General features: G+C 40.2%; 1 protein-coding gene and 1 long non-coding RNA gene across 4 annotated transcripts; both read right to left on the bottom strand.

Annotated features, from left to right (window-relative positions):
* Positions 1-15,978: 15,978 nt before the first annotated feature.
* On the bottom strand, positions 15,979-20,246 carry mgst1.2 (microsomal glutathione S-transferase 1.2). 3 transcript variants are annotated; one of them, XM_004082150.5, is made up of 4 exons: positions 20,107-20,246; positions 19,751-19,888; positions 18,277-18,368; positions 15,979-16,347 (listed from the first exon to the last, which is right to left on the bottom strand). In XM_004082150.5, the coding sequence occupies exons 2-4, from the start codon at positions 19,865-19,867 to the stop codon at positions 16,101-16,103; spliced, it is 456 nt and encodes a 151-aa protein (XP_004082198.1). In that variant the 5' UTR covers positions 19,868-19,888; positions 20,107-20,246; the 3' UTR covers positions 15,979-16,100. The 3 variants fall into 3 exon arrangements, with proteins under 3 accessions (XP_004082198.1, XP_011488450.1, XP_020569246.1); XM_011490148.4 differs by having other exon boundaries at positions 19,751-19,891; XM_020713587.1 differs by lacking the exon at positions 20,107-20,246 and adding an exon at positions 20,050-20,106.
* An 18,113-nt stretch (positions 20,247-38,359) lies between these two features.
* On the bottom strand, positions 38,360-62,273 carry LOC144989198 (uncharacterized). The gene is made up of 3 exons (XR_013653343.1): positions 61,537-62,273; positions 42,344-42,425; positions 38,360-38,940 (listed from the first exon to the last, which is right to left on the bottom strand). It is a non-coding gene; the product is annotated as an uncharacterized LOC144989198 (long non-coding RNA).
* Between the last annotated feature and the right edge of the window lie 68,498 nt (positions 62,274-130,771).

Here is a 130,771-nt window from a genome sequence, read left to right on the forward strand (position 1 = left end):
TAGGATGGACTTTTGCTAAAATATCCAGTAGTATTACAACCAATTACTAGTAAAACTTCTCTTTCGCCAATTTATTCTGTTTTTTTACCTGATAGAAATACTGACCTCTGGTCCTGGTAGCTTTTTCACTCATGCTGACAAAAATCATCATTTATAAACAGCATTGTCACTCAATAATAACTCATACGTCAAAGTGATTAAGGTAAACATGCGGATGGAAAAAAAACAAAAAAGGTTAGAGGAGATCTGTGAGCTCCCTGGGAGTTTCTGAGAAATCTTTGGATCTGGAACTTTGCTTCCCTTCAGTCCTGTGTCATCACTGCTGTCTCAGTCTGCTCCGCTCTATTCACTAAAGTGATCACTTTACCAAGTTGCTGTGAAAAACCTGCTTGCAAACAGTCCAGCCACGCTCACAAATCACCCCGCTCGTCTCTGCGCAGGCCTTCAGCCGCTAAACTCTGAGCTAATTTGTCAGTTTTCAGTGAAAACAGCTGCTGCTGGAAACCAGTTGATCAAAACAACCAGAGCAATTCATCACCTTAATTTGCCACAAAGTCTCTCAGAAGTTCAAAGTTTCCTGTCCACACGGCTTTGTTTCCAGCTCAGTCATCGCAGCGTCTGAGCCGCGGCTGCTGAAGGCCGCGCCGTTCCAAACAGTTCTGTGATGTCTCTTGAACTATGAAATCCAGGCGTAAATATTTGAGCGTACTCGGCAGGTGAGCGGAGCGAAAAGGGCAGCGGCCTGTGTTTACAGACAGGAGGAGAGGCCTGCGAGTGAGTTGGCATGCGCTCGCCTGTCTGAGCTCCGGCTGCTCGCTGACTAATTGGAAGTGAGAGCTTATGTATTTTTGTAAAGACCCGACAGCATATTTCCACTCTTTGGCCCAAAGGTCGGCCTAATCAACATGGTCACACTGTTTCTCTGCCAGTGACAGCTCTTGCCACAATGGTGGCAGAAGTGAGTGGATGGATGAGCGTGCACGAGTGTGTGCATGCTTTGGGTGGGCTTCAGCTTCTCAGCTCAAAAGCCTGATTGTCTCGCTGACACGATGGATCGTTTAGACTGAGGTGACATGTGTGTGAAAGTAACCTTTGTGCGCCACCAAAAATCACGCACATGCGCGTGCACACAAACAAAGATGGCTGCAGTCAATGCTCGACCATCGCTGTGTGCTATCTCAGATGACCCCACCCTTACATTGATGTGTTCTCCCTACCATGACCAAGGTGGATAAAGGTGGAAAGATTTCATGTAATCCATGGACACCAGTGAAGATCACAAATAATTGAAGAAAAAGGTTCAGCGCACTGTCTAGTGGGTCTAGATCAGTGTTTTTCAACCAGTGTGCCGCGGCACACTAGTGTGCCGTGGGAGATGGTCAAGTGTGCCGTGAGAAATTGCCCTCATTAACTGATCTAAAACATTTTCCATCTCCAGGAAATCAGCTCTTTGTTCATCCAAACAGACCCTGATAAAACACTGAGAAGTTAAGAATGTGAAATATCATAAAATTATTTTTTCTTTGTGTTTATATGATTCTATTAAAGACATTTTGATTAGAATAACGGGATACCGCGATTTAGCTGCAGCTATAAGTGCGTAAGGAACAGTCCCGCCCCTTTAACTGTCTCCACCAATCATTCTTGAAGGCTAAATCACATGTCATCAGTCTGACCAATCAGAAGTGGTTAAAGTATTCACTTCCTTGTTTCGATTTAGCGCAAAAAAGTCTCTCTGTTCTAACAAAAATACCAAGTAAAGTTCGTCTTTAGCGGTGTAGCTTTCCACAGAATCTGGTATCAGACTGGAACAAGTGAACAAAACCATGAAGCTCAAAGACGCTGGTCTTTCTACGGTCGGCGGATTACGGGCACTACATCTCCCATGATGCAGTAAAGTGACTGTTTTAGCGCACAATGAGTCTCTCCTCTTAACGTCTTAAAACAACGAACACACATCAAACAGTTTTTGAATCTTTTGACTTAATTTTTAATACATCTTTTAGAAAAAACAGCTGCAGCTTCCAGCGTTTTCTGCAACAATTACCACAAAAATGCATGTGAGATTGCAGAGCGGCTGTAGATCAATACAGACTGAGCTTTTTTTTTTTTTCATTTATCTATTTTTTTGGATGCTGGTGTGCCGCGGGATTTTTGTCAAGGTTAAAGTGTGCCGTGGCTCAAAAAAGGTTGAAAAACACTGGTCTAGATGACCCAACTCTCAATGTTAAAGTGCCTAGGATAGCACAAGGGTTAATATAACTCAATTCAAAGGACAATAATTCCAACCTAAATGTTTCCAAAAGAGTTCTGGACTTTGGTGGATTGAAGCAACACTGCAGTTTCTTAATTCTGTCTTTGGGACAAATGACTCTTGACGAAGACAGAATCATGGTTTCATTGTTATCCATCTAACACTCAGCCTAAAGCTGCGTTCACACTGCTCTCTCCAACGCACATTCAAGCAGCCACTTCTATGTAAGTCTATGTAAAACTCTCCAAAACTCTTCCGTTAAGCTATGAACATTTTTACTAGCATGTACAAAGAAAGTTGAACTAAGTTAAACTTCGACCAATCAGGATTTCGAAAAGCCTGGAGCAAGATTCACGAGATTTGCAGCGATTCAATATTTTGCACCATGCCTCTTCCAACTGGTGGCGGACACGCGCTAGTAAACAATAGAAAAAAAAAGAATGAGAAGCTCCTCCCTACTTATCTAGTGTGAACATTATGGGCTAAACGCGTTTTCATCACATGCCCGATGTGAATGTAGCCTCAGAGTGGATCCGGTTCTCAGCATTCGCAGTGAACATCCCCATCTTGGTCTCATGCGTCCTGTGGAGATTGTTCCATATGTTTTTTTGGATGCCGTTTTAGGAACCTCAATCGTGATTTCATTTTCTATTCAGGAAAAAATGACCGAATTGAACCCTTGTGCACTTTAACACTTTAACATTGGGAGTTGGGTCATCTAGACCCACTAGACAGTGCGCTCCTTTTTTCTTCAATGATTTGTGATCTTCACTGGTGTCCATGGATAACATGAAATCTTTCCACCTTTATCCACCTTTGTCATGGTAGGGAGAACACGTCAATGTAAGGGTGGGGTCATCTAAGATAGCACAAGGGGTTAAACACCAACTGGGGCCTGCAAAGCGTTTCAAACTTTCACTCTGACAAAATGTCTGTTAACAAGTGTGTGTCTTTTCACCTCACAGCTCTGTCATTACAATGTTTGAAATAAATCAATACTGAGAGATGGAATTTTGAGCTTAATTTTCTTTAGATGTTTCTTCCATCATCAGAAAAATGCCACAAGAACATGTAAAAAAAACAAGCCATTTTCATCGGAGCTGGTCTTTAACAGGTTTCACAGTTTCTACTTCTGGTAAAATGGTATTAAAAACATAAAGGAGATGAATTCTGGACTGATTTGGTGAGTTTTAGATGTATATTTGACTGAATTACAACAAAATTTTCACTAGAGACTCTAGAACTGAGTTCAGTACGTGAATGTCTGATCAGTGTGTGTGTGACAGAGCTGTCAGAGGAGATGTGTGGGACTTCTTGTTGGTTTAAAAACGCCTAACTCAGGAAATGACAGAGCTGTGAGGTGAAAAGACAAGTGATTCACTGACAGAGCTGCTGTCTTTCAGGTGTGTTACTCAAACTGACAGGGCTGTGTGGGAAATGCGCTTTGGCTGGGGGCTACATGGATTAAACCCTATCTCCTGCCCTCCCTCTGGACCATTGCTCAGACCACGAGTCCCAAACCTTCAAACCCTCACAGAGGGACAGCCCCCCCCCCCCCCCCCCCCCCCCCCCCGCCAAAAAAAGAAAAACAGGTTAGAGTGGATTGCCTATGGAGGTGTTCCATTTAAAAACGTCAGCATAATTTCCCTGCGAGGCTGTTGTGGAGGTCCTGTGAGTCATGTGACACCTCTGAACCCGCAGTAACCTGCTTGCGGGTTAGGCCTGCACCGGACCTCCTCCGGGCCTCACAGGCTGCAAACCCAGCAGCAAGAACTAACACTGCAGCGACAACTGCAGAGAGGCTGACAGTCACTGCTTGAAGCGATCTACATATCTGCAGAGACGCTCAGAGGTTCTGCTATCTGCAATATGGGGGCTGCAGCCCATGCGTGACCGAATGTAATATAATCAGAAAGTCAGAGCTGTGTTTTATACAACCAATCAAAGCCAATCAGTGTGAGCTCCGAGAGCGAGGGGGGGAGCGGCTCAGTGTGTTACTCATCAGTCTCCCAGGCCCGGCGCTCTGTTTGGATTGCTGTGTTTGGATAAAGCAGATTGGTTTGCACTTAACCCTGTAATATATGCAAAACTATCCTCCTGATGATTCTCTTTAGGTCTGGCCAGTCACCGCTGTGGCAGCTGCCATAAACGTGACGTGGCGAAAAGAAAAATGGCACATAATAAATTGTGACATGCTCATCAAGGAGGTGGGCGGGCCTCAGTAGCCACATCACCCCCCCCCCTCACCCCAAAGACACACAGGCAGAGTGTTTCCATCGCTTCAGAGGAAGTTAGATTTCTTCCAACTTTTACTCTCTGCTCAGGAAAACTTAAACCTCACAGAAAAAAATCTTGCCGACCATCAATCCGAGGGGAGTTTTTAGAACGTTTCCAAACAATTTGAGGTTCAACGATTTAAAGAGAGAAAAATTATCGACAAAAAAGTTGCCAAACTTTAAGTAGCTGATGTTTAAACAAGCCTAGATTCCAAGAACTGCATTCGCAGACCCTGAAGACCTCAACTATGATGCTAAGTATTTATATTCATGGCAAAAGGATTTCAAAGGCGCATTTAAAAAAAAAAAAAAGAAAAAGCACGATTGAGCTTCTAGAAAACAAAATAATAAACAAAACCCCAAAATTTTGGAGCAAGAATTGTCAGACAGAAGAGACCAATGTGAAGATTCACGTGTTTAATCTCATCTTTAGCCCTTGTGCTATCCTAGGCACTATACTGTGGGAGTTGGGTCATCTAGACCCACTAGACAGTGCGCTGAACCTTTTTTCTTCAATGATTTGTGATCTTCACTGGTGTCCATGGATTACATGAAATCTTTCCACCTTTATCCACCTTTGTCATGGTAGGGAGAAGGGTCATCTAAGGACTGATGAAAATGTGTTTGTAACATAGTCCAGTTGGCTCACCCGTGCTCCTGTAACTGACCGTGTACCTCGTCTCTGGCTCGTCTCTACTACTGCTCCTACACCTGGCTGTGGATCCTGTCTCCGGCTCGACTCGCGCCCCCGGCCGTCCACCCAACTCCGTCTGGATGAAGCTCGTCTGCTGGACTTTGTATATGTAGTTGTAGAGTTAGATAAGTTAATTCTTCTCTATGAGTTCTGGTGAATCGCCTGTCCGTCCTGGGGGAGGATCCCTCCTTCATGTGGACACCCCTGAGGTTTCCCTTTTTTTTAGGAGTTTTTCCTTACCGCGAAGGTGGGTCTAAGGGCAGGGATGTCCAGTTTAGTCAGTTTGTTAATTCAATTTAGTATTTTCCAATTGAATTCTATGCATTAATGATCCTTTTGATATTATGTTTTACTTTTTCAATTACCGATACGAAGCCCATCGAGACGACTGTTGGTGTGAATTTGGGCTATACAAATAAAATTGAATTGAATTGAAACATGTTTTTGTGGTATTTTTCTGATGATCGAGGACATATATAAAGGGCAGTAAAGCTTTTCTGAATATTTATTTATTGATATAGTTGTAAATCTGGAGCAGACGCAAAAATGCAGTTGGAAAAACTCAAAACTGTACGGCTGGATATCTGCAATATTGCTTGCCATTGTTGTTGCACCACTGATGTTAGCTTAGGGGGCTGTAAGCTTGCGGGAGAGTGTGTAAACAGAAGGGCGATGGAAAGGGAGCGGGTTTACTCCATGCCAACAGTCCCGCCCAACACTCAGAGGTGACTTACTAATGAACTTCTGCTGCTTTGCAGAAACTATTTTCCAGGAAACGATGCGGGTTGTTTGAATTTGGCTGTAAAACAACTCAAAAGATGATCAGAGTGGGGCTTTTTTCCAAAGATCTTCAGTTTAAATAATACATTTAACATAAATCAATCAATAACGGAACAGGCTAGAGGGATAAAGTAGAACTCAAGGTTTCAAGGTTTACCATGACTGTGGGTTTCTGGGATTTTCCAGCAGGGGGCGCTATTGTCATAACAACTCTGGGCAAAAAGCTGTTCCTGAGTGTGCTTTTAGATGTAATGAACCTGAACCTCCTTCCCAAGGATAGTGGAATAAAAATGGCATTACCTGGGTGGGAGCAGTGTTTTGCAATTCTCTTTCTGTATTCTGGCAGAGTAAACAGAGTCTGGATCCGTTAATTGACATCCTACAATCCTCTGTGCCGTCCTCACAACTCGAGCTGAGTCTCTCCTGTTGTTGTGAACTGTGCAGCTTTTGTACCACACTGTCATCCTGAGGCACAAGACACTCAGTTGTGCCTCTATAAAAAAAATTCTAGCAATAATTTTCTCCAATACAGAGCACAAACGGTCAGGCATGGAGGTGGAAATCTCATAATGTGGGCTGCTTTAGCAATTACTGTTCCTATGTCACCCTTGCTTACATTTTAATACATTATTATGGGTTAGAAGTTTGGAAAATGATTTTTTAATAAAAGTTTTTGCATAACTCACTTTTCTTTAATCCTCCACGCTTCACCTGAACTCTGTTGTTCCTCTGAGATGTTTCTGGTTCCTGCTTTGTCGGTTTGTTCTAAGTTAAAACCGGTTCAGCCATCATCGGTCAGACACCACAAACGGGCTTTAAGGGTCACTCTGAAGAGCTAGAAGTTGCATCTTCTCTTCACCGAATATTAACAGAAGGTCCCTCAAGACCAAAGTACTGTCCTTTACAGAAAGTGATGTGGGTCACAACATGCACAACTTCCCTTTTCTTATCCTTTTTGGTTTTGACCAAGACTCTGGAGCAGTGGACTCTGTTATGCTTTGTTCTTGATACAAAACGTCTCATCCTTCAAATTCTTGGTTCACAAAGCAAACCGACAAAAAAGAACCTGCTGCTGGAGACCATAAACTTAAGATCAAGTTATGACAGGTAATTTGTGTGACTTTCCAGCTTCTGTTGTTTAGAGGTTTCTCTGCATAATGATGTGAAAATCATCTACCTTTTCCTTTCTGTTCTTATGAGGTAAGATTTCACAGCACAAACTTCTGCTCGCACAGGAAAAATGTAAAATTTATTTTCCACATTTTCTATTTGTTATTAATTTCAACATACTTTTGGTTCTTTTAGTTTCTAAGTTTCACATTATTACACGTAGCTGACGAATGTTTGTGTGATGAGTTTTTCACACAGAACACATGGCAAAGTTACCAGCTCAGATGAACCATCAGATGGCAGCAGATAGCTGAGAAAAACCATCTATTGTACAGCATTTCAATAGGACAGATTCTAGAATTTGTGTTTCTTTTGCTAAAGAAAACTGAAAAACAACAGAGACGTTGCTGTCAAAACAGCGGGGTCTGAACAACAGTGACTAACTACTGTGGTGTCCAAATCTTTTCTGATGAGTCATGATTGGATTGTCCTCTCCAGCCATCACACCTGCTGGTGTACTTGGTGTATTTTAGGTGATGTCTCATTTTATATTTTAGTAGATTTTGGGTTATAACAACGGATTCCCAGTTTTTATTGTCATATTTAAAGTGAATGACAAAACAGTAATTTGTGACAAATCAACATTTTCCATTATTTTGTTCATATTAGTTCATGAATTTTAGGTGCATTTACAAATGAAGGAGTTAAAGGCAACAAATGCAGGTCTTTAGAAAAGTTGTTCCATCACTTCCTTTTTCAACCTTTCAATGTTTCCAGACTAATGACGTAAAAAAACAACCTTCAAATGAGGAAAAGCTTTTGTTTTTTTTGTGCATATGTCTGGTCACTTATTTTGATTTCATTCATGCAGATATACAAGGAGGTTACCATTCTAGTGCGTACAAACTCCACCAGTGTGTTTATTTTCCATTTGACAGCCTGAGAACAGCTCTGATCACCCTTCACCACTACTGAATGAAAGAACAAAGCGCAGGTGGGGGATATTTAACTCACTTCCCATCCAGGCTGACATTTGCTGACCTGAGCGCCGTTGCATCACACCTCTCCTGAGGCTGGGCAGAGCAGGAAGAGAGCACTGCGTCACACAAATTACCTTTTATGTGGAAAAGAAGGATTTTCAGATGCCACAGAGATGTGTTTGATGTCAGCTGAAGAGCAGTGGTGATGGGTAAAAGACCGTAAAAACCTGCATCCAAATCAATTTAAGGGATTTTTTCTCACATATATTAAAAACTACCTGGCCGTTCACACGCATGTGAAGGACAAGTGAGTGGGATGGAAACATCCCCCCAACAGTGAGCCAAATATGATAGGCTTGCAGTTAAAAAGTAATCCCATATAAGCCGACATACATCATTCAATTAACACAAAACCGTAAACCTTAGTCACAACTGCCTGATGGGTGGATCCGGGCTGACTAGGGGGAATGTTTTTGTGTATTTATCGGTCCAAAGCCTGTTGAGACAACTGTGTTGTGATAGGGGGCTCTGTAATACTCTTCAATTTGTCAAAGTATTACAAAACTAACAAAACAACAACAACAACAATATTTCTAATGAAACCCTTGTGCTATCCTAGGCACTTTAACATTGGGAGTTGGGTCATCTAGACCCACTAGACAGTGCTCTGAACCTTTTTTCTTCAATGATTTTCACTGGTGTCCATGAAATCTTTCCACTTTTGTCATGGTAGGGAGAACACGTTATTGTAAGGGTGGGGTCATAGGATAGCACAAGGGATAGATATGCCAATATGCCAAACATATAGACGGGACCATATCGACCAGGGTTAACACTTGGAAAGTCATTACTGAGTTTTCTTTTTCTTTTGTTTTCAGTAAAAGGACAATCCTGTTTAAGAATATATAATTACATGTGTGGCAATGCTACAGCGATATAAATAACATTGAATTAAAATCCCTTGACACATGAGCCTCAAGTTAACTGAAAGACACACCTACACTCCTCTTACGATCCGGCTGCTCCTCTCTAAGACCCTCTACAGGCCCAGACAACCCAAAAACTCGCAGCACGCTCACGGGTCGACCCCTATGCAGGTGCATGGGACTAAATCTTTACAACCTGAACACATCTACGTGTTACGAGTTACTTTAACCCTTGTGCTATCCCAGGCACTTTAACAATGGGAGTTGGGTCATCTAGACCCACTAGACAGTGCGCTGAACCCTTTTTCTTCAATGATTTGTGATCTTCACTGGTGTCCATGGATTACATGAAATCTTTCCACCTTTATCCACCTTTGTCATGGTAGGGAGAACACGTCAATGTAAGGGTGGGGTCATCTAAGATAGCACAAGGGTTAAATTAGAGACACAAAAGTCGCTCCTCGCGTTTACCAGCCAAAGACACAAGAAAAGTTGCTTGGTTGCTATAGGGATATCACCTTTGTGAAGACTGTAGTTTTGAACTAAAGAGGGAGGCCCTAACTTGTACGACACATGTATAGACACATTCCAATATTTGATGTAGAAAGGGTTAGAGTCTGGGTTTTAATTGATGTCGCCATGGTGACAGCAAACGCGTCTTGGCAATGGAGTTAATATATTGACTACAGGCATTAAAAAAAGCATCGTTGCTGTTTCAAGTCATAAAAAAGTATTTACTGCAGGATCTTCGTCTTTTATGGAGGCGTTGAATCACGTTGTGAAAGCCCAGTAACTCTTCTTAATGTGATGTTATTTCTCATGTCTGACTGCATTCACTTGTTAAGCCAAGTAGAGGATGTGACAGGCATAACAAAGATGACATCTAAACAGAAAAAAACAAAAAAAAAAGTCCAAAGATCTAAAGCAGAATGTGAACAAATTTCCGGGATTCGCTGAGATGAGCAGTACAGGAGGCAGATGTGCTGATAGGAAGCAGGTTAGGAGAAACAAACTAAGGTGCAGATGTGGCAAAACGCCGGATTGCTTGATTAGACCAGTCAATCAGTTGCAACTGAATGAACCTCTGCAGCAACAGCTTAGACACTGACCCATCATCTGATGACACTGGCCATTGATGAGTGACGCTTCACCTCAGCGGGTATTGATTCCAGAGGACCGGGAATGAGAATGTGTCGATGGAACAAAGCTGATCTGTGACTTAACCAATGACAGCAATCGATAAGACGCCACAGACATGGATTACTTACCAGAGAACACAGACTCACAGTGTCACCTCAAAATGGCAATAGAGATGCACAGGATAGGTAAAAGGGAACCTATAATAAGAAGCCAAAAGGATTTAGCAACAAAAACACAGGAAGCCATTAAAAATAGGTAACATTGTTTAGCCTCCAGGTGGCACTGAGGTGCCACACTTCCTTTTTCCACATGCACGTCCACACGGCACATGCTCTCATAGTCCATTTCCTTCTCTCTCACCACATTACTATTCCTCTCCAGCAGGGACCCAGAGGCAGAGAGTGGAACTTTAATGTGGATCCTTTCCAGTGGTGGGGCCTCGTTTAAGTGCTTTACAGACAGGGATATTTGTTTGTGGATGGCAGATTAGGAGAGCTGCTTTCAGCTGGTGGCTTTCTCGATCTTTCACTCATGAACTATTTTCATTTCAGCGAGGTTTAATTGGCGAGATCTCCAGATTCGGCCTGTGACGGCTCCTGTGGGTGGACATGTTCACCCCATCCACTTCAGAGATGGATTCCTTCTCTAGAAACCAATCGCTGCTCTGTTCTGTTACTTCACCAGAAATATTTATCGCTCTGTGATTTTGAAAATATAAACAGTTTTCAGATACCTTTTAGCCAAACATACTTAAAAAAATCATCAATCATCAACACATCTTTTATTTCATCCATATTTTCCTTCATTTTTGAATATCTTGTCGATTTATTCACTGTAATGGATTATAAAGGGATTTTGTCAGAGAATTAGAAATTAGAACACACAATTATTGATGGCCCTAAAATATCTACAAATTATTTTCAGTCAGAAAAGGCTAAAACAGGCAAATAAATAAATAAAGCAGCGGAACATGTAATGAATTTTAACAGGATCCAGATAGAAGTGGAGGATAAACCTGTTGGACTTACAACAGCAGCAGAAAGTTTAATAAAAAAGTGTTGATTTGGAGACAGCGGTGTTGTTAGACACTGATGCTACGATGCTATGCCAACGGGCTGTTCCGTGTGTCGCCAACATGCAATCACAGACCGCTATAACCCTTGTGCAATCACGTGTTATTCCTACCATGATAAAGGTGGATAAAGGTGGAAAGATTTCATGTAATCCATGGACACCAGTGAAGATCACAAATCATTGAAGAGAAAAGGTTCAGCGCACTGTCTAGTGGGTCTAGATGACCCAACTCCCAATGTTAAAGTGCCTAGGATAGCACAAGGGTTAAAGTCAGACTATATATTAACGGGGCAAACTTTTAGATGTGGTGGATAAATGCAACAACAATAATTTTTATGACATTTTTAACTGTATTTTATGAATCCACTTTGTCTGGAACTTTATTAGTAAAGTCATTGTAACATTACAGAGCCAGCTCTGTAATGTTACAATGATAAGAATAAAAAAATTATCATGTTTCTAGGCAGTTTTAAATATAATTAAATGTAAATGAATTAACTGGAGGCAACATTTGATGGAAAAAGTGCTTTGTCTGTCAATCTGCTCCCCTTTAGTAAATCTCTCCTTGTTTTTATCAAAAGGTTTGAATTTGACTTAACGTTTGGTTCAGACTACAGGTGACTGACTGAAACCCCTCTACTCATGGGGGCTTTTTGCAGCAAGAAAACAAAATCATGTAATTTGTGATTGAAAATCAAACAAATCATGGACAGCGTACAAACGGCAAAAGCAGAGAGCAAAGATTGATTAGAAATCAATACAGCAGTTTCTTTAAAAAGTTTGTTGTTTTTGTCTGATGTCTTCATTATGTTAAGACTTCTCTGTTTGCATTTGACATGACATCATTTTTTAAAATGACACCTGTAGTTTTTCTTTGTAAAATACTGGAATAATTTGGTTGGTAGATTTTTTTAAGCTACCAGCCAACAATTGGCTGGTGAGTCAAAAATGAGACTTTGGTTTCTAAGGTTGTAACTTCAAACTTTAATAAACCAAAATTCGTTTCAAGGCTGTTGCTGCCAAAAATGCTCTGCTGAGTGCCGTCTAGTATTTCCAATATAGTGGTTGCTCACAAAACATCTGCTGCATTGATCTACAAACATCTTTACAGCTGGTATTTAGGTCAACTTTGTGTTGCAGCCAATTTCCAAATGAGATGTTAAATTAAAATAGTTGTTGTTAAATATATCCTGTCATCTTGAAAAAAATCTAAGATTTTATTTCTTTGCCATATAGCCCAGCTCTAATTCTACAGGGGTTAAACATGGCCTAATTTAACAAACTTTGGGATAAAAATACAAAGTGATGAGGTAAAAGCTTTAAGCTTTGTGCCATCTTAGATGACCCCACCCTTACACTGACATGTTCTCCCTACCATGACAAAGGTGGATAAAGATGAAGAGGATTTCATGTAATCCATGGACACCAGTGAAGATCACAAATCATTGAAGAAAAAAGGTTCAGAGCACTGTCTAGTGGGTCTAGATGACCCAACTCCCAATGTTAAAGTCCCTAGGATAGCACAAGGGTTACAAAGCTCTAAAAAAAAGATTAAAAACAGATGAAAAATGCTAAATAACTTTGGAAGTCATTCATTTTACGCTACAAATGGCAAATTAGAGTCCACATTGCTAATAAAAATATGAATAGCAGTCTATTGAAAGAAACTTTGCTCAAATTGATTTAGAAACTGATCACTAAATAAGCCAATGAAATGATGTGAATAACCAAATAAGTCTTTTATATTTCCTCAGGACTGTGAAAAGGATTTTGAAAAAAGTAAAGTGGAAACGTTTAGAAAAACGTCTTGAGTAGAAACCATTTTTTTCTTTAGCTTGAAGTATCAGTTATTATTTTTTCTGAAAGCGTTGGAACATTTGCGTTGACTTTCTAAGGTCGCGCCTTGACCTAAACTCTTTTTGCCCGTCTTTGAAATAACAGATCGGACTGACTTGTGTCCGACCCCCCACCCCCCCTACTTTAGGTAATTGTTTGTGCAAGATGTGACCCTGCAATTAGCAAATCCTCTGTGTGTTTTCACTGGTTCAGAGGAAGCACTGAGGCATACTAATCCTCTCTGAAGTGATGCATTTAGAGCCATCAAGGAGCTGAGCTTTTCAAAAGCCGTCTTATTCAGATTTGGAAATAAATGATCTATTTTTGGTTTATTTACTTTCTTTTCTCTGGTTTTGGAATTTTTCATTGTAGCCATTAAAACAACAAAAGATGCGCTCTTTGATGAATTATCCTTGAGGACCTTGAAGCCCTGCAAAGAGTAATAATGACATGCTAAGCAATCACTTTTATTTATTCTTAAATACCAGCATGTTCAAGTCAAAGTTCACTTTAGGAATCACTTTTGCGCTCTAGCAGTGGCTTTCCCTGTGTAATCCTCCATGAAGTTAATGCTAAAGAGCATCAAAAGAAGCAAAGGCATGAAAGAGAAACACAAACGATCCCATTTTGACTTTAAAAATGGTGTTGCAAAAATTCTAGGTCGCAATGCAAACATAAATTGGTTTAATAAAATTAGATTAGACATGTTTACTTCAATAACGTTTTAGTTATGGTGGGAACTGCGCTAAAGTTACCCCAACAAGGAGAAATTAAAATGCATCAAAATATAAAGTTTTAATGCACTAACACATCAAAATTAAAACGTGTAAAAACAGACAGAGAATGAAAACTGTTTGTGCTCACAAAAGCACTTTTTTTTTTTCATTATCGAAGGAAGCCATAGCTGGAAGTCTGACGACTTACACAGGAGTTTGTCTTATGCATTCTCTGGCTGTGACTTTGACAAATAGCTCGTACTTACCTATTCCTTGGAGGACCAAATGGACCATAATCAAGATAAATGCAGCTTGCTGACTTCAATTACATCTGTATGGCCGGAGGCGTCTTGAGGCTCTCATGTTTCAGCTCAATCAAATCAATAAGTGACTTATCATGGCCTATACCCCCATGGTGTTGAGAATGATGTTAGGGAGCAGGCTATTCATGTATTTCTTGATAATTAAAAAGTTTTCAAGAAGCAAATGAGAACGGCAAAAAAAAAAAAACAGCAGTCAATTAGACCATTAGCTGTAATTTAGTTCTTCTGCATTCTTATCTTATGTAAGTGTAAGAAAGCTACATAACAGATGCAGAAAGGTACTGAATCATGACATAAATCCTCAGTTACATGCTCCGTTAGCTAAGCTAATAAAAAATGCTTAAAAGTTAGTTTATACATTTGTTTAAAAAACAAAATGTGCTAAAGAAACTATTTGATATCAAAAGTCAAATTTTTGGCAAAAATTTATGAAATTAAGTACTGAATGCTGAATAGGGTGGTGGATAAAAGAAGATATCAGAATAATGGAGAACGCAGTAAATATAGCTGAAAGTACTAGCTTAAATACTACTGAGAGTGAACATTTTGCAAAATAGCAGTAAAAAAGGTTACTATTAGTAACAGGTGAGAGCATCCTGCTGAGGCCAGCACATGTCCAGGCCTGTCGAATGTTCTCCAGAGACCGTTTGGACGATACACAGAAGGACTGGGAGATTATCATGTGGTCAGATAAGACCAAAATGGATCTTTTTGGTATAAATTATTACTAATTCCTAATTGCCGTGTTTAAAAGTGGAAAATGATCAGCTGTATCCCAAAACCACCATAGGGGGAAGCATGGGGGTGGAAAAATCATGGTTTGGGGCAACTTTCTGCAAAGGGGACAGGACGACTGATCTGTATGAATTAAACTGATGACTGGGGCCATGTATGGTGAGATTTTGGACGAAAATCTCCTTTCAATTAATGACAGCATCAAAGACTCATTACAATGAAAATCATGTTTTTGATGTGTTCTTGTGGCATTTTTCTGATGCTGCAGGACACGTATCAACAAAAACTAAGCTCAAATATGCATTTCTGAGTATTTCTTTATTCAAACCATTGTGAATCAGGAGCAGATTAAAAAGAGTCCTGCTGCTCTGCAGAAACTACATCCTAGAAAACAACAAGGGTTTTGGATTTTGGCTAATAATAACATCATCATATTAAAAGACCACTAGAAACACTTTGAAAATAGATCTCAAGATGATCGGAGTGAGATCTAAATGGTCAGAAATCCTCTGCAGGTGAACTAAATTCTCTGTTGCTTCACACAGGAACTGCTAACATGAAGACTTTGAACTTCTCCCTTTCACCCAACTGCAATTCCACTAGTTGGAAACAACTAGCTGTTGCACAACTCTTTAGTTAACACCAAAGCGACTCAGCGTTTTTATGGACGGGCCCAGAAAAAGGTTTTCTTTTCTAGAGAACTGCAAGAGCTCAAGTCCACAGTGTTCAAATGTCTTTATGCAGTGATGGAAACAAACAGGAAAAGTGTGGATCATTATAGCAGCCACATCGAAGAAGACGTGCTTTATCAAAGGCAGAATAACTCAACTCTCCACACCCACACAAACACAGCAGAAAATGGTAAAACAATGAGTAATCCCCTCCACAGCATTTTCATCTTTTAGCATTTTAAACTAATTAAATATAATCAGAAAGGTATATAAACATCCAGACGACTCTGTAAAGCAGAAAATAATGTGGATGTTTCGCTGCTTTGCCACCTGCAGAGTGATTTTACACAGCCGGCAAGCTAAACCGCTTCAAAGTTCAGCTACATGACTGGAGTTTGGACTTTTTAGCACATTAGTCCTGCTGCATGTGGTTCCATCCCAAATAAACACAAACACAGCTGAGCACTGTTGAGAAAAAACTTTACTTCCCCGAACAATTCCAGCAGTACAGAGGATGTGCAACGATGAGACCGGAATGAGACAACATCTCATGTATGGAATCCTCTGTGGGAGCAGGACTCGTCTCTACAGGACCAGAACCTTGAGGAGCACCTGGACACCCATGGAGATGGTGACCCCCAGGCCTGCACCATAGGACAGACCCCTGGAGGGCTGAGGCAGAGCCAGGATGTAGGAAATCGTGTGGCAGAAACGAGAGCCGGTGAAGATGCGGAAGTGGATGAGGGCGGTGGAGAGCGAAGGTCCCGTCAGGGCGTAAAGCAGGCCGATGAAAACAAACGGGAGGATGTTCTCCAGGTCGTTCTGATGGCACCTTCAGGACATAAACAGGACACTTTCAATCATCAATGGTTTACTTGGTGATCTTTACCCACTGATTTTATTGTTTTAGTGTCTGCTCAGACATGAAAAGGTTTGGAGGTGCACTTCCAAAATGGGCCCTGCGACAGACTGGCAACCAGGATGTCCCCTGCCTTTGCCCACAAGTGGCCGGGATAGGCCCTGGCAGCCAGTGACCCCGAAAGGGATAAAACGGTTTCGAAGATGAATGAACTTCCAAAATGGGCCTGGATCCCTGCTTGGGTTGGAGGAGTGAATCAGACGGTCTGTAACTATAGCTTTAAGGATAGGAAAAACTCCACTAGTGCTTCTAGATCAGCGAGGAAACACCCCCCTCAATGAACTACCTCTTCTTTTGGGGGGGTCAGATTGCGTGTTTTAGATGTGGAGATCTTTGCACTGGATGAACGCGCTGCTATGAAGCTCCATAAAGTTTCCGAGGCGTTCGTGGATGTGACCTCTTCTGTGGTTACAAACAGCAGAGGGCAAAGCTTCTATGGTGTGACTGCAGCTGATTTACCATGCAAAATGCAAAGTTTGGCGCTCCCAAAGACGGTTGAGAATCTTCTAGTGCAGTTTTGACCTCGAATGTCTGCCAGCAGTTTTCTCAAATCTCTAAAAACCTGTTTCTTTTGGTGGTGTTGAGTGAACCCCACCCGCCAGTGCTTGATGAGTATCTCTGAACAACTGGTTTCCGTTAAAAACGCGCTGTCATATCTGGAAGAACCAGTCTGTTCTTTCAACATGCATTCTTCCTGAGGCCAAAACACAAGCTGAGGTGCTTTACCTGCAGATCAGTGCAGCACGGGTCATTTCAAACATTTACAAGCTGCATATTTTCCTTTAAAAATAAAAAAAAGCAAGTCACTGTAAGGGTTAGGACGCCTTTTCCCAATCACTTTTTTGAGTTTTACATTTCATGAAACAGTCGGTGAACAAAAAACTGCACTCACAAGAAAATGTCAAAAATTGTTACGATTCCTTTTTGATCAGTGGCCAGATTTCTCTCTGGTATCTCAGAGTCAAAGTCCACGGAAACTAACGAAACTGAGTTGTGAAGAGAATCGTTGAGATTCTCTGGATTTTCTTTACTGTCCTGATGGGAGATAACTCACAGGATGAGTTTAAACATGCAAACAGGATATTAAAATGCCCATGACTTTGCTAATATGGATTTTGAACAGGAAGCTTCTGATTGGCAGAAGTATGATCCGTTAACAAACAGCCCAACAGTGAACCTTCATTATTCTGACCCGCATCGGTTCTGGACTAAAGAACCAGATTGATTTAGCAATTTAGTGAAAACATTGCCCCCGCCACTAACTGAAACACTTACCAAAATTTGCACACACCTAGTATCTGGTGAAGATGAATTTCTGGCATAGAGAATAACCCTCCACCCTAAATGGGCAGCTGTGGCTCTGGTGGTTAAGCAATGGGGGGTTTGATCCCCGCTCCCCCTAGCTAGCTGTCGTTGTGTCCTTGGGAAAGACACTTCACCGTCCCTGCCTCCAGTGTGGTTCCACTGGTGTGTGAATGTACTGGTGATGGTCAGAGGGGTCGTAGGCGCTTACTGGCAGCCACGCCTCTGTCCGTCTGCCCCATGGCAGCTGTGGCGTCAGCGTGGCGAGCTTGCAAATGTGGCATTCTCGTGTTGTTTGCATGTTTTTCACTGAAATATTATAAATATTTCATATATGAATTGCTGGCTCGAGCTGAACAAAATTATATGGTGTATGATATGAACATATCCGGAATGTGGGCGGCGTTAACAAAAAACCTCTGTTGCCAGGGAAACCCAAGGGCGACAGCGAGGGCTGGGGCAGGTAGCCGCTCGCAACTAGAATTTTATTTCTATACATTTTTTAAACGATTGCATAACAGAGGCGAGGAGCCATCTCACCTTCGAACTCTCTCGACGTCTTCGTTGGGTTTCAACGTCTTCTTTTTTTCCTCCACCGTTTTCCCAGGTGCATCTTCAGGGTTGACAAAAGACTAAAAAGGTGGAGAGAAAACAGTCAGACATGAAGGTCATGTGCCCAAAAGCAGCAGGTGAACGCAGACATCTCTGCATTTGAACCCTTTTCTGCAATTTTAAAAGGATTTCTCCTAACGCTGGATGTTGAATCACTTCCTGTTGCTCCAACTCTTTTCCGAGAAAAAGAACATTTTAAAGTCATTCCTATTATCTAAAGGCCACTCTCATCAATGCAGTACCTTAAAAAAAATACTAAAACATCAACTTTTATGTTTTAATAGTTGAAAGCTTAATCTACAGCTGGATTCGTTTTTTATGACAGCAGCTTCTCAAGGATGTTTGTCACAGTTCATCCAGATGGACTAACAATAAATACATAAGATAACCGACAAACAAAGTCATCTTGATAATATCAAACTCCATTTACAGCCAGGATTACGAACAACCACAGTCCCCCAGTTTTTAAAAATGATCAGTCACCGTGTCCTGACGTGGATAAAATCATCAATTTGTGCGAACGAAATAATTATTCACGAGATTAGTCATTCATAAACACGGATATTAGCGATACTTGGGTTTACAGCAGATACCTTCACATTGTGTGTGTCTGAGACACTGAGGAAGTTTAGAGATGAGATTTATTTATTTTAAAAAGGCTCTACAAAATCATCGGTAATCATGTCTCATTATCTGCGTTCATTCACATCCCGGTACGGTCTCCGTCCTGCCGCAAAAGCCGATTTCTGCCGTTACAAATTCATTGTTTCGAGGGAACTGAAAATTAATTTGTGGGAACGAGATTTTTTTATCCATGCCTGTGTCCATGTCAGGACACAGGCTCAGTGATTTACAGAAAACTAAACAAAACAAACGTTAAAAAAGTAAATATCTTGGGACATCGCTCATTTTGTCAAATAACTTTGGGTTAAAGTGGTGGACAAAAGTCGTCATCCAGTCGGCGATGTCCTACAGTACCCACATTTTCCCTGTCTCATTGTGTATCATTTTCTAACATTTCATTTTGATTTCTGTAAATAACTTTTGTTTTTCATTTTCAAATTTTGGTTTCTGGAATTTTGTTTGGTTTTCTAAAATGTAATGCAGTTTTTCCTGAATATTTATTCTGCATTTTTTAATTGTTGTGATCTTCAAAATGGTTTTGCATCAAGTGATTTGTTGCTGTGATTTGCACTCCAGGGCCACTGTAGAAAACTGAAGAAAGTTGAAAATATTTGGAATAATTGAGAACAAAACAATTCAGACTTGATCTCGGACTGGCAGGTATGTGGCTGAGCTTAGGCATTCCTAGTGAGAGGCAAGTTTCTGTCTGGGTCAAAACAGTAACCTGCTTATACACAGATGAAAACAGTCAACAGTTATGAGTGTGGGGGTGTCTCACCCCTCTGGTGATGCGAAAGTATCCAGTCAGAGGCCCCATCAACAGCAACTTGAGAGTGACGATGGCCGCATGGGTGGTGAAGGCCATGAACACCTGATCTTTCAGCAGCTCGGTCATCTTTGCTGATCGGAGGTTTAACTGCTGAGACAAAGTTGCTCCTCTCAGTCAGCAGAAGAGGAAAAACCATGATGCTACACAATCACATGATTGCACTGAATGTAGCACTAGTATGTGTGCTAAAACCAGGTCAGCAGCTAGAACAGTCATAGTTAAAAACAAAACAAAAAAGATCAACCTACATTACAGAGCACAGCAACAAGTAAAGCACAGAAGGGAAAGTTTTCTGCTCCACTCACCTCCTGTCGCCTCTGCAGCTGAGCGGGTCTGACTGAGTGTTTCACAATAATACTTCCTAGAAAAACCAGGGGGCGGGGCAAGAGTCTGCAAACAATCTACTTCCTGTTGGGGAAGAGTTCTGCAGATCACAGCTCAGCAGTTGCATTCCTCTGGTCTTCCCACAGAGAAATGAGCAAAGTTCCACAGCTTTTTTCTAACAAATCAGACACTTTCTGCAGTGAAGGGTCAGAAAAGATTAAACCTCAGGACACAGAAAGAGACGACAGGGACAACAAATAAATGTAGATGATCAACATGTTTGAAGTGACACTATACATGTGTGAAGCCAAAAATAGAACCTAATTAAAAAGAAATTAAGCCTTTTTTTTCCCACAAGTTGCTTTGATTTCCTGTCCAAAATAACACCGGAGGGGAAGCAACGCCCCCTTCTGACTGCTTCTGGAGAAGGCGGCCTCCCGTTGGCTCAATTTTTAAACTGTACTTGTTACCAATTACAAGTTACATTTACTGTTGTTTACAAGTGTCACAATAATCTTTTCCAAAGTAACAATGGTATATCAATTTGAGAAAATTGTTTTTCCATCCCATAATCCCATGAATGTAATCGTGACTGCCGGTTGAAGTGATTTGCTTATTGATTAACTTAAATTAGGTGTAGTTCATTCTTTCTCAAACACAGCTGTGACACCGATTTGATTTACACACGACTCTATAGATATTTGTTAAGCTAAAGTTTAGTTTCAAATGTAAATACGCTCCGGGTCAGGAGTATTTAACAAACCACTCTGAGAACAATAAACTGTGGAAACAACAGGCTCTCAGCTTCCACCCGTCTGCTCTCCACCGCTCTGACCTCGGGGATGAACATGTTTTCTCTGCTATTTTGAGCTGCTCATCAGAGCGAGTGGATCATCTGTGGGACCTTCAGAACTGGCCCCTGCTTTTCATCACAGATGATGAATGAATCTGCCTGGATCTCAGGAAAGTGTGTGTTGAGGGCTTTAAGGGCTGCTCTCTTCAGGACTCGACAGAACCCTGTGGAAATATTTTGAGAACCTCTCTGTGATTACTTGACCGTGGAGAACAGCTGCTTTCAGTTATATTAGGACTTAATGAAAAATATCATATGGATTACATCAGATTTATAAACTGTCTGAATACAGCTTGGTAGATGACTTGTCATTTTCAGTGAACAGCAAGCAGCACATACTGTGTTTGAGGATTTCCAGACCATAGATTTTATTTTATTTTTCTTTTGGAAATTCCCTAATCATTTTAACATCTTTAACTGTAATTGATATGAATACATTTTTAGTAGTTTTTTTTTATCATTTGCATTTTTGTCTTTTTTTCAATAAAAACAAGTTTCCTTTTTTGGACTCTGTTGTAATCTATACACTGTGTTAGATATTTATAGGTAGATAATCATGCAAACATAATTTAACACAAATAGTTGGAAATTGACAGAAAAAAATACCTTTAAAATTCAACAAAAAAATGGTAAAACCTCAAAGAAACTAAAACATTTTAGTACTTTTGAACTAAAGAAAAATTATATTCTAGAGCAAAGTCAAGTCAATTCAAACTCTAGAAAACAGACAGAGATCCAGTTTTGGAATATCAAAAATAAAAAATATATTTTATAACTTAATTACTGTGTCTGAGGTCAAAAGAATGCAGACATTGGCCAAACCCCTGAATGGTAGAAACACAGAAATCACTGAATGAACTGTCAACCAATAAACTAAAAAGGAAGTTTGACCCACAAAAGTCAGGAGTGTCCAGCAGCAAGCAGAGAAAACTGCCTAAGACAATAGTGACAAACAAGGAGCAGCTTTGCGGATTACAAACTGAAACGAGGTGTGGCAGCAAACAAGCTAACTCCACTACGCAAAGAAAGAGAGATCAGAAATTTTAACTCAACGCAGAAGAAATGTTTATAGAAAAAATAGATAAGCAAAACAACAACAACAAAAAAAAATGTGCTCAGCAGCTTCAGTCTGAGCTGAGCCCAAAAACCGCAGCAGTGTTCACAGGTTTCCAGGTGATGTGATTTTTCCCCAAAGTCCAGACTTTGTAGAGGAAAATGTGTTTGTAAATGTGTTTGTAAAGCCTAAAAAAAACAAAGAAAAATAAACTCAAATATGAATAACAAAAAGCCACGGAATTATGGGATGTTTTCAGCTGTGGTCACACGGAACACGATTTGTATGTCAGGAGTTTCAGTACTAAACCAAAATACCACTGATTGTCAGTGTCTCTACTCCTATGGGGGATATTCCAGGAAGCATGTTTAAACTAGCCTGACTTTAAGCCTGAACTCTGGCTGAAATCTGCCAGAACTTGCTTACTCTGGGTATGTCGGTTCCAAAAGACCGGATATGAGTTAGCGTAATTACGCTCGACTTGGTAACCCTGGGTTAGTGCACGTGCACGGCATGTACATAAAGACATTCTCAATGGATCGCCGCTTTACGGAGTCACCATGGAAACGCGTGGAGAAAAAAAAGACAGCGTGTCACTTCAGACGGAGTTTGAGCTTTTAATGGCAGCGTAAAAAGATTATACGTCCATCAAAAAAGTAATATGGCTGCATCATCAGCAAAAGAAAGAGTTTCTGCTTGTAGACAGGCAAAGGGAATGATATCCCACAATCCCTTGCGGTGCCGATCTAACAGCAGCACCAAAGTTACACCTACTTATTAATTGAATTAATTTGAATGAAAGTAAAATAACTGTCGGAAAACTACGTGTTATTTTTAAATTGACTAAACAAAAAAATTATTTATCTTAACTGAAGCAAATAATTAAGTTAGATCAAAGTAAAAAAGTTTATTTTTCAAACATCCATACATGGTCTTATCACCTTCTCATGGTGGAAAAAGTATTATCTGAGCTTCTTCATCCACTAAATCATCTTCAAATGGACACGCCATGCTGCTCCACCTCTCTGTAAACAAGCTAACCTTCAACTAAACCTGCTCCGGACCAGGTTATGTTCAGAGCATGAGTTGCTATAGCAACTTGACATACCCTGAAACATACCTCCATTTCTGGAACCGAAAGCTGAGGTTATCAACTTCCTTAGCCTCAAACTTACCGTGGGAGCTAGCATAACCTGCTTTCTGGAATACCCCCCTGATGAAATATTTTCTTGTTGAGACAAAAAAAAAAAAACCTTCTTGCTTCAGTTCTTATTTTTATTTTACCCATCTTGGACTAATGAAAGTCGTTAAGGTGGGTCACAGAGACGGAAGTACTGCTGAAAGCGATCGTCATCCAAACGCAGCTCCTGCAGTGGAGGGTGAACCTCCCCGTTCTGAATGATCTCAAAAACCTCTCAAAACGGGGGGGGGTGTGTGTGTGTGTGTGTGTGTGTGTGTGTGTGTGTGTTATGGTTTTGGACAAGTGTCAAGCAATGAATTGAGGCATGTGGTAGACACAAATTTGCAGTACAAATCAAATTCGGTGAATGCAGCATTAGATTTGTACCAAAGAGTCACAAAATGAGTCTTTACTGAAGTAAGCCTTTATTTGTGCTCAGTAACTAAAAAGCTGTATTTACCATTTTCTACTGACTTTATGTTTCAGTGAACAGTAAACAAAAGGCATTATCAAAAGCCCATCATAGACCTTTTTTTTCACTGAACCAGCTTTTCTTTTTTTGGCTGCTCTTCATCTGAACGAGGTCTAACACTTCAACTGCTGCCAGATGGTTTGGAGCGTGGACGCAGATGCTCAGTGCTTTGTTTTCATTACCGCCACACTCCTGCAGCCTCAGAGGTGCTTCACCGGCGGCGTGCAGCAGCCCTGCAACAAGGCCGTGGAGACACCGGGACCCAGAACATCCATCACAGCCCTTCTCATGTCTTTGAGGCTGTCGGCACAGCAGGATTTCACAAACCAGCTCTCCAGTGCCTCCATCGCAGAGCTGGAGGTGTGAATGTAACTCAGCACCCGCTCAGGGCTTTATTACCTGCAGGCCGACTTGCTGTTCAAAGAGCAGAGGGGAGGAGACGTGAGCTCCTCTTAATTGATCTCCAGCAGGAGAACACAACATGGTTTATCTTCATCAGATGTAACTCAAGGAGCTTGTGACGACATGATAAATGGTCATAAACTGGCGAGAGCAAATTTTAGACCAATGCACCACAGCATTAACTCTAACGCGAGTAAAGCTATTCTGAAACTGCTAAGGCTGCTTTCACTTGGTCCAAATGAGTGGAAAAGGCGGATGAAATTCAACCTTATATGTGACTGGGTTTTGCTTTCCTGCAGTGCTCTTAGAAATGAACCAAAAACTGAACTGGACTGAACTGAAAGTTCCAACGACCTCCCACTTGGGGTCGGTCATGCCTGATCAAGACAGAGAAAACAAGAAGAAAAAAATGATCTGCTCCTGCTAATCCTCTGAAATGATGGGAAATGGAAATGTACTCACTAACCTCAAGTATCTGGGATTCCATCGCAATTCAGACGCATGCTCACGACATTTTTTTTTAACGCCAAATATTACGGAGTCCTGAACATGACAATAAAAAAAGACAAGAAATAATTTGTTCCCTCAAATTAATAATTTGTGGCCACAAATTAGTATTTTGTTAGGATTTTATGTGCAGATGTTAGTATTTTACCATCTACAATCTAATTTGTGGCCACAAAGTGCTAATTTTTTCACACTAAACACTACTTTATGTCTACAAAGTAAATGAAGACCTGGCTGCACGTTTGGTCCACAGCATGAACTTTTATTACTGCAGAAAATGGTGGACGATCCAAACCAATGAACTGTGGCGTGAATTTTAACCTTCCAGTGGGCGTGCTCAAAAAAGCAAAAAGGTTTTACCAAAATCAAGATTTTGCTGCTGCTTGAAGTGAATTATGCAGCTTTTTTCAACGGGGATAGTTCGAATTTTTTAGCTGTTACAGATGCAGGAATGAATGAACTGGCAGGAAACAAAATATTTATGGAAAGATTTCAGCCTACAATGGTGGAAGGCCATAGCAACCAGGCCGTTTTTGATGTGTAACATTTTTTGGATTTCAACTATGAAGTAATTTTTAAAAAAAATTTCCTTAAAATCTATGCTAACATTTCTCATTCCAACATCGTAAAAGTGTCAACTGAAAAAAAATAAACCTATCATAAGGATGTTTTTTTCTTAGAAGAAACTTGAATTTTTGTTTTCTAAGTAAAACATAATTTGGTCAAGATTATAAATGTGCTATGTGTCTATGTATTTTCATGTATGTCTCTTTCCTTTGTTTTAACTGTTTGAAACAAACCAATAAACCAATAAAATAAACAATTATTATTTTTAAAGAATGGTGTTTCCAAAACTTGTTTGTATGCACATCAAAGAAACAAAAAATTCAACAATTTTTTTTTTAAACTTAACTGGACATATGTTTAGTGGCATCCCACAAGCTTAAACCAATTTACCTTACTTTTGGAAGAACAGGTAAACTTGTCAGAGTCTGATTTGAGAGAATTTCCCATTTCAGTCTCAAATGGTTCCTTCCTAACACGGGAACAAGCAGGAACATGAGGTTACACTTTCAAACAATTTTAAATCCATCCCAGTGATGCAACTTTCCTACGGGTTGTCACCGACTCCAGTCATTAGCATTCACTTTCTGACTTAGGCTGAGCTCCCACTGATTGTTTTTCTTTCTTCTCTATCATCTGCAGACGGGGCCACGAGCTGGGGGCTTCAGGAGTGAGCTCTGGAGGAAAATGAGAGATGAAATAGTAATTAAGAGTGAGGCGGAAGAAGGGCGGAGAAAAGTGTGGAGAGGGGCTGAGAAGGGAGCGGCGCTGTGGGAGCCCAGGAGACGTGTGGAGCCATCCCAGATGACAGATCTCAATAAGGTCCAGTTCATTTATTTCAACCTTTTCATTTCCTGCCCCAAACCTCCCAGGTGTTGAACTAATGAAACTCTGCAGAGGAAGCTGAAAACCTCAAAGTGCAAATGAATATAATTTGTCTGAAAAAGAGTAATTAAAGACATTATGAGGCTGCTTTGCCATTTAAAGTCTCATTATGCAACAATTACACAAAACTCAACAGTTAAAACTTACAAGAAAACTGCAATAAACCACAGCAATGGGTGAACCTTGAAGGTTTAATAACGTAAACACACATGTGGTGATGCTGTGGGCCTGCCTTGGTTCATTTGGCCTTGGCAAAACCACATAGACTTTGGTGGCCTCTGTTATAGTGCATCTGGGCGATTCCCTGAAGAAGAAATCACTCATTGGCCTTGCCAGTTAAGTATGTGCTTTGTACTGAAAAAAAAAAATGATGGTGGAGCAGACCATAATGATAACAAGTCTGGCGGAGGGACAAATGGAGGATTTTAGCAAAAATTGTAGTATTGTTGATTTGTCTGAGGCTTTCACTGCCATGTCGATTAGATAGTTCGGTAACACTTTATATTAAGATTCCTTAACCAGCTTTGTTAACACATTAACAAGCATTATAAATTAATTTATAGGGTGTTAGTAAGACATTTATTAGTACAATAAGTCTAATAAGGTTTATTAAATTACTTAGTTAACACATTTACAAGCATTATTATTAGGATGTTTTCAAGATGCTAATGATGCATTTACTGATATTATAGGTGCCTAACAAATGTGTCAGTGTTAATAAGCTTAATAAGATTTATTAACAACCTTTGTTAACAAATTAAGAAGTATTATTATTGTTTGGGGTTCTAGTAAGATATTTATTAGCATTATAGATGTCTCACACAAGCCTAAGTGTTCATAAGCTTAATAAGTTTTATTAACTAACTTAACAAATTAATAGGCTTTATTAATGTGTCAGATGCTAGTAAGATATTTATTAGCATTATAGATGTCTTGCAAATACCTGAAAGTGTTAATAAGATTTATTAACATCTAAAGTCAGACCATTGTCTTCTGAATCCATATTACTAAACTGCTTATAAGCTTTACAAATGTATTAATTAACTTTGTTAATAGTTTATAAATTGTTTTGCAGCACCTCATCTAAAGTGTGGACGTTTTTTAGCACAAACAACCACAAAGCATAAAGATTGTAAAAAGAACTTTATGACACTAAAACAGACTAAACATACACAAATCGTTCTGTAAAAGATATATAATAATTTAATTCAGAAGAATAATTTTTTTAAAAAAAACATATAGACAGGAGTTGGATGACTCTAGCATCAAAGCTATAAAGGATAAAGTATTAGCATCTATCCTGAGTGAAACCTTCATTGCAAATCGCATCACCAGGAGACAATTCTCTGCATTCAATGCCAACTGCATTCAACCACTGTTGCCTTGCTTCAAAGTCCACAAGAAAGTTGCACAAGCCAGTAATTTTTGAAGAACGAAGACAATAAACCTACAGGAGCCATGCTAAAGCTAACACGCTAACCTGCCCATCGATTCATAATCAAAGATGGGCAGGTTAACTAATGTCACCATTGGCTAATGAATCTGTCAATCAAACTCATCAGCAAAACAGGCGTGCTCACTTTAAGCCAATTGCATGGCCTCTTAGACTTTGCTTTCACACAGGTGACGAAAAAAGCCCCGCCCATCTTTGATTCTGTACCGGTCGGTCGTTAGCGTGTTAGCTTTAGCATGGCTCCTGTAGGTTTATTGTCCTCGTTCTTCAAAAATTACTGGCTTGTGCAACTTTCTTGTGGACTTTCAAGCAAGGCAACAGTGGTTGAATGCTGTTGGCATTGAATGCAGAGAATTGTCTCCTGGTGATGGGATTTGCAATGAATGTTTCACTCAGGATAGATGCTAATACTTTATCCTTATTAGATATGATGCTAGTCATCCAACACCAGTATATATGTTTTTTAAAAAAAAGTATTTGTCTGAATTAAATTTTTATATATCTTTTACAGAACCATTTGTGTATGTTTAGTCTGTTTTAATGTCATAAAGTTTTTTTTACAATCTTTATGCTTTGTGGTTGTTTGTGGTAAAAAAAAACGTCCACACTTTAGATGAGGTGCTGCAAAACAATTAATAAACTATTAACAAAGTTAATTAATACATTTGTAAAGCTTATAAGCAGTAATCTACCCGACAATTACATGCATGCACTATGGTTCTGCACGCCTATCCAGGCTCTCTGGCAGCAGGTATGTGCCAATCTATCAGTCTGGCTTAAGGTTTCAATCACAGCTTCACCGTCACTTTGTGTGCTTGGTGACATGAGTGCCATCGATGTAGAAGGAGGATTAGGCTCTATCATTTTCATAACTCTTTGCATTGCTAAAAAAACTATTTTAATAAATTGGAAAAGCAAAAAAAATATAAATATAAGTCAACACAGAAATCTGCTGCTTGATCATATCAGCTTGGAAAAAATGTCAGCCCAAAGTTCAAGTAACTTTGAAAGAATTCGGTCTCTCTGGTCTCCCATAGCTAACTCCGTGACTTAGGGGGTGGGGGGGGCATGGTCGTCGCTGCTCCTTGCCCTTCTGCCGTGGGCCGGGGTGGGGGTCGGGGCCTCCGGTGCCTGGCCGGGGGTGGTGGGGGCTCCGTTGGTCGGGGGGTCGGGTCCGGCGCCTGGGTGGGGCGGCCTGGGGCGCTGCGTGGTCCTCTGGGCTTGGGTGTGGGGGTGCGTGGTGGGGGGGTGGGGTGGTGGTCTGGCTTGGCTTGGGGGGGTGGTCCCTTTGCCTGTGCTGGGGGGGGGTTGGCGGGGGGTGCTGCTCGGGGGGGGGGGGGGGCCCAGCGGCGCTGGATGGGCTTCCCGTCTACACCTGGGGCTGGAATCGGCCCTTCCCTGGCTCTGGGGCGGGACGGGACAACCCTCTTGGGGCCCCCGGTCGCTCTGGGTGTCATCCGCTTCGGCTGCGGGGTCTGGGGGTGGGGTGGGGTGGGGGTCTTGTCGGCCCTGTCCTGTGGGGGGGCATTCTGGGGGAGGGGGGGGGGGCACTATTGGTACGGGGCAGGGGGGGTTGACGGGTCGGGGTCTCCGCTGAGGCCATCGGCGGTTTCCCCGGCCGGTTGGCTGCCTCGGTCCCGTCGAGGCCTGACCAGAGCTCTTCTAGGGCCGGCGTTTGGGGGTGGGGGCCTGGGCTTGCTCCGGGGGGGGGCCGGCGCTTTCTGGCTCCCCTCTCTCTGTGTGGGGGTGGTGGTGCTGGGCCTGGGGTGTCTGCGCCTCCGGGGGTGGGGCCCCGGGGCTGGGTGGGCCTGGCCCCCTTGCTGGGGGGGGGCGGGGGACGGCTGTTTGACCACCGGGGGACAGTCTATCATCTGTCCCCAACTTACCCCCTTCCTCATATAACCTCATAATAGGGTGAGGGGGTGGGGGGCTTAGCCTGCGATGAGCCTTGGGGGGGGGGGTTTACTAGGCAGTGACCCCCCTCCTGTGGTTGCCGTATGGAGTGGGCCCCCCCTCTTTCGGTTTTATTTGCACCTTAGACATGTAGGGCCCTTGGTAGGGGGGGTGCTTGGACATCACTGCCAGCAAGCAGCGGATGTCCTCCTAGCACCCTACCCGCCAATTTTAACCGCACCTTAGACATTTAGGGCCCCTTGGTGGGGAGGGTGAGGGGACGTCACTGTGAGTAATCAGGAGACGTCCCCTTAGTGCCCTACCCGCCAATTTTAACCGCATCCCCCTTAGTACACACACCCCTCCCCCCTCAATATATACATCCCAACATAAACACACACACATGCACACACACACTCTCTCAAACACACATACACGCACACACATTTTGCAAGGAAGGTGGGACCTAGGACCATCTGTCCCCTGCCTCTTCCCTGGTGGGGGGTACGGGCCCCTTTGCAACGGCGGCTGTGTCCCCGGGGTGCCGGCTTCCTGGGCCCGGCGGTGCTCTCTCCGCGCGGTGGGGGGGTTCACATTACATCTGAGCCGGGGGTGTTCGTGTCCCTGGGGGGTGGGTTCTGGTCCTTGCTCCTGAGTGCTGGGCCCCGCCAAATTTCCAACTGTGGCCGAGCCTGGTCGGGCCATATTTACAACACCCCTTGTGGGCCCTCTTTTTTCCCCGGGGTTCCCCCCTTCTGGCGGGGGCGGCGGGCCCCTGCCTCGCTCCTCCCTGGACCAACCGTGGGCCGGGCGGATGGCTGCCTGGAGTGCGGAGTGGGTCTCCCTTGGGGGGTCCTGGCTCGTACCTGGGGTTGGGGCGGGGGGATGCCCGGAACTCCTGGGTGGTGGTGGGGTGCTCGTCTGGGGCTGTGGGCGTCCTTCTCCGGTGGGGCCCTGCGTTGGGTTCTCCCGGCGCGGCGGGGGGGCTGCTCTCCTGGTTGGGCTGGGGCGGCGCCCTCTTTCCCTCCGTGCCTCCCTGCTCTCTGGCTCTGGGGGCCTTGCGGCGGCCCTGCTGGCCCTGGCCTGGGTGGCGGGCTTGGTCGCCCGGGCGGCGGTTGTTCCCTGCCGGTTCCCGTGTGGCGTTGGGGGGATTCCGGCTGCCGCTGCTGGTGCGGTGGGGGTCTTGGGGTGGGGATGGCTGGGCACTCTCCCTCCTTTTTTTCACGTTCCACCATCCATTTTAGAAGAACATAAACACTCACCTGAGCACAGGTGTTAGCTCAACAGACTGAATGACTGAAATATTTCACACTAGTTGGTTTTAAGGCATAAGTATGCGTGTGAACACTATCTGTTTTGTGTACATGTCGACAGGTGGACATTTTTGCAACTAACAGGTGTGTTTATAACATTTGAGTGTGTGTGTGGACAGGCTCCGCCCTTTTTTTTTGTTTTTTTTTACATTTGAACCTTACCATAATGATTAACAACCAGTAAACTTGCTGCTTTATGCTGCTTCATGGTCTTATCCCCCTTCCCCTCCTATTATCACCCCCTACCCCCCCTCTCTCTAGCGTCCCTCTCTCTTCTTCCCCTCTTTCCTTTTCCGTCCGGTCCAACACCAAAGATTTTCAGACATGTTTGAAATTAATAAAGTTTGGCCTCAATTACAAAAGGGGTTTATTCAGACATACCTTTGGTTTGTCTGAAGATTAATAACCCCTCTTGTTAAAGTAAAATATGTCCAACACAAGAGGCCCTCAGCTCTCATCTGTCTGCCTAGCTGTTGGACAGGACAAGTTAAAAAAAGAGAAAAAAAAAAAAAAAAAAAAAAAAAAAAAAGAGAAACAATGACAGGATTTTGTACAAATCAAAGCACAAAAAGCAACAAGTCTATCATCTTTTGCCTCTGCTTCGTAAAGCTTTAACCCTTTAATGCCACGATCAGCAAATTTAGACGCAGAGAAAAACGACTTTTTACTCCGGCGCGCAATGCATCACAAATTTAAAATGTTGCATAACGGCCTAAAGCCCCTTTTCTCTGCAAAGGAATCAGCAGATTTATGTTGGCTGCATAAGACTGCACCGCTGTAAAACGTGCATCTCAGCACAAAGCTGCATTTCTCCACTTTGGAATCCACTGGAATTTGGTTAAATAGTTACGATATTTGAAGGAATGTAAACACTGGAGCTCAAACTCTGGTGTTAAATGGTTCACTTTAAAAATCCAAACAGAGAAAAATGTTTTGCTTTTTTTTAATGATCATTTTAGCAGGTGAAACCCATTGAAGGAACATCCTGCAAGATTGCTGCTCACATTAGTTTTTAATTAGGTTTTGCTGTGTTTTGTTCACTTGTTTTGAATTACAGGAAAAGCTTGAAATGATTTTTTTGTTTGTTTTTTAATTGATGAAGCCACCAGCTTCCTCCATTTGTAAATGCAGCAGCGTCCTTCTAATTATCACTCAACACGGTTTGCCAGCCAAAAGATAACCGCTGGGTGGCATTAGCAGCTCCATCTGCAACCCTCCTTTTATATTAGCTGCCTCTCGACGAGCTCCAAGCATGGAGACGAATCATCCGTGATCTGAGTGCAAACACCAGCTCGGATCCAATCACAGGGAAGTAATGTGGTGTTAGGTCTTGGCACATAAAAGCGCCGCTGTCTAAATGACTACAGGATTGTGAGTAAACAGTATTGTCCTGGCTGAGGCATGGGCCTTAATTAAAGCAGTAAAATGTCAAAGTGTCGTGGTTGTATTGTCTGCAGTTCTGTTGTTCTGTCTTTTATTCCTCAAACTTTTCCGCCTGGTGTTGCTGGATTTTTGAACTAATTTTCAAACAGAGTTTGCTAGTCCTACAGAGAACTGTCTGTTCCGACTTTCACCTCCACACCGACCCCTCTCTTTGTAACACAGGCGTCCTTCGACACGTTAGCAGAAGTGTGACTGTTTGCAAGAATTTCTTTCGGATTTGTCCACTTCTGGGAACCAATATGAAGGCCACAGCTTTGACACATTTGTTTCAGCCGAGATCTGTCTTTTTCCCAAACAAAGCGTGCTCATGAGGGAACCTTTGGTTTTCGACAGACTGGTGATTAATTAAGGCCTGGATCCGGTGCTGCCCTCAGAGCTCAGGAGAAGCCGGCTTTTCTTTCCGCATTGGAGTCTTGACTCGATCCCCTGACAGACTTACTTTAGGTCTCATGATTCCTGTCCTACATTTCACCCGCCTCGCTGCTTCTCTGTGCACAATATGTGAACAGAACGGGGATTTTCCCCAAATAAAAGCCAAGGTGGATTTAAAGTGAGGCCAACATTAACAAATAAAGGTATCAGCTGATTGAGCGGACTATGACACCTAAAACACTTCCTTTATTCCAAGGGCAGATCAGTGACATTGCAGAGCAAATGTTGAAAGTTGATTTCTTATCATCGGTTTATGTTCTGGGTTCATGTTCTGGATTTATGCTTCTTAACCTTGACACAATCCTGAGAGATAATGATGTACAAAAAAAAAGAGTAAAATTACATTTTTCTTATTAAGTAAAAACAAAAAGAGTGTCAAAAAGAAAGACTTAATAACTCAGTGCTTGTGAAACCATCTCTAAACCAGATTTCACCTGAACTCTCATTTTGTTACATGTATTTTTTTGTCTGTTACAGTCTGGCTGAGGTGCACTGCTCCGCTGTGAAGTCCATATTATTTCATAAATTAGCTGTTGAACTTGGACTGATATTCTGTTGATTACTCAGCTTGAGCTACATTTGACTCCAACCAAACCCACATCATAATCTCTCACTGCCATGCCTGGCAGTTGGTATGAAATGTTTTTCTCCGAACTGGTTTGAGTTAATTCCAATGTGTCATGCTTTACTCTTTTACACCCAAGCTTTAGCTCGAACGTGTACATTCTTTAGACTACCGTAACAATTAATCCGTTATGTGATTAATGTAATTCTAGTGGATTCTGAAGCGGAGAAAAGCAGTCTTGGGCTCATTTTATTCTCATCTACTTATTTCCTCTATTCTTGATCATGTATTTATCACTTAGTTCTCCATGCCTCCCCTCCGGAAGAGCGGGCGTGATTTCAGATTCCAGGTGACTCGTCTGTGCTCCTAAACCTGTACTTGGCCATGGACCTCGCCTCTGGCTCGTCTCGCGCCCCCAGCCGTGCCCCAACCTTATCTGGATGAAGCTTAAACACATGAATCGGTTAGTTCAAAAGGGGCCCAAGTCCAAGAGGTTTGTTTTTCCAGGAAATGATTTTAATTGCATAGCTCAAAGGGAGGCTACACCAAATGATTCATACTTTACCCAGATTTAGCACCAGTTCATAGCTTACAAATGCTATTATATGAAGCACCTCACTTTTATAATTTCATAGCAAACTAAAGTCTCTGGACTTGGGCCCTTCTTGAATTAAACAGGGGCGCTGCCATATTGCATAACTAGTGCTGCCATCTATGGGATGAAGCAAAACCACGCAAGAGAGGCCCAAGTCCAGGAATTTTGCACTTAATGCATTTTAAATGTCAAGCATAGTCAATACATTACAACGGACTTGGGACTTTTTTGGACATAATCAGATAGCTTTTCCCTTGAAGACCATTGCTGGGTCCCTCTGGGAAATAAAGGCAAGAGGAGCCAAGGTGTTCTTTCATTTATTCAAGAACAATGAGAGCTTCACTAGCTCCACGAAGGGCACATCAGGTCATGTCACCTCCGTCTCTCTCTCTTTTTACTTCCTGTGATGCTCCCTTTTAAATGATAAGCCCCTCCTATTGGGCGTTGCTCTTCATTATCTTCCGGGAACCATCACAGGTAACGGTCTTACATTATCAAGTAAGACATATTTAACTCAACTCAACTCAACTTTATTTATAAAGCACTTTAAACAGAACAAGGTTCACCAAAGTGCTGAACAATACAAAAATTAATAAAAGCACATGAAAATATAAAGCATAAAACACATAAAATAGGTCCGGATTCCAACTCAGTTAAAAGCCAAAGTGAAAAAATATGTTTTAAGAGCAGATTTAAAAATACTGAGTGAGTCTATCTGTCTGAGGTACAGGGGCAATTCGTTCCAGATTTTTGGTCCGAAGACTGAGAAGGCTCGGTCACTTCTCAGTTTTCTCCTGGTCTTCGAGACGACCAGCAGTGTCTGATTTGTTGACCTAAGGGAGCGGGGGGGAGTGTACACCTGAATCAGGTCAGACAGATATTTTGGGGCGAGTCCGTGGAGACATTTAAAAACAAATAGGAGAATTTTAAAATCAATGCGTAAGCGAACTGGGAGCCAATGAAGAGATGCTAAAATGGGAGTGATATGTTCTTGTTTCCGTGTACCAGTTAGAAGACGGGCAGCTGCATTTTGGACTAACTGCAAACGAGCAAGTAATTTCTGGGAAAGCCCAACATAGAGAGCATTACAGTAGTCCAAACGTGTTGAAATAAAAGCATGGATTAAAATCTCAAAGTCATGGCAAGAGAGGAGAGGTTTAACCTTGGCCAGTTGTCTCAGGTGAAAAAAACTGGATTTCACCACTGAGTTTATATGAGCATTAAAAGTTAAATTGCTATCCAGTTTCACACCTAGACTTGTTGCTGTCTGTTTCAGGTGATCATTTAAAACGCCTAAGTCGACATGGGCCTTAGAGACGTCACTTGGACCAAATAGCAGAACCTCTGTTTTTTCCTGGTTTAAGTGCAAGAAGTTACATGACATTTGATGATTACGTGACATGATGATATTTACATAAAATACACAACAGTGTGGGTACCACCACAATCTGACGGTGCCAAACAGTAACAACCATAGAATATAAAATATCTCTATTTTGAAAAATTGTGGACTTGGGCCCCTTTTGAACTAACCGATTCATAAAGTTGCAGAATTAGATAAGTTAATTCTTCTCCAAGGGTTCTGGTACATTGCCTGTCCGTGCAGAGGGAGGATGCCTCGTTCATGTGGACACCTCTGAGATTTCTCCTTTTTTTTCTCCCGGAATCCGTTTTTTCTAGGATCTCTTCTTAGACTGTTGCCCCATATATATATATATATATATATATATATATATATATATATATATATATATATATATATGTTTTTTGTATACCTCTTGTGGTTATACAAAACAAAAACAAAGAGTTTTCTTTAATTAATTTCCCAAAATTTTTTATTGAAACATTAAAATATGTCAAAGAAAAGCAGACCTCAAAGGTTTTGGAAAAATCTAATGTTGGGTCTTTTTATTTAAAAGTTCTTCACGTGATAAGATGGTTAAGACCTGCATTAAAATGTCAGTTGTCATGTAAATCTTCTACAAAATTGATTTATTGAAGCTTGTCTGAAATATCTCTGCATGTTTCCTTCAGCTGAAAAAAAAAATCTGCTTCCCTTTTTTATTTTTGGGATGCATTTATGCTTTGTTTCTAATGTAAACGTTAGAGATTTAAGATGCTAATTAGATCCTGATTTTGGGATGAAATCCTGACCTTTTTTGAGAACCTCCGGCTCCAAGCATCTTCATTTACAGACCTTTTCATCCCTTTTTTCCTACAGCAGCAGAGTTTCACTTTGTTTTACTCAAACCTTAGAAATGGAGGAGAGTGGCATTTTCGGAGCTTCTTTATTGTCCTAAATAGGTTTGAGCTGAATCAGTGTTTCAGTCGTATAGTTTAGACTCCCTTTCACTGATGCTGAACCTGCTCTGGCCTTTTCACGCCCCCACCCCCAGCACCGCCTCCTCTGCCTCCAGGAACAGTGCGTTTCTGGTCAACTTGGACGCCAGGTAATCAGTGAACCACATCAAGCTGAGCCTGTTCAGCCTCGTCAGATTCATTACACGTTTATCATGGGAGGTGGGGGGGAGGTGACAGGAGTTCCGTGGGGTAAAGCTGGACGAGAACAGGCCCGGAGGAGCGATTAGCTGCAGTGGTGGAGTGATCAGACCATGATGAGCGATTGGACAGGACCAGGATTGGGGCAGAGGGAGACGGTGCAGAGGTTCACTTCAGCTCATTCATCTTGAGCCATGCTGCCTTCAGCTGCTTCCCCAGTTAGGTCCACTCTGTGGGCAGTCTGGCCTGGGGCTCATCAAGCTCTCATTAGAGGGGGGAGCTTTTTAGGATCTGAAAGGCTCGAAACAGCAGCCTGATTGCCTGACAGGGCTGATGTGGCTGGGTCACACTCAACTTCATAATGGAGGAAAGTTATGTGGACTCCCTGTTGAGATAAAGCTGCTTGTGGGGGAAAAAATAAAGATGAGATGAACTTGCAATCATGTGTCGTTCAAACAGCTTTGGATTGAATAAACACAAGTAGGAGATGGAAGAAAGTCGCCCTGTAGCAGCCAGAGGTTTTAGGATAGCTTTCCATTTTCCTCAGAACAAATGATCCCTGAGAGGACAGGGTGACAGGAAGATACTTGTCATCGTATATGAGGCTCAGAGGAGATAAGCAAGTCCACGGTTTGGTCTAAATCGGACTGTGCGGAGGTAAAATCTGTCACAGACTCCTCGGAGACTGAGGTTGTGCAAAAATAAACCTGTTGCTATGGGTTTAACTCCATTTTCAGGCAGATGTTTAGCAGTCTGCATGGCGGTAGAGGTAAGAGCTGCTCTCCTACGTCATTTTGCACATTGTTATTTTAACTTTGGGGCCCAAAAAACCCAGATATGAAGTTCTACATGTGTTCTTCACCATATGTGCTGCAAGCTCAGACAGCTAAGGGAGTATCCTGCAAACACTCTAAATGTTTCAAATCCGTTCTGCCTTTTTATATGAGTCACAAATAAATTCAGCAACTCAGATAAGACGCGGAAAATCGAATCATCTGAGAATGCTATATAATCCCGTCAAATCCAATTAATGTAGTATCAAGATTACACAAAAACGGTTTGAAGCACGAGACGATAGTGGAGAGGAGCAATCCCCCTTCAACTAGAAACAAGATCTGCCTGACTTCTCCTTTACTGATGTCAGACAGCACATTTAAGGTAAAACAGATAAATTATAAAATGATTAAATGACTCATGTAACTGTTGTGTGGTATTTTACAAATTAACCTTGACTTGTGCATGGAACTTTTTCTTTATATGCCAATAACTGTTATGACAACCAAGACTGAAGATGGAGCTCTAGCAGCCATACATGACTGTTGTCAGAGCTGTGCTTATACCCCACATTCACATCAGTGACAAGATGAAGGGTGTGTTCATCCCAACAGCTCAGAACAGAATGTACCTGCTTTCTGTGCTGGATTGAGTTTGAATCCCAGCCTTTAGAAAAACACTTATGTAAAAAGTGGAATATATGTATTTTCATTAGACTAACAGAATATCCCTGGAAGGATGGGAACATGCCCTTTAAACATGGTGACAGTCTTATATTGACTAAACTATTTGTCCTGTAGGATTTGGTTGCTTTCCGGTAAGAGTTGACGTTAGCTTACTTTACAGGAGTTCATCATGATGATGATATGTTGTTGTCAAGGAATCTAATAAAATCCTCATAACTCTGACTGAGTGGGCAGGAGAGTGTCTGCATTAATTACCGTCTGTAAACGGAAGAGCAGAGTTCTGACCGACCTGATTACAAATGAATGCAGGCACCGTTTCAATATTTGTCAGCACTGAAAATAAATGGAGAGGCGTTAGAGAGGAAGTGCAGGGATGGGATAAGGAGCTGGAAAGGGATGTTCTGCTTACATGTCTGTCGTTATGATCAGCTTGATTCTCTGCGAGTAGAAACTGGATTTATTTTTCTTTGTCAGAGGTTGTTTACCCCAGGGGTAACTATTAAAGTTCAGATCAAATAGCGGAATCAAAACCGGGGGAGTCCCACATCGTAGGTGCAATGAGCCAAAAAATACAGAATCAATAATTCTGCGACTCTGTAAACGAAGAGTTCCAGCAGTGCAAAGGAAACCATGACAACACTGAGCCGATGGGACATGTCTTGTCTGTTTACAGGCTTTTATTAATGTGTTCAAACAAAATCTACGCAATCCATTTTTGTGATCCATAACAGATATGATTACACAAGCATGATGGTGGAACCAGATACAAAAAATGACTTCATAGTTGATTTATCAAACAAATAAAAGCTCAGTTGTATGGCTCGCCGGCACCCTCTCCCTCTCTTGACCCGGCCTCACTTGCTGAGCAGCTGCTGCATCCCTGTCCAGCATTTTACACACCTGGTCTGTTGCCTCTCCCCACCCTGTATGAGCCATGTCACTTAGAGGCCTATAGGAGGACTTTACATTTGTAGCTGATACTGATTTCAACTTAATTTAAGATGGCGGCCTCTGCCCAAGGTGAAAGGTCAATAAAACCTCACTGGGTGTTGTAGACTCAAGCTGGCAGAATGTGGGTGGATTTTCGTCAAGATTGCTCAAACAAAAGCTTTTTGTTTCCCACTTGCGTGCAAATCCTGGTGAGTTTTTGAGTATGTGGTAAGATTTTCACATTTTCGCTCAGAGGAAATAAGAAAGATTTGGAAAAATAATCTGGTTCTTGTAGTCCGGAACTGCTGAGGGACCCTGAAAAAAGGAAAAGCAGACCAATTGGTCATTAAATATTATGTGGCTCACTATAAAAATGCTTACAGATTCCCCTTTAATAGAAAAACAAAAAAACAAAGAATCTTTTTTTTTTTTTTTAGTATTATCTTGTTTCTATTCATTTTTTTATGTAATTTTTATTGATTTCTTCAGCCCATATACTGCAGAATCAGGTGCACATCCTTCATCCTAAAAGCCGGCCAAAAGCAGAAGCACTTCAGCAAAAAAAAACCTGGACCCTTTAATTTAATCCCCCATTGATAAGAAAATGTTCCTAAAACACTGACTGCATATGTGCAGAGAAGCCATATACAGTCACATTTCATCAACACATTGGAGCTGCTAGAGTCAGCAACTCCCTTACATCTAAAACGGTCTAAGTTCAGATTTCACATTTGTTGAAAGCAACAGGTTTATACATTTAAACCCTCCAAACCTCTTGTATCTCTCTTGTGTGTGTTGTATTAGCTGCACAATAAGTTGTCCCAAATAAAAGCTTAAAAGTGCTGTACCACAGGGCTCTGTTCTTGGCTCTCTTGTGTTCTCCACATACATGCTTTTTTTCTGTCAGAAACCATGAACTTCTGTAGCTTTGCTGAGAAATGTTTGCTTTTTTAAAGACTTATTTTTTTGTTGGTAGTTAGTCCCAGCCATTACTGTATGTGAGTGTGACATCACCCATAATTACTTCCAACTCCAATGAAATAAAGTCAATTCAGTAACCTTTTTTTGGCAGTGCAGATGTAGCCATGTTGAAGCCAGATGTTGTCAGTAAACAGTGACTAGCGGAGTAGATCTGATTCCACATTTCTATGGCAACCACTCTCGCCACTCAGGGGTGAGTTTGCTGGAAGGCCACATTTGAAACACTTGAAAGTGTGCTGTCAGACGTGGAGGCCAGCAGGCTCCACCCACTTTTACAGAGGCATCCGATTGGCTGGTTCATAGCTTAAAGAACATGCACTACCAAAAAATAATAGAATTATCAAGAAACTTTAAAAAAAGGTAGCATTTGTCAGCAGCATTCTGACAAATAGAATGACTGAGTGGGAGCTGTTTGTTTTGCTGCAGAAGTCCATGGAATTTTGGTTACTTGGAGCCAGTGGGTACTTCCCGTTTGGAACGTGAGGGGGGAGGGATCACTTAGTCCAGTTCTCATTTACCGTCAATGGTCCCAACCTGAAGACGCTTTCTTGATATTCTGAGTTCAAAATGGAAGCTAGAGCTTAAATTAGGCTCTTTCCCCATAAAACCACCTGACCCAGTATCAGCTCTTAGGTGACCAAGTTGAGAAAACTGAGCATTAATATTCTTATGGAGGCAGGATTGTTCTGCACATTTGTTTAAAAACAGCTTAAACTCACAAATACGGAATAATTTTTGCAATTCTGAGTTACAATGACCCCCCCCCCGAAAAAGAACAGCCATAAAGGTCAGATTCAGGAACACCGGCCTGCTGTTCTATGCATTCAGAGAAGTGTGGATTTTATTGAAACACAGCGTGTACCTTTGAGCTGAACATCTGGAGAGGTGGTTGGGAATGAATTCACTCTGAGAGACTTTCAGTAAGCCTTCAGAAGACTACATGACCTTCTTCTCCTTGGTCTAAAGAGTCTCTCCACCTCAATCACACTTTTGAATACCTGAGGGCCCAGATTTGTCAGAGAAAGACAGCCAACTGATGCCGAGAAGAGAGGATGTGTTTATCAGGTGATGAATGCTCGGAATGTCAGGCAATTTGAAAGGTTAATGTCTGGACTGCCTGCAGGATGAAAAATTGCTGTAATAGTTCCTCTCCTGTCCTCTCAAGAGTCAAGCATGTCTCCATCTAAAAGACACTTCATAATCCGTTTATGCAGCCATGTCTTCTGTATATTTGACCATTGTGTTTGCATCACTCGTTTCTTGTTATTTTTTGGGTTTAATACATTTGGAAATACTAAAAAAAGCTGCCAGTCATTTTCCTAGTCATCTCTTCTGTTTGGCATCACAACAGGAGCAGGAGTTAAATAATGTTTGTGTCATGTGAGAAGGGATGGGTAGGAGCATCAGCAGCCTCTGTGGAGGTGGTAGGTTCAAAAGAAACATCGGAGGTTTCATCGTATTTTCCAGACAAGATAAAATTTTCAAAATGTTCTTGGCAACCTTTTTTTCCCCCACTATGCTTTCATCTTTACATAGAAATAGATGATTAAATACGAACGTAATCACCTATAGGGACAGGCTTTGTTCTTTGGTTTAGGTTGATAAGGAGCAACTGCCTGATTTATAAGGACTTCCTTTAAGACTCTGCTGCTACAGGAGGACAGTTTGATTGATGTTAAAGTTTTTATAAAAAACTTTTGAAGGTCTATTTTAACTTCAGCTGACAAAATGACAAGAACTTTGGTAAAATATCGTGGAGTAAGTTCACAAAAGTTCACAGGAGGAAAAAATGTGTCAGTTCCCAAACTGACACTTTAGAGCTGTTGGTCATCAGTTTCTTGACAGTAGTTTTTTCTTAACCAATATTAAAAGTTTGCCAGTTGTAATGATTTTAAAATTCAATTTATAACGAGAGCAACCAACAATATAAAGCTTAGCTTCAGGAAACAGAGAAAAAAATCCATCTCATGTATTGAATTTAATGTATTTTTAAACAAATTTATGTAAAATAAATATTGTATCCTAAATATTGTATCCTAAATAATGATAGATTTCTGTGCACATTCTGGTGTTTTAACTCAGATTTTCTTTTTTTAACCGAGAATATAACATTTTATGTTAATGCAAATTTAAAGTGTGCAGACTTGTATAAAAATTCCTTATTTGATAAAATTCACAAACTAATGCCATAATTGAGTGAGGTATCAAATAGTATCTTGAACCAGATCATTGTCTGATTGAGAGATTAGCAGGATGTAATTTTGATGGAGAAGTTCACAAATCTTTTGGTCTTTCTGTGAGAAACAGCAATTAAATCCACGTCAATCCAAAGATGAACTAAAAGTCTATTGTCTGAGATCACGGGCTGGAAAAAGACACTTCTGTATCCGTCAGCTTGTCTCTGATAACATCACGTCTTGACTATCCACCTATGACAGGGATCCTTCAACACGATGGGTGTTTTTGCTTTTCTGAAAACTTCCATCCCACTTTCTATCACTTTCTATGGAGGACATGCTAAATGGTTTGACCTCCACATTTAAAATTAATATTCATCTTCATAATTTTCTGGAAGCAATGAGAACTCAAGCCCAGGGTTTAGTAAAAAAACACCTTTCATTTTCAATGACAAATAATCAAAGAGTTATTTTTCCAAATACATGTAAAAGCTTGTGTTTATGCTATTATGCTATCACTCCAATGAAAGCTGTGTTTTTGCTGTTTTCATATTACTTGCCATTTTTGTTGCACCGTTGGGCGTGTAAACAGATTGGTGACGGGAAGGGGGGACTGGGGTTGCTCCGCGCCAACATTCCCACCTGAAATTCAGAGGCAAATTTCTGATGAACCAACACAAGTTTTTCATTTTTAATTTGGGCTACTAACATCATAAGAATTAAGAGGCCACTAAAAAGCTTTTAAAAGAGCTCAAAGATGATCGGAGCGGGACTTTATGTCCATTTTTATTTCAAATCCTGAAACTATGCGAATCATGATGCAAATCTGCGGTTGTGGCCACATACTGTGTTTCCATTTACCCTGTTTTTTTCCTATGTATGGAACAACCATTTTGCCTATGGATTACACATTTAGAATAACTCAACCCTAGTTTTTGTTGTATTTTATTTTTCAAACTCACTATGTTACAAAAGGTTCTGTTCAACACAAGAGGGCTTAAGCTCTCACTTTTAATCAGGGCCTTGACCAGTATAGTTAAACACACACACACACACACACGCACACACACACACACACACATACACACCATCCTGTGTTCTGGAAATATCATTGACATAACGATGATAAGCTTCTTTCATTCATTCACAGAATACAAAGACAAAGCAAAAAGAGAAACCACAGCAATAAGGGTAGAACAACCTTCTCAGAGCATCCTCTTTCCTTTAGAACATGTCAGGACCTGCTCATACACAAACAGCATCATCTCCACAAATTCCTCTTCAGGGAAGATTTTACCATCATCATTTGCATCGATGATGTTATTGGACGTTCCACATGCAGTGATCACCCTAGTGTGCTTTGCTAAACTCTTCTTCATACCACCTTCTGCTGGATTCCTCTGCCCACATTCATTTAGTATAATTGTAACAAATGGTTTTTTAATACTTTTGGATAGCAGTAAGGTCAAGTGACCTTGGCAGAGTGAGGAAAGCTGCTGGTACCACAGGAATATGCATTAACGAGATGTCAGCCGGCATTACTCTCAGCCTCCGAATGCTGATCTCAGACCTGCAGAAGTTAATAACGTGGAAGCAACACACTTTCCATCTCTCCAAATGGAGATATTGTCATAGCGGCGCCAAGCCCTGCAGAGCCAATATGGAAATGGATGGTGTCTGCAATTTTGCTTACTGGCTTCTTCTCTTTTTTTTTATCCCCCATTACCGAACACTGTTAAAGTGTCTATTCTAACTGCCAAACAACAATCACACAACAAAATGTGGAACTACACAAGTCTATATTATTTCACTGTTAACAAACAAGTATTTTAGGAAATTTTATGAAATCATTAGATTTTACTTGGTAAGCTTTTGTTCAACTTTATAAATAGTTTAATTAAGATTTTCTGTCATTTTAAACATTGGTCTGCTGGATCAAATACATACAAAGATGCAGTTAAAAAAAAAAAAGCAGTTGCTGCTGCAGTTTAAACTAAAATCTGGAAACTGAAAAGACCAGGTTGGTCATCTTAGAATGAATAAAAAAACAACCCCTAAGCTGAGCTCTACAGAACCAAAGCCTTATCAGCAGCATGTGGACAATTTGTGGTTTTGGTCCTAGTCTGGGTGGATTGGAGTGGTCCTGCCAGGACAAACCTTCTGTTCAACCTTCTTTAAGATGAACGTCAATTCTGATTTGACATTCAACTTTCTCATAAACTTCCACAGATCCCATCAAATGGCAGAATATTGACGCAGCAATGCCATAGAGAAATTATTAATTAAAACCCATCCTTCTTGTTGTGACAAGATCCTAAATGTCAGAATTGCTTTTATCCCACTTGGGTGCCATAGTTGAGAGCCTTCCAGTCAAATAGCCAGAAAAAAAAAAAAAAAAAAGAACAGTTCCTCTTCAATCAGAAGTTTGACTGTCAGCTTAATTGGAGGGCACTCTTTGGCCCCCCCTATGTAAAGGAGGGGGTCTGCAAACCTAGCCTTCCTGTCAAGGGGTACTGTATTGAACCATCATGGGATGACACTGAGGTGTGTCATCCAAGACAGCCCTACAACACCCATAGACCAGAGGTACTTAGGGAGAACAACACTCTAACATCTTAGAGTGTACTGTCTAAATGTCTGTTGAATAAGAAACATGATCTATCTTGGTGAAATCTTATAATTGAGTACTAAAGGTTTTGATGACTCTCCGTTAGCTTGGCTCCATTTAGTTACACCTGAAAATTGTGAACCAGGATTATAAAAGACACGAAATATGCAAATTAAAAATGAATCATAGAAAAAAAGGCTGAGGAATGTGATTAAAGTACAATACTCCAGTACAATACTTATGATATGTGATTGTAAAAAGGAAAATGACTTTATTCTGTTTCTTTAAAAAGCAGATAGGAGAATGTGAGAAACTGGGTGAGCCTAAAAATATTTTTATGCACTGTAAACATCTGAGGAAACTCAAGGTCATTCAACATTAAAATGAGTGAAATGCTGAATGAGTACTCCAATTATTACTAAGCAGCAGTAGTTTTTTTTTTCTATTCTGAAAAAAAAAATCAACAGAAATTGTCTGAAAGGAACACTTTTTTCAGACCATTTGAATGGCTTTCTCTGCTAAACACTTGCTAAAAAATGTAATTTGAAAAAGAAAAAAAAAAAACAAACAAAAAAAAAAACACAAAAACATTCCAAATCCTTGTTTCATCTCCCTGATAAGCAGTGTTGTTTTAATAATACAAATTTAATCTACAGATTGTGATTAATGGAGATAAATAATATAAAAAAACATACTTTTTTAATTTTGAAAGTTTTAGAGTTGGGGCTGATACCTTTAGTGCAAAAAAGCCTAACTTTTACCTTATGCAACAAAAACACATATTCATCTGTGAGCCCTTACCTTTTCTTGTTCAAGGTTACAAAAAGATTTTATTCTTTTTACCGTCAAGATTATAGCATTGTTGACCCATTCTCCTCAAAACTACAAACACTCGTCTACTCTTTTATTTTCAGCGTTGGAAGGTGAAGGGTTCGGTTTTACTTGTCCTTTATCTACCAAGTACTTAGAAATATGACCAAAGTTTAGCGCTAAAGTGGCTTTTAAAATGACTTTTCCGTTTTATAGAGATAACTGAAGCACTTATTAAACAAAGCACTGGAAAACTGATTGGCTTTTGTTGCAATAATTTCAGAAGTTAGGCGTGAATTCATGCAGACTAAAAACCATCAACTGGAAGGTACTGATTACAGGTAGGGACAATAAAAACATGAGAATTTAACATGTTTGCTTTGCATGGGTATATAATTGACCTAGTCCATATGGGAAAATATATTTAAATAATTCTAAATTCACAGTTAAAATGTCAGTATTGTTAGATTGTGAGGTTAAATATTGCCTGTATGGTCACAATCTAATCAAATCCCACTTAAACCGATAGTCTTTATAATCTGGCATCAAAAATCCTAGTTAAAAAAATACCACCACTGTCACATTTTATAGAGATAAATCATTATGATATTCACTGGTTTTGTCAATTTTTGTTTTTCAAAAATGATCTTTAAATGTCGCAATGAACTGGAGCCAAAACCTTTCGAGACTTTTATTTTAAATTAAAGAGCTGCAGCAGATCCACCAGAGCAGTCTAGAGTTGAAACTGTAAGGTTTCTTTGTGCAAAACTGCTTTTTGCTCAAACTGCGTGAAAGATGCTGTTTTAAGGCAAAACTGGAAAAAACTGTCATTTTCTAGGACATAGTTTCTGCAGAACGACAGGAGTTTGACATTTGTGTGTAGGACTCTCACTGGGGAGTAGGCCTGCGCTGATGTCCCATCAATCTTTTGTTTACACTCTCCGCCCTTCACAGCCCCTCACATCTCCTTGCAAAGATTAGTGGTGCAACAAAAACGGTGAGCAACATCCGAATGATCCCGCTGTACAGCTTTTAGCCAAATGTTGGACGAGGAAAACCAAGACGCTCATGGATCTATTTGTCGACAGGTGGATGCATCAGAATGGAGCAGAGCAGGGAACTTGTGGCCTGCCGATTGTATGGAACAACTGCAAGCTTTTTCAAATGGCAGATATTCTTTTGATTTGGCTAAAGAAATACTCAAACACAATTTTAATCTTAACTTTCTCTATACATGTCCTCCATCATGAGAAAAATGCTACAAGAACATGTTAAAAACACCAAAATGCACAAGCCCCTCCCCATCCAAGAAAACAATTGGGTTCTTCACTTTGTGACATCACAAAGTGAAGAACAGCCCCTTCCAGGAAGAGTCTGCAAAATGCTTCATTTTATATGCACAATATGCACATCTATCTTTGCAAATGTTTCAATGTTGTTTGTTTTCGTAGGCGAAACTCAGACACGCTACTGAGGGCGGCTCTAGGTTCATGTCATGAAATGGGTGGCACCCACAAGGAGCGAAAGGCGGAGACTCAGAGATTGAGTCTTCCCTTTGGGTAGGAAAATGAGCTGCAAAAATAACTAATATTTCATAAAAAAATTCTTCTTGTGTGTGCCAAAGCTATTATATTAATAATCTAGCTACTATTGATCGTTAATGTTTTCAAAGATCCTCTGTTTTTATTCAAAATATAACTACAAAGAAGTCATTATATTTGGCAAAATAAAAACATAACTTTCCTGGTCCTGTTAGTGCAAAGCCAAACGCTGGCTGCTGAAGTGACTTGAGGCAGTGACCATCTCCCTGTGCAGGATTTACATAATAACATCCAGACTGTTTTCTAATATTTGGGGAGCAGTTCCCACCCTCTGTTCCCCATGTGATAATCTCACTGGTGATTCCTGAACATTCCCTGCAGGTGATAACAGCAATAATAAAGGATTACAGTCGGGTTACACGGTGAAATCATTTGCATGTAATGAAACGCAGCCCATCCTTGGCTGCTGCGTGCAAACAAGTTCATCGCTGGATGATGAATAGGGTGACACGGCGACAGAGGAGATAAACACTTGAGGCTGCAGGAGCAAACAGCCAACATGTCCTTGTTATACAGAGGAGTACACTGCTATTATCTCTGCACGCGTATTTAAATCAGCTCATTCGTGCGTTGTGAAGGCTCCTCCTGTTCCTGCTTGGCTTTGACACCAACAGTATATGTAAGAGGCATTTTTTAGTTAGTTTGATGCAGGATAGCTATTCTGTATCAATTCAAACACAATCCCTACCTTGCTTTTTGCTGAGCCAGTGTGAGCTTCTCACTGCAAAGGAGATATCTAAAGACTGTTTGGTAGCACAGCTGATTGACGGTCGCTTTCAGCGCAATCCTAATTAAAACGCATGAGCAGCACAATGACAGGCTGAAATGAAACTGAGCTATGCTTGAATGCTTGTCTGTAAATGAAGCATCAGACTGTTCCTCTTGTACTTTGCAAAGTGAGCTGTCCTCCGGCTGACTGTCAGATCAGAAATTACACCGTTCCAAAAATATGATCCCGCATAAACTGGTAATTTTCAAAGCAGGAATTGATCATAGCTGGGATAAATGTTTTGCGTCGCGGATGAAGACGATTCTGCATCCAAGTAGGAAAAGAACATTATGTAGGGTTTGCAGACTGCCAAATATGTGCTTATTTTCTGTTCCAGACAAGGCCTTGCTTCAGAGAATAACCATAACCAACTGTTTGTGTCAAATTCTCACATCATTTCAGTTCATGAGGATCAGCATGAATGAAATCTAATCATTCTTAGTCTCGAAAAACATTCAGCTAAACAAAATCACAGAGGCTGATCATCTGCATCCACCAGAGAGGGCAGTAAAGCACAAGAACTGAAAAAGTTGTAATTTTTCATACATAAGCAAATCATGATCCCATGATCCCACAGAAAAATAGCTACAGATTGACAACAAATGTGACATGTTCCAGTCTGAAAGGATGACAAAGACATTTAGCACCTTTAGGACTTCAGAGAAGCACAAAGGAAAGAATAATCATTTACATGACCATAAAGAGCACAGAGAACCTTCCCAATAGTGATGAATGGAGCAAAATGATTCCAAGAAAACAACAAAAGGTCATTCAGGAGGTTAAAAAAGACCGAACATTAAAAATAAAAAAAGACCTAATTTGACAAAATTACAGCCAAATGTTATGATTTATGAGAAACATTTTAAAAAACAGATAACAGAAAGACTCATCTCATGTAATCTCTGGATTATCCATAAAAGATTTGGCCAAATATTTTGTGTACTGATGAGACAAAACAAGTTCGGTAGTTTTCAGTAGTTTGGTAGTTGGAATTCACAAATGTTAGCTTTTACCCAAAAGATCAAATATGCATTGTGGTTTTCATATAAGGCTGCATAGCAACTGCAGTGGTCAGTGCTCTTGCTTTACTGTGAGAAGGTTTGAATCCCAGCAGGGTTCTTTCTGTATGGAGTTTGCAGGCTCTCCTCGTGCATCTGTGGATTTTCTCTGAGGTTTCTGGAACAGCCAACAAACATGCTTCATAGCAGGGCTTCACGTTATGAGGAAAACTTATGATTTGCGATATTAGTGATCAACATCGCAATGAAGACATAACTTGCGATACATGAACAAATAGCAAAACAACATCAATTCTATTTCACTGCATCAGTTTAATTTCAATAGGAGTCAACATGACTTCCAAATGACCCTCGTCTAAATAAAAGATGAGCATTTATCATATAAGGGTTCCATCAGTTTGGTTAAATGCATAAATTGATTTATTTAATTTGTTTAAAAGGTCAAACCGCCATCAGATTGTTTTAGCACATTTAAGGTAACCATTTATCGCAATTTTTGCGAAATGCATATTGCACAGTTTGATATCGCGACAATGATAAATTTGCGATTAATTTTGTAGGCGTACTTCATAGTTTCATTGGTATCTCTAAATTGCCCTATGTGTGCATGTCTAGTGTGTGGTTTTGTGGTCCTGCCATAGACTGGCGACCTGTTCAAGGTGTATCCTGCCTTCGCCCAACAGTAGCTGGGTTGGCTCCAGTGCTCCCGTGACCTCAAAAGGGATTCTGCAGGCTCTGAAGATGGATAGGTATTTTTGGAAATTATTTATGGAAATTATTTTTACTTAAGGGGTTTTTAAGCTAGAAAGCCTTCCAAACAATCCCAGTTTAGTCAATTTACATTCATCCTGCCAATTAACTGAAGCCTGCAGAGTCAGAGATGCTTTTCTAGGATCATTGCAAATCTTTCTTCTTGATGTGCTGATAAGGCTGAATTCTCCAAAGCAGTAAATGTCTACTTAAATCTTGGAAACAATAAAGCTGGATATATTTTTGTTGTTTTTCCAATGCTGGTTGTATTTTTATCTCATTTTAATTCCTAGAAAAGAAAGCAGTGAATTGTTTTCTTTAATTTGTACTCATTTTCTGATACATAAAACCTTTGAATTGACAGAGAAAGTACTTTCTTTCACAAACAAGTTTCTTTACAGCTCTCAGGTCTTTCACACAGACACTTACATAATGAGCTTCTTGGCAGACTATCAGCTGCTGCAGTTGAAGCACAGAGAGCCATTTCAGAAAAGTGACTTCATCTGGCACAGAAAGGATGATCACCAACAGACTGCCCTTTAGCCTCATCGTGAACCACATCCCACGTCAATAAACCCTGAAAGTGGCTCCCCATCCATCATCTGCTAGGGGTTACGGTTCATGCCGCAGAGATGAAGGTCGCCTTTTGTCTCAGACGTCTTATTTGTAAGCGACCTCCTGCCACCTCAGAGAAGATGAGCTGACGTGCCATTTAATGAGGTGAGGGAGATGACCTCACTGAAGTAAACAAATGGGTGCCGCTCTTTGGACCCATGCAGGGATCCACACTTCATATGGGTTTATTTTGTATAGTTATGGAAACTGGGTCTTAAGTGAGACCTGTCCGGTTGCTTCTGCTTTATTCAGGGGAGATTTCCTCTGCTCCATAAAGGTTGGAATTTCTTTGACTTAACTGGAGATTTGAATAAAATGAAACCAGTGGAACCATTTGCTAGCACTGGAAGTTAGTGCAACATTTTGGGCAGTTTCTTTTTTTGTTTTGTTTTTGATTTTTTAAGTGGGTCAGGTTTGCCTCATGATTCTGCCAATTTCTCATAAATAGGCATTGACTGTATGTGAAAGCTGGACCGAGTCAGTGTGACGTCACCAGTAGAAAAAGACTTGCTATCGGTTCCACTGAAATGAATGTACTCGCCACATAGTGCACTACCGGTAGATAGCCTGTTCACCATTTTTAGGTGCTGTCCAAATCTACAATCCCAAATTCGAGTGTCCTAGAAATTTCCCAGAAGTCTCTGCGAAAAACCAGTGTGCATAAATGCTCACTAGATTGGCGAATAAAGATCACAATCTATGCGTTTTTGAAAATTTTGCAAAGGAAATTTATTTTAATGTATTTTTTAAATAAAACATCAACGTTTTTATCTTTAGAACACAGTGGATTCATAAATGGTCATAGCAAAATGCTCATATCAATGAGATTTTCATTTTGTGAAATCGATGATGTCATATTCACAGTTTAAGATAAAAAAAAGTGTCCGAATGATGTCCAAATTGCTTTTAAAAGCCAGGGCACTACATAATCTCGCACTATATAGTTTATTAGTAGTTAGGGCTTAGGGCGGGAATTTGAACGCAGGCTGTGAGATTTAGGCTTTTTGGGACCAGCGGGTACTTCCCGTTTGGATTGTGAGAGGGGAGGGGATACTCAGTCCAGTTCTCTTAAACAGTAAATGTAAATCAACCTTTACCAGGATTCACATTTGTCATTCTGGTTCACATCGTCAAACACTATATGGCAACAAAAGTTGCTTTGCTGAAGCTGAGGTTGCTACATTGATGTAGCTTTAGTGTCATGTGAGCCGTTTTATTTTAAATTTGTTCTGCTTTGTTAAAGAAAGGAGGAATTAAGCCTTTAACACTGGAGGTGTCGCCGGTGTAGGTACCATAACGGTTCGGCCTGGAACTTCTGTACGTGAAATGAAAATTTGTAAAGCCCGAGCAGATTTCCACGCAACGTAGTTTGTCCAAGTGGGGTTACCGTAGTGTGACGTTACCTTCAGTCGAAAGGACCCCGAACGGAAGTTCCAGGCCGAACGGTTATGGTACCTACACCAGCAAACAGCTAAATGACACACACTATTTGACCTTCCTTAGCTATTTGACCGTTTGGTGTGATCAATGGGAATCAGCTAATTCTGATGCTGAGAAAAAAGCATCTTTGCATATTTGGTTTTCACTACCGTAAAGTGTTGCATATTCAGTTAAATTAAATTCAGTTTTATTTATACAGCTCAATGTTACAGCACAGAATCTCAATTGTTTTTCACTGCCAGGCTGCTTTTCTCTGCTTGAAATTTCATTAATTGTGTAAATGGTTAAAGAGTTACAGCAGTCGTATGAATGTCAACTAAAGCTAAAGCTGATAAGTTAACATGTTTTTGGGTAAAGTTACCAATAGTTAATACTTGACTGGTTTAGCATTTGTCTAGCAATATTTTCAAGTAAATTAGGAAACATTAAACAACTTTAAACTAAATCACTGCAAACATTTTCTATCTTTGTTTTCCCTCATCTTTTGCCATGAATACTTAAACACTGTTTATTTTTTATTAATCTACAGTGGTGATGTGATAAGGCTGTGTTGTTACAGAGTTATGGGAAACAAGACATCCTAACATCCTAACAAATTACACGTTTTTAAATAACCACTCCTTTGGTTTGAATCTGTCGATTCATGGCACTACAAAAAATTCTGATGCAAAACAGCACATGCAACATTATGGACCAAAATGTCAGGGCTTTCATAATGTCATGCTGCACCAGCATATCTCTTTGCCAAATGCCACACTGAAACTTTGCATACAGAAAAAAAAAAAAAAAACAGCCAATAATGCTTTTAGCATCCTCATGAGCAAACAGCCAGCATGGACTGCATCCCAAAGAGACATGAAGAAACGAGTCTGGTGTGCATGTATGTGTTTTCGTGTGTAAAAGGCTCAGAGTCCCAGTGAATACTAAATAAGCTGAAATGGATGGTGGAGGAGTTTTGGATTTGCAGTTCCAGCAGGCAGCTGTTCCTGATGATTCATACCCCTGAGGCTCTAGGGGGCCCAGGTGTCCCATCCTGACCGTGTTCACCGCCGTTAGGTCATGTGCCGTGTGCCTTTTTTTTTGTTTAGGCGACCAAGACAAAGATAAAAGTCAGCAGCAGCACATACAAGGTGAAGAACCTTCATTCCATTACCTCTAATCAACCGTGGAAGAGACAGCAGCAGCAATTTCAGGCACAGTGACAGATTTTAATCATGGTTAAGGTTTGGGTTCACTAAGGTTGGCTCAGCAGCCTTGGGAATTTCTGTATTCAATGCGTTTTTTCATAATGAGAAACCAATTTACAGATAGAGACTTAGCTTTTAAATCATCCCGTAATAAAACTTTTTAAAATATTAGTCCTACAATAACATATGCGGAGCTCTAAATTATTTTTTGATCATTAGCCAATATGTCTGATAGATTTCTAAGGCAATCGGCTGATTAGAATTTCCACAAGTCGAAATTACTTTGGGTGAAAAATATCTTCATATTTTCAAAAGCAGTAGTTGTTCATGCTTGATTCATTAATTGGTTTAATTATTCATGTGATAATGAAAAATACCAGACAAAACATTAAAACAATTAAAGCAATAAAACAAAACTCAAAGATCAATCCAAATAAATAACAAACAAGTACAATTATATTAACAATACATTTTTAAATCCTATTTATATCTCTAAGTAATTTTCAGACCCTCCAATTTTATTCTACTTAATGATCCTTTAGTTCCTTTTTTGATGTTTGTGTTTTGTGTACTGTTTTTTTCTTCTTCTTGTTTAATTAAGTTTTACCCAGAAAATTATTGGTGCAGAAAAAAAAAGAAATGAAATAGTTTTTTTCCTTTCTTTAGATGAGTACATTTAGAGGTTTTCTTGGTTTAAACACATCCACTCATAACCACAAAGCCATATTTTAATTTATCGCATTGTTTTTTCTTTGCTGCATCTCATTTTTCTTCCTTTTCATCCTTACACTATTTCCTCCATTACTTTATTGTTAACAGGTTTTTCCTTCCCACAACCTGGCTTGTGTTCTTTTTTAATTCCACCTACTAAATTAAATTTTAACCCACTTTTGGAAGGTGCTACTTTAGAGTCATGAACTTATGCAGGGATTAATTTCTCTGCGTCACTCTTGGACAGAATGCTTTTAGTTGTAGATATGCAGCGTGAAATGGGACAAGATTTATTTTGGACAGCACATTCCGTTTTTGAAATCTGACCAAGGTTCTTTTTACAACAGTACTATAAAAAGTACACAAAACCTCGCTCGTATATTTATACCGTTATAAAAAAAAGTTCAGGTTCAAAAAAACTTCAGTTACAGATGGGCTTTTAGTAGAAGAAAATGAATCAATTACCTTCATTCTTGGGATGTGGGACTAAACTACAGTTTGCTTCACTTAGTTTAACAGTCAAGTGTTTTTGTATCATCAGCATAAAAGTGAGCTAAATCATGTTCGAGCTTCTAAGAAGATGAAGGACGTACACTGTAATTAAGTCCGACACAAAAGTAATCTATCACTTTCAAAATAAACTAGAATCAAATTTTAGAATTTTTATAAGCTTGTGTAACATGTTTGTGTTACTGTTGTGTACAAAAATAAAATGCGCACAAAAGAGGGTGAAACAAAACTCATCAGTTCTTGAGATTTGTTTATGTGGCAATGGTCTGCTGTGGTGCTTTTAGTCTATTTTTACTACTGAATAACCACATGACAACAATACTGACCATCAAACACTTCAGCATAACAGAAATCAGCAACACAATCAAGTGAATGAGATTTGATGGTAAAACACTTAACATAATTCATATTTTAAAAAAACAACGTTTTCTTCATTTCAATTAATGATTTCCTTCAGTCCAACTTCAACCTTGTTTAAAATATTCCAATAGGAAACAAAAAATTCAATTAAAAATACCTAAAAATGCAACTGTACCAGTACACACGTTAATTCAAGTGACGCCACTTTTAAGTTCCCTTTGTGCACTTTTTCTGTACTCTACTGCCCCATTGACAGTAGTACAGAATGTTTTTTCCCCTCCCTTTTTTCCCCACCTAAAAAAGAGTAACGTTTTTGTACCTGTAATTGTACTGTTACAGTCACAACAAAGGCTATTTTTGCATTCAATCAACGTTGAACAGATTTTTGTATTGCTGGAGTTTAACCTGGATCTTCGGCAAATAACATGTGTTGATAACAAGTTAAGCTGGCAGTACCTGGAATTATATCTTGGGGGGTTCACAGAGTATTGAAAAGTATTTACAACAAAAGGACAGTTAGGTTAGGTTTATGGCAGTCCATCATCCTGAAAAGTCACCAATTTCCTTCAGTTCAAACAATACAATTTAGGAATGTTTTTGGTAGAACTACTCTTAAACCCCAGATACGTTTCAGATCTTTCATTTATTAAAACATGAAGCATCTCAAACATGAACAAGTGTCTACCCAGTTGGGATTTGACTAAAGCCAGATTGAAGCCAAGCCTTGCTCGTCAATCTTCATTACACAACTGTACATCCAACACCCTTGGCAGAGAGTAAACAGTGAGGCAGCAACTGAGTGCCCTCTGACACCAAATTCAGGCTTAACGAATGTCTGTATCCATTCAGTCCAGTAATTACTCCCCTCTGAGTGAGCCCAGCTGTTGAACCATGTGGATGAGCCAGAGAGCTTTAATAGAGCATCAAATCTTTTTCTTAATTTATTTGATTTTTATTTTTTAAATTGCACTAATGCCAGAGCAGGTCCTTCATTCACACAGTTAGAAAGTTATCTTAACTTTAAAAAATATGTACTTCCATATATAGTTAACTATTGAATCAATATTATGCTTTATTTTGGTGAAAGAAGTTATAAAGTCCCATGTACCTCATTGTGTTTAAAATACACATCATAAACAAAACTGGTAAATCTATAAAACACTTCAGGCTAAAGGAAACACACATTACAACTTCACACATGACTTCCTTTAGTAACCATATACACATGGTGCAAAACATTAAGCCATGAAGAAAGTCATCAGTGTGAACATGAGCTCTGTGGACGGCGCCTTTAAGGTTCAAAGTGTAAAATTACAGCAAAATGTGATTTTATAGCTTTAACTCGTTTAAAGGTTCTTCCTATTTTCCCACAGGTGTGGTTGAACAGCTCTGTGGCCAAATAAAAAGTATATCTGTCCCTCAGGATGGAAAAAGTGGTTTTTGTACCAAGGTCAAGTCATTGCACAGATTTTAAGAATGGCACCCAATAGTGCCATTGTTTTGGGGTTATTTTGTGTTATTGCAGCTACTAGTCTATCAGGGAGGGGTTTCAACCAAGGATGTCCAACTCAACCACTTTAGACACATTTTTTTTCTACCATGGACAGAAGGAAGGCTTTTGGCTCATGATGTTTGGAGCTGGACTCCCTTGTTCCAAACCAAATACTTTGTTCAGATCCGCTTAACTTAACTCATGTTTCCATGTTGTTTTCAGTGTAACATTGAACAAACTCTTTTATCCAAAGAACTTATAGACTTCTGTAACAAAAATCAGCACTATAGAGTTGCATGTCTTGTCCAAAAACAATGATTACCTTGGAACCGAACCCCTGTCCATTGGAGTGGCAGACATTCCGCTCTGCAGGGACGTACAACGGCCTGCACTCCTCACAAACAAAAACACCTCATTCTGCGTTTAAAAACAACTTCTCTTGTTCCCTTTTCTTTTAAAAATGCTGCCGTGGATATTAAATGTGCAATCATGGATGAACCACTCAGACATGCTTATTGTTTTTCTGTCATTAAAAACAAAAATGGAAAATATCTCTGGTACTTTTGATTCTCTTGGATCCTTGTAGTGAGATACTTGTAAAACGTGGTTATTTTACTTTGGGAAATGGGGTCTTTTCCATATTTTTGAAGGACAAACTGAATAAAGAGGATTTTTGTGCATAAAGAATCTTTCATTTGCCTGATCTAAATCAGCTCTCTGAACACTGTAATCATTTCTTAGCACATTCTCGCATCTCATAGTCGAGAGCTCCCTGGATGTTGATGGAGTTCTTTTTTCATTCTGTTTTCATCTGACACCTTTGCAGTGGCTGAATGCAAGGCAGGTTCGATATATCTATGCATATAATACACATCAAAGGCTTCTTTCATGTATTTATCCTCATTGCTTGACCTACATAGGTTGAGCTGCATTCACACTACGTGTACAATGACAAAAACGGGGCAGTAAAATTGGACCGGAGCACAGTTCTGCTCAGGATGGCTGAAGGATCTGTTTTGTATTCATAAGATGATGGAGAGAAGAAGCAGAGTTTTTTTTTTTTTTTTGAACCTCACAAAAAAAAAAAAAAAGCTGCAGCTGAATAAATTCCTGCTCTCTGCTTGAATAAACCATAGACTGCTCTTATATGTGTGGATATGTTTTTTGCAGAAGAAATTTGCAACAACTGAGAACAAAAGTTTAGCTTTGGTTGATCACCCCTTAGCTTGATTTTGAATCACTTTTATGCATTAGTGTCCATGGAAACACTGCAGATTATTTTTTTTGCTGTCAGACAGTACATAAGTGAGAAACCAGACCTTGGCCAGGACTACTCCCATTAAAAAACTGTCGGATTCAGACAGAACCGGGTCTTTGGCTAAAAAAGGGTCCAGCTGTGCCAAAAAGTTTTTCCCAGCACCTATTCCACAAGCTTCACACACCATTGCAAAGTTGAGCGCGGCAAAAGGTGACACAACTCAAAGGCGTGGGGCTCTGTCAATGCTCTCCACTCTCCAAGGATATGGGACAGGCTTCATGCCGCTCCTTTTTATGCAAAGAAGCAGCACCCCTGAGGACAGGGGTTAACAGAATACCTCTGCTTCGCTTTCATGGGCCTCGTGCTCATGGTGAACACTGACTAACACCAACAAGAACAGTTAAGCTAATCCTGAGTTGGCGGAGAAAAGATCGGTAGCTAACTAGATCGGTAGCTAACTAGCAGGAGCACAGCTAGCTCTAACGCAGAGAGATGCCTGAATGCTACCTTCAAACCGAACGTGATTTGTGTGGCAATTCGAATTTTGGATGCCTATCTTTTGGACATTTACTGCTAGACATTTGTCCAAAAATCTGGTCATAAACTTAACGCGCCAGGCGCATGTGGGAGGAACTACTTATTGCTATGTGGGAGCATTGACAGTAATATTTCACTTACACTGCAAGGAAGACTCGGATGATGTTGAGAGATCAGGTTTATTCATTTTGTAGAGTTCTAAAAAAGCATCAGTAATCCCACCTTCATGCTTGGGTTCATGAGATCATTCAGAGAGTCTCCCAGTATGGTGAGGTTCACCATCTACTGCAGGACCTGCATCTGAATGACGCCCGCTAGCGTGATCTGTGACAAAAGTTTGACGACTTGCTGTTTGTCCAGGAAGGGAAAAATTAAAAATAAGAAAAAAAATAATAATATTTCCTGGATGCAAGGAAAAATATCATGTAGCTCAGAGGAGAACTATCAGATTTTCCGTCATGTTTGTTGTTGGACTCCATCCGCTAATTACGTCGTCAACAGGTCATGTGTCAAAGCTGAGTCCCTGATTGGTTGATACAACACACATTCTTTGCCAAAGTTCAGATTGTTTACCACTGGATGTGTTAAAACGCTCTGCTGTCACAGTCCCAGACCGTGCCTATTGCTAAATATTTGTCACATGACGTCTGATCGCGTCTGTACCTTGAATTAACATTGAAACTGGAAGCCTCTGAGGCTAGAATTGTGTTTGGTGTGAACGCAGCTTTAGCAAGGTGACGAGCGTGAGAGAAAAGAAGGATGACAGCACTGATAGGACTACAGAAGCAATGGCGGGACGGCCCACCTCTCTTTGCATGTAAATAGAGGTGTCTTCCCAGATGCACCAGGGTTTAACATTCCATACAATACGTGTTTATTTCAAACATAAATAAAAAAGTTGAGACCTTTAAGATTGTTTTTTCCTCTTTTCTGTTATTTTTTCTTAATTTGGTGATGCAAAGGCTTAGTATGATTATTTTTTTTTTAGTATTTTATATTTAAAACATAAATTTTTCAGATTGACAGTTAAATTAAGTCTGTAATTCCATAAAAATAAGTTAGCAGGTTATTATAATTCAGTTATTTTCACTTAATATCAACTCTTGTTCGGGCTGCCTTACTTAGAGCTATGCCTTCATCATGTTTGAATGTCACTCTGCGAATGAACGTGAATCTGACAGAGCTGACGAGGTGAAGAGTTTTATTTATGGCTCCGCAGACTGCAGATGACATCAGATGGCAGACTGGCTGTCATAGCATCTGCTTCCACTCCTGCAATCAGGACACAACAACAGACACACAAGAGCTTTTCCAGGAAGCAACAGCCTGAACATTTCTTTTTGAACCTCTGCTGTCGAGGAGTGTGAGCTGTAATTATGGCAAGATGTTAAGATATCCAAATCTGTCTGATGAGGGATCAAGAACATCCCAACATCACGGAAAATTCACAGTAAGAAAGATAAACCATGAGTGGTTCAGTCTTCAATATGTATCAACTTCAGACTGAAAGTCTTAAGCAAGCAAAAACTTGATCACAGGATCTGCTGGTAAATCAGCAGGTGTAAAAGTGTTTTTACTTTTCAACCAGAAAAGTTACGTCTTTGTGTCTAAAAATATAACCAGTTATCATTATGGAAAATGTGAGCAAAAACAAACGTTTTAAAAAAAAACATTAACTAGAAACAAGATCCACAGTAGCAGAGGTTAGAATAGAAAACAAAACATTATACAAACTGTTAAAGACTCACTCCGATTAAAATGGGGTTTTGGTCTCTTTAACGTAGCATTTTTATGACGACATGCGTAAAGAAAATTAGGCGTGCAATTCATTTCTGAGTATTTCACTATTTAAATCGGTGTGACTCAGGAGCAGACAAAAAGTCATCACAAACTTATTTGTGATGTAGGAAATACACTGGGTGGGCCACAAGCTCCCTGCTCTGCTCCACGCTGATGCATCCACAAATGGATCCACAATGGATCCACAAATGGATCCGTTTGAGCTGCCATCTGACTCTACACTGTATGGTTAGATAAATCCAGTATTGCTCGCCATTTTTGTTGCACCAGTAATGTTAGGTTGGAGGTTCCAGGAGCTGCAAGCTATCAGGACAGCATGTAAACAAAGAGCTCTCAGTAACGGGAAGGGGGAAGGGGGTGTGGTTTTGCTTCGCATCAATGTCCAAAACTCAGAAGCAAATTTCTAATGAACTACTGTCGTTTTGCAGAAACTATGTCTATGGTTCTGGCTAAAAAAATGGCATAATGATTATTAAAAGACCACTGGGAACTATTTTTAAAAAAATCGAAAGATGACTGGAGTGTCATGGTTTTGGCTCATAATAAAAATAATCTGTTGGAATTATTTTCTAAATAAAATAAAGTTTGTAGCACATCAACCTTAGATTAAAATAGCTTTTTTGATTCTGGCATCCAGTCGATCCTGAAACAAGAAATAAACAGATTTAAACGTTTAACTAAATGTCAAACATCAGCACATTTCACTTTCTCTTCTCCTGCAAAACCAATGACAAACGATAAATGATTTATTGATAAAATATAGTCTGGTTTAAAAAAGAGAAAAAGAGAATAAAATCCAAAAGCAATTATTTTTCCCTGTGAATTAGGAACAATAAAGCTTATTAATAGAGACCACTGTTTTTGTGAATTTGGGCTATACAAATAAAATTGAATTGAATTGAACTGAATTAATGCATGATTTTAGCAAAAAACAACACTTTTGTTATAATTTTTAGAGCTATCATCTACCAAAATAAGAGAGCTTTAGTTAGTAATAATGTCTGTCACAGATGGACCTAAACGACTCAAAAAACACAAAGAAGAATTAACCAGGAGGTAATTAAAAAAAAGGACGACATGAAGAAGTGGAAGCCATATTTGACTCAACCATGATGAAAGTTCATGACTCAGTAAGAAAAAGAGTAGACAAAAATAGATCCATGGGAGAGCCAAAGGAGAAAAAAACACCTTAAACCTTAAAAAACCTTAACCCAGAATTTCAGAACACACATTCTGTAACCTGATGAGACAAAAGAGGAACTTTCTGGAAGGACTGATACGCACTGCTCCAATAATCAAATTAACTCCACATTTCAGAAAAAAATTTAGGAGGAACATTCAAACATGGTGGTGGCAGTGGGATGGTGTGGGACAAGTTTAAAGCTTTAGGATCTGGATGATTCTGTTTAACTGAAGAAATTCAAAATGTCACTGCGGAGAATGCTTAAGTTCAAGAGTGCTTGAATTTTGCAGCAGACGCTGCTTTTTAATCAGTGACCAAAATTGAAAGCTGTTAAAAACACAAATTTCAACACAAACTACTGTTAAATAAACACATTTTCCCCAAAAGAAACAGTTTTTATATGTAAGACATACTACGTCCAGCACTTAGCCAGGTCCATGTTCTGATTGAAAGTATCAAAGGTAACTCAGCAGAAGCAGAATTTGGAGGCTTAATAAAATCTCAGCTCCAGCTGCCCTTTGATTCATCTTCATTTAAGAGGATTACACGGTTTTTATTAAAGTCGGTTTGTTAATGAATCACAGCTGAACGCTCTGCTCACATCTGCTGTTGAAGTGTTTCCTGTCGTTTGGACTGTTTGATTCGATCAATGAGTAAAACAAATGTCATTTTCTGCCTAGTTATTTATGTCAGGTGGAGTTTTATCTAATGTAGGATTTGACACCAAATAAATCTCACCTCCTGTGGATCATAAAACACCAGTAGAAAACTTTCGACCCATGACATTAAACCAAACACCATTATTTAACTGTCACGTGGCACTCCCAGCCGCAGACAGACTAAGCAAACACCCAAAACCTGAGTTTAAACCAGAACACTCAAAAAGAGCAAACACTTAAATGGAAAAACCTAAAAAAAAAGAAAAGAAAAAAGAAACAGCACTGCTGTAAATCAGTCATGACAACATAAAATCATAATTGCTGATCACAAAAAACATTTACTCTTTCTTCATTAACAGATACAAACATTTTTCTAATGCTTTTGTAAATTTACATCTATAATGTCATAAAACTTTGGAAGTAAAGTTTTCTGTTAAGTTTTACCTTTTTGCGTCAGGTACACTGTTCTGCTTGTTAGTCATCTGCTTTTGCTCTGGCGACATTTGAATGGTGGAACACACCTGATTAAGGTGATCATTAGGAGATCAAGCAGAGATATCAGTCTTAACAAAAAAGCAGGCTGTAGCAGTCTTAAAAGACTACAACTGGAAAGCTCCACTAAGTTGTGAGTCATTCCAGTTCAGTGAATGGAGGGCATAACTAAACCATCATCAGTGATTCCTCAGTGTTAGTGTCACAAGAACAGGCAGACGGCTGGGTCCAAATGCAGCAAGTTTATTAGCTCAGCTAAAAGTCTACAAAGCTAAATCAGGGTCAGGCAGGCAGGGATCAATAACAGGCATAAGATGATGAGAAGAGAGTAGCACATGCTCGTATGCTGGTAGTCAGGATAGGCAGGCAAACAAAATCAGGGTCAGAAGATCAGGTCAAATACAACACTTGGTAAGGAAGGCAGAGTGGCACAAACATTATTTTGCACTGAGCTTCATTTAGTGCTGTGGTTGATGAATGAATGAGAGTCAGGTGTGCGGCTTCCAGGAAGTGTGTGCTGAGGGTTGCTGGGAGTTGTAGTATGGCTGGAACTCTGGAGACGGCTACCACCGGTGACCAGAGGAGGAGACAAAGTTCTGAATTCTCACGGTTTCATGACAAAAAAGACATAAAAAAGGAGATTTTTAAAGTGAGGTGGAAAGGGAACACCAAAAACTCTATTTTCATCAGAGTGGGTCCTTAAGTAAAGGCTTTTGCATGAATAACTAGCAAAAAATATGAATTCATTTTGCAAATCCTTTTGAGGTAACGTATTAACATCGTACAATTCTTTTAGATAAAATCAGCTAATTGACATCTCTACTCAAAATTCATAAAAGTTTATTCATTTCAGCTGTTTTAACAGCTTTAATCTAATAAAACAAATGCACATAAAGCACCTTATTTCAGTTTTTTCCAACTACTTAGCAGCCTCAAACACGTGTTCCGATCAGAGCAAACAGAAAAAAGTAAATCCAACAACCTGAGATGGTTTTATTAACAAAAGCTCAAGAAAGAAGGAAGAGATCAGATGTGCTCTGCTGAAAATAACAGATCCTCAAAGTGACTGATCTTTTTTTCGTGTTTTGTTCCACCCTGTTCTTTCATAAAAAGGTAGTTAAATGATTTGTGTAACAAAAAACGGCGTCCTAATGAGGATAATTCCCCCCGCTTTCACAGAGGAACTGGTTTCCCAGGTTTTTATCAGAAGTGAGAGGAACTAGGTCCTGTCAGTCGCCTCCTGCTGAGCAGCTCTCTGCAGCTCCTCTCCTTTGAAGCGTTAGCCACCTCATGAGGCAAACAGGTCCAAAGTCATCCGCATTTTCAATCAGAGCGCCCTTCAAAGAGCCCCCCCCCCACCTGTCCCTGTTCCCCGGAGCATTGGCCTGCATAGGTAAGGCAGACGAGTGAAGTGCTAAATGTGGTCATTTGTAGTCGGACCTCATTTTATCGACGTTTCGATGCCGCCTGATAGACGTGCATGCGGCTCGCTCAGCAGGGAGAGTCGCTTAACCAAAGGCCATCTGTCAGCCCCCAAAATGGCTTCATGCATTTCCAGCCACAGCTGATTAATCTGTTGACGAAAGATGGCTCATTGAGAAGTCAGTCGCATACACAGCCTTGTGCTATTTGCAGATGAGTGCAGAAAACCTCAGCAGAACGTTTAGCTCCATAGACAAACTTTTGCAAAGGTCTGCGCTGCGATTCTTACAGCTTTCAGTCACTTTAGGACGTTAAAATAAAAACAACAATTTGACCCTTTAAAACGGAAATGTTGCCTGTGACACATAATTAACGCATTCTTTTTGACGCAGCTTAACTCTTTGACTGTTTCTGCAATTAACGTGAATATTGGCTTTGCACCGATTAGGCCCAAAGCCATTTTTCTCCATGACAGAATCATCTGAATTACGTCAATTGCGTAAGCACTTCAAAGTGTTGCATTTCAGCACAAGACTGCTTTTCTCCAAATCGAATGGTCGATGAGTCACAGTAGTCAAAAGAGATTTAAACATTGCATTTAATACCTTGGTCACATGCACCCCATTACAAGGATTGACCAGTAAAGGTGCTGCAGGTTTTAGGGTTGTTCAGACACGAGGAGGGTCTTAGAGAGGTGAGCCTGCATCTTAAAGGGAGCCCGGGTGTGTATTGAAGTTCCCTGATGGCTCAGGCTGCCACTTCAAGGGACGTCATATAAATGGAACGTACCATTGTCAAGCCTGTGGTAAGTGTATCGTAAATTGTTTGTAAGGATATTGTAAGTTCACTCACTTATGACGCCAGGTGTTGTCCAGTGCCCTTATGCTATACCCCTGTGATTAGTGAGGTACGCGCTCTAGTTGTTTACCGTCGGTGTGCAAATGTTGCACATACACAGGGTGTGCTCGTCATCTGTAAATGCCCACAGGATGTCCACATAAACTACACGCTTATTGTTTCATTTCCCAATGTCTAACATTCAGGCTGCAAACAAGGAGCGTGTCAACAGGCATGCAAGGGGAACACACTTAAATTTAGTGTGGGCCACCTGCACCTACACGAGGGCAGTTGTGACAAAGACGTGACGGTTCGGTGTTAAAGTGTTAAAGGAGCCGGCACTCTCACATGTTGCTCATGTTTTGTTTTCTGAGCTCCTAAAATGTGAAAATACTGTAATATTTCAAAGTATTTTGCAGACTGACTGAAGAAATGCTTCTCAGATGTGGGTTCCAGCAGTTCTTTTATGATAGAAGAGGTCACATCTGCTGACCCACCCCCACCGTGCCGTGTCGCTCATCTCTGTCCGTCGCGACCCCTGACAGGTGTATGGCAGGTACACCAGCCAATTAGAAAGCCTGTGGCAAGCAAATGCAGGAGCGCTCATTAAAACATCACTTCGACGTCAACTTGACAGAAATTTCTCAGAGGAAAAGAGGCGGTTTGGTGGCTGTGCTGCTGCAGCGCCTCCTCATTAAGCCGCTTTAATTGGTCAAGGTTTGTTGTAGTGTCAGATGCAGAGTTTTTGACGTGCATTTCATCAGCGGACTGTTCGTTCATTAGGTTGTTGGCGTGTGTTTACACACAGTTGTCCAGCAGCAGCTGGGTCAAAACACTGAATCCAATTAGACAAGAAGGTTTGTTGTTTTAGGTCAAGTAGAACCATCAGAGATGTTTTTATCTTTTAACCAAGTCTTTTCTGGAGGGAATAAAACACCAACAGCTAATTCATAGTTAGCTTTTGTCCAAATTCCCCTTTGCTTTTTAAAATTTAAATAAAAGTGGATACAACCTGTTTGAGTGTATAGTCATCCTGATTTAATTATCAACAAATAGAACAATCTCTTTGTTTGATCACAGGAAGGACACCGTTTCGGCATGCTAATCTTCTCAGTACAATCTCTTGATCAAAGTGTGTTCATCATTGATCTCTGCACTGAAGCCTGAGATTAACTTTACTGCCAAACAGCACATTTTAGCGTTAAAAACAGGAATCATGATGGATCTGTAAACTGCATCTCCTTGCAGCTAATATGCTCCATTGCTGATGATTGAATAAAGCGTTTCGCCTCAGAAATCTTGGGCTGGAATTCAGTCCTCGTATTGATTTAGATAAATAGTTCTACAACACTTCCCCAGTTTTCTAGAGGCTGGCAGACCAGATCGATGAGAGTCAATGCTGGCTCTTAATAACCTTTGCAGACTTCGTTACGCTGTCCTTTAACCACTGGCTGTCCAGCAAACGATGTGGGCTAGACCACAAACTATTCACACAATCAACATTGCAGCTAAACTTGTTAGCCTTAAGTAATTATTAGGACTGCATAGTAAATCACAAATTTATCGTTACCGCGATATCAAGCTCTGCAATACGCATATTGCGTATTACACAAAGTCGTTGAAAATCGGGAACCTTAAATGGGCTAAAAACAATCTTATGGCAGCTTGAAGTATTTAACAGATCAAATAAATCCCTTTATAAATTTGACCAATCGGAAGGACTCCGTTACATCACTGACCAATCAGATGTAGCCCTTTGATGTTAGATGTTCACATCTAACATTTAAGTTATGTTGACTCTTATTTAAAAAAACTGTTGCAGTGAAATGGGACTGATGTATGAAGTTGTTTTGCTATTTGGTCGTGTATTGCAAGTTTTATCATCATCATCATCGCAATACTGATCATTTATATCGCGAGTTTTCCTCATACCGTGCAGCCAATAGTAATTATTCAGCTTTAAAGCAAATTAACTAGTAAACAAGGCTTTAATTATTAAAATAATATATCATCTCTTTTTCCATTAGGAAAAAAACTAATTACTTTGTTAATGTAATTATAATAAATCATTTGTTATCATTTGGAATAAACAATTCATCTACAATCTCCCAAAAAAAGATAGTTCATGGAATTTTTTTTTATGTCCTAATAATATAACATTTTGTGGCTGTTTTCAAGAGTCTTTCTAAAAGTAGTGTTTTAGTTTTCTTAATCACTAAATATTTACACTGACCACACCACATTGATTTTTGAATTCTTTTTTTTAATGTATGATTTATTTAGACATTTTTTTAAAAAAGTAAAAAAAAATACAATTCAAAACCACAATTACAAAAAACAAAAAAGAAAATAACCAAAAAAAAGAAAAGAGACATAAATAAATAAATAAATAAATAATATACTGTGCTACCAATCCATGTCCAGCAAAGACATTAAACACCTCGTAGCTGTTAATAGATTTGAAAGTTTACTGGGTCGTTTTTAAGGTCAAGGACATGACATGTTTTAGGAAAGATTACCAAATTTCAGAAAATTTGGATCCAGAGCCCTTAAGAGAATTCTGATTTTTTCCAGTTTAATAAAAGAAAGTGAGTCTTTAATCCATTGTGAATGAGTGGGTGGGCGAAGATCTTTTTGAATTCATTTTGAGGTGGATTTCAACTTTGTTTTGTTTATTGCCAAACATACAAAGTGTTTTATTGGATTGTATTTTTCATTTTTAACATGTACTCCACATTTTTTCTGCTTCAGACAAATGTTGATAATTCATTGGTTATAATCATTTCTAAATAAATTGAGCTTTGCCAACTTTGAGTCAAGTTTGAAACAGTGACTTTTAGAAGGACAATCAAAGACAAATCCCAGCTAAACCTCAAACATTGGGTTTGTGGAGCTCCAAGAATAACTCTTTTGTGAGGCTGTAAAACATGAAAGAAGTCTGTTGTAGAAACATCCACCCACACAGAATGCACTATATTGACCATTAAAAAGACATTGCTTTGGTCAGCTTTGCTTATCACATGGGTCTTTTAGAGGTGAAACATTTTGCAGTATATACCTAAATGGTTCTTAACAACACAAAGATGGTGTGGTCTTAGTTAGAAAATAAATACTTGCAATTCCAAAAACGTACTGGTCATACAAACATAACAACAGTTATTGATAAAAAACAAAACAAAGGGTCTTGTGTGAATATCTTCACGACAGTTTTAATTGGTTTGACCCTTGATGAATGAGAACAGCAGTTGTTAAAGAAAATTATGACAATTTCTTTAAAGTATAGATTAAATAATGACTTCATAAATGTATCTACCCTAGACATGAAAAAAAACAATACAGTCAAGCTTGAGCACTGACAGACAGGTGTGTTCTTCTGCAGTCACAGCGATCTATTCAAACCTTCAGCTTTTCTTACAGTTGACTTTTTGTGTATGTGAGGGTTTGTAAAGATGCACAGCACTCTGTCAAATCCCTCTGGAGTTTCTCTGCCCTTCTGCTGCTGATGCTAAGCTGATGTTGGCAGTTTAACTTTTATTTATACTTGTTTTTCTGTGAATTCAGTCCCACGAATATAATTTAACAGTTAAGCTGAAGGTTTTTTTTTTTTTTTTATTATTCTTTTTTTACCCTTTCATAAACATTCAGTGCTGTCAATTTTTACCTGTGGGGAGGTTCAGAGGCTTTTAAAAGAATGCATTACCTCCTGGACTTCCCGTTTTACATTTATCAGGTGTACGATAAAGATTTGCAATCAAACAGGGTTTGATGCGTGGGTTATATGATGCTTTTAAAACATCAACTAAAGGCGAGAAACCAAACCTAATCCCTAAAGCATGAGACACTCCTTCACACGCCACACACACAAACAAAAAATATATAAATCAGGAGTAAAAAAATATTGACTCACAGATAAAAATTACAGAGCAAAATCATCACATTGTAAAAGGACGGTCACAGATGGTCACTTTAACAAGATAAAAACAAATACAGGGGAAAGCAGCATGAAATGATGATGGGTGAGTTTCAATTTAAAGCTTTCAGTTATAAACTGTGAGCTTTGGATCTGACTCCCCACAGTTCAGTACTTTGATGGCCTGCTGTGATTACGCAGAACTACAGACGTGCATGTTGTTTGGTTCAACAAGAACACACGCGTTTTTCATCTGAAAATCTCTCAAGTGTGCCTCTTTGATAATGTGCAATATTCCTTTTTTGCAATTAAGAGAGTGTTAAAGTCCTCCATGATGACAGTTTGATTGATCTGATCCAATATAAAGGTGGAAAGTATATGAATGATTATAATCTCCTGATCTTTGCATCAAGAGCTTTGTTCTTGATGTCCATCTACTACTGCTGGAGAGAAATTGTAACCCCTTGATATGACTAAAATGGCAATCAAATCATAACTATCAGATCTATAAACCTAGTTTTTCTAAAGGCCACTAACTGACTTGATGTATCTGAGGTGGACTGATTACAAGAAAAACTCTGAAGTCCCTTAGAACACTGCTTTCTTTAGCAAAGCCTGTACAAATCGATTTCATTCCATTTTCTTTTACCCATCTGAAAACAGATCGTGGGGGCAGCTGTCTAAGCAAAGATGCCTTGACTTCTCTTTTCCTGGCCACTTTCTCCAGCTCCTGTGGGGGTAGATGCGTTCCCAGGCCAGTTGAGAGACATAGTCTCTCCGATGTGTCCTGGGGCCTCCTTGGGACATCCACCAAGTGGGACATGCCCGGAATACCTCCCCAGGGAGGCATCCAGGAGGCATCTGGACCAGAAGCCTGAGCCACAGTGACCCTTGTGCTTTCCTAGGCACTTTAACATTGGGAGTTGGGTCATCTAGAACCACTAGACAGTGCGCTGAACCTTTTTTCTTTAATGATTTGTGATCTTCACTGGTGTCTATGGATTACATGAAATCTTTCCACATTTATCCCCCTTTGTCATGGTAGGGAGAACACATCAATGTAAGGGTGGGGTCATCTAAGATAGCACAAGGGTTAACTGGCTCCTCTTGATGTGGAGGAGCAGCAGCTCTACTCTGAGCTCTCCAGGTGACCGAGCCTCTCACTATGGAGGACGCTCATTTCGGCTGCTTGTATTCGGGACTTTGTTTTCTTGGCTCATGACCCAGAGCTCACGACCATGGGCTTTTCTTGACCACTTTTGCGTGGTCAAGAACAATGTCCTCAGACTTAGCGTTGCTGACCCTCACACTTAGCAGCAAACTGCTCAAATGCATGCTGGAAAGCCTGGGACAACATGACAACATCATCTGCAAAGAGCAGAGGAAATCCTGTGGTCCCCAAACCAGACCCTTTCCGGCCCCTGGCTGCACCCACAAATTCTGTCCATAAAGACTATGAACAAAACCAGTGATAAAGGCCAGCCCTGCTGGAGTCCAACATGAACCGGGAACAGTTCAGACTTACTACCAGCTATGTGAACGAAGCACCTGCTCTGGTCATACTGAGACCAGAGAGTCTTTAGTAAGGCTAACCAGACCTCATACTTATAGACCACCACAAATCCTTGTTGGAAAATAAATTTTACCAGCACCATTAAAGTCCCTCCTTCATCGGAACAACAACGCTGGAGGCGAGTGAAGTTCATCCATGACTGTCAGCTATAATAACTGCTCTAGTGCTTGAGGAAGACATAATACATTTGTACATGATTAATTAAACCATTAGTGTCTAATCAAAAGTCACCAAATGAAATTCTGAATGGTTATAAAATGGTGTTTGCCCTCAGGATTATTCCAGGACCATCCTGCAGCAGTCAGCTACCAAAGGAAAAGGATTTCTGTTCATCTCTAGCTGACAGAGAAGTTATTAAAATGGCATTGTTGTCAAGGAGCCCAAAGGACAAACTACAGCAAGATGGTAAAGTCAGTGCATTTTAAATGAGATATGACATGCATAAACGAGTCCAAGGCCGCAGTGTTGACTGGCAGTAATGTATGCATTTATAGACGTATCATTATTGAAACGCAGAGCACTGAGGTTTGTGACACTCATCCCACAAGACAGGAATTAGATTCAAATGCCTTCCTGATAAGTGAAGCTTTCAAAGGCATGAGAACAGCGCCATGGTGCAGCTTCAGCATCTTAATGTTCTTATTCCCTTCATCCAGTCTTCTTTCCTTAACTCCACAGTTTGCACACATTCATGTGTGTTTTCATTTGAATAGAAGGACAAAATTCCTCTAAGCAACAACGCAGTATTTTATGCTTCCAACAAAAAGAAAATAAAAGTCTGAATAAGTGATGCATACTCAGCCATTTCTCATCGACCAGGTCGGAGGGTCAACAACACAGACTTTCAGTCACCTTGTCCAGCTCTTCAATGGGACACTAAGGAGCCTCTGGGCCATCAGACAGGTTTAATCTTCCCAGCAAAGCTAATTAATGACCAACACTGGAAATAGGCCTTTTAATACTGAAGGGCTTGTGTGTAACTCTCAGGTTAAGGCCTTAAGAAAATGACGATCTCTGCAGTTGTGTGGGCTTTGTAAAAATCAGCTATGGTGAAGAAACTTTGTAAGAATGTGAGACTCACAGGTTACTGGTAGCATTACATTTCAACCCCTAGCGATGGTCATAAATTGTGGGTGGAGGATTACATTTTTAAGAGATGGACTAAACTGACTAACAACTACATTAAAATTATTTCATAGAGTGTTTGAAAATAATTATTGACATGGTAGGTGTGAGGCGGTCGGTCATGCAGACAGCAGACAAGCTGGCTGAGGGGGTTTTGGTTGGTGGTTCTTTATTTTCAATCACGAGGAGATCCAAGACATGCTATACAGATCATATGACTTGGCTGGCCTTGACGTGCTTCTTTATTTACATCTATACCTCAGCAGCTTGATCGATAAGCTGAAGCTAAATAAACAGATGAACTCAACCGTAAGAAGTGAGCTTTTATTGCTGGGCCAGCCGGACTTCAGGGCTGGGCTCTTCTCCACTTACTGCTCAGCCTGTTGGTGCAGTCAGTCAGTCATTCTGGAGCACAGAGAAGGAAAAAACAAACATATGATGGTCATCCCTTGTGTTAGTCTTTCTCAAATATTTATTTGTAGTTGTACTATGATTTAAAATTTTACTTGCGGTTTGGTTGTATTAAATCCTTTATATGTACTTTCAGTAAACATCAATTTTCCTGTTGCTTTAAGAATTTATCTTTGTTTTTACTTTTATGTACCAAAACATTTTGTTTTCTTAACTGCAGGGTTTCCTCGGGGGGATTGTCCTCACCAGTAACTAAAGTTTCTTGGTGAACAGGGTTGATGGAGTAGGATCCCTTGGGTCTGGCTGGTTGCTTTACTCAGGGTGGGGGGTGGGGGTCCTGTGGTGAGTGTGGTGGTTGCTAATGTGAACTGATCCACATAAAATCATTTCCTCACTTCAGCAACAAGCTAGATTGGTATCTCTATTTCTATATCTACCGTTTCTCTTCTAGTAGTGGCCTATCTCTTGACCACTGTTTCCAACACAAACAGGTCTCCTTTAGCAGCCTGTGTTCTTTATGTGCTGGTCTGTATCTCCAATCTCCAATGATCCACCAGCCATATGTGGGTGGACGTGGCGAGACCGCCAAAATGCCATCTTCAACATGTCAAAGTCCCATTCCAATTATATTTTGTTGTATTTTCAAATAGTCAAATAGTCTCAGTACTGTGTAATTTTCTAGGACAAAGTTCCTGCAGAGTGACAGTACTTCATCAGAAAAATCACCTCTGAGTTGTGGACAGGACTGTGACTGTGAATGGTGACTCCTCATCATGTCTTTGTTTCCACGCTCTCCGGCTAGCTTACAGCCCCTTACAACAGGTGCAACAAAAACATTGGAGGCAAAAAGTATTGGAGCTATCCAGCTGTGCAGTTTTGAGCCAGATGCCAGCTCAGATGAGGAAAACAAAGATGTACAGTACATTGATCTATTTGTCTGCAAGTGGATCGATCGGAATGGAGAGTAGCAGGGGGCTAGTGTACCGCCGACTGCAGCACCGATGTCACTGCTACAAATCTTTTCCAACAGCATTTTTATGTCTGTTCCCTATTCAGTTTGAATGAAGAAATACTCAAAAACACAATTTTAAGCTTAATTTTCCTAACATATAAACCTCAATCATCAGGGGAAAAATAGCCACAAAAACCGATGACGTGATTTTCATTAGAGTGGGTCTTTGATCCTTTCTATTGATCAGGGAAGAAGGGATTGGATTGTAGTGAAACAGAAAATGCATTATCACATAAAAAAAAAACTGCCAAATAAACCTCTATTACCCATCACCATAATGTCTGTGAGGCAATTAAAAGTGAATCAATTAGTGGTAACAAAAGATGCACCAGTTATAAAACTATATGAAAGCCTACAGACCCTCATTATCAAAGTTGATCGGTAAAGTTGGTCATCACCACTGTCCGTTTAAAACAGCCTTTTCTCCTCCCAAACTGGCTTTACTTTTTCCAAAATATCATCCATACTGTGGTTCAGTTTTCCACCCATATTTTATGTGTCCATCTCAAACCTGTTTTTTTTTTTGTTTTTTTTAAAGCACGTTAGCTCAAGTATGTGTGATTGCCTTTCTGTGTGCATCTAATTGCTTCCATCTTACTGCTAAAATAAGAGGCTGCTGCTGCTGCAATGTTGCCTTGCCTATGCAGGCACAGCAGAGCCGAGAGGAATCAATGCAGAATTCACATCTTTGAAAATTGGTGAGATCTCATAAATAATTCATCAGATTATGTGTGTGTGTGTGTATGTGGTGGGGAGGGTATATGTGCATGTTGTGTATTTGCACTTGAACCTTTGAAAACACAGTGCTTTTTCACGAGCTGTTCATCATGTGGCCAGGACAGGAATTCTTTAGGCTGCTAGTAAATCAAGCAAAGTGCTCCTCGGACATGTCAATAACCGGCCTTCTGAATTAGTTTCTTCTGCTTCTGCTCACTCAACACTTCAGATAGGCTCTTATCAGCACTGGCACTGTAGGCGCAATTAACAGCAACAACAAAAACATGATTAAATATGACTGATACAAGATTAATATGCTTTAATTAGACAGAGAGGAGAGCTAGAAGCCGCATCACCAGCTGAGGCGCTTTGTATTCTCCGTGTGTTCCGAGCTGTGAATGCTGACTTTGTTCTGAACCTCCACATACAAACAGAAGACATTAATCTCACATCAGGAGACAAAAACAGATGGAATGGAAACATGCGACTTAAAGTTTTACGGTCTATTAATCACACTCCAGGACAGGCCTCGTTTTTCACTTTGGTCGCACAATAAAAACCCAGCTCAGATTTAATCATTTCGACTCTTGGAGCATAATTTATGTTTATAATAGTAACGTGAAAACAAACATTGCGAGGAGTCTGATGACTTTAATAATCAGTTTATGATGGTTTAAAGTTTAGTTGTGAAAAATGTTTTAACGCAGGTTTGGTAAGCCACTGATTTCTCTTCATCCAAGAAATGCCTGATAGATGAAGGGTGATTAAAATTTAATGTAGCGTGATCAGCTTGAGAAGTCCAACTTATTGCATTTTTAATGACCCATAAAACTCACGTGTTGAGGGTTTGTTTAATTATTTTGATTGCAGAACCCAACAGCTTTTTTCTGCATAGATGCATTTAGTAACACTTGGGTAGAGGACATCTAAAGATGTTAGTAAAGCATTTTTGGCAAGATTCTGGTGAAATAAATCTTTAGAGGTTCCTCACATTCATTTAATGTAAGTTGTGTCCAAAAAGGTCTGCAATGAATATCAATTGTTCATTCTTAAAAGTCCAAAATGCATGCTTCTAGCTTTGATTGGGGGTATATATTTTTATAGCAGAGTTAATCACACTTTGACAGTAAATGAGAACTGGAAAGAAAATTCCCAATTCCCTCGAATTCCAAATAGGAGGTACCTGCTGGTCCTAAAAAGCTGAAATCCCATAGACTTTCATTGAGACAAAAAAAGCTATTGCTCAGTCATTGTTTTCGTCAGAATAATCACTCTTCCTTTTACTAACATGTTCTTAATCTTAGTTTTTTTTTAAATATATTTTTGCTGTAGCGCAAGCAATTCAAATTATAAATTGACCAATCAGATGCCTCAATAAAAGTAGGTGGCCTCATATCAAAACATTTGATTGAAAAATTCTCCCGAGCTCATTTTTAGGGAAGGGGTGTGGCCTTCTAATGTGCTCACTTCAGATTGGGGAAGCGGTTCCCATAGAAATGTAGACGGACCAATTACTGAGGATGTCCGGTTCCAACATGCCGACGGACCTTTCGCAGAAAAATATTGACTGAATTGACTTCATTCGGTTGGAACCGGAAACAAGGCATTTTCTATGGGTGACGTCACACGTCCAGTTCTATATTATACAGTCAAGGACACTAACGAGTTTTGAATAATAGTGGTGGAAGTCTTATGGTGTGGAACTGGCCCATCCAGTCACTTGTTCTGTTACATAACACCAGTGCATGAGCATGAACTGTAATTCGGAATTTCACAGATTTGATGGATTAGACAGATTAGATGGTCCATAGGATTAATATCATGCAAATACATAATGTAAATATATTATTAATGATTGTTTGGGAGATTGTTCTCTAAGCTTAGACCTCAACACTGTTGAACGTTGTGTGATCTGAAATAAGCATAACCTTACTAAGAAACAATAAAAAAATCTGCTAGTTTCAAATAAACCTAGAAAAACACAATTAAATCAGGCTTATGCACCCAATTAACTCTTGTCAGAGTTGTCAGAATTAAAATAATTGATTTTTGCAGGTAAATAAATAGATAAGGAGGGATTTGTTTTAAAAATGTGTACACTCGTGTCCATGAGTTTGAAACTTGATATGTAGAGAAGCTTATATTTCCGTTTTCTGCTCTCAGAGTAAACTTAAATGTAAACCACAGAGCTCTCTGGGGATTTTTAGTCTGAAGGAGATACATTTAGTCTCACTCTGGATCATTAGCTTTCCACATTAGCTGAAATTTTTAATCAATGAAACGGGTCAATATGTGTGTTTCTCTAAATGTTCAGAGATGGACATCCTTTACGAGATTATTTTTATTCAATCATGTTCAAAACAGGCAATCAAGGAAATAATATTTTCTCATTTATAATGCCCTATGTGTGTGTGCGTGTGGGGAGGGGTCCTTTCACTCTTTTAAAAAAGAAAAATGATCTGTACTTAAAACCCAATATTTCTATAAATAAATGTATGCTTATGTACGAATACATCTAATCTATATTTGATCTAATTATCCAACCTGTGATCCAACCTGTGTAAAACCCCTAATTGTCTTTGATAAAGCTCCTCAAAATAAGTCATATTAGACTCAATTCAAGGAAGGCTTTTGCTGTAAATTTAGGAAAAAAGAAGACAAACTACTTTCAGAACCTCTAAGATCCAGCAGATATGTTTATGATTGTTGTGGCACAAAAAGTCGGAAGTTGTAGCAGCTTTTCTAAAAAGTAACAAAAGTGTGATTTTTCAGTAAATACTTTTTAACAAAAGGCTGAATTATTAAAAAAAAACCGAGAGTAGTGGTTGTTTTTACTGGGAAAAAACTTAGAAATAACATTCCGAAAAATGTAATTAACATTTAAAAGCATCACGAGTCCTTTACTGGTTTTAGACATAGAGAAAAGACTGTCCTAAAGTTTTTTCCTTTAGCTGACATTTAATTCTCAGGGCAGATTCATCAGTGACTGTGTTGCACATGTTCAGCTCCATCAGACAAGTCTGGGCCTTGTCCTCCGCCATGTAAATGACAGCATCTGTGTTGTGACAAACTGAATTGCACATTGCTTACACTGGGCTGAAGTAACATAATGAGCAAAGGCGTGCCAGCACAATGCAACCAAGCACCAAGAAGCAATTAAACTAGAGGACATCTAGACAACAAGACCGCACAGTGAACACAACATGCTCAGTGACCGCATCCCATGGGCCGCGTGTGGATCAGGCTGAGTATGTCTGTTCTAACCTCATCATTAATCAGTTCATTAAGTAGTCATGCTTTGTTGGCGCTGTGTCTTTTTGTTTGAATTCTTGTGCTCTGTTTGCACAACTGTGCTTAAATTGACTGGTATTGTTTGGCGTTTTAAACCCCGACTTGTGGTCGCACCAGCAAATAAACATGTACATCATGTCGATAAATAAGGCTAGCCGGAATAAAAGGCAAACAAGAAATAAAGGACAGCCAAACAGTCCTCGGCTTGTTCAAACCACTCCATGAACTCTTACATTAGCGTGGTGGGGGGGCATATGTCAGCTCAACTGATCCTAGGGGCAAATGCTGTTTGACTCAAATGCCCCATAATATGGTCTCACATGACTGACATGTCCATGGTGACAAGCCATAGGTAAAGCAGTAAAAGTGGATACCTTAAACACAAGTTGTTGCTGGTGTCATCAGGATCCCGTCCTGGAATCTTTGTTCCAACCCTGACCTATGATCAGCAGTTCTAGGTCATTGCCAAAACAGTAAGATACTAGTGGGCAAAACGAGTTCCCTTCACAGGGTGGCTGGGACTGCTACTCCTCTGCATCACGAAACGCCACTTTAGGTCCTTGAGGGGCCTGGATGCCTCTGGACCCCTCCCTGGGAAGGTTATCCAGGCATGTCCAAAAGGGACTAGGCCACAGGGAAGACTCAGGACATGCTGGGGACTGTGTATTGACTGGCCTGGAAGCACCTTTAGGTTAAACTGCCAGACTGGAGGATAAGACTGCTCCTGTCACTCCAACCTGACCAAGGTCAAGCTGGAGAAGATGAATGGAAATTTGGGTAGATGGATGGCCTGTTCAAAGAAACTCCCCCAAAAAACTTGAGTCCTAGCCACAAGGAATATAAACATGACATGCTTTTCTACTAAAAGTTACAGTCCTTATGCGGACCAAACAGGCGGCTTTATGGAATCCAACCTTAACCCGTCTCTGTGACTCAAAACAAATCAGCTGAAAAAAATTCAAAGACTCCATTCTGCGATACAAAGACTAGTTACTAAATCTGCACCACTGACAAGGGCATGCTAACTTTTTATACCGTCTATGGAGGATGAGTTTGTCTTAGCATTTAATTAAATACTTTAAAATTCTTCTCACGGCATACACAAGAAAACCAGCAGCATGCAAACCCATGAAAGTCTCCCTGGGGAACACTATCTAATGCGCTGATGTAACAAGAAAAGTCTTTACACACTGTTGTGGCCTAAAGGTAAAATTTATCACCGTAAAGATCAGTAAAGACAGGACGGACAGATGGATCCTAGTTTGACGACATGAATCCAATAACCAAGATCTAAAAAAAGAGAATATCTATGTTTATTAAACTTTTATAGGGTGAGCCAGTTTTAAACAGCGAGTGTTTTAAAAAGTTGTTAGTTTAAAAAGAGAGCAGATAACTTGATGTTTAAAATTCCCACCAACTGTGCCATCATCAGATAACTATGTGTGGAGGTAAAGCACTTTGTTGCTTTCCTTTATGTGAATACACATATTGATAAATAGTCTTTTATTTAAACAGACTCCAAAAATAAATAAATAAAAAAACTGCTCAGAACCATTAACCCCATTTGAAAGCAATGGAATTTCTTCCTTAGAAAATTCTTAGACATTAGAGTGACCACATAAACATATTAGAGAGACAATCAGTGGCGGGACACACAAGACCTTTCTGAGAAGTTTAAAATGTCATCTGTAAATGGCAAATCAATTTTTGAGCAGACATTGTGAGAAAGAGATGCACCATCCTGCAGCTTTTTCCAATTATCACCTGGCTGCAGGGTTCTTCGTGTCGGCCTCCTCTGCACATTCTGTGAAATGTGGCCATTTGCATTCTGTCCTGATGAAAAGCTCGTGTCCAGGAATAGTTGCATACGCTGTCATCACCACATCTCCATAAATAGTTGATCTGTAAAATCCCTAGGACAAAGATGCAAAATCTCATCTACTTATGACAGAACCTGGCACTAAATGTTCTAAAAAACGTCATTTAAATTGCAGATTGCTGCACTTTTCTTCCTTTAGTTTAAAGTGCACTACTTAATAAACTCTAAATTTCAAAATTCATGAAGGTCCTCACCAAATCCAAGTTCCTGATTGGTTCTGCTGTTTGAACTTTCAGCAAACGCTCAGTGAAAACCTGGTTTGTATGTAGATCCCCAGAATGGACTTAAAAACTAGTGACGTGTGAAAGCGAGGGTTTTAACGCAGAAGCCCGAAACGCAGGTTCACGGCCATTTACATACTTTTTATTGGTTTAACATAAGTTGCTGTCTAGCTGGAATGTAGATTAACAGTAGATTTCATTAGTAATATCAAGATTGCTTCACAAATCCAAACTTTTTGTTTTATCTTTGTCAAAAGAAGGAAACAAATTAATCAAATAACGCTTTTTAGGTTTTTCTTTATCTATTTAAAATAGTTTTTTTTGTTGAATTTTTATTTTTGTTGTTAAATTAGAACATCAACAATGAATTTGATTAAATACAAAATATTAACAAACATGAATCAAATTTTAAGGTGAAACACATTTAGTAAATAAGAAGCCCTGAAAGTAAAACCAAATTCAAAGTATGGCTGTAAAAACAGGAAATGTTATATTTCAGCATCAAGTGTTCATCCTGTCTAAGCTTTCAGTAAATTGTTTATGCCGCCTTTGTGTAACATATGATTCTTTGTGTAAAACATTAATTTTTTTTCAATTTGTGATAGATATGTTTAGATAAAATAATCCTAAAAAGTTTTTTTCTGCATTGTTTTCCGTCCATTTATTTATTCATTTTTCTAAAAATGTCTTTAATTTGGTGTATTTGGTTTGGTACCATTTAGTTAGAAAAAAGTTCAAAATAGCAGGAACCAACAGAAAGGACAAAACATCTTAAAATAAACAAGAAAAAAAAAGACTACTTATACTGAACAAAAGTGCAACTAATCTTTAACCAACAGAAGAACCCAGAAGAAAACATAAAGGACACAGTCAATCTCTGGACGATAACAAAGTTGAACCCATGAAAAAAACAATGATATATTCCGATAACTGCCACAAAGTTGGACACGTTTCCTGTTTCATCAACACCAACTTAAGTCTCTTCCGTCACCTTCTGAGAAAGTGTCTTTTTTTTAAATTTTTATTATGCTTCCTGTTAAGACACAATCTCTCTTTGTCCCTCAAGTGTGCTTCTCCTCAAGCCTTCAGGAGAAGTGCCAAACATGTTGTTCTTTAAAATACCTTTCTCAAGTGAGGATTAATCGCATCTTCCATCAAGAATTTTCTCTGCACCTTTGCTGAGGTGGACACGGCTCCAAGACGTCAGAGAGAAAATCTTTGTCACAATTCCATATCCAAACTTCCAAACGTCCAGGCATCAAAGTTTGCTTTTAATCAAACAATGCTTTAATTAAATGTGGGGAAATAAGAGCTTAAAGCAATGTCTCCATTCTCATCAAATGGCCAACCTTCTGGTGAATAAGCACATTTATTGCTAGGAGCCACATGCTTATCAGAAAACCTGAGCAATTTACTATGTCAAATACTGAGGTAACAAGGCCCCCCCCCATCAATAATCTGGCCTAACGTGGGTCTTTGCTGTGCTTGCACACTCTCATTAAGCCTGTGTTTATCATACATGACAGTACATATGAGAAGAATGCTGTGAATGAGTCATTGTGGGTTTAGTCCAAGAGGACTAAAAAAAAAAAAAAGTGCTTCTAAAACTCCAGCAAACTTTTTTACGTTTTATTATTCTCTGAGAACATGAAGATGGAACCTGTTAAATGAACAGCCCCCCCACCCCACATTCACGGCTGCTGTGTATTAGCGTGATGCCATGTTGGTATTTAGAGTACACTCTTATTTGCTTTCATGGCCTTTTTGCTCTTTATCACCAGCTCTGCTGCTCGCTTGGAGACTTTTTATGTTAGTAATAAATCATGACATTACTCTGATACTCTCTGCATTGACATGTGCATTAGCAGTCTTCCTTTACCAGGAACCCCCACCCCCTTTTCATTCATGCTTTAACCTGTCAGAAAAGGCCTTACACTTGTAATTTTGGAATGACAGGACCGTTTTAAAGCATTTAAAGGAAAATGCCGAAATAACTGCAACCTTCACTGCAGTCTAGCCTTCATCTGAGTTCCCCATCATAAAGTTTGTCTCAATCCACCTGACATTTAAAGAACAGCACGGGGTGAAGCGATGCTCTGCTGTTGCCATTTGACAGTACGGCTGCAGCCGCAATGTTTGTTGACACACATTGAGCATTTGCACTGTCTGTCTATCTTTGCCCAGTCAAATTCTGTTTAAATCCAATAAAAACTACAATTCCCAGAGCCCCACCCCTTCACATGAAAGGCCCCACATGTTCTCTGTTGGTACCAAAGGGAATTTGGGGTTTCAAAAACTACACTGTAAAAGTAAATAACCAATATTTTTGGACCTATGTTGGCTGACGCCAGATAAAAGAAAGAAAAAAAAAGTGCCTCAGTGTTTATATTTTTGAAACAGTATGAATCAGTGTGATTTCTGCGTTTTATATATATATATATATATATATATATATATATATAAATGCACACTAGCATAAATCCTTTGAAATTAAAAAAAGGGGGAGAGTCATGTTATCTTACTAAGGAATTTAATTTTTTTTTTTAATTTCTTTGTCAAAATTTAAAATTACAGCATATTTTACCCTTTGGAACACTCAAATCCAAAAAGGCAGTATAGCTTTTTACAAACAAAAAACTAGAACAAAGTCTAAGCAGCAGTTCAAACTACATAACGTAATAAAATAGAGTAATAAGTAATAAAAATAAAACATACCAAGAAATTGTAGTAGCCACATTAACGTCAGCCACAAGAACTGGCAGACGGCTAGAACCAAATGATGCAGGTTTATTAGCTCAGCTAAAAGTCCATAAAGCTAAATCAGGGTCATGCAGGCAGGGATCAATAACAAGCATAAGATCATCAGAGGAGAGACAGGGTAATTCAGATTCAGGGCAGGCAGCAGGCGGCAGGCGGCAGGCGGCAGGCGGCAGGCGGCAGGCGGCAGGCGGCAGGCGGCAGGCGGCAGGCGGCAGGCGGCAGGCGGCAGGCGGCAGGCGGCAGGCGGCAGGCAATTAGAGTCAGATACAGGGTTGGGAGACAGAAGGTCAACTGCAACTCAGTAAGGAGGACAGCATGGCACAAACAATACTTTACACTGAGTGAGGCTCAGTTCAGTGCTTAAGTAGACTGTGATTGATTGATTGAATGAATGAAATTCAGGTGTGCGGCATCCAGGAAGTGTGCACTGGGATTGCTGGGAGCTGTAGTGTGGTTAGAATTCCCACCGGTGACCAGAAGGGGAGACGTCTGTTTTTTGTTTTCCTTTTTAATTTTTTTTTTCAACTTTTTGGTTAAACCCAATGACCTTCTTATGAGCTTTTTAAGTTAAATTTGACAATTTTTTTGTAAAAAAAAAAAAAAAAAAAAGAGATTAAAACAGAAAATAAAAGAACATACAAAAGATTGAAAAAGAAATTGACCAAGCAGTGCAAAATTTGATCCAGTGCTCTAAGGGGTTAAGATTAAACGGCACTGGTTGATTAAGATAAAAAAATGTTCAAAAGTCTTCCTTCCAATCTAAATCAGATTTTATTGTGAAAATGAAGTTTCCATCTCCCAACAGAGTTTAAGTGACGGTCTGAAAGTTGTTAGCTTCATCTTTTTCCATGAAGGTTTAAACTGCCATCCTTGTACTGTTTTCTTTTCTTCAGAGAAATGGTCGCTCCCCTGGAAATTCATAAAAACCATCATTCAGTCAAGATGAATCTGTAGATCTAAAGCGTTGCAGAAGTTAAAGTCACATACTTCTCTGTGTTTCTGCCCTCACACCACTCACTTCCACCTCTACATTTATTGCACCAACGACTGTCACATAACTCAAAGCGAAAAACTTCGATCCCAGCGCTCAAGTGTGAGAAAAGAGGCCATTAAGCCATTAATCTGTGATCTATAATGCAACAACACATGGATCATTTGATCGATACAGACAACAGCATCACAATCGTGCCCATCATTTGGAAAGCGGCCCTGTTTGCGGCTCCTCCCTGCCGCTTCTGTTTACTCGAAGAACCTGGAAGCAGAGACGATGGTTTGAACATGGTTGTGTACTTTATCACTGTTTGAGTCCAAAGAACATGTGCTCATGTGGATGTTTGCATGCACGCCTCAGAGTGTGATGGAGCTGTGTGACACGCAGCTGATGGATGACCGCAGGCGTGTTTGCTTCTGTCGTGAGCTGTAATGAAAAAGCACATTTTTATTTTCAGTGTGAACGTCAGGAGGCACAGGCTGTCTGCAAAATTAATGCGTGCAGTCAGGAGAGGCACATATATTACATGTACGGCATCAGTGTCACTGCAGGAGTGGGAGACTGACTTTGGAGATGATGAGGACTGGAAGACGGAGCTTGTCAATCTTTCAGGTTCTCTCTTCAAAACTAAGGTTCTGCAGATGGATTTCATTTTTGTCTTTTCCTTGCAAGAGTAGGATCCATTCTGTAAGTAGGTCCTTGTAGGATTTTAGTCTAGATCTGGTTGTCCGCAGAGAGGTCTTGAAAGCTTTTTCTTCTTGAAGTTGAATTGTGGATCATGAAAAAGATCATGGCCTCTTTTACAGCTGAGATTCTAAAATACCTGAACCCCAAATAAGCACCATCTCCATACACAGCTCATATACTAGAACTTTTAAGCTGTGTTTTAAAAAATGATTCCAACTTTTTCACAGAAAAATGGGCTGCGTTTGTGATTTAGGACCAGTTTCTGTTAAATGACTTAAACGAATCTCCATTCCAAGAGTTTGTTGTCCAGATTCGATGAATGATGAAGATGAATTATATTTACCAAACTCAAGCCATTTTCATCATTAGTCCTTTTATTTAGGATGCATTTAGAGGACAAATGAGCTTTTTAAAAATGGTACAGCATCACTTCTTTGTGAAGTTAAAGTTTGTTGCACTGTTGTCACACACAACAGAATCTGGAAAAATGCAGCAGACAGCTGCACTCGTCAAATATGTTGGTGGTTTAACCCTCAACCCTAATGCTAAGTCACATGTCTTTGTTTAGCATAATTATTAAAAAATATAAATTATACAAAATAAGACCCTTTATCTTATTTTCATTGTAAATTTAGTAGTTTAACATTTAAACTTAAGTCAGAATGCTTGAAAACCCACAATGATCATCTGTTGTTCTATTTTTTAAGCATTCCCAATGGTCTTTGATTTATGATTATGCCATCAAAATGTGCCGTCAAAATCAAAAAAACTTCTCCTTTTCGAGGACATAGTTTCTGCAGCGTGGCAGGAGTTCATCAGAAAATCACTTCTGAGTTGTGGATGATACCGTTGGTGCAGAGAAACCCTGCCGCCCCTCCCATCACCGAGAGCTCTCTGTTTACAACCTCTCTCACAAGCTTAGAGCCCCCCACAACCCCTACCTAACATTATTGGTGAAATAAAATTGTGGAGCAATATTGGAGCTGTATGAGCCTGCCAACAGCTCAGACGAAGAAAATAAAGGCGTGGATTCATCAGAATTTAGTGGAGCGGGAAGCTTAGGGCCCCCCCAACATATTTTCTACAAAGCAAATTCAATCTTTTTCAAACAGGATTTTTTATCCTGATTTACTTCTGGTTTACAACCATATGAAAAAAGAAATCCTCAGAAATGCAATTTTAAGCCTAATTTTTCTTTTTATATCACCTCCATCATCAGAAAAATGCCACAAAAACATGTTAAAAACACAAAAAACACAATTTTCATTAGAGCGGTTCTTAAAAGAAGGCATGAAAAGTAAAGTGATAATGAACAGATGTGCTTTAACGGTTTTTGGAGAAGCTGGCCAGAATGTAAATCCCAGAATGCAACTGTAAAAAGAGATGCATCTTCTATACTGGCTCTTGTTTTTGTTTGCCTTAATAAAAATGCAAGGGAAGTCAGCAAATGATCACATTTGCTTCATGATTGCCAGGAGATTCACTGTGAACAGACTGTAAGAAATGAGGAGACAGTGCTGAAATGAAGAAAAGTGTGTCTAAGAGGACAGTCTCTGAATAATATAAGTGATTGGAGTTCATCTCAAGCTTGTTTCCATTTCCTGTGTGGATAAATATTGTCTGAGTTAAGGCTTTTGTATTTTTAACGTATCCCCTTTAGCTAATCATTACTGCAACCTGTGGGGTTAATGGGGGTTGTGCAGCATTTCTGTAGTAATTTATCATCATCTGGATAGTCGGTTATAATGCTAATACAGGTTCCTAATCAAACTAAGTCTACATTCCTGCTGCCTTTGTGGAAGTTTTAATTGAAGAAACTTTCCTGTCCTTGCGTCTGAGCAACAGCCAGGTGGAATCATGGGAAGGGCTCAGCAACAGGTGAAATTACACCCATTTAAAGATGGGGAATAAAGACAATAGGAGAGCTTTTGTAGCAACAGCTACGATATCTGGAATAATCATATAGCATCGGAGGTGAATCTCTGTTATCTGAACATCTGTTGCTTGAAGAAGAAGAATTAGGATCTGATAAAACATCAGTATGAAACATTTTTGCTGAACAAGCGTAGTCCTATTGCGCACCATCAGTTCCTTTCATTAACATGTTTCTGAAGCTGCATTCCACTTTCTTTCACTAATTCAGCATATTCCAGTTTTAATATCCCAGATCTCCCCAGGACTGTGACAGCAGCTGTCATCTCCACATCTACATGTTCAATAAATCTGTTTACTCCTGGGTTTCCCCCTTTTTGAGATGTCCGTCCATTCGTCCTGACAGGAAAATCCTTTATTTAATTTTTTTTGAGCTGTCATTTTCCAACTTGATTGGATTTGGGGAACCTCCCTTTACTTTCACAGCTTAAGCGGCAAAATGTAGTTCTCTATATTTGACGCATCCTCATGAAGGAGCGGTTTAGTATTTTATTCTCTGAAGACTAAAAACAAAAGATTTAAGAGTTTCATCGAGATAACTTTAAACCTTTGAGTTATGTGACAGTCGTTGGTGCAACTTTAAAAAATGGAAGTTATGTCAAATGGCCAGAGACCGGAAGACACTGTTGCTCAGAACTGTGCTGGTTTTAACCTTGGCTCTGACAGAAACTAGACCACAATGAAGATGACAGAGTTGAAAGACCAACTCCAAGGTAAATTGTGTTTTTGGTGTTTTTAACATGTTCTTGTGGAATTTTTTTTATAATGAAGAATAACATGTATAAATAAATACATTGCATTTCTGAGGATTTCTTTATTCAAATTGTTGTGAATGAGGAGCAGACAAAAAAATGCCGTTGGCCACAAGCTCCCTGCTCTGCTCCATTCTGATGCATCCACTTGTAGACGACCAGATCCATGGACGTCTCTGTTTCCCTCATCTGAATTGGTATCTGACTCAGAACTGCACGGCTATTTTCCGCCATTTTTGTTGAACCACTAATGCTAGGGTTGGGCTGTAAGCTAGGGGGAGAGAGTGTAAACAGATAGCTCAGTTATGGGTGGTGGGAAAGGGGGCGGGGTTGCTCACACCCACAACTCAGAGGCAGATTTCTAATGAACTCCTGTCACTCTGCAAAAACTATGTCCTAATAAAAAAGCGTTTTTTTATTTTTTTATTTTGGCTAAAAACAACACATAACGATAAGCCAGGGAACACTTTTAAAAGAGATCAAAAGAGAGTTAGAGTGGGGCTTCATGATCGAAAGATCGTCCTAACAGCTCCTAAAACATTCATCTTTTTTATGTACATCATCACCTTTAGTTTTGCTGCTAGTCTGGAATCTTGTCAGGATTTAAAAAATATAGGGTTTGTAGTTAAATGAATAAACAGAACTTTACTTTATCTATAGCTTTATGAAAACAACAGGGAACAATAAAAACAACAGCTAACACTGTTATTTTTTGTGATTCTATTGTGCCATTTATCTTCTTTAAAGCATCTTAGATTACTTTGTGCATGAATTGTGAAGCACAAACAGACCTGCATGACCTGCTGTGCTACAGTTCTGAGCTTCGCTTAAATCCCTTCTGATTCTGGAGGTTTTTGTCTAAAAGCAGACTCATGCTGTTGAAGAAGAGAGCCAGCCCTCTACATAACTTTAAAGGCTCCAAACTCCTCCCCTCCCACAGAGGGACTGCATCGGCGGGGGGGGGGGGGGGGGGGCGCTACAGGCTGTCAGATGTTTTTTTTTTTATATTCTGCCCTTGTGAAGAACAATGTTTTTAAAGTTTCCAGAAATGAAAGGGATGCACCATGCCATGTTTCGGCATGCACAGCCTTGAAGAGGAGGAGGGTGGATGATACGATGCAGTAAAGTTTCTGATGGGAAGCCTCAAACTTAATCACATACTAACACCTACCTTCAGTGGGATTCCCGTCAGGTTCCTTCGATCATATGGTTGCAGCTCAAACACCGGACAGAGTCGGAGCTTCAGTTTAGGATGGAGTTTCCTCTCGAGAAAGGCAAAAGCTGCTGCTGCTTTCATCTATAATTCACCTGCACAACCTGAGGCGCGGACCCCTGAGCTCCAGTTTGATGTTTTCAAATGTTACTGTGAGATCTTCACGACCCAAACAAAGAAAAGTCAGAACCTTGTGTCAGAAGGAAAACTCATACGTTTTAAAGCACGTTAGTTTGGTTTATTCTGGAAAGAAACGAGAAATCTCCCTAAAATGCCAAATAAAAATCCTGAGTTCTGAACTTGGCTCAAAAATATCTTTTGAGGTAGAATTTATCTCATGTTACGTGCTTTATCCATAATCTGATGTTCACCGCAGTAAAATTCTGAAAGAAATTAGGGTGAGTGAATGATAGCCAATATCTCAGTGGTACAGTCAGACTTTTATTTTTTATTTTTATTTTGGGAAACGGCTGGGTTTGTGGACGCATTCTGTCAAACAAGTGATGAAAAAACCACCCAAAATGTGCTTTTAGACAAAAATCTGAGATGATGGATGCTCAGCCACAAAGCAATGATTTTCTTCAGAACTGAATAGCAGGGAGATTTCAGTCCACTTTAGAGTCCATCAGGTTTCAAACTATTCTCACAACAAGAGTGTAGGCAGCTGTTTTCAACGTTTTCTCTATATTTCAGTGAAGTTCATACAGAGAGGTTGCTTGGAGTTTGATGGCAGATTCAGCAGGAAGGTTGTTGTTTTGCAAACTTCCAAAAACTAAAGTACTAAGAGGGAAAAGTAGACGAATGTCATAAATGGGAGAATTTTCATTGTGTGGGGGGGCTGATGTTTGCAGGACGTTGAGGTTATAAAGGTCATTGGAAAGCTCGCCATTTTTCTGCACAACCTTTATCGTCTGATGCATCCTTTTGAATATTATCTGTTCTGTTTTGTTTATTCCAATGTTTTTGCAGCACATTTTTCTTTCTTCTCCATTATTCTCCCAATCGCTCTGAGGTTCTTGTCATCCTGTGAATGTTTCCACCATGGGCACAGTTTCAGCACGGTGTCAAAACAGTCTCTGATCAACATGAGTCACTCACAGGAATATTATTTCTAAAACCGTTTAACTAAACCCTCAAAAAACAAATCAATTTCTTTTTTGAATGAATTTAGTCTTACTTCCAGAAACAGTGGGTCATTTCTGTTGAAGAAGAGGTCCGTCCCTGTTCAGAAAAAAACATTTTGGTCGTCTTGTGTTTACGCTGAGAGAGAACTGTTTGTTCCGTTGGTTGTAAAATGATGAGATGGAGATCAAGCCCTCACTTTTTGTTTCTGAAAAAGCTGGAACTGTTGCAGTTTCGGGAGTGTCTGCAATGCAGAAGAGAGTGAATTAAATATTTTTTTACCAATCAACGTACTGCGAAAATGAATAAAATGTCAGCTTCTTTTGCAGTTAAAGGATAAAAAACTTTTCAAATGCACTTAAAACATAGCTTAACATGGATTTATTATTGAAAACGTAGTCCTAAATTTTGGGAATGCAGTTTATGTAGAATATTTGAGTGTTCAGCCTGCTGGGTCAGGATTGGAGTTTGACAGATATGAAACATCTCCATTTTTCACAATTTTTGTGGTGAAAAGTTGACCGAAACCCCCGAAAAATCTGAGCTGGAGGAGTGTTCAAAGATCAGCACAAAGAATCTGAGGGGCATTCAAGGACCGTCGAACAGCCAGAATAATATTTTATAATGATCTCCAGTTGCTTTCCTTCTCAGCAGGAAATGTGACTGAGGAATGAGAAGTATTCTGGCAGACAGCCGGACAAACCAGTCAGCACAGACACGCCGACTGGTTTTCTGCCTGCTGGAGCGTTTTTATGCTTCAGGTCATAAAGTTCGTAAGGTTTTGGGTTCAGACCTGTAAGCTGGGTCAGCCATCAGCATCAGTCAACAACTTTTAGGTGATTGTCAGGGTTAACCAAGAGTTTCACTTGACTGGAGCTTCTCTGAAGGATTTTGCTGGTTTTTAGTGAGGGTCCTTGGGCAAGACCCTTAACGCTACTGCCTACCTCACAACATGACAAACAATGAACCACATGTCATGCCGGCACAGACGTCGCCCGGCCAAATAAGGTCTGCTGGGGGACCAGAGCACCCTGATGGAAAGTGGGCTACTGGAACAAGATGAAAATGGACTAGATGTGAGAACAAGGTTCTGTTAGAATGATACTACTCATGTAATCCCACCCAGAGGGGTTACATGCAGAGAATGTGGGATGAATTGATGCTTCGAAACCCACAATCAATGCTAACTGCTAAACAACTGGTAGCCCAGTGCTCTAACATCCACAAACGGCAACTCCTATCACAACTTGAGATTGAAGCGATTCAATACAATACCACGGGAGAGCCAGAACAGCAGGTCAGAGAGGACGCTATACCACACTCCCACTCTGAGCTTTGGTACACAGCCCCAACAACTACAGATATGCTGAGCGAGGCAGCAACTGACCTAAAAGACAAGATCATGTCTAGAATGACCACTAGGCAACCAGCTACAACGGTTAGGTGGTGTACCGCCTGAAAGTCTACTGGAAACTGTGAATGAAGCATTGAGGGCAATTCCTACCACAGCCATCACAGAAACCAATGAACTGGTTTACACTTTAGCAGCAGTGATCCTTGAGATGCTTGGCTATAAGAGCAACCATGGAAGAAAATTTAATTAGAGAAAAAGGAAAACCTTTTTTCACCTCTGAATGTAACATCCAAAATTTGAGTTTGCGTGCTTCATGCTTTATTTTGCTTCCGGTCCTGCAAAGATACCGAAACGAAGGCTTCAAATGAGTAATTGTATCCCGTGACAAAGTATCTACAGAACAAATACAACTGTGAACAAATCAAATTTTAGAACAAATGTAATTTCCTGGGGTTGCACAGTGGCGCAGTGGTTAGTGCTCTTGCCTCACAGCAAGAAGGCCCTGCAACAGAACATCAATGGGGGGCCTTTCTGTGTGGAGTTTGCATGTTCTCCCTATGCATGAGAGGGTTCTCTCCGGGGTCTCCGGCTGCCTCCCACTGTCCAAAAACATGCTTCATAGGTCAATTGGACACTCTAAATTGTCCCTAGGGGTGAGAGTGAATGGGTGTGTGATTGTGGCTCTGCGACAGACGTGCAAACAGTCCAGGGTGTCCCCTGCCTTCGCCCACAAGTGGCTGGGCAGCCCCATGACCCAGAAATCAAATCAAATCAAATCAAATCAAATTTATTTATAAATATATATTTATATATTTATATTTATATATTTATTCTCATGCATTTTGTGCAGATCGAAGCGCTTTAATATTAAAAATAGAAAACACACAATATTACAGTAAAAACCTAACCCACCCTTCACCCTTCCCACTCCCCTCAATTAAAACACATGACCCATGGCTCCCACGTACAAAGAATAATGGCTATGTAACTTTAAATAAATAAATAAGCAAACAAACAAAGGGGGAGAAGGGGGAGAAAGGGACACAACGGTAGAAAATGAATAAATTTGGTTTCCCCTGTGAAGAAGGAGAAATTATTTTAAATCCAAATGCAAAAATCGACATATTCTGTCGGGACAATTATAGTCCATCTATAGTAAGAGAGTGAATTATCCTGTGTGGTACAATCTTAGTGTATAATTAGTTTGTGCTGCTGCTTCTGCACCATGTGTTCTGCTAGAGATTTGCATTAAAAGCAAAGTGGAACTGAATCCCTCAACCAACGCCACACCATAATCCACTTTGAAACTTTCCACCAGAGCAGCGTGCACATGCTTTTAGTCTGATGTGTTTTTGGGAAATTCTCGGTGCAGTGAATCTGAAAGTACAAACAAACATCTCAGCAGGAGAGTGCTGAGGATCCTGTGCGTTCCTGCTTTTAAATGTTGGCAGCGAAACTGCGTGTTTCATCTCCAGGATAAAAAGCCGAGCAGCAACATGAACATGATCAACATGCCAAAATAAATAACCGCAGCTCACAAGCCTGCAGGGTACAGCAGCGGAAGACGGCGGTTCCTTTCACCAAAGGAGCTTTTCCTGATCTCAACCCTCCATCCTGGGTGGAGTACAGTATCACTGCCCGGCGCTGGGCTCCCGTCCAGTTCAAATACAGATGTCAGCCGCAGAGAGTGATTGCTCTGCTGCACACCAACTCTTTTCCAAGGCTAACAAGAAAATCAAAGCCAGGAAAGGTGCCACAAAAAACGTAGGAACCCCGTCGGCTCCACAGACTTCTGTCATTATTTTCTTTTTCTAACTGATTGTGTCCCAAAAACAGAAGCAAATGCGATATATTCAAAATTCACACTGAAATTTCTGTCATCCCTGCAGCTGTTCCACTGTCATGCGTAGATAATGACACCAGCAGTGATTCATGATGCTTAAGAGCACCTGATCGAGATTTATAGGTCAAGTGTGCATAAATTCTTTGTTGTAATCCATCACACGGACAAAAGACAAGCGGCAATAAAACTCAAACCTCCAACACAGAAGGGGGAGATTTATCCGCTCCTTTCAGGTTTACTTAAACTGAAGCTGGAATTGTCTGGAGCTGCAGGGTTAATCCAAGGGAAACTTTTACAAGCTGCAGAGTGAAGCAGTAAACACGCGATCAATAACCGTAAGACGAACACCTTCCTGATCACGTAAATGTCAGCGGCAGGAAAATTAAAGTCCTGCCTTGAACGTGAGGTCATGAGGAATAAACCCAATTCCTGAGACGGCAGCGCCAGCCTGGAGGCCGTCATCTGTTGTTCCCAATGAATCGCATGTCTTAACTAGCAGTAGTTAGCAACCTTTCAGAAACGTGTCAACCTCTAATTTCTCAAAAATGGTTCTTAAATTTGTATCCTAATTTATGCCGCCTATTTAAACATTGCATTTTATAAGGATGGAAAGTTTTTCCAAAATATTTGCAGCAAATATACGGCCACTTGGCTCCCTGACTACAAATCTGCTTCCTCAACTGAGGTTTCACAACATAAACCTTCTGTTTCAGCCTTTTTACAAGGAGAAAAAGTTATTCAAATTAACTAATTAACAGTCCAGAGTGGACTTTTTTTTTTAGCTCAAAAGTCTTTACAGATCACTCCAGACAGAAAAAAACAAACGGATAGGAACTCAAAAATTCTGCGTCATTCTTAAACCGAAGTTCACGTTCGAGTGCCAAAGGTAGCCCAAATATCCTGAACTCTGCTTTGACAAAGTCCAGAAAATGGAAAGACTGGATCATAAAAGGAACAAAATCAAGGATCAATCACCTTCATCACTACTAGACTGACAAAGTTTAATCACTCACCATATTATTTTTGACTTAACTTAGAAAGAACCCTTGACTGTATATGAGAACTGGACTGAGTGACCCCTCCCCCCTGGCACTTCAAACAGGAAGTCCCTGCTGGTTTCAAGAAGCCAAATAAGCTGATAAATAAACAGCTATTACTCAGAAATTTATTTTTTTAAAATAACCATTCTAGCTCCATTATAACATGTTCTTGCTAATCTTTATTTTTTGTCATGATATTTTCTCTGTAGTACAAATTATTCAAATTATAAACTGGCCACTCGGATGCCCCAATAAAAGTAGGTGGTCCCTGCCGCTCCCGAGGTCCAACATTCGAAACATTTGATTGAGAAAATTTTTGTAGCTTCCAAGTGGTAAGGGTGTGGACTTACAAAAAGCTCACTCTTGATTGAGGAGAGTAGTGACCATAGACACTATGACTCAGACTGACATGGACCAATCACTGCTTGCTGACATTGTTTGGCTCCAACATAGCGCCGTCCATATCACAAAAAATGATGACTGACTAACAGGAAGTAAACCATTTTTTGTGACTCGGCAGTTGGGTCCAAATACCGTCAATGAAAAGAACATGTATCATGAAACTCGTAGAAATACAACATGATAAGTCTTAACCTGTGGGATTTGGTTACCCCAAGTTGATAATTTATGAGTCCTGCTTCTTAAACAAATGTTTTGAAAAATAAGTCACATTGCCTCCAGTAAATCCCAAATGGACTTCCCTTTGTCGAACATCTGTCGGAAGAAGAACCAGTACATCAGAAAACGTGACATTTATAAAAATGCTCTAGATGGAGCATGTATCCATGACAATGCTGGGGACAAAACAGAAAACCAGAAAGAGCTTGAATTGTCAGCTGTCACTCCTCTGACTGATCATAAGTTTATCAGTTGAATTGATGTGACATCATCTTGAGATCGCGTATGAACACAGTAGAAGCATTAACTTGTAAGCTATGTGGCTGAATTTTAAATCCTAGTGCTCTGAGCAGAGAAAATGGGATTACTGTATGTTACCTCAGTAAAGCAGCATAGTTCCCAAACCCAAAGGAGAAATGTGGGCAGAAGATCCCAACTTTATCCACTTATACAGTTCAGTCTAGATAAAATGATGCTGTTTTTACAATTTTGTCCTTACAGTTTAGAACCAGCGCCACCCGCCTCCACAAAAAAACCTCCTGGAGAGGAGAAAAACACGCCAACAACTGATGAAATGGAACCCCTCACCTTTCAAAGAACCTGACAGACGTGAGAAATGGGTCAGTCCTGATGGGAGACATTTTAATGCAGCAAAATGAATCATCTTAACGTGTTTTTGATTAACAGCCAAGATCAACAGTCAGCACAGCAGCTGGTGAAGGGGAAGAATGTTAACAAAAGTGGCAGCTGAGAGCCATGTTGGAGGAAGAGGAGGGAACAGTGTGATGAAAAAAATAAGGTTTGATTTGGTCTAGAATAGGCATGCAGCCATTTTTTTCATGAACTTCATCCAGTTTCTGTAAAATTATCTTCTCTTTGCTGGCTTTGTGTTAATAAAGGAACTGTTTGCGTAAAATTGTAATTTTCCCCCACGTAATCACAAGCTGTTGTGTGTCATTTGTCAAATTGTCTGTTCCATTTTGTTCATTTTTGATGAGTGTCCAACCAACATCTGCTTTTTTTGTCAAACATCTGTTTTCCTTCCTGCACGTCACAAACAAAACTGAAAAACATTACTTTTTTCAGTTTGTTTTAGAACTGATCAGCAAAACTTTTCTCAGAGGCATAACAAATAACTGTGAGGGAATATCAAATATGTGAAGCATTTTGACTTGTAAAAATATTCGACTTCTTCTATCAAGATCCCAGAATGAATGTAGGACAGCTGAAAGAGTCCAAAAAAAGAAGAATGGCTTCATGAAGATTTGACAATTCAAATGACTCCCAACACCTAGTCTACCTGGTTTCCATGGTGAAGTGGCCTGACCCTTTCTGTCTGGCTGAACAAAAGGCTGTGACCTCTTGTCTCTTTCTGACTCGAAAAGTGACATTTCATGTGGGCTCTCGGCTCAGAAATCAGATTTGACACGAAGACAGAGTGCTAAATGTTTAAAGACCCACTCCGATAAAAATTATATTCTTGATGTTGTCAACATGTTCTTGGAGCAATTTAGGCTGATAAAGGACACATATGAAGAAAATTAAGATTAAATCTGTATTTCTAAGTATTTGTAAGTATTATTTTGAATCAGGAGCAGACAAAAACATGCAGTCTGAAAAAGCTTGTAGAGGTTATACGTACAAACTACAGTTGGCGGGCCAAAGTCTCCCTGCTCCTCACCATTTTGATCCATCGATTTGCAGACGAAGACATCCATTAATGTCTTTGTGTTCTTGACTGAGCTGGCATCTGAATAATCAATATCTGGCAACTCAAATATTGCTCGCCATTTTTGTTGCACTGCTAATCTTAGCTTTGGGTTTTGAGACACTGTAAGATAACAGTAGAGAGTGTAAACAAAGGGTTGATGGAAACTTCGGGCAGGCTTACTTCTATACCAATAGTCCCGCGCACAATTTAGAGTGGAATTTTTAATGAACTACTGCCGCTCTGCAGACATTATGTCCTAGAAAACAGTACAGTTCTTTTTTATTTTGCCCCAAAACGGCATAATAATAATTAAAAGATCACTGGGAGATCTTTTAAAATAGATCAAGAAATTTTTGAAGTGTGAATTTATTTATTGATTAAAAGTTTCTAGAGATCCATTAAAGTTGAGTCATGGTAACTGGACTTAAAATCCAGATGCCATGACTCATCTTCAAGGCAATGTCACTTACGACAGCCTTCACCAAATTAGCAGTCCAGAACGGTCTCTTTGTTTTATGCAATAACATATGTTCCAGTTTTTTAATGAATCTATTTGAGGGATGGGCAATTCCAGGCCCCAAGGACTGGCGTGTCTGCATGCTTTTCAGATATTCAAGTCCTACTCATTTGGGCTTGGATGTCTAATTACCGGGTTCAGGTGTGTCCAGCCAATTAGAACATGCCAGAGCAGAATATGTTAGAAAACATGCAGGCCCTCGAGGCCTGGAGTTGCCCATCCCTGGTCCATTAGCTGCCCTTTTGACCACTAACAGATCACCAAGAAGGTCATTCTTAGTGATGGAGGTTTACCTAAGGGCACATTGCTCTCCACTGTCACCTCATGCTTTTGTAGGGAAATGTCCAATTGAACAAGTGGACTTCTTTACTCGTCTAACTCTAAAAGCCACTTTTATCTTAACCCTCTCCAGGTTTTTTTCAATTGTTGAAAGAAGTCCAACATATTAACAAGTCCTCTATTAAACTTTGACCAGAACTGCGTCCCCCTGTGCTCATTTGTTTGCACTCTTTTCAGAATTAATGTCATGTAAATGTTATCACTGCTGTGAAAAACAAAACGCATGTAAATTCCTCTTCCTGCAGACGCTCTAATGAACCAAGGGTGTCAGCCTCTGCGGCTCCATCGTTTATTCACCGGATGGTTTTTAATGCTGTTTGTTTTGATTGGCTCTTAATGCATTATTCACCCTCTTCACTAAGCTGATTGAGACCATTTGAATACACTGCCAAGGTTAGATCATTCATTAAGCGAGAGGCGCATAAATCAAAAGCCAAACTGGGCCTTTGTGACTCGACCTCCTCCGGTGAATTCACAATGATGAATGGATCTCCAGCTTACTGTCATCACACGCTATCTTGTTATGAATTAAGACTCGCTAAAGATGGAGCCGAGACGTTTAAACATTAAGCTGGAATTCAGTAAAACAAAAATAAATAAAAAAAATCACATTTCTTTGTGTTAAAAAGACTAAAGCATTCTCTTGCTGTGATATTTTTCTTTGTACGATTTTTATCCTCACATTTGCAGATTTATTAGTGATTCATAGCATTCTCTAATCAATCCTTCACAACAGCTGATACATTGTTTGTTAATAATCCTGACATCAGTGCTGGATGAAGGTTATTGTGTTAAAAACAATATTTTTTGTCTATCACAACTCCACAAACTTCATGCAGCATGTGGTGGAGGTTATGGAGAAGAGGTTGGGTAATAACAAGACAAGCTATGAAGAAATGTCAAGGAAAGAGATGAGAATTGACTGGAAGAACATGAGCTGAGTAGTCAATGGATCAAAGCAGTGAGGGAAACGATGAATGAAATGGAGGCGTGGAAACTGAAATGATGGATACCCGGGTCCAGTTCTCATATGCAGCCAATGGGAATACCACAACACCCATCCCTGCATGGGCTATGGAACAGCACAGTTGAATGTGGGACAGCTGAAACAGTTCAAAAGAAGTCCAAATGACTCCCTACACCTGGTCTACCTGGTTGCCATGGTGATGTGGCCTGACCCTTTCTGTCTGGCTAAACAAAATATTGTGACCGGTTGTCTCTTTCTGACACAAATAGTGACAAATGCATGTGAGCCCTCAGCTTAAAAATCAGATTTGAAACGAGAACAGAGTGCTAAATGTTTAAAGACCCACTCCGATAAAAATTGTGTTCTTGATGTTGTCAACATGTTCTTGCAGCAATTTCTGCTTTGGGTAACATGCAGTTTGAAAAAGCTTGTAGATGTTATGTGGAAACTACAGTTGTCGGGCCAAAGTCTCCCTGCTCCTCTCCATTCTGATGCATTGATTTGCAGACAAATAGATCCATTAATGTCTTTGTGTTCTTGACTGAGCTGGCAACTGGCTAAAAATGATGGAACAGTACGGTTGAGCTCCAAAGGCAGTGACCAACTCCATTACAGTATGTAATGTCAGCTGTACAACAACATGTGGTGAACCGTGACCTACTGCTACCTTGCAGGTGCGATACAAAGACAATTTAGACGTTTTTTTTTTAAAGCTCAAATAAAATACAAACATAGATAGTTACAGGTTGGTGACATTTCCAGGGGTTGACAGAAGGGGTTAACATTACAACTTACAGTAAGTACACCCAACTTCTCATGGTAAAATACTATTTTAGTGAGGTTGTTGTACTGTGAAAGCTTCTTAAAACAGAATAAGGAGCTTTACTATGATTGGCTGGTTCATGGAGGGTGGTGCTTTTAGCTGTGACATGTTCTAAAGTCACTGGGGAAGAGATGGATTGCGGAAGTGCATACTGAAATGTTACATTTAATTCCATCAGTTGTCTCTGTTTTTCATTTTCTATTTTAGCCACTATTTCAACAACATATCCTGTTAATTTTGCCAAATAATATTTGCATAGATTGTAGGAATTTGCCTCAACATTTTAGATTGTGCCAATGCCAAATCCTGCAGGGCCTGATTAGTGCAGAAGGCAAGGGGAATAAACACAGTCACATTAATAATGGAACCATTTATTAAAACCATAAATAATTGCAGTGGGGGAAAAAAGCGCTGAACAAAAATGACTACTCAAATTTCAACTCACGTTTCCTTCTTTTCCTTTGTTTTCACCTCTCTTGCTCTTCAGCCTGGTCAAAAGTCGGTACCATCAAGGCTTTTGGAAATAACAGGAACAGGATTGCTCTGATAACAGCTGGCTTCATTCACATGCAAGCAGCTGTGTGATTACAGGATGTTTGATTGCACAACAGCTGCCGGAAAGAAAAACTAATCACTTCTCAGAGTTGTTGTTTTCACCGCCATCACAGCTTTTCATCCACCGTTAAAAATCATATAACAAGAGCTCAGTGAAGGTCAGGTAAAGACATGTGTGACCCCAAAAGACCCAATCAGGGTTTCAATGAAGAGCCACATCCAGCTTTTTTCCCCCAAAAAATCTCAGTTTCTGGTCAGCCCCAACCGCCCCCCCCCCCCTTTCCTGTGGGAATGCAGAGCCTTTTTTTGATTTGTTTGTTTGTTTAGTAGAAGTGGATTTTTATAGATGAAAAAAAAGAAGGCTTTTATTTTTTTAAACAAAAAAAAGCAGTTGGAGATATTAAATTTTATGAACAACAGCTAAAAACATAATGACAAAAACATTTAAGGGTTAAATGAGCGTAAAACTAAACTGACAAAATATTGAACAAAACAATCAAGCAAACACAGTTCATTTTTGGCAATCACTAAGTAGCAGTTTAAGCAGCAGAAGGTACATTTAGAAAAAGGCAGGAAGATGTATCATTTGTTTTCCCTCCACATTAAGAGACAAATCTGGCAACCTAAATCTCTTAGCCTAAAACCTTCCAAAATGAATCAAGACTTTGAAATTATTACCAAAGGTTTTGTGTGTTTAAAGGGGAAAATATCTTAGCAGGAACATGAAAGGAACTCTGGAATTAACTGTAAATATGTCTTGGAAAAAAAAAAAAAAAAATATATATATATATATATATATATATATATATATATATATATATATATATATATATATATATATATATATATATATATATATATATATACCGCCTGAAAGTCTACTGGAAACTGTGAATGAAGCATTGAGGGCAATTCCTACCACAACCATCACAGAAACCAATGAACTGGTTTACACTTCAGCAGCAGTGATCCTTGAGATGCTTGGCTACAAGAGCAACCATGGAAGAAAACAGTACCCACCATGGAAGCAACAGTTAGAGGCCAAAATCAAGGCAACTCGGAAGGATGTGAGTAAGCTGACAGAGGCTCAAAGAGGTACAATGAGAAAGCAAGTACCTAAGAGATACAGCCAGATGCCCATACCTGAAGCACTGGAAACCAAACAAAGGCTCCTAGCCTTGAGCAGCCGCCTAAAGAGGTACACAAGAGACAATGAAGCCAGACGAATAAACAGGCTCTTCGCAACTGAACCTGCAAAAGTGTACGCTCAGTGGCAGGGTCAAAACAGCCGAGCAGACCCACCAAGGCTAGAAACTGAACAGTACTGGAAAAGTATATGGGAGAAAGAGACAGCACATAACAGCAATGCCCAGTGGCTGATCTCTCTGAGAAAAGAACATAGCAACCACCCTAAACAGAATCCAGTAACCACCACGGTGGCAGAAATCCAAGAAAGAGTCTCAGGTATGAAGAACTGGAGAGCACCAGGCCCTGACATGATACATGCCTACTGGCTAAATAAGCTTACTGCACTCCACGAGCGCCTGGCAGCACAAATGAACCAGCTGTTAAGAGATGGGACTCACCCCGAATGGCTAACAGAAGGGCGAACGTTCCTGATCCAGAAGGATCCCTCAAAGGGTGCAGTCCCATCCAACTACCGGCCAATAACCTGTCTCTCCACAACATGGAAGCTCATGTCAGGCATCATTGCAAGATAAATAGGCACATGGATCAATTCATGAGCAACACACAGAATGGCATTGGTAGAGACTCCAGAGGAGCCAAACACCAACTCCTGGTCGACAAAACAGTCGCTCAAGACTGCAGGTCACGACACACCAACCTGTGCACAGCCTGGATTGATTATAAGAAGGCCTATGACTCAATGCCACACACATGGATCACTGAATGCTTGGAGCTGTACAACATCAACAGGACTCTAAGAGCCTTCATAGAAAACTCAATGAAGCTGTGGAAAACCACCCTTGAAGCAAATGGGAAGCCACTTGCACAACTGTCCATCAAATATGGGATACAGTAAACCCTTGTTTTTCGCGGGGGGTCCGTTCCAAAAAGAACCCGTGATAGGCAAAATCCGTGAAGTAGAAACCTCTATTTTTTTTTTTACAATTATTATACAATTAAATCCTCTATTATACATTGAAAAGAAAGAACAAACCTTTTTACAGGCTCAAGCATTTGTTTCACAAATAAAAGTACTTTAAAAACTTTTTTTCAACAAATAACATGTGTACTGTACTGTCAAATAATAATTTTAATCATCAATGTGAAGAGAAGGCTTCAAATTGCGGAGATTAGCCCCGCCCACCGCGACCCGAGTTTTGGATTAAACGGGAGAAAATTTAAAATGATTATGAATAAAATACAAAGTACAGTCGGACAAATAGTGACTCAGGTGTATTTCACTGTTTTTCAGACTGTGCCGCTGCATCCTGACTCCGCTCTGCAGTGTTTTCTTCTTTTGAAGCCCTCGGTGCAGCTGTGTTTGTTCGGGAGAAGAACATAGTGATTGGCAGTTGTTGTAGCTCTTTTTTCTATGGGTTTTAGAGAAACTCGAAATTGCACGATGATTTGCACTTACGTGTTGGCAATTTGGCAAGCTGATTTACTTATGTGTACATATTAAACTGCAACGTTATTGACGCACAGGTAGAGAAGAAGCGGAGTGACTTTTTAGCCAATCAGAATACAGAACACAATGCACGATGCAAATCCGTGAAGTAGCGAAACCGTGAAAAGTAAACCGCGTTATAGCGAGGGATCACTGTATACCAAGGTGATGCTCTGTCCCCACTGCTGTTCTGCATAGGTCTGAACCCCCTTAGCCAAATAATCAACAAGACTGGCTATGGATACCGACTCAGAAATGGGGCCAACATCAGTCACCTCCTCTACATGGATGACATCAAGCTATGTGCTAAGAGCGAGCGTGACATTGACTCCCTGATCCACACTAACAGGATCTACAGTACTGATATTGGGATGTCATTCGGGCTCGAGAAATGCAGCCGGATGGTGACAAAGAGAGGCAAGGTAGTCCACACTGGAGGGGTCTCACTCCCAGAAGGAACAATAGCAGACAACGAGGACAGTTACAAGTACCTTGGAATTCCACAGGCAAATGGCAACCTGGAGCAGGCAACAAGGACAGCTGCAACAGCTAAATACCTCCAACGAGTAAGGCAAGTCCTTGTAGCCAGCTCAATGGCAAAAATAAGACCCGGGCAATAAACAGCTACGCACTGCCAGTTATCAGATACCCTGCAGGAATAATAAGATGGCCAAAGGAAGAGATACAGACCACGGATGTTAAAACACGAAAGATTCTCACCATGCATGGTGAGCGTAGAAGCCACTATCCAGGATGAAACATCCAAGATGCATGAGTACATCAAGCTCAAGGCCCCAATTGACAGTGTGCTCAGTGAATGTCTCAGGCAATGGAGAGCAGAGGATACAGTGCTGGAGGACAGATCCTCATGGGAGGACAAACCCCTGCATGGGATGTACCACCGGACCATAACTGAACTGGCTGATATCAAGAAGTCCTACCAATGGCTAGAAAGGGCTGGCCCACAGGACAGCACTGAAGCGCTCATCCTGGCAGCCCAAGAACAAGCCCTGAGCACCAGAGCAATAGAGGCTCAGATCTACCACACCAGACAAGACCCAAGGTATAGGCTGTGTAAAGAGGTGCCTGAAACAATCCAGCACATAACTCCAGGATGTAAGATGCTGGTAGGTAAAGCAGACATGGAGCGCCACAATCAAGTGGCTGGGATAATATACAGGAACATGTGTGCAGAATATGAACTGGAAACCCCAAGGTCAAAATGGGAAACACCTCAGAAGGTGGTAGAGAATGAGAGGGCAAAGATCCTGTGGGACTTCCAGATCCAGACTGATAGGATGGTAATGGCGAAGCAACCAGACATTGTAGTGGTGGATAAAGAACAGAGGAAAGCCGTTGTGGTGGATGTGGCAGTGCCAAGCGATGGGAACATCAGGAAGAAGGAACATGAGAAACTGGAGAAATACCAGGGACTCAGAGAAGAACTGGAGAAAGGATGGAAAGTGAAGGTGACAGTGGTGACTGTGGTAATTGCAGCACTGGGGGCAGTAACCCCCAAGCTGGAGGAGTGGCTACAACAGATACCTGGAAAGACCTCAGACCTCTCAGTCCAGAAAAGCGCAGTGCTGGGAACAGCTAAGATACTGCGCAGGACCCTCAAGCTCCCAGGCTTCTGGTAGAGGACCCGAGCTTGGAGGAGAAACCACCCGCGGAGGGTGAGAGGGGCATTTTTTTTTTTTTTTATAAATGTATACATACATACATACATACATACATACATACATACATACATACATACATACATACATACATACATACATACATACATACATGCATACATACATGCATACATACATACATACATACATACATACATACATACATACATACATACATACATACATACATACATACATACATACATACATACATACATACATATATATATATATATATATATATATATATATATATATATATATATATATATATATATATATATATATATATCCACAAACACATTTTTAATAGGCAGGGACTTGAAAGATGGGTCTGAGAGTGGTTGCTGGCTCAGGACCAGGGTCTGCTTGAATGTATTCAGACTGAAAATTTGTTCTGGATAATCAGGGGAAATAAACTCTGGTTCACGGTAAACGGACCAAATGTGTCCAGCCTGAGTACACCCTTAGTATGAATTATTTTGCTGAGTTAGATTCTGACGTTCCAACTCCAAAACTTTCAACCAACAGAAGCTACTTAGATTCAAAAAAAGGAAATGCATCAGAAATAAAAACACTTGGGATTTTCACTCATACATCTGCAACGTCAATAATTATGCGGTCCAAACGTTTTTTTATTTTACATTTTCTAGAAATTTGAAATCCTGGGATTCTATGACTGAAGCTAAATGAAAACACAGAAAGGAAATCGTTTCATGTCTGATCGTTTAATTAAAAATGTTCTTTTTGATCAAAGGAGGTTTTTATATCCACAGTTCCTCCACATGAAAATGAGTTTTCTACTCAGAGGCTCTTGCTAAACACAACTCACTAGAAGCTGTGTGTTTGTGGATAAGAGTGACCACGTGTTTCTGCTTGGACAACATAACCCTTCTTTGATAGCTCCTTCAGGACTGAAAAAGCCAGAATGATCTATGAAGTTTTTTTGAACTGCAGAACATGTAAAGTTTAGAAGTTACCTCTATTACCGAATTGACTGGAATGAGTTTTTCAGTTGAAAGATTTAGCTTTGGGTATATAGTTTACAAAGGATTTCATTCCACCTGTCGATTGACAAGAGAATGAAACGTGAAAAAGTGATCATCAGGAATGCTGGAAAAGCAGAGAAGCTAAAAAGAAATGTTGAGAAAAATGCTCTAAAGTGAACTTTTGTTCACATGAAACAACACAAGGACATTTATATTCTTGTTCTGTTTCAAAGTCAGAGCAGAACTTTGAATGACCTTTTTATCTGCATCATAGCGGAGAATCATTGATGTTTCTAGATTTGACTCTCCAACTGCATTCAACAGTAAAAAACTGTGGAGATGAAAACCTGCAGCTGTGCAGATGTGATTGTTTGTTCATCTACAATCAGATGAAACCTCCCTGAGCTGGGATGCCAGGAAGCTCTAGTCTTTGCTGTCAAGGGAGGAAGTATTTGATTCTGATGCTTCCATTTTTTAACCAGGTCTGTACAAACAGGAGTGTTATGATAGTTGCATTTTGGAAACAACATATTTGTGCACAGGATTGGTCACTACCTGCAGTTTGTCTGATTCCCAGCAGGAGTTCCTGAAAACATCTGTGTGAACAAACAGTGGTGAGTTACTCCCTCTACTCCTCTTGTAGTCTATGTTTCACCTGTCCCGCGGCTTTCCTTCTTTTGATAATTTCTACACTTGACACTGACATTCTCCTCACAGTGTGAACTAGCGTCTGGTTTTCTTGCAGCTGTCAACTTCTCACGCATCTGAACTGTGAGTGTCAACACCAATTCCACTCCTCCAGTAGATCACTGCTGCGCAAAGCAAAAAAAAAAAGAAAAAAAAGAAACAAGGAAAGATTGCTTCCTGTGCATACGTGTGAAAGATTTCAAGTCTTCTGCTGATGGAGTTGAAGTAAGTAGGTGAACTGAAAAAGAAAACCAGCTGCTGAGAATGCAAACAAGATCAGATAAAAAATGTAACTATCAATATCAGGAACTGGTGGCTAAGGAGCCCGATATACAGGAGCATCTCAGTCTGGTATGGGAACTGCTCAGTGGCTGACCGCAAGGCACTGCAGAGGGTGGTGAAAACTGCCCAGCGCATCACAAGGACACCACTTCCTGCTCTTGAGGACATCCAGAGGAAACGCTGTCTACGTCGAGCTCGCAGCATTCTCAAGGACTCCTCTCACCCTGACCACGGACTGTTTAACCTCCTCCCCTCCGGGAGGCGTTTCAGGAGCCTCCGGACAAGGACCACAAGATTCAGGAACAGCTTTTTCCCTAAAGCTGTCTCCTTGCTGAACTCTTCCCTCTGACACCCCTAAAACACCCCCCCACACCACCATAGACTCCTCCCCCCCCTCTTCAACACTCTGAATCATTTATTTATTCACAACAAGCAAAAACAGTAACTTGTTATTACTTGCACTACTGTCTGTTCATCCAGGAACACTGTATAATCCATCTGCACATTGTAATATTTTCTATGCACTTTACTGTCCATTGCAATACTGTAAATTATGTTCATAGTTCTGCCTATAGTGTTCATACCCTTTTACATAGCCCATCTGTATAGTATATTCATAGTACACCTATCTGTATATCGTGCTTATAGTATTAATATCTGTAAATTATGTCCATAATACTAACCTGTATAGTTATTGTATATACTATAGAACTTTATTCTGTACTTACTGCTTATTGCACTTCTGGTTAGATGCTAACTGCATTTCGTTGCCTTGTACCTACATGTGCAGTGACAATAAAGTTGAATCTAATCTAATCTAATCTAAAGGAGACTGGGGTTGTGGCACAATCTCAAAGGTTTATTAAACAACCGTAAGCATGACAAAAGCCATGAACGAAGGGGGAGCCAGAAAAGTGACAAAGAACTGAAAACCAGAAATACATAGACACAAGAGGGGAAATAACCCAAATCGAGACAGCTGTAGATGATTTACAGCCTAAACTTGGTGTGACTGACACAAGGACAAACCTGAAAACAGAACATGACAAAACACAAGGATCACTCGGATTAGCAGGAAAATGAATCCACTTATACAATTACCGGTACGAAGCCCATTGAGACAACTGTTGCTGTGAATTTGGGCGAAATAAAAAAAACTGAATTGATAAAAAACACAAAAGAGGCTCCTGAACAGCAGCATATTGACGGGAATTTGAGACTCAGTACAGCAGAATTCAAATGTTTGAAGAAAATCATTGAAGGGGAAGTAATGCAACTAATGTAAAAGATGGGAGGACGAAAGGAAGGGAAGGTGGTTTTATGAGATACAGAAGACATTGAGGAATAAGGGAAGGGAAAGTTGAAAGGTTAATGTACTCTCTTATGTATAAGAGCCTTCTAAAGAAGAAGAAAAAGAAAAATAAGAACAAAAAAGGACTTAACACAAATATCCAAACTAGAGTGCACAATCCTCACATATAGCAACACAACTATTTAGATGCCTGCACTAAGATTAGAATCTAAAACTTACGTGATTTGAAGACATTAAAAAATGGCTAAGACAGCCAGTAAATTCGGTGCAAATCTATATTTTCTTAGGTGAAATACCAAAACATTTTCTAAAGCGTATTCATAGCTTCTAATTAAAAATGGAATTCAGTTATAATCAAATCCTGCTCAAAGGTTACTTCAAATGCAAAAAAAGATTTCTAGACTATATTTACAGTTGAAAAATACAAGATAAGATAATTAAAAGGCAGATGAAGTTGAACCAAAGTGAACCCAAAGTGTGACGAATATGGATTTAAGAGCAGCAACTTCAAACACAATATTAAATGAATAAACTAAACAATAACACAAAATGTAGTTTTATCAGAAAAAAGCTTAGAAATGAAAACACGGCAATAAACAGGACCATAACAATATTAATAATAATAATAGGAAAAGGCCTACATTGTAGAATAAATCCAAGTAAACTTTAATTGCAATTTCAGCACACACTGATGATAACATTTGAAGTTTGATCTTAGCAGATCACACATGACAGCTCGTTATTTTACTCTCTTCAAAATAAGATTTAACTTTTGTGGCAGGTACCCATCTGTTGGCATTTACAATTACAGATTTAAAAGTTAAATAAGCATATTTTATTCTTCTGATAATTTATGTTTTAAAAAGAGCTTGTCAAAAAATGAGGAAAACCTGCTGGTGTAAAATAATGAGAGTTTTGAGTTTCTGTTTTAAAGTCACATAAATAACCATTTGTTGTTGTTGTTTTTTTTCTGAACAGTCAAAACCGGGAACTAGAAGTTGCCCTAAAGACTCTGTGGAGGGGGGAGATCCAAACATGTATTGATCGCTTCAGCGCTCGATAGCATTCAGCAACTCCTCAATCGTCTGAGGCGCTGAATAAATTAGAGGCAGGCAGCAGAAGAAGCTGCTGCATCAACATCATTATTGAGGAAAGAACTATGTTAACAACTCTGTCAGTGCCAGGCTGCTGACACTGGATTTTGTTTTTCATATCAAAACAGTCTACTCGGTTCCTATTTTTTTTTTTTTAACAGAACACGTGTAAATAACAGCTTCATTATGTGTGTGCGTGCTGAAAATCTGGCCCCTCAGGAGACGCCGCAATGCTGCTGCAAGTGTTGGTAAACAGCGAAGGAGCAGTCAGCAAGCTGAACCCCGTAATCATCCTTTTCCATTTGAATTCTGTTTGAAACAGAGGATTTGCTTTCATTCGGATTAGTTTGTAGTTTGGACAATTTCAGTAGAAATGTCAAAAAGTCGGTGGTGTACGTCATTGCTTTTGTACAGCACCCAGCCAGGTCCTTTCAGCGTAGACTTTGTATGTTCTCCTTATGCATGCATGGGTTTTGTCTGGCTTCCTCCCACAGTCCAAAAACACGCTTCATAGATTAATATAATGAAGCGTGTAATATTCATATAATTTATATGAATGTGTGGCCCTCTGACAGACTGGAAACCTGTTCCGAGTTTACCAGGCTGGGATAGGCTCCAGCAACCCCAAGACCCCAAATAGGATCGTGCCACTTTTCAGGTTCAGAAAATGGACGGATGAATAAAAGTCCCACTGGCTCGCAGCTATGCTAATGATGAACTACAAGCCATGAGAGAAGGACAAGCATCATAAATAAATTCTCCATAGGTTTTCAAGCAACAAGTCAATTATGCTTAAGATGTTAAATAGCTATACTAAAAATGACATTCTAAACATACTAGATTCAAGCCTAAACTGCAAAATTGGATGTTTACTGAATTCTAACTGAGAATTGTATTACTGGTTAAAAAATAAGCAAGTAAGTGGAAAACACTAAATGCTATGCTAACTGATTCAACTCATGGTGCTGAATATTCCAAAAGCCATGATTGCTAACTTTGAAAAGACAAGGTTAAGCCTATAAGACTGGAGAGAAACTCGGAACACCTAAATAAGACACGCTCTCTGATGAGAAGAAAAGCGGCTTTTTTATCTGCATATCAGCTAAAAGCTGCTTTTCTCTGCTTCATAATCTTCTAGAAATACGTTTATTGCTTAAAAAGATGAAGACTTAAGGTAGTTCAAAGAACGTCAACACTGGAGCTAAAACTCTAGTGCTAAAGGGGGAAGTAGTTGTGCTAAAAGCAAAATTATAAAGATGCTATTAAATCCTAAAGTTCAAAATGTGTAAAGCACATGATTTTTTTACTAAATTCTTATAACCAGATCAGAGAATTGTATTCATGGTTTAAAACAAACCAAGCTAAGCAAAGTTACAAATGCTAAAGTTAGTGCTTATTTTCACAGGACGGCTGGCCCCTGCCATGTTCTTTCCTGGACCAACCTGGGGCCGGGTGTGTGGCTGCCTGGAGCGCGGGGTGGGTATCCCTTGGGGGGTTCCTGGCTGGGGTTGGGGCAGGGGGGTGCCCAGAACTCCTGGGTGGTAATGGGGTGCTCGTCTGGGGCTGTGGGCACTCTTTTTTCTGCGTGGTGGGTGCGTTGGGCCCTCCCTGCGTGGTGGTGGGGGGGCTGCACTCCTGGTTGAGCTGGAGCTGCACTCTCTGTCCCCCCATGCCTCCCTGCTCTCTGGCTCTGGGGGCCTCGTGGCGGTCCTGCTGACCCTGGCCTCGGTGGTGGATGAGATCACCCAGTGTTAGCTCACCTTTACACTAATATTTTGCATGACTGAATGAAATGTTTTACACTAATTGGTCTGAAGGCATAATTATGCGTTTGTGAACATTATTTGTGTTGTGTACATGTTGACATGTGGACATTTTAGGAGCCAACAGGTATGTTTATAATATTTGAGCGTGTGTGTAGACAGGCCCCGGCCATTCTATATTTGTATTACATCTGAACCTGACCGTAATGATCACCATCCAGCAACTTGTTGCTTTATGCTGCTTCATGGTTTTACCCCCCCCCCCCCCCTTATAATCACCCTTCTACCCCCCTCCCCTTCTTCCCTCCTTTCTTTTTCCGTCCAGTCCAACACAAAATATTTTGAAAAATGATTAAAATGAATAAAACATGGCCTCGATTACAAAAGGAGTTTATTCAGACATATACCTCTGGTTTGTCAGAAGATTCATAACCCCTGTTTTTAAAGTAAAATATGTCCCACACAATAGGCCTTCGGCTCTCATCTGTCTGCCCAGCTGTTTGAAAGGACAAGTTAACCCTTGTGTTATCCTAGGCACTTTAACATTGGTAGTTGGGTCATCTAGACCCACTAGACAGTGCGCTGAACCATTTTCTTCAATGATTTGTGATCTTCGCTGGTGTCCATGGATTTCATGAAATCTTTCCACCTTTGTCATGGTAGGGAGAACACGTCAATGGAAGGATGGAGTCATCTAAGATAGCATAAGGGTTACAAAAATGCTTAGTTTCACAGGGCTGGATGTTCTAACGTATCATCATTGCTAACTTTAACAAGAAAAGTTAAACAACTGACAAAAGCTAAAGAATTCCTACTTTTAATAGGAAGACGGAAATTTCAAACTAATGGTTATTATTAGACACGAAATAGGAAAAAAAACCCACAAACACAAGAAAACAAGGCTACAAATATAATGCATGACAGAAGGTAATCAAAAAAATAGATACTTGGAATTGGGGCAGGCTTACCCCACACCAACAATCCCGCTCACAATTCAGTGGGAAACGTCTAATAAACTCCTTTTGCTCTGCAAAAACTGTCCTAGTAAACTAGACTTTTTGTTTTATTTTAGCTAAAAAAAATAGCATCATCCTAATTAAAAAGACCATCTCCTTCTTCAATCAGCCTCTAAATGTAACAGATGTTTCCCTAATATGTAACATATTTTCCCACAGAGTGAGTCTGGAATCGTTATAAAACAGGTTAGAGCTTGTTTCTTTACATGTTTGTTCTGAAACGGTTTTAAACTAAAAAGTTGGTTTGAAATGCAAACTCGGACTTGTCATTAATTCTCTGTGTGTTGATGTAAGAGATGCAGTAGCCGGCTGTTAATGGCTGCTGCGCTTTAAGAGGCTTTTTGGGGCTGACAGAGGACCATTTGAGGGAAAAAAAAGAAAAGCTTTTAAAGAGATGACAAAAGCTTTCAAACCGAACTGAACATCACAAAGCGTTGCTGCTGCATCACAAGTGGCTTCTCGCACATTATCTCATTAGAGTGAGAAGCGCTGCTGTCCTTTGTGATCTTCATTGCCTTTCCAATGGAGGCGCTCCCGGACACAGTGATGTGATTGTCAGGGTTTGATGAAATGTTCCTCCCAGAGCTCTGCTGGATTTCTGAATGTGGCTGATGAAGCAAAACTTGCAATCGGAGATGATGACAAGCTCAGAAACTTACAAACTCTGAAGATGATGTGCAAATGTTCTGCCCATAAACGGGAAGAAGAAATTATTGGCTTTAAAAACTTGAGTGCCTGAGGCATTACAAGCTCTTAAAGGTAACCAGCTTGAATCTGAACTTAAAGACTTTTTGGTCTCGAGTTCTTTGTGGGTGGATAAAGTTTATTCATTTTGAAAGCAGGGCAGAAAGCAGAACGTCTAATAAAGATGTGATCAGAGGCTGAAAGCCTGTAAAAGAATAATGAAATCACTAAGCAAATGGAAGTAGACATGTCTCAATAGGTCAACAAAAGCTGGCATTTAAAGAAAATAATGGAGACCAGTCTGCATATTACTAAGGCAGATTTGGACAGTTTTATTTTTACCAAAGAAAAAACACTTTGTTTAACTTTTTGTGTCATTATTTTTTGTTCGCAAATGTAAACACCTTTCTTTACATCAGAGTTGAGGAGGAACCATTTTGGGTTAGTCAGGACAGTTATTTCTCAGAAAACTGAAGATTTAAAAAAAAAAAAAAATCAAGGTGTAGACCTTCAAATGACCGTACTCATGCAAACATAGTAATGGGTTAAATGGAACAGTGAGTGAGAACACTGTTGGCCATGCTGCAGAGGTAGAGCGGTCGACCTCTGATTGGAAAAGTGCAAGTTCGGTTCCCGCCACAACCGCCCATGTGCCATAGTGTCTTTGGGCAGGACACTGAACACCCACATAGCTCCTGGTGGTTCTAGGTTGGTGCTAGTGTGTGGTAGCGGGACTGTCATCAGTTTGTGTAAATGGACTGAAAATAGACTCACTGGCATTGTGTGCGTTATTCTTGATTGGTTTGTGTGCAATTCCTGATGTGCTCATTTTGTGTGTAACTTGCAATAGTGTATTTTTTATGTGAAATCTTTATCCACCTTTGTCAATTACACGTGAATGTAAGGAGGGGTCATAGGATAGCACAAGGGTTAAAACTAACCTTGAATTTAAAAGGACTCCTTTGTCTACATATCTTTAAATAGTATGCACCAATCGCCTAATAGACACACAGACAAAATCCCATTTATGCACAAACCAGAGTAACAACTACAGGAGGGGTTGTGAGACTCCTTTCACGTCCTCGGATTAGTGTGTATATTATGTGTTTACATGCTAATAGAATGCTGGGTCATCAGAATTTTCTTACCAGTCACCTTGAAATAAGACAGTCTATCTATATACCCAGGCTGTATCCCACCAAAGTGGGGTAGCCTAGACAGGGCACACATTCTTCATTCTTCCACATCCCTCCATCTCTTCCCCAAACCCTCCTCCTTCAGTGTGTGTGTGTCAGGTGGGGAGGGCTGGGGAGCATGAAGGACCCAGAATGCAGAGACGGGAGGCACACAGTTCCAGGGCAAGTGGTTTAATCACAAACAAAAAGCGCTGCAGAGCAGGATAACAAAACAAAACTCACTGTGGGCAAACCATGAACAAGGCAGACGGGAGTCAGGGACGAAGGGACGAAGAGACATTAAATACGTTAGAGACGTTAAGGACGTTAATGGACCAGCACAAGAGGAAGGCAGAGACGAGACTTAAATACAGACAGGGCAGACAAGACACAGGTGAACATGATCAGGACAGATTGGGACAAAGGAAGTAAAACTCAAAAACATGACAAAACAGGAAACCTTTCAAAATAAAACAGGAAACAGAACTCAACCATGACAGAACAAGACAGAAAGCAAAAACCAATGCAAAGAAACCCTAACCATGACAGTGTGTGTGTGACTTGTCTAAGGCCTGGTCTAAGCCACATCACACTGCACCAGGGTCAGCTGCACAGCCCAGTGTGGGCACCTCCACAGCAGGGCCTCAGCCAAGGCTGGTTTCCCCTTGCCGCTTCATACCAAGACCAGAACTCTACCACACCCATTCATTCATTCATACACAAACTCTTTCCACCCATCCCTGTCCTGAGCAGCCACTCTCCCCTGCACCACAGTCATCCCTCTTGCATTTATCCAGTGAATAATATACAATAAAAACTTTTTGACTTTCTTTTTGACTTTCTTAAACAGATATGATCCGATTATTTACATTTCCCAAAACTAAAAAAGCGATAGCAGGCAGCGCCTCGGCACACTCTTGGTGTCAGAAGGACCTGGTGCTGCCTGCTATCGCCATTACGATGCTATGACCAGCTCTGTGCTCAGAGCATAAAGCTCAGTGCTGGAGGCACTGCTGAGAGGGAATTGTAAGTTCCGGAAAATTAAAATAAAAAATCATAATCACTACACATGTTAGCGTGTTCACACAAAAACAGACATGTGTTAATAGACCTTGTGTACCTCGCAAAATTGTTTTCAAAACCAGTGAGCACAACCAGAATTAATTTCTTTACAAGGCCCTCCGGATTATAAAGCCCACTTTGAAAAAAATCAAAGCTTTTAAGTGAGCCTTCTATAGTGTCGAAAATGCATTATATGTCACTGTCAAACAAGCTGCTACCCGTTACCCAAGTTGAGATTCTACATTCTGTATGCTGCACTACAGCAGCACAGCATTTTCTAACAGACCTGCCAAATTGTAATTATAAAAGCCTTTTTTTTCTTAGAAAACAGCTTAAAATGCACTTCCTTTTATTTAAAATTGTTTAAATCAATGAAGGTTCCCACATCAGCCCAGCTTTAAAACGTGTACACACTTGGGTCACAATCCTGTTCTTTGCAAAACTCTTGCTGTGACGCAACAGCTTTTGTTTGGCCCAGTCTTTGTGAAATTTGGTACATGTGCCTTGTAAGTCATGCAAAAAAAAGAAGAAACAATGAAGAGAAAAATCTTTTAGGGGTCTAAACACTTTCCCAGCATAAAGCACTGCTTCCATTTTTTGAGAGCAAACACTTGAACACGATTTAAAAAAAAAACAAACTGTTACAACTCACAGAGAGCAGTCAGGGGCAGAAAACAATCAGGAAAAGCCTGACACAGGGTGAATATTTTCCATTAAGGCAGCTTCTTAAGGGAATAAAGCCAATAACAGGTAAGAGCGAGCGTGGGCTCTTCAAACGTGCCTGTGATGAATATCTGCCTTCACAAATAGAATTTGGAAAATTCCAGAAACAGCACAGTTTCCTGAAGAGAAGTCCTGAAGAAACTGCGTGGAGGTAAAACAAAGGAACACGCATGATGCTACATGTGGTAAAGGTTCTGAGATGGCTGTGTAAAGTCAACCTTTATGATGTCAGAGTTCTGAGTTCAGTCAGACTAAAGGACATCAGATGTCTTTAAACTGTCAGCTGTCAGACAACAGGGATGACTCCAGCACGGAATCAAAAGAGCCAGGTTAGGATTAACCCGCTGTTTGTTTTAGTCTGAGATGAAGCCGACCGAGTTGACCTGGTGTACCACCAGCACCACTTCCTGCCTGACTTCCTCTTGGCCAGAGTCTGAGGCTTTTATTAGCTGCACTGTGAGGCATCGCATCGAAGCTGGGAGGTGGCAGAGGTTGAAAAGTTGACAAGTGGTGTTAATTATAAGCACTTGTGTTAAGCGTTCAAGCTGTAAGGTGAAGGAAACACTCTGAGGGACTTTTTTTTTTTAAAGAAAATGTCTGTTTACAAGGGCAGAGGAGCAAGAAGTAGAGAGATAAAAGTGAATAAATGAAGTGGAATAGCATAAGTGACTTGTAACAATCCCAGATATTGTATTTTTTTTTCTGTTTCCTGTACTACATCATGAGACAACCTCTGTAATGAATAGACAGGTCTACATTGAAAAATAAATTGAACTCAGTTTATATTTTGAATGGAAGGTGTTACACTACTCTTCGTTACACTGCTTTAAGTTAGTAATGTGTTGCAGTACCGATTTGTAAAGCTTCTTCTTTCCAGGTCAGAATCAGCCATTGCCTAAACGGTCCAAGAGTTATGCTATGTCAAGGCGTGTGTTATTAAAGTGTTGCCGACAACATCTCCAGTGTTAAAGTGTTGATTTCTAATTTTGTCATTTTAGTTTAAGAACAAACATGGTCATACCATGAATTGGGGGTTTGTCCAGGATACTTTATACATGAAGTTAGATTTGCATTTTGTTTTGGAGTTTGAAGCTATGGTTTGGTTAAAGTGACAGCTTGCAGATTAAGCATTACGTACAACTCTCATGTTTACTAGCTGTCAGAAGATTAGTTTGTGGTTGCTCCTATGCCTTTGTGTAAACAGCTGTTTTGAGAACCACATACTGCCGGTGGTTTATAACTTCATTAAGGCAGATAAAGCACTCATTGCTGCTGGTGAGTGGGCTTTGCTGGTATTATATTCTTCCCTTGTATGTACCAACGACAAGCTCTGTAGTGGCGTTGCAAGGATGAGCGTAGAGGTAGTGGGAGGGTACAGAGGCTGTAAGGTAGGGAGGCTGAGTCAGTAAGAGTAAAAACTGAAGACAGGTGTGACATGATCTCACAAGAATAATTGCTGCATGGTGGTAGTTGAAGAGATTTTTGACTTGGTGCAGAGCAGTGAACTGTGGGGTGGACTGGTTAAAATCCCAGTTTTGTCTCCTTTTTTATCCTAAGGGATCTCTAAACAATGCACGACTTTGTTCATAGGTTTATTTTTGGGTTTCAGAACAGGCAGCCAGTTCATAACCAATGGTTACACAAAACAGCACCCAAATCACAAAAAATAAATGTATTCAAGAAAATAGAGGTCTTTTCAGGGTCATGATTGGAATTATTATTAGTGGTTTTAAACTTCCCATTTTGTTTTGGAACTGGCTGCTGGATCAAACATTTAAAATCAATATATGCAAAAAAGGAGAAGAAAGCTTCTTGGCTTTGATTTCACTAAAACTGGGTTTAATGATGTTTCTATAAATTTGTTCTTAAAATGGGCCACTCTCAAGGAGGACCAATCAAATTCAATAAATGGATATGGATCAACTTCAGCTTTAAAGCATGACCACAAAAGAAAATCATGTGAAACATTTGCATGCTGCTCCTGAGTGAAAGATCTGCCTCAATTTTTCTAAACACAGGAAAGCAGCTGGACTGAATCAAAAAGGAAATCGGTGGTGGGCTTAATCCTTGTTTTGTTGACTTTTTTTTTAGCATGGAACCCATACAGAGGAGCTAAAAGGAGTGTGTGGTGTGGGGGACTTCACAGCTTCAGTGACAGAAAGACACAGATCCACTGTGATAAGATTGAGGTCATGGAAATGTTATGACGCAATGATTGCACACAGCCTGAGGGTATTCATTATTTCTTTATTATTTATTATTCTTTATTATTATTCTTTCTTTATTCAAAGAAGATACGTTGGTAAAAGTGACTTACGGTATTCTGATCTGCTCCTCCAACGCACCTGTGTTAAAGCAGATGTGAGAGCTTTTCCATCAGCGAAGCCTTCAGTCCTGCAGTCACATGGGCTGAATGTGAATGAATGTTCAACTGCTTTGAGATCTGAAAGATGGTATCGTTGCTGAATTTATTAAAACAATTAACACATATTGTTTGACCTGTATGTTGCCAAACAACAACTGACCAAATGACCTCATATGCAGCATCTACAGGTAACACTGGTACTCTTCACAACAACATAAAAGGAAGAATATCCACGTCACACAGTTAGTTGACATGGGTGAAGAAATACTCCCTCATAATAAAGTCTCTGGTGTTATGCACATTGAAAATGATTTGCACACCGATTTTGCCACCTCTGTTTTTTCACATTTGCTTCTGGACACTAGTCCAGTAATGTGTTCACAAATCCTGCCATGGGAGGAGCTTATTTTTTTAACGAGCTCTACAAAAGCCTTGGTAAGCACGTCGCCATGTGTTGGATCTCAATGTTTAAAGGCTCTAACCGTCCGATGAGGTTCACCATCTACTGTAGAGGGTATGTATGAATGATGGCCGCTTTCAGCGGAACTTCCGTCTCTCCGTGACCCAATTTCGTGACTTTCTGTCCAGCATTAGTTCGAGGAGGGAAAAAATGAAACTACAAATTAAATGAGAGGACTGTTTTACTATTGTCTCAATACAAATAAAAACATTTATCATAGAGTTTAGGAGGAGAATGATCAGCTTCTCCTCCATGCTGGTTTTAGACTCTACCCAGTAATCACATCATCAATACGGCACGGGCCAAAGTTGAGTTCCTGATTGGGTGATGCGGAGAAAATGGTTTGCCCAAGTTAATAACTCTGGAAACACTGAGCTTCGATGTCCGAAACACGTTGCTACTGGATTGTCACGCTGCACCTGATTCCCAAAATGCGCTGCAGGACCTCAGATCGCCTCTGTACATCGACTTAACATTGAACCTGGATGGACCCGATGCCCAAATTGGATTTGGTGTGGTATAGTTTTATTTTCTAGTTTTTGGTCTTAGCCACTAAATACACTGGAATGCTGTCATATGATTAGTTCATTTAGCATAAGAGGTTAATCTAATAGTTTGGCCTGCACATTGTTTGCGGCTCGGATGACTTTCAAATTTACAAAAAAATGTGTGGAGACACTACAATGTAACTTTAAGAGCTACATTTTTAGTTTTTCCTCGCCTTTTTTTTAAATCTTTTGTGTTTCAAGTTAGAATTTTTTCCCAGAAGGCTCTTCAAATGGCCAAAATCCTGCAGGATTCTCCTTGTGTACCCAGTTGTTTAACAGGTTTGTCTGTAAGCCAGCTCCACCTGAAGTACTGACAGTTTTCACACCACCTCCACCCTTTTGAACAGGAGAAGTTTGATGTTGAAGCACACAAACACACACCTGCTCTGAAGCCCTCCCAGGTATGTCTGTCTGCTGCGAGTATTTATAACCTTGAGAGTGCACAATGCACATAATGACGAACGCCTCCCGTGAGTCATCGAGAGCTCACCTCACGACCGCCAGCCTAACGGGAGAAGACGACCGCTGAGAAGATTTCTGTAATGAGCTTTTTAATGACGCTCCTGTTGCAGCTGTTTATGTCGTCCTTGGCTTCATTTACAGCTGAAACGTGAACTTGTCTCAGAGGCAATCAGCTTTCGTTTGTGGTGTTTATCTGTAAACTATTTAAGAGAAAAAAAGATGCATCTGTATAATGTTTTTATTATTTCTAAATGCAGAACAGCAATAAAAACTTTTCTTGCAAAGTTCAATGGATGGATTTCCACAGCGATTTCACTTTTAGTCCCCTAAAGTCTAAAGTCTCCACAGACGTTCTTCTCCCTTTCACATTTAACTTCCTTGTTAATCACAACACCGTCAGCAAGTTCCCCTTTTTGTTAAAATAGAATATTTTTCCCAAGCAAAGCTCTATATCTAGAATTTTTTAAAGTGGAATTAAATTGATTGAAATTAAAAACATTTGTTGCCAACCCAACATAAATCTGTACACACTTTAACACACCAAATCTATGCAAATGTCAGGGTTTGGCCCTGCATCGCTCATTATTGAGCATATGCATGTTATCAGTCTGTGCTGCCATTCAATACACCTGTGTTCCACTATCAGATAGTAGTCACTTATCCCAAATTTTGGTGTTTTCTGTCTAGTTTTAACCATTGACCATATAAAAAATACTGGACAGAGTGACTGGACAGAGTGACCCCTCCCACCTCGCATTCCAAACAGGAAGTACTTGCTGGCTCCAAGCAGCAAAGATCCCATTGACTTATACAGATAAATAAACATCTGTTACTTAGTTATTATATTAGTTAGAATAACCATTCTTGCTCTGATACCTTTTTCAACATCTTCTTGATAATACTATTTTTAAGTAATAAGCTGACCACTCAGATGCCTCTGTAAAAGTATGTGGTGCCCGTGGTGCCCATGGCCCCCACGTCGAACATTCAAAATGTTTGATTGACAGATTCTCCAGATCCCACTTTCAATGGAAGTTTAATCCTGATTGGTGAGAGGGTTGCCATTGAAACAATGACTCAGACTAATCACTGCTTACTGATGTCATCTGGCCTCAATTTGTCAGCATCGCAGTAAATGACGAGCGAATTGACCAGAAGTAAGTTTTTCACGAAAGTGTGTCTTTGGCTTCAGTTAAAGAACATTTGCAGTAATCATAGTGCAAAAAACCTGAAAGTCCTTCATTTTACGGTCAGAAAGTTATTTCCATAAAGGAAATGATGAAGTTGCTGATCTTCCCTGAGCATTCTGAGTTCCCCCCAATGTGTGAACAGGCAGAAAACCCCAACGTTTTCATTCAAAAAAGAAGACTCAGTGCTTTTACGCACAAAATCACACTTAGAGAAAAACAAAAGTCACAAAAAAAAGTAACAAATGCAGGGTAGAGGACTCTGATTTGCACCTTTTATGGCCGACACTGACACCCTGAAGTTAGTGAGTGGGTCATGACCTGGGATATGACAGAACGACCGAGAAACAATCAACATGTTGCTATGATTCAGTCAAAGTTCGCACCTGAACCTGTTGGAGATTCTGTAATGGGACCCTCAGAGAACTGTCCTCAATAACCTGCAGCAACTGTGTAAAAAAGTGGATTCAAATAACATGCATGCTTCTGTCAAAGGGAGAAATAATTTATTCATTGCAGATGTTAAGGAACTATTTGATTCAAAAGATAAAAAGATTGTGAAAAGTCTAATGCTATTGTTTTATGATCTGAGGCTAAACAGAGCATTAAAATGCTGGACAATTTATAGCTCAATAGCATATCAGCCAAGGGTCAATAGCTTCACCTCTCAAACATGGTAGCCACAGCAACCATGCAAATTTTAGGCCAAAAGTAAAAATGTGCTTTATGTCATAAAACTTCAACAAGTATTCTTCCCGTCCAAGGGCAGCGGGGGGGGGGGGGGGGGGGGGGGGGGGGCATGATGTCAGAGTCTGGCAATGGAAATAACAAAGATTGATTCTCCATCACATTTGAGCTTCAGTCAGCAGGACTGAGAAGTCAAAAACTGTTCCTTGAGAGTGTTTTTTTTTAATGCTCATCAAAATGGCAGATCTGTTTGATAACTTTATAACTCATCCAATCAACGACTAAGCTTCATTTCTCAGCGTCCTGCTCCAGAAGTTCTACCTAAAACCTGTCATGTGGCATTTTAAGGGTTTCTCTCATCTGGACATTTAAAAAACCTGGAAACTCATGCCCCCCCCCCCCCCCCCCCCCCCCCATGAGAGCCTGTCTGTGCGGCGCTGTGACACTTTTCTGAGGACAGCTGCCAGTGACGGAGCATTCGAAGGTGCTGCCGCTATTATAAATAATCTCAAAACTGCCTCGCACCTGTCAGATGCCACAGTGGATTCACAGCTTCCCCTCCAGGGGATAATGATAGCCTTGGGAACTGATAAATGTGCAGAGTGTAATCAGGCCCGCCAACTCGCCAAAGCCGGTCTATTCTGGGAGGTGCAAAGGAGCCTGGGAGGGCGGCCTGACAAACTCAGATGGATGTATGAAGACATGATCCTCGCTGGGCGTGTCTCGCCTCCATCCTGGCTCCCTGCTGTCAGACATCCAGACAGACTCGTCTCAGAGCGAGACAGAGCTTGTTTACAAGAGACGAGATTGCTGAAACATTCTTCTGGGTCTTCTCTTTGTTGGGCTGGAAACTGGTTGGAAAGATAATCCAGGAGGCTTGAACCACTAAAAGGCCAACTAAAGCTGAGAACATTCTGTCGGCTTCCAGAAGAGAAGCCACTCGTCTGTCCTAATGTTAGATCTCACAGTTCATCTTTGTCAAGGTGATTGCAGTCGCCATGGCTTTCCGTCCACAACACAAAATAAACTGCAACGTTACCTGATGCCAAGCAAAAATCCTGATTGTTATGGAGCCCAAAAAACAGAACAGCTTCATCTTCACCTCCCTGTTATCTGCAGGCTGCAGCAGCACTTTGCCTCGCTCAGACTTAACTTCTTATCTGCAGCAGGAATCAGAGGATCAGCTGCATCTACTCGCCTTATCTCACAGCTCAAACTCCCCTGCAGGGTCAGTCTAGAAACTCTACATGTGCACAAGGGGGGAGATGACTGCTGCTCGAGGTGTTCAACGAGTTATGGGCTCTGGATGCCTTTAGTCTTATAAATATTTAACTGCTTTTATCTGAAGCCTCTGTCAGGTCAGGGTTCTTTTACTCCCACATCTAAGCAGAAGAAGCACAAACATTTACATTTACAAACAGAACGGTGTGCAGGTCCAGCTCCACTGAGATGTAAAGGGGCTCCCTAGAATTGCAGGATAATTGCTTTGATAATTAGCCTCATTAATCCCCCAAAATATGATCTCATAATATCAATGGGACTCAGAGGAGTTTGACCAAAAGCCTTCAAGAGACAAGATTCATTAGAGCAGCTGAAACTGAGCAAAAACCCACAGTTTTCATGGGAGTTAAAGTCAATATTTTTACTTCTGCACACCATCCATCTCCAGAAGATGTCAGAAACACACTTTGAATTGATAAACCCATCAGAATTCTGAAGAACAGCAGAAAGAAATGAGCATGTGCAATGTCTGACATGGGGAGAAATTCTGCCCTTGAGGTTTGATAAAACAAGCCTGGCTACATCAAACCTCAGTCGCAAAAAAAACAACAAAAAAAAACACACCTGTGAGAACCAGCCTCCCTGGTTTTCATGGAGATCACCTCAGAGATGCAGATGACATCACAACATTGGTGAAAAAAGTCGTTCTGAGGAGGCTGAACGTTTATGTTAAATACAAACATCATCAAAACTGAGCCGTAAGAGAATTAATCAGAATAATCAGAATTATTTTTCTGCACAAAATAGCGTCTGATTTATTGACTTTGTCATTGAACAATGCTGTTTAATTTAAACAATCAAGTCTATTGAAAAGCTCCTTAGCATGAGTAAAAAGAACCGAGTTGTTGCTGAAAACCATCCCCTTAAATGATGATTGGCACGTATGGCCAGGTTTTACACTCCGCTTTCCTCCTTAGGGCGTTATATAGACCGTTCATAACTTTTGAAGGGCTTCTCTGGTTCATATTTTGCTATGATAAAATATATTTAGACTAAAAAATGGTCCGGAAGGTAAGAAAACATATGGTTCCGAGTATGACTTTGCAACAGCTGCTCATCCCCAAAGCCCTAAAATAAAATCATTTATGTTAGACAGGTTTCTTCCAGAGGCCATTCTGATACCCTGAGTTCTGGAAATGTCTTACTGTATTAAGCTGAGCAGAACACCAGGGGGTTTAGTGTGGCAGTACACAGAAGGATGTTGCCTCATCCTTCAACTGGTGAAATCCCTAAATGTGGCTGCTTTACTGCTTAGTAGTGGTAACTTTACAACCTTTTGGATTTATTGAATTGCTTGGGAATTGTAAGATCAATAGTGTGAATTAAATAGTTTTAATGGCAAATTGACTCCTCTTGCCAGGAAGTGCTGACATGGTGAGGTCAAAGCCTTACGGAGTTTAAGGTCAAAGACAGATGTCTTTCCCTGATACTATAGTCTTTGGATATGCAATGATTTTTATTTGAACATGTTATGTCACCTTCACTCTCGCTCAGTTTGCCGAATGACAACTTAATGTCTGAAATAAGAGGTCTGTCATTCGTCACCCATTTCCAGGGAAAGTTTTCTCTGTCGCCCTCGGGTGTCATCAACACGTTGACGTGTTCCGCCTCTCGATTCGTCCTGTTTAGGACCCAAGGTTAGCTCTCTGACATTTCTAGCTGATTAAGAATTTGCCCGGGCCATGACCTTTAGTGCAGCAGGGACGTGGCTGTCATCGCATTAGTGCCTCCATTATCATGCAGTCAAATCTAATCTCACCTGGAGCTGCGGGCCGTCGTCGCGGATGGAGCGGCAGTTAAATGCCTCTCGATGCATGCACGGATCATTTAAATACGGCTGTGAATCAGCCGGGGCTGAGGGCGCTCAGGTGAAGCCGGATCAAACCAGAGTCATTAAAGGAATATTCATTATTTCCGGCTGAATTACGCCTCATTTAATAAGCTAAATGAAAGGAGGAGGAGAGTTTGAAATGTGGCTCCCGCAGCGGGAGGAAGGTCATATGGAAACGTCTGGGCTTTACGGTCAGAAAAATGTGTGACTTAAAACTTGTTGGGCTTGGTTAAACTTTTACATATGGCTGCCAAATCAGCAGGTTTAATTATAGGTTAGCTAGAAGGGATTTCATTTGGCTAGGAGGTTATAGAAAACCCCAAAACTGAATGTTTTCATTTTTGTACAAACTGTTGTAATTTGTTTTTAATTTGAATTCTCAATTAGGGGGAAAAAACTCACATTGTCAAATTTAACATTTGGTTTTGTCATCTGTGCTATACAGGAAAGAGATGAAAGGATCTATATCATGCAAAATCAACTTTTTGAGTTTTAAACTATATTATAATGTTAACTGCTGTATGTATTTTGATCCATTCACACATCTCTGAGCATTCCTCTAAAAACATGCTCTCTGACCACCACCCACTCCCAGCCCACAAAAATGATCACCTCCCGGTCATGTGCACAATATGAAAATCCATCTTTGCAAAACTTTGAATTTTTGTGGGAGAAGCGCAGACACGTTGCCGAGGTGGGCTCGTTGGCGCCATGAAATAAATAAAGGGTTCCACCAGGAGGGAAAGGCCTCAAAGATCGAGTTGTCTGACTTCTGGGAAGGAAAAATAGCTGTGAAAATAACTCATAATTCTTAATAGAAAAAAAACACTCTTTAGAGTGCAAAAGGTAATATACTATCACATATATTGATAAAGTTTACTCTAAAAGGCTTAAAAAATCATAGGCCCTTTAACCCTTGTGCTATCTTAGATGACCCCACCCTTCCATTGACGTGTTCTCCCTACCATGGCAAAGGTGGATAAAGGTGGAAAGATTTCATGTAATCCATGGACACCAGTGAAGATCATAAATCATTGAAAAAAAAAGGTTCAGCGCCCTGTCTAGTGGGTCTAGATGACCCAACTCCCAATGTTAAAGTGCCCAGGATAGCACAAGGGTTGCAGCATAGTGAAAGGAACTCATGTCTCAAAATATTGTCTAAAACTCTTTTACCTTCTTTTATCGTATTTCTTTCATTGAGTGTCCCAGAATGGATCCCTGAGGGACACCGGAGGTTTTTGTTTCGATAATTGTATTTGTGCTTGATTTGAACATCAACTGATGTAAGTAGTTAGTGTGAGGCGGTAAAGGCCATCAGGATTGTCTCTTTTTTCCCTTTTTTAAGCTGTGATATGGGGCGAAAATAAAAAAAGAATATTCTTCTCACTACTCCTTTCCAGCCATGAAGATATGTGAACTCATGAACTCGTGAACTGAATATGTTAATGTAATGTGGTATTTTTCATGAAAGGAACAAATAAACAGAAAGAAAGAAAGATTTCAAAATAAAGACCACATGGTTACAATCAGTCCGTTACTGATGAGTGGAATACATTGAGAAACAAAGGAATAAAAATGAAGCAGTGTGTAGTTACCTGTGTTTTGTCACAAATTCACTTGAGTAAAGAGTTAAGATGACTCACGAAACTGTAATTGAGTAAATGTAATTTGCTACGATCCATCTCTATTGATGAGTCTATTTCAAAGCTAACAGTTCTGACAGTGTCGAGTCTGGATGAAGGGATTTGTTACGGTCATCATCTGATCCAGTGAGCCGGGACATCAGAGTCTGCTTCACCCCGTCAGCCCCCACTGTGTCCGTCCAGCTCTGCTGTGTGGAGGGAATCTGAGGAGCAAAAAAACGATTTCTCCTTCTATTTATTCATCTTCCTTCATTATTTCCTTTCCCTGCAACATAAATAGGTAAGTTTTGCTTTGAAACAGATTTTACAGCCTCAGCTCTCTTGAGGCTGACCAGCAGCTTAGTAAAGCATTTTATGTCAACAGACTTCTTCTGAAAACACCAGATTATAAAACTAATCTGTGTGAAATGAGGCAGTTTTACTTGCAACTGGATTTCATCCAGTCTGGATGCAGAGCTGAGCTCCCGATCACCAAAAAAAAAAGCAAATGATTTGCTGTAACAAAACCATTTAATGAAATTAATTGGGATCTCATCTTGTTGCAGAAAATCAGCCTGGAACCAGGTGTGTTTATCGCCGCCCGCCACAATCATCACGGAGAGGCCGAGCCGTCCGGGTGGAGAGCGGAATCAGGGAGTGAGTCAAAAGAAACAGTCTGGAAGTCCCTGATAACGGTTGTGGAACAGCGGCAGCCGAGGGAGGTGAGCAGCCAACGCTGCCGCTCGGTCCAAGAAATTCCTCACACATATCTGCAGGAGCGAAGCTTAGCACAGGGAGGTGTTGAAATATGGGAGGGGGGGGACATTAGAAACATGTGACAATTTCAGTCAGAATGAGGATTTATTTTCTGTGTAGGCGTAAGAAATAAGTGTGCTCACACTTATATATGCCACTGATAAAAGTTTTTTTTTTTCTGAAGGACTTAAATACAATTTCTAAATGCATATAAGGAAATACAACATTTTTAAAAGAAAACTAAATAGCAATGCTAGTGATAATATGTAAATATAAGTTTAAGTATAAGTACACATTTCAATTATCTGGTCTATTATTTAACAGCTGATGGGTCCGGTGAGTAAACACTCTACAACTAATTTAAATATGGCCAGGGTTCGTATGAGGTTAAAAATTCCCTTTAACACCTAATTAACAAGTAAACCTATGAGAATCCAGCATCCTGGAGTCTGTAGCAGCTGGGCCACCAGAGGAAGGTCCCACTGTATGACATCATCATCACCATCATCATCATCATCATCATCATCATCATCAGATTGAAAGACAACATTGCATAGTAGGAAAATCTGAACTTGTGTTCATGGGAAACAAGCAATGATCTAAAACACTCCCCTGAGGTACACCACACTGAATGAGTTGAAAATGTAAAGTTTACCTAAAAACTGAAACAAATGGACTAAAACATCCAAGTACAGAGCCCAGTCCAGTCAATCTTTTGATTAAAAAGTCTTAATCAACACTATTAGAGATGCGCTTTAATGTTTAAAAAGTAAACCTGTATTTTCCTTTTCCCAATCTTAAGAAGAGAGTCGTTAAAAAGAAGTAAAATGATCTGTCCATGCAGCAAATAATTTGTACCCACCAAGAATTCTTGTGGTAAGATATCAAAATCCAGAATCAAGGAGTTCCACAGACATTCAGCAAGGAAAAAATAAGCTAAAAAAGCTAACTGTCAGATCAAAATAATTGTTTTATAGCCCAACAGTAGATATTTTTGGCTAATATAGTTAACATTTATTCAGTTTTATGTATCTAATTGAATTTTATTTATTTTTATTTTATTCACGTTGTTGACCAATCGGATGGAGGCCTATTATGTTAGATGTTTGTCACCTATGTCGACGAGGGTCATTTGGAGTATAATTTTTAAACTGTTGCAATGAAATTGGAATTATGTATTTGGTTATTTTGCTATCTGTTTATATGCCGAAAATGATATCGTTATCGCATTATTAATCTATATCGCACGTCACGAGTTTTCCTCAAATCCTGCAGCCCTAGTCAAGACAATTTCTTCCAAAGAGTTTCCCTTCTGTGAACTTAAAACCCGGTCCAACAGCATCAAAATCCCCAGCCCACTGATTTTTTAGCTGTAATGTGGAGGCTGGATGTGGTTGGCTTTATGTGCTTCCTGTTGAGAGATAAAAAAAGGATAAAGAGGTGTTTATCTTTGTCACTGTAGCCATGTTGTGTTGATGCAGGGGAGGGACACAGGCATTTTGTCTGAATGTGCAACCTTTTTCTGCGTTCTTCTCAGCTTGAAGATGCTGGCCAAGAGCAGCAGAATGAAAATTTTATAAACTCCAGCCTTCACTGCCGGGACATGAATCAAATCAGATGAGATTTCTTTGAGTTCTTAGACATATTTGTGCAAAACAACTCCTCATTAATTATTCAGATTTGTCCAACAACTTCAAGAACAAAACGTCTCGTAATAATCAGAACAAGGACCGCGATTTCCACACACTGAAGAACAAAGAGAAGTTAATGATGCTCTCCTCCTGAAGGCAAATCAGTCAAATAATCTACTCTCATTTTAGAACAGCATTCTCTCCCACTGGGCCAATCAGAGTAATGTGTGAAGTGCTGCAGCGGAGTGAGGCTGTACATCACCTCCTCGTGTTTTATCCCAGACTAATTAGCTGCTGGTGTGATTACATGGTGCAGGAGGGACAAATGAGATGAATATAACAGAAGCAGAACGCCCCGTGATTTTAATGCTTTGACTTCAGTACAGGGAAGCTTGCAAGATTTAAGATCTGCAGCAGAGCTCGTCTTCGTCTCGGAGCTTAGCGTCGACTCTCCTCATCTGCTGGGGGGGGGGATCGGAGTGAGTCAGAAACGATGCTCTGAGGAAGAGGAGGGAGCTCCTTTACTGTTTTTGAGGATAAAGAGCACATAATAAAAGTCGTCATCAAAAAACTCAGCATCACCGAGTCAGTTTATCTTTTTTTGGAAAAAGTCCATCAGGGACAGGATTCAGCAGCTACACCTGCATGAATGAGGATGGGGTGTGTGTGTGTGTGTGGGGGGGGCACTCTTTGACAAGGTGAAGGGAGGAGATTAAAGATGATGCGTTGGACTCCGAGGGTCCGAGACAGCCGTTTGACAACTAAATCCATGTTCTGCAAGAACTCAACTTTATAGAAAATGCATTAAATGATGGATCATTTTTTTTGTTATTTAGAAAATAAATCATTTTTTTTAATGGATACATTATATTTTTACTGTTGAAATCCTAAATGACATCATTTTGTCGTTCTCACACTGAAACTGAAACTCAATCATTTTTAATCTATGTTAATAAAACCGACCCATAGAGATTAGGATTTCTAAAGCCAAAAGAGCAATAAGAAGACCAGAAAAACAAAACAATAATAGGAGACAGAAAAACTCCATTCTGGACAGAGATGACATGACTCATCTCAGGTCACTGTGAGCTTTAAGAAACAACTTCTGATAAGAAAGTACTCTGCTATTGGGCTGAGGTTGACCTCATAAAAGTAAAAGACCACCAAAGCATCAGAAGTAAGAATCTTTGAAAAGTATGTCTGCTTTCATCACTTTCTATGCATTGGATTAGAAGTAAAGACAGAAATTCAGAGATGACTGCCTGAGAGTGCAAAATTGAAACGACAACAACTGTCAATTCCGCCACATTTCAACTGAGCAGATATGAATGCTCAACAGCTGTGCTGGTTCCATCCCAGCGGCTGTAGTGCTTTCACATATATATTTACAGGACAGTGTTTCCTGCCAATGATTTAACAAACTCCAATTAAAGAGCAACACTGAAGTTTATTGGGGCAACAGTTAAATCTTCAGCTCACTCATTGCCTCAAAGACATGCTGCTTCACTGTTGAAGCCACGTTTCTGGAATAAATGCAAATAAAACTCAATGTGGACTCAACTCTATAATGTGCTAAACTGGCAGTGAGGAGACATCTTCCTTTACAGATGATCAGTCCATAAAAACTGACATTTTCTTGCATGACTTTTGAGTTTTTCAAGATGCACTCCAAAGAAAAGTGTGTTTTTATTAATGCTCAAGAGGGATTTTTCTCATGCTAGAGGACAAAGAAAATTAAGCTTAAACTTGCTTTTATAGTATTTCCTTATTTATTTTGCTGTTAATCAGGAGCAGACAAAAAAATAGTTTAAAAAAACGATTGTATTTGTGACGCAGAAATAACGCTAAGCTCTCTGCTCCGCTCCATTCCAAGTTATCCTTTTTTACACAAATAGATCTGTGTTTGCAAAATTCTGAGGGTCCTGACACTTGATTGTTTTTTTCTTATCTTGATGTAACTAAAACATTCCGCCGAGATAGAACTAGGTGAAATGCAAATGAAATATTTTCATTTTGAAAGCAGAAAATTATACGGAGCCCTTAAAGGGACAAATAAGTAAAAAAGAACATTCTTTCTGATGCCCACCATCTGGTGCGCACCAGGAAGTAACTGGTGGACACCAGATAGTTTCTGAAACCAGTACTAAATATCTTTTACATGTTTTTTTACTCGTATGTCCCTTTAGGGGCTCCGTAAAATTGAAAATGTTTGCATGTCAATAAAATAAAGATAATCACCATCTCAGTTTTCTATTGACCCATCTTTCATCAAGCAATGAGGAATTAAAAACTTACATATATATACGCACACCCTGGTAGAGGGTGTGAGAAACCACCCGCGGAAGGGTGAGAGGGGCGTTTTTATTTTATTTTATTTTTTATAAATATAATTGTAGAGAAGCCTGCGCGGACATGAAAGCTGGCCCTGAAAAGGGCGTGTGTGTGTGTCAGAAAAATGAAGAGCTCATGTCCGCCTTCATAGCAGCAGAGCGTTCTGCTTAGTGCTCGTGTTTCTGCAGGTCACAGAGCTGTGAGGCTGCTGGCCAAGCGTGTCCAGCTGCCATTAGAGGAATGAAGCGGCGGCTGCTGCAGGCAGATGTTGGGAGGCAGGTTATCAGAGAGGATCAGCTCTGCTGTCTGCTCGACTGTCACTCCCGCAGTATTGCTTCTGACAAAATGTCACTCCAGCTCTGATGAACTCAGCCACTGCGGACGCGTGAAGGAAAGTTGTTGTTGGATTGTTGAAGGAAGAACATCCAAAGCTTTAAATCCTGACTTGACAGTTTGGCTTCACTTTGTACCATTTCTTTACTTAAACAATAAAATACATAAAGTTGTTTTTACTTTTCAATGAAATTGTGCATCTTAGTTTTTTTTTAATCACAATAATTAACATTTGTCTTCAGATGTCAAGTGCTTCGATCTAACTTAACATTAACATTTGCACAGAAATAACTAAAAGCATCAGTTATTCTGTCAATTCAGTATATTTATATAGTGCCACTTCATAACCAAGGTTATCTCAATCTGCCATAAACACAAAACAAATGAGTTTATTTAATGTTCTTTCTGCTATAATTCTAGTAAAAATGATTCTTCTGTTAGCTTAAAACCCTTCATTCTGAATGTCCACAAGCAGACAGTGGATTCCTCTAAAAAACTAGAAAACTGGCTTAGAAGCAGACAACCGTCTGCCTCAATAGGGTTCAGAGTTCAGAGAAAAAAATAAAAAGACAAACACGGCAGAAAACGGCCTGGCTTGGCTCAGGGTCACACACCTGAAACACATCAGCCGCTTGCTTTTTAGAAGATGACCTTAACCAACCCAAACAAACAAGAGCGGTATCAGGGCCATCTCTGCTTCCATCATCACCGTGACGGCATTTAAATGTCTTCTGTGAATTGTTCGGATGAAGGTTCTTCTCTCTACTTCTGATGGCAGTCAGCATACTGCTGCTTCTCTCTGTGTCTTCCACAGCTTAAGGGACGCAGATTTATCTTTATATCAAGTCTCCTCGGGTCCGCAGGTCAGCTCCTGGCTGAGCAAATGCAGGGATATTTTATACCCAGAAATGAGACATCAGTTGTGGAGGAGGGAAGGATCACTCAAAGATCTGGCTGTCCTTGTGTGAAGTCAGACCGCTCATGAGGCTGATGTCTCCTCTGCGGTGTCAGCACCAGTCTGAGAGGAGACGTCTGCAGCCAGAGACGTATAGAAGACCCGTCTCACTGCCAGATGGCCGGACATTGTCCCATCCTAAACTTGATGAAAACCTGACTTAAAGTCAGGTTGAGTAAAGTTGAAATTTCTGAAATAGACCCATAGCAAATAGACCCAATCTGCAAGTAAGAAGCCTTTATTCGATTAGCATAAAAAATATTTTAAATATAAAATACCACCTTAAAAAATAAACAAAAGGTGATAAAGGATCCAAAAAAAGCTAAACTGGCTGAAGGAGTCCGTTTGTAAAAAATTGGTTTCGTAATGCTAAAATAGGCTCAAAGCCTTGGTCACGTGGACCCGTACAAGACCTGCTTTGTGTTGTCCGGCCCTTGGAGGGTCGTAGAGAGGAGCGGCCGCATCGTAAGGATACTGCAGGTGTGTCTGCAGATAAATAAATATCGTCCTGATAGCATTTTAAACGATACAAATATCGCCAAAATGAAATATCGCGAAACAGGCATATATGCACCTTTCAGGCTTTCAAAACTCTCACATTCAGCCGTAGCTACTGAATGCAAGTTTCTGCAACAGGTTTTTGGGCTCTACGTACAAAATGTGCGGCCAGGTTTTGTACAGGTTGAACTCTGACCAATAAACCAAGACTCGGATTTGGCAGTGACGTGTGGGTAGCTTCCTTTTTAGTTCACAGAAGTGACAACTGAGGGAAAACTGATCATAGAGAAACTAAAAATTGCGGTTTGTGCCCGGCTGGACTTGTATGACACCAAGCCTTTTCATATGTCGGAGTAAAGCTGTGAAATAAAAAAATTCATGAGATTTACACCGCTTAGACATTTGACAGCAAACCTCTTCCAACTGTAGGTGGCAGACATGTCATAGCATCGAGTAGTGTTGACCGTCAGTGTGAACACCGTATGCTAAAAGCACGTTCAAGAACCCGGTCACTTACTCGGTGTGAACGTAGCATCACATGTTTTATTTGCTTGCCACGACTTGTCACCCATAGCATGTCCGTAGAAAATTGTGAATGAACGTTTTCGCTCTACGGACTCACCAAGCGATCTGCGACTTTCGTATTCTGTCCCCCGTACAGGTTTGACTATTGTTTACCTTTAGACAGCCGTACCTGTAAGGCCAGTTGTGACTAAAGCTCAATCAAATAATACTAGACATAAAAAAGGAAAAAAAGAAACACCAGCAAATAACACTGATTATGCTTAATTAATCTCAGTTTAACACTGTCAGATGGTGGACAGCTTCTGTCAGTTTGTGGTAGAAAATGCATATTTATGTGTGGCTGATTATGCATAGAGAGCTTCACAAATTGCTGTAAACAAGACGAACAAACATACTCATGAAAGGCGTCTTAGTCCCCACAGAAACAGGACGGCTGTGTGTTTTTGTACTCTTTTGTTTCGGTGTTTTGCTTCAGTTTTTGTTCGATAATGAATTGCTGATAAGATTTGTCATACTGAGGTGGTTTTATGCTTTTAATGTTGGTATTCTAACAAGTACAACTTTAGTACCTGAGCTGGATTTTGCTTTTTTGCTGCCATTGATTCACAATTGTCTCAATGGGTCAGTCACCGCAGCAGTTGTGCACAGGTGAGACTGTGGGCAGCTCTCCTTTCAGACGTGTTGACTCCACAGGAGCTCAGAGCATGAATGAGCAGCACAGACTTCTCCACCCTGCAAAAACAGCTTTAGCAGACGACTCGGTGCTGCTGCTCGCAGCCCTCCTCCCAAACTGCTCCCGGAGCGCATTGCCGTTCTTTCAAGTCGTTTTACTTCCTCTGACAGCAACTGTTGTGTCGCTCAGAACTGGAGCAGCAGGCGGTGAATTATTCATTCCAGTCATGAGGGGGACACAAGCTGAATATTATTTGCAAATACAGCAATTTTGGCCAAATTCCACTTAAACCTAAGGACAAAGTAATCTCAGATCTGGA

The sequence above is a fragment of the Oryzias latipes genome, chromosome 22 (assembly GCF_053564925.1).
Source record: "Oryzias latipes strain Hd-rR chromosome 22, Olatipes_Hd-rR_3.1".
Lineage (NCBI taxonomy): Eukaryota > Metazoa > Chordata > Actinopteri > Beloniformes > Adrianichthyidae > Oryzias > Oryzias latipes.

Bases quoted from the DNA above. Each gene is read 5' to 3' on its own strand.
- mgst1.2 (XM_004082150.5), bottom strand. From the start codon at position 19,867: ATGACCGAGCTGCTGAAAGATCAGGTGTTCATGGCCTTCACCACCCAT. The intron at 18,369-19,750 runs GTGAGACACCCC...CCACCTTTTTAG, and splicing joins ACTTTCGCATCACCAGAGGG to TCTTTTGTCAACCCTGAAGA. The intron at 16,348-18,276 runs GTGAGATGGCTC...TATGTCCTGAAG, and splicing joins GACGTCGAGAGAGTTCGAAG to GTGCCATCAGAACGACCTGG.